The 126,992-nt window shown below is 39.4% G+C and overlaps 7 protein-coding genes across 8 annotated transcripts; 3 read left to right on the top strand and 4 right to left on the bottom strand.

The window, feature by feature from the left end:
* The first annotated feature begins 5,835 nt into the window (after positions 1 to 5,835).
* LOC117439661 (amine sulfotransferase-like) lies at positions 5,836 to 13,113 on the top strand. Its single transcript, XM_034075644.1, has 6 exons — positions 5,836 to 5,989; positions 11,417 to 11,625; positions 12,166 to 12,292; positions 12,393 to 12,487; positions 12,735 to 12,909; positions 12,995 to 13,113. The coding sequence occupies exons 1-6, from the start codon at positions 5,836 to 5,838 to the stop codon at positions 13,111 to 13,113; spliced, it is 879 nt and encodes a 292-aa protein (XP_033931535.1).
* A 1,579-nt stretch (positions 13,114 to 14,692) lies between these two features.
* On the bottom strand, positions 14,693 to 40,389 carry LOC117439660 (phospholipase B1, membrane-associated-like). The gene is made up of 40 exons (XM_071201923.1): positions 40,153 to 40,389; positions 34,047 to 34,062; positions 31,668 to 31,752; positions 31,519 to 31,570; positions 30,704 to 30,784; positions 30,505 to 30,570; positions 30,358 to 30,419; positions 29,905 to 29,974; positions 29,702 to 29,809; positions 29,183 to 29,257; positions 28,153 to 28,224; positions 27,861 to 28,067; positions 27,701 to 27,761; positions 26,826 to 26,884; positions 24,816 to 24,889; positions 23,994 to 24,037; positions 23,799 to 23,907; positions 23,317 to 23,368; positions 22,924 to 23,004; positions 22,778 to 22,843; positions 22,600 to 22,700; positions 22,432 to 22,513; positions 22,249 to 22,353; positions 21,692 to 21,787; positions 21,258 to 21,329; positions 20,971 to 21,048; positions 20,742 to 20,802; positions 19,973 to 20,031; positions 18,678 to 18,745; positions 18,547 to 18,590; positions 18,334 to 18,433; positions 18,187 to 18,238; positions 18,023 to 18,103; positions 17,858 to 17,923; positions 17,675 to 17,769; positions 17,095 to 17,176; positions 16,898 to 17,002; positions 15,507 to 15,602; positions 15,337 to 15,411; positions 14,693 to 14,956 (listed from the first exon to the last, which is right to left on the bottom strand). The coding sequence occupies exons 1-40, from the start codon at positions 40,387 to 40,389 to the stop codon at positions 14,693 to 14,695; spliced, it is 3,459 nt and encodes a 1,152-aa protein (XP_071058024.1).
* Positions 40,390 to 59,374: 18,985 nt separating this feature from the next.
* Positions 59,375 to 62,516, top strand: LOC117439892 (protein yippee-like 5). Its single transcript, XM_034076020.2, has 3 exons — positions 59,375 to 59,573; positions 60,557 to 60,702; positions 61,592 to 62,516. Exons 2-3 carry the CDS (start codon positions 60,562 to 60,564, stop codon positions 61,811 to 61,813), a joined length of 363 nt encoding a protein of 120 aa, XP_033931911.1. The 5' UTR covers positions 59,375 to 59,573; positions 60,557 to 60,561; the 3' UTR covers positions 61,814 to 62,516.
* A 735-nt stretch (positions 62,517 to 63,251) lies between these two features.
* Positions 63,252 to 71,821, top strand: slc35a1 (solute carrier family 35 member A1). Its single transcript, XM_034075893.1, has 8 exons — positions 63,252 to 63,438; positions 64,744 to 64,924; positions 67,157 to 67,316; positions 68,668 to 68,820; positions 69,525 to 69,591; positions 69,834 to 70,010; positions 70,100 to 70,234; positions 71,084 to 71,821. Exons 1-8 carry the CDS (start codon positions 63,429 to 63,431, stop codon positions 71,215 to 71,217), a joined length of 1,017 nt encoding a protein of 338 aa, XP_033931784.1. The 5' UTR covers positions 63,252 to 63,428; the 3' UTR covers positions 71,218 to 71,821.
* Positions 71,822 to 72,703: 882 nt separating this feature from the next.
* Positions 72,704 to 96,424, bottom strand: rars2 (arginyl-tRNA synthetase 2, mitochondrial). Its single transcript, XM_034075892.1, has 20 exons — positions 96,250 to 96,424; positions 96,015 to 96,088; positions 95,834 to 95,936; positions 95,288 to 95,371; positions 95,094 to 95,194; positions 94,955 to 95,010; positions 94,784 to 94,867; positions 94,622 to 94,698; positions 94,335 to 94,493; positions 94,123 to 94,229; positions 92,298 to 92,393; positions 92,072 to 92,132; positions 90,672 to 90,748; positions 89,790 to 89,914; positions 88,194 to 88,261; positions 86,149 to 86,258; positions 85,620 to 85,715; positions 85,419 to 85,493; positions 85,252 to 85,315; positions 72,704 to 72,891 (listed from the first exon to the last, which is right to left on the bottom strand). The coding sequence occupies exons 1-20, from the start codon at positions 96,283 to 96,285 to the stop codon at positions 72,805 to 72,807; spliced, it is 1,740 nt and encodes a 579-aa protein (XP_033931783.1). The 5' UTR covers positions 96,286 to 96,424; the 3' UTR covers positions 72,704 to 72,804.
* Positions 96,425 to 97,700: 1,276 nt separating this feature from the next.
* Positions 97,701 to 101,637, bottom strand: akirin2 (akirin 2). Its single transcript, XM_034076516.1, has 5 exons — positions 101,127 to 101,637; positions 100,261 to 100,392; positions 98,886 to 99,035; positions 98,738 to 98,809; positions 97,701 to 98,307 (listed from the first exon to the last, which is right to left on the bottom strand). The coding sequence occupies exons 1-5, from the start codon at positions 101,296 to 101,298 to the stop codon at positions 98,297 to 98,299; spliced, it is 537 nt and encodes a 178-aa protein (XP_033932407.1). The 5' UTR covers positions 101,299 to 101,637; the 3' UTR covers positions 97,701 to 98,296.
* Positions 101,638 to 103,674: 2,037 nt separating this feature from the next.
* cnr1 (cannabinoid receptor 1) lies at positions 103,675 to 107,889 on the bottom strand. 2 transcript variants are annotated; one of them, XM_034075384.2, is made up of 2 exons: positions 107,508 to 107,889; positions 103,675 to 106,719 (listed from the first exon to the last, which is right to left on the bottom strand). In XM_034075384.2, the coding sequence occupies exon 2, from the start codon at positions 106,672 to 106,674 to the stop codon at positions 105,265 to 105,267; it is 1,410 nt and encodes a 469-aa protein (XP_033931275.1). In that variant the 5' UTR covers positions 106,675 to 106,719; positions 107,508 to 107,889; the 3' UTR covers positions 103,675 to 105,264. The 2 variants fall into 2 exon arrangements, with proteins under 2 accessions (XP_033931275.1, XP_033931276.1); XM_034075385.1 differs by having other exon boundaries at positions 107,513 to 107,889.
* Between the last annotated feature and the right edge of the window lie 19,103 nt (positions 107,890 to 126,992).

Here is a 126,992-nt window from a genome sequence, read left to right as displayed (position 1 = left end):
ATAATGAAGTGTGCTTTGTGTCAATAGATTTGGTTAAGAATCTGACTCTTAATGGCAGTTTGTCATTTTGAGGGTATTTCAGTGAAACAAGGCTGTTTTGAACATTTGACAGATTTATGCTTAAATTCTCTGAGAAAGTTACCGAAAGATACACTTTTCTTTTTAAAAAAGCTGAAAAGTAGATAATGAAGTGTGCTTTGTGTGTACAGACACACAGAAAACACTGAAAAACACAACAAGAAGGACTGTAATACACATGTATCAGACACGCTCCCCTTGCTATAATGATGACAACAGTTTTTAGATGTAAAAAAACACTATTTTTTTCACACACAAAATCAATAGTTATACTGATTGTAGCATCCCCAGGACAGTCTCCAGCTTAGCATTCCCCATATTACTGGAGATATCGTGATGGAGTTTTTTCACTTCAGTCAAAATATTCACGTGTATGCTGTTTTCAACGCAAAGATGCATTACATCTACAAACAGAGCATACAATGAGAGCACATGATACACTTTTGATGTTTGTTTCATTTCTGAGATAATGTTACAGAATGTTTCGGAAAATGAAGATTCCAGGACCACTTTCAATGTTTCGTTTACAATCGTTTCCCAATGACCCGGAATAGTACTGCCAGAACGAACGATATCCAAAATGTCTTCCAGTTTACAAACTTCGGCCATTCTTTTTACACAGGAGTCACTACTCGTTCTGTTTTCAATCGCCCCATCACCACACTTATTAAACGGGTAATGACTACATTATGATCAATATATACAGAGCGTTTTGCATAGTAGTTTCCCATTTTTATTTTATTTGTCTTTAAATGGGCATGTTTGCCTTGTAGTTGACTTTCAAATATTGAAGACCATGTTAAGAGAAAATGTAAGTGAAACCACATACAAAGCTGTACCGAATGATTCAGAATTTTTCCAAATATTTTGCAAATGTTGCCAAATATTTTATGGAAGGAAGAGTCTATATGATAAGACTTTTTTCTTTTAATTTGTATAGCAATTCGGTATTTCAGAGACAACATACAACATATAACCTTTCCATATTTAGGTGTAATATATAAGGAAAAAAGCGCTATTTTTTTTCATTTGAACTATTTCCTGCCATCATCAGTTAACTTGCATAATTTGGAATTAAACCCTCTAAAATGTTGTCTGAATAACAAATATAAGGCTGCTAATCAAACCTTGTTCTTCCTCTTTTCACTCACTGTGTCAGTCTAATATGCATATTATCTCTTCTGCTATCATATTGCTAACACTATATGTGCAATACTTGTAGCTCTTGCCAATTTATCTGCTACCTTTGCTCTTCCAAAACCATTCAATTCATGGGGAACATCCGCGTGGGAGCAACTTTGGGTCAAACTTTGTAATGTGATTAAATTGCGTTACAATATTTTAAGTGTGCCCCTCCTCCTCGGTTTAAAGAGTGTTTGGAATGATTGACAGTTGAAGTTTGTTTAGTGCGATAAACATATTTATTGCTGTGTATACAAAGGGCAATATATATTAAACTTTGGCGATTAGACTCCATCGTGCTGTGATAGATTTAGGGGGACGAGAATCCGACTAGGAAAGGTGAAAGTCTTCATGAAAGACCCTGCACTTCATGAAAGAACTTGCACTGAGCTTCATCGAGTGAAAGCAAACCCAAGATTAACATTTGTAATGAGCTGTACCCACTTGGCATTTTACCTAGCTATATTTGCAGTGTCCATTTTCTTAACTTCTTCTTAGTTGTGAGAGGGGTCATTTTTAAATGACTGTCGATACATTTTGTCCCAATTGAAAGGGCTGTTGTGAAGTTTTTGACCTCTTTGTGATGTTGAGTTGTCTATGTGTGGATCTCCTGCAGAAATACGATACGATAATACGATAATACTTTAATGGTCAGATCAAATTTGACTTGCATCACAGCAGCTCCATGTTTAACATCAATATAGACAAATATCAAGACACAATCACTCTGAGGAGTTAAATGTGATGAGATGTAGATAACATCCATTGGGTGATATTTATTTGTGTATCCCACATAAGCTTTATACATATATATATATAATGTACATCATCATATACTGTACCAATCTTCTCTAAAGTATAGTAATGCTGTAGATAACCATGATGAAAACATGAGCGATTTTATATGTTAAATGGTTACATTTCAATTGTATTATGTCGATGTTGGAAAATGTAAAGTCTGTATTTGTAGAGTTTGTCTTATTTGCTTTTAAAATGACAAATTAACTTATTTTTTGTTATTACATGAGTGTATTTTGTATTCTCTTTTGTTTGGTTCGAGCACAGGGTGATTATTCAAATTTTATTTTGAACTACAATGTTGGTTAAACGATTACGAGAACGAAGATTTCAGAAATAAAATGATTATTGTGCTGCATTCAACCTGTCACACATCGTCATCACATTTACCTGCAGTTGTGGTTTCGTCCTAACAGGAGGGATTGTAAACGTGATGCCGCTGCTCTACTCACGAATCTCTCACAACAGAACTCAGGTAAATCTCCTTTTCCTCTTAGTGTAGTAAATACACACTTTGAATTCAGTGCTTGCTATTTCATTTAAACATGAGTTCTTAGCAGCACTTTGGTCCGCATGCTGGCTGGCTCCGTCTCAGCCGCCTGCTGCTCAGAGTTTGGTTTGGGTCAGAGGGGCTGCTGGTTAGGACTCAGCTCTCTCTTATTCACATGCTCCAGTTTTGATTTGACAGGCCTAATATCTCTGAATAATGCATTTGACAGCATAGATTTATTTATACTTATCATTTTGTATCTGATAATCGTAATAAAAACAGGAACAACGTATCTATTGTTGTCAAATGTTTTTAAAATTCATGTTTTTTTGTGTTAGATAAAGAAATTCTAGAATGTTTTAGGGAAAAGTTAAGAATTGGACCCCATGCATATTTTGATGATTATCAGTAAACATTGTGAATAAAAAAAAGTTTGGGCTAATTTTTATATTGCCCTATACCTGTTCTATAATATGCACTTAAAATACAAACATTTAAGCAAGCACTTTCCTAAATAACAAGAAAAACAAGGTGACACAATTGCCGATTGCTGAACAAAGAAAAATAAATGGATAAGGGCAGGGAACACTAACACTATCGCACAGATAGTGTTCTAAATCTGCCTACCTTCCCTGCACTTTTGTGTATAAAAGCTGAAAAAAGTAGATAATGAAGTACTTTGTTTTTAGTAGATGTCGTTAACCCCCTGAGGCAGTCCAAAAACGAAGAATCTGTCTCTTAACCCACCATCCCCCGAGAGCCATAACATACTCAACTCCCTACAGCAGCTCGGGTGTGAACTCCCATACAGAATGTCAGTCACTGCGTAAAACTTTTTTAGTTTTGGTCGATGTGAGTGCTCGTATATCCTGAAATCGTTTTAAATGTTGCCAGTTTATGAATGATTTTAATAGTTTGTTTTACTTCGCATATTGACTGGCTAATGTGCCATTTTATTTGTGTTTTACAGCTGTATTTGTCTGCCTTTCATGTCTGTGTTTTATATGTTGTAACTTTGTACATGCTGTCATTTTGGAGAAACCATCTCGAGTGAGCTATAATTTGAAAGTACTACAAAAAGATACACTTTTGTGTATAAAAGAGGATCACTAACATAAAGTACTCTGTTTGATGAGATTTCGTTAGGCTTCTGACTCTAAGCAAGTTTTTTGATTTAAAGACTTTTTTACAGACATTCGGCAGATTTATGTGTAAAGATTTAGTTAAGAATCTGTCTCTTAACCCACCATCCCCCTATAGCCAAAACATAAAACTCTGCAGATTTGTGTGTAATTCACTCACAAAGGAACTGTAAGATACACTTTAATGGATGCATAACCTATAGTTAATAAAAGTAATTATACATTAGTTCACAAACCTACAACTAAAGAGTACGCTGAAAAACTATAATGTCCTTGTAGGGTTCTCATTTTTAAATGATCTGGTGAGGAAAGGTGGGGCTTGTTATGTTGAGGGGTAGGCGGATCCCCTTGGAGAAAAGTCAGAGTCTTTTGCAGTCAAACCGGGGGGAGAAATCCTGCTCGTTCCTTCAACCTTCCTTACAGAGCCCCTCCTCCAACACACATGACTAGAAAGAGGCTGTAGTCTGAACCCACCCCCCCTATGCCGCATTCGTTTCTTGACTGGCGCTTCAGACGGTTGACTTGGTAAGCTGAATTGTCTGTCTTTTTTTAATTTATTTTGCGCTTCAGACGGTTGACTTGGTAAGCTGAATTGTCTGTCTTTTTTTAATTTATTTTTGAGCATATCTCTATATGGTCGTAGCCTAGTCATTTATACATAGGCTTTCATCAGTGTGAAATTACACATCAAAGGGGCAGGCATCAAAGGTTAATTAGATTAGACAACAAAGGGCTCTGAGGGGGAGGGGTCAAAGAGACTATCTTATTCAATACATCAAAAAAGACCTATACAACAGAGGGGGTGCCTGGGGCTAATCTAATTGCGGGGCAATTACTCCACTCTCGGGGTCAGGGGTCAGATACCTTAATCAATACAACAAAATACCTATATACAAAGGGGGGTGCCTGGGGCTAATCTAATTGCGGGGCAATTACTCCACTCTTGGGGTCAGGGGTCAAATACCTTAGCTATCTTAATTGATACAATAAAAGACCTATACACAAAGGGGGTGCCTGGGGCTAATCTAATTGAGGGGCAATTACTCCACTCTTGGGGTCAGGGGTCAAATACCTTAACTATCTTAATTGATACAATAAAAGGCCTATACACAAAGGGGGTGCCTGGGGCTAATCTAATTGCGGGGCAATTACTCCACTCTTGGGGTCAGGGGTCAAATACCTTAACTATCTTAATTGCTACAATAAAAGAATCACTCCGGGGGTCTTTCACGCCAATCTGACATCAAAGGGGTTTAGCTCATTTGCATAAGTAGGGAGAGGTGTGAGCTGTCACACCACCTGTCACTTTTTTGACGAAAGGAACATCATTACTACTACTACTACTCCTGTTATCATATTCAACCCCGTAATGCTGAGTTCAACCCTGTTATTTAATAGGTTTGTATTAATATGTTAGTGATATGAACTTAATATGAACTTTGAAGTGTTTGAAGATAATCAGACAAAATATGAAACCTAAACAAAATTCTAAGTTGAATGCATATTTTTGATAACATTTGAAGGCCGATGTTGGATAAAGTTCTAATGATCCCCTTTTGCAGCCAAATGGTCTACTAATGGTCTAGAAAAAATCTACTTAACATAGGTGATCCTAAACAAGGGACTTCTGATGATTAAGGTTCAACAAGAATGAACTTGAATATCTTTCTGAATCATATTCTTTTTGTAAGAAGGAAACTCCTAGTAATTATTGGGAGTGTATGCCTGAGGTGGGAAAATGTGTTTTCTCAAAGGTTTAAGTAGTCCTCTTTCAGATGTTATGATGAAAAATGCAATATTTTAAGGTATTTTCTTAAAAAATGCGAAGACCCAAAAGGCACCCGATTCAGAGAATCACCCAGCTATACATAAATAAATGGCATTTTTTGGACATAGTTCGAATGGTGATTAATCATGATTAATTAATTTTTAAGCTGTGATTAATCTGATTAAAAATTGTAATTGTTTGACAGCCCTAGTTTATACCTGTCGGCAGTTAAGGTGTGTCTGAATATGAAGTTGAGATATGTATGGTCATTCTGCGAGACGCCCCATAAGAGGACTGACTACTTTGCTCTGATTATATCAATTCATACTACAACCTTTTTGAAAGACCTTTAGTGCATCTATCATATCACCTGCGTTATGGATTCTCTGGACTTAGTCAGCCCTTACCTGTTCAGTTACAAAGGACGCTGCTTTCCGGTGCAGGAGCTGATGAAGCCAAAAGACCTTGATGCTCTGCAGCATGTGGATGTCCGGCCTAGTGATATCTATATGATCACTTACCCAAAATCAGGTCAGTGACTACCTCTAAGTAAAGGTACATAAATCAAAATGTATTTTTATTAGGAAAAAGTACACTTTTTCAGGAATTCATAGATCAAGGCAGACTGGTGCACACACTCTCCTCTCCTGTTTTGCCGATCAGGTGCTTAAACAAATATAGCTCTACACCCAGGGGCGGACTGGGACTACAAATCAGCCCGGGACTCTCGACTCGACCGCAAGTAAATACCGCTAGTAAATTGTCGGGGGGGGGGGGGGGGGGGGGGGGGGGGGGGGTGCTAGTGACTTACCGCAGAGGTAGACATTAAGGGTAAAATGCCACTGGCCCTCTGTTCATATTTGGTTTATTAAAATAATGATATTGTGGTCATTGTTAAAAAATGTCTGCTATTTTTATGAGTATTATTATTTGTATAATGCGCTTTCTGCCTTCCTGTCATTAGGAGTTAGACATGTAATGGCTATGTAATTGATTTGATTAGAACCTTCATTATCCTAAACTGGTGGGACATTTCGCCAATACCTTTATATTGTCTACTCTTCACTTACTTGTCAGCATAGGTCGGCATTGATGTACAGAGCCGACAGAAGACCTTGTTTATATTGGTATCATATTGAGAGGTGACGCGTCCTAAAACCAGGAAGTAGCTGCTGGTTCCCTCGACAAAAAGCAATGGGATTTCTCCACAGGGTTTTGGAAAATAGCTGGAAATAAGGTCTGTGGAAAACAAACCTGTTTGATAAATGCACGTTTTGTTCAGCCGGATAATCTCCAGATGTCTACCCTACTTTTATAATTTCCGAATCATAAATCTAATTGATAGATTATAAAAGGGTTTTAGGACGCGTGACCGCACCACTAGAAGCCAACTCCATCGATCAAGCTGAAACTTTCTCTCCCTCTTCTTCTCATGCTCCCTGTCACTCTCCTTTAACTCCTCCGGTGACTTTCTTTTATTTGAAGATTGTTTTTTGCCCGGCGCTTGGACGGTTACCGCTGGTATTAAAAACATTTTGGCGAATGGTTAGGTGGTGCGATAGTCTTTAGTGAAGGAGCACGCTCACAGGAGCCTGCTCGCGCTGCGCTCCGCAGCAAACAGCAGTTTGCTTTTCACCCAACAACGACAACCGACTCACGGAACGCTATGTTGTAGCGTTGCTAAACGAAACAATTTAACTAAATTGCTAGTCAAAATACCAATACCACAGGACAATTTTTTTAAGGCAATATTTTTAGTGGCCCGAGCGCGGGCAAGTGGAAAGTACGTTATGCTGGCCTGGGGTGTCTTAATAGTGCTTCAGGGCCAGCGGGCCATTTAATGTCGAGCCCTGCCGGTTACCGGCCGGCCCACATCGTCCGACCGGCCCACTTCAATACCGGCCCATCGGGATTCGTCCCGAACGTCCCGATGGCCAGTCCGCCCCTGTCTACACCCCTGGCCGAAATGTCCTTAAAATGAAGTCCGAGTTCGACATTTTAATTCATGTCCTGCCAACACTGGCAGGACAGAAGGCGACACGCCCTTTCTAAGCCGTGTCCCTCACTCACTCCTCACATCCCAAGCTGCATCCCCAACAAGTGTATTATGTTGTTAAATCGTTTCAGATGCTATGTTTCAGTTGTGCTCTTGATAAGCCATTAAAACAGTAAAAACACGTTCAGTTTCCTTTTGCTTTTTGCGTCTCCTGTTCACCAAAACATACCCATTTTAGATGGAAAAAGAAAGTAATCCAAAAGTAATCTAAAAGTAATCTGATCACGTTTTTAAAGACACGTAACTGTAACTGTATTCGGATTACTTTCAGAGCCATGTAATCAGTAATCAGTAACTGATTACATTTACAAAGTAACCCTCCCAACCCTGGTTGTCTGTGGCTGATGACGGTGTGCACCTGGTGTCCTGTGTTGTCTCCTCCCCCCTCACCTGTGTCTGGTTGTGCTGATTGGAGTGTGTGTATTTAGGCTTGGTTTCTCTGTCTGTTGAGGGGGCTGGGTGTGTGTGTGAGATCCTTGTGGCTGCAGGATGTGGACAAAGGGAACAGCAGGATTGATTGAGGCTGTGAACTTTGTGCCCATGTTTTTAATAAATGCCCACGTTGGGTTATATTTTTGGACGTTCTGCATCTGCCTCCTTGCTTGGTCTGGGCCGCTCAACAGTCAGCTTCACAGTGGGTGTGCATAACTTAGAAGTTGGAGCTCATTTTACGAAGCGTATTCTTTCCACAACCGGTAATAGGCAAAATAAAAAATAGGTTTTCTCTAATCCAGTAATTATATATAATCCAGAAATCATATAAGATTCTTAAATGTGCCATAACGAGTATTTTTACTTTTAGTACTGTAACTATATGCTGATGCCAATACTTTTGTACAAAGGAGATTTGTCACATTTTTCATGGGCATACCCCACATACTCAGCTCTGCTGCTCATCCCACAAATGCTTGTTCCTCACAAGCTGGAAAGGTAAGAAAACAGGGTTTCCAACGGTATAAGATTTATTGCCAAAAAGCATTGTTACAACATAGAAATCATCCTTACTTTTTGTGTTAAATTTATAAGACTAGTCACACTTTAAAGTGGACCTATCATACTATATTTGAGAAATATATTGTAGGGCCATACCTATATAAAACATGTCTGTGAAGTTTTTTTTTCAAAATACCAAACGGATCATCCATTGTAGCCATGCCCCTTACTGCTCAAACCCCTCTTTTGAAGCCCTGGCTGCAGTCGGATAGTTTAAAAATCAGCTCCTAAGTTCTAACCCTATCGTCTATTCCTTGACCTCTGAGTGAAACGTCACGGGGTTAAGGGATAGTGGATAGGAGAATTCAAAAGGACTTAGGAGAAGAGACTGCGGTACTTTAGAGAATCTGAATGCACTTTCACTCTCCGACGTGTTTATGATGCGCCAGCGGACGTCATTGTGTGCGTCTGCTGCTGTGGGGAAACTATGGAAACCACAGTTTTCTATACAGCGGACGACAACATGGATGTTTAATAAGAACGAGGGACTGCTGTAAACTCATCTAGAGACTCTGCTCCGTGCTCTGATGCTGCTGCTTTGCTTTATGAACGTGGACAACAGAGAAACAGATTCTTCATGACCAAAGTTGGAATTGAAGTAAAAAAGGAAAGTGAAACTTATGCTCGTCACCCTCTCCCTCCGGTCCACATTAATACAAATTATCCCAATACGTATGATTGTATGAACTAAAGATCTAAAATAAATACAGATGTATTTATTATAAACGTTAGTCCTTAACATCTATCACTGTGTATATCACCATTCAAACATCTTTTAAAAGTTGAACAAACCCCACACAGCTCAGTAAAGACTGAAATGTTGACTTTATTTGATAACTTCAGTGAAAACTAACGTTCATATTTCTCTTTTTGATTCTAATACTGATGAACGTTCAAAACAAAGCACTTTGGCAACTTACCACCTATGTTTTAAAATGCTTAATAAGCACCGTAACTTTCATGATATAATTTCTCGGTCATAATCGGTTGTTTCCGTGAACGGCTGACTGTTGAGTGACGGCAAATGCTGCGGCTGCAAGGCATTGTGGGGCAGCATTTTCGCTTCTCCTGTCGGTTAGGGAGGTCCAGTGGTTCCTAAGCTAAAGGAGGTTATAAAGGAAGTTTGAAACCTCCTTTCCTATCATTCTCATCATTCTAGAGAATTCGAACGGCACTTATCATGGCTGCCACTGAGGGACTTCCGGGTCATTTCACTCCTTTAGGAAGGTTCCTAAGCTAAATGGACTATTCGACTTCAGTCCCTGTTAGATAAACGCGGATCTTGGGTCCTTGAAAAAAAGAAAGAAGAGGAGGCGGAGCTAATGCCTGATCAGAATTCTACCGGAGATAAAGTTAAATTCAGTTGTGATAAAACGCCATCCTGTTTAAACCACGTCAAGGATTATTTCTGAAACAGTATGGAGCTCACATGCTTTTTCTCTTGCGGGTTTATCATAAGGTGAGTTATTATTTTTTTTGTTATTTCCTGCTTTTTAAACACATGTGCTCTCCAGTACAGGTTAGCTCTGAGTGTTAGCGAGGCTTGCTAATGTAAACAAAGACGAGATTACGTCCAAAACACGTCAGGCATTGTTTCTGAGAGCAACTTTCTGTGTGTCCGCCGACGTCACAGCGGATGGACACGTCAGATCGGATGGAAATCTGTATCCGCTCGTTGTACACCCGTTTTTAAAAGATTTGGGTACGGAGGAAAAGAGAGGGGGTTTTATTTTCTGACGCTGCGTGAGTTCCCCCGACGCACCGGGGACACATATTTATGTATAAAAGACATCAAAAAGTGCATTTTTCATGATAGGTCCCCTTTAAGTAAATCCCTAAACTACCCTGTAGAATGCAAAGTAATTCAATTAGCTGTACCTTTACCAGGTGTGATAAACCAATAAACACAGGGAAGGGTGAAACATAAGGAAGAAGCCATGTTGGAATGAAGTGTCTAGCACTCCTTTCTTTTTTCGTATAGTTTTCAATGGCAGAACCTTTATTGTCTATTACAATATATTTTATTTTCCAGGACATTTCTTTGGCAGAACTTTGTAATTTGCTATTATTTACAGGAAAATGGATACAGTGTTCATTATACTTCCCGTTAATTAATTGTAATTAATTACCTGGAGAGTGTTTGCATTATTGCACAGCAGGTGAGCTGAACATGTGAAACTTGTTTAACCTGTTAAGCCCCAAGTCTGTTTTTCAGGCTCGAAAATGACATTCCCAGAACAAATGACTATTATCTTCACTTCTAAAAGGGGTAAATTAATGATCTTTTTTCTCAAAGCAATGATAAACCTGTGAGTTGGATGTAGAAAAGTCAGAATCAATATAGAATTTTTTTATTTTAAAGTAAATTCAGATTGAAAATAGTAAAAATGTAAATTATAGTGTCCGTCCAAAAAAACAACATTACTTATAGTGAAAACCACCCTTGAATGATGGGATAGTAGACTAAACGCTTTAGGAATACAAACTATAACATATAATAAGTACCCTGTATCAAGATTGATGCAAAACAAGTGACATTTGACCTTTTTAGAGAGGTTTTGATCTCTCAGTGATGTTACTTATACCTCTGGAATCTGTGGAATCTCAGTTTGCTAGCTGATAACTTGTTTGTGCAGAAGTAATACGTGTATTTCTACCGTGAGTTCTGTGTTTCGCTCAGGGCTAATTCAGAGGCTTTGTTATTACCCTTGTGTTTCGTTTAGCTAAAAATTGTTAATATTGTCTGAAAGCTGAGTTTCTTCCCGTTAAGTGGGTATGACACATTCATAGTTTGTTAGATGTTAAGAAGCCCTCAGACGCTGTTTCTTGCAAGATGTTGCGTTTTGCCCCCGCCCGCGTTAAAATCTATATTTTAACATATAGATGCATTCACTTTTTTCTGTGCTAAGGCTCAGCATGGATGCAGCAGATACTTGTCAAGATCGTGGATGCTGCACATCCCGACATGGAGGAAGAGGCCAACAATAGGGCGCGCGTCCCCTTTCTGGAGGCCAACACGTTAGATGACTTTCGTCGAGAGAGGCCAGATCCCCGTCTTTATGCCACACACCTTCCCCCTGACATGTTGCCTACTGGATTGAAGGGCAAAGGAGTCAAGGTAATGAAGGGATGGTATTACAATACTGTCTCTGCTGCTGTCACTCCAGCCTGGAAATGAACTTAAACTTGCATTATATAAAACACATTTTATAATATATATTGTTGCAACACAAGGCATCTGTCAACCAAGCAAAAATACATCTATTTCAGTCGATCTTCAGATATCGGTTCCAGAAATGTATCCAAATTAGAAGATATTCAAGTTTGACACTGCCTCATTTGCATCTTTAAACATTCAGTGTTTTACTAAAAGTAATTGTCTTAATGTAATCAACCAGGTAAGTGTTATGGTGATATCTTGTTAAAATATTAACCGTTTTCACCTGTCGTGTCTCAATATATTTTTAGCATAATAGTAAAGCGAGAGAGAAAAAGAGATCTATGATCTCAATGGGACCAATCTGGATAAATAAAGGTATGAAAGCGGCTGTTGTATAGTCATGAGAAGAAACTAAAAACTGAGATCCGAACCTCAACAGGCCTATGGTGCGGAATTACAGATGCTACGTCTTTATTAACTTCACATGCTGTTTTTTAGGTTGTGTATGTGATGAGGAACCCCAAAGATGTCCTGGTGTCTCTCTATCACTTTTCTCACAGTTGGAAGATGTTGGAAACACCAAAGAGCTTTGAGGCGTTCTTTCAGGACTTCATGGATGGCAAAGGTAGGTTAATTTGTATAGTATATTTAATATTGTTTGAATACAACATTTGAGAAAAAGACAATGTGTGTCTAAATCTTTCCTGTTTTTCATTGTGTAACAGCCTATATGGGACTGTGGTTTGATCATGTGAGAGAATATCAGAATGAAAAAGACAAGATGGACGTACATTATGTCAAGTATGAAGACATGTTGAAGGTTGGAAATCATGTTTTTATATATATATTTTTTGTTTTAGTTCTTCCACGATGACAAGGTTGTTGATTATAGAAAATTATTTTCAATGTTTAACTAGCAACAAACGTGTAGCGTCCTCTCATTCTACTTCCCTACCAGTATACAAGCAGATATATATATATATATATGATGTTATGTTAACTATAATTCTCTAGAATATAGTAGTAAAAATAAATAACATGCTTTCCTTTACATGTGGAATTGACAGGACCTCAGAGGGGAAGTTGTGAAGGTTTGTGATTTTCTGGGAAAAGATTTGACTGATGAAGCCATCGATCATGTTGTGGAGATGTCCACGTTCAAAAACATGAAGACAAACCCCAAAGCGAACTACAAGGACTTGGTTGAAAAACAACGCTACAGCAGCCCAACCATGCGCAAAGGTTTGTTTCCAGCTTGTTTGGTAGAATTACATATCGCTTTATGCTTGATGTTTCATTAAAGTCTTTGTGTGTTTGTTTGTGACAGGTGTGGCAGGCGACTGGAAGAACTTCTTCACAGTGGCTCAGAATGAGTATTTTGACCGAGTGTTCGAAGAGAAGATGAGCGACCTTCCTCTGAGCTTCACCTGGGAGATCAACCAGTAGCTCCATTATCATTCAAAAATGGCTCTTACATGGGGGTTTAAAAGAAAAAAGGTCCAGTGTTATTCTATATTCTGTTGCCAACAATATGTTTATCTTTTCCGCAGTTACGTAATCATCAAACAGTTATGAAACATTTCACCCTAAACTACAAATATAAAATACATTTGGATTATATATTTACATATTTGATTCTACATCCCTGGATTCACACATGGGTAAAAACATTTCCTAGATTACGTAGAGATTATTATTATTTCAGAGATGAGGAAACATTTTAGGGTACAATAATATTGTTTACAAAGTCAATCAACCATGGATTGGAGCAATTTTATTCTATCAATAAATAAAAATGAGAAGATACATGTACAAAACGTCAGGATTCAGCTAGGTCAATTACACAGGGATATTTTACATTTAGTTGGCAATCAAAACATAATTACAAATATTACATACGTGTAGCACCATTGAGTAATATGTGTGTTGTTAGTAATAGAAAGGCTAATTTACATAAACTGTTGGCATTAAAGTTCCCCTATTATACTGTTTTTCATCAATATATTACAGCTCTCAGATATATACAAAACATGTCTCTGAAGTGTTTGGCTCCAAACACCAAACAGATCATTGCAGCATTACCCATAATCCCCTCTGTTTCAGCCCTGTTTCAAAAGTGCTGATTCTCTGTCTGTTACTTTAGATGAAAATAAGGAGCCCCTCCCCACGCCCCTCTGAGGGAGATTTGGTTACAAAGAACACAATGGTGCTCTAGGACAGTGGTTCTCAAATGGGGGTACGTGGACCCCTAGGGGTACGCTGGAGTACTGCAGGGGGTAGGTGAGATTTACTTTTCTGTTAATGAAAAAAAAAGACACATATTTCAAAACGCGAAGTCGAATAACTGCAGTGGCCTTCCTGTCACTGAGAATAACAAAGATCCTCAGTGAAGCACAAGTCCATGTTTCTCACTACATTAAGTACAACTTATTAAAAAGATCAGTTCAATGCAACTAATGTCGTCTCAGTGTTATTGCGTGATGTTAAAATTGGTTTGCCATGAATTTAGTGATGGATTGTAAACATTTGAAATGTAGCATTTAAGTGTTTCTCAGTTACAAGGTTGTTGTTTTAATAAATCAGACACCGATGGTGCAGCGCTGTGCTGTACCTCTTTATATAGGCATTTCTTCCCTAACAAATTGTTTTTGTGCTGATCAGGGGTACATGGCTGCATTTTTTTTTCAAAGGGGTACATTATTGAAAAGAGTTTGAGAATCACTGCTCTAGGAGGAGATTCAGGTGATAAGGTGGGGGGGGGGGTTCACCTTGGTTGGTGATCGGCTAACGGTTACACAAGCCAAAAAATCGTTATGACATCATAAAGTGGCCAAAATCTGATCAGCTCATTTTCAGACATGTTTTTATAGAAATGGATCAGGACAAAAAGTGAGAGAATCTTTTTTCCTGAAACTTTCAGAATCTCTTTACACAGAGGGGACACATGTTGATGTAGAAGAGACGTGAAAAAGAGGATTTTGCATAATAGGTGACCTTTTAATACCGCTATATGACAACAACTGCATTAAAAAACAGTCCCTTTCAATTCCACTGCTTTCTCCACTTTGTTTTTCCGACGCACACAGCTGGAGAAAATTAGCCAGGCGACAAACACGCCAGCCAGCAAACTGATGACTCCAACAACCACTGGCACCCACACAGGCAAAGAGGGGGGGCACCTGGGAACAGGAAGTGTTGGTCCAGCAGTGGAGGTGGTGGTGGTGGGGGGGGGGACGGTCACTGCGGGACTTGGTAGGCTGTTGACCTTAGTGAAGATGAAAGGATTCGCCTGTAGGAAACACATCAAGGGTCAGTGGAGTCATTCATGGAAACTTTGAAAAAGAACCAACAGCGGCAACAACAATAACTGCATTTGGAAACCCCTCAATTAATCTGTTTCTGTATTGGTTACTTATTATATACTGAACTCGACAATATTTTAGCTGTGTTTAAAGACAATTTTTGTATATGTAATATGTGCTATTATTTTTTACTTTAAATAGACATATTGATATTTCTTCAGTTTTAATTTTTTAATTTTATATTCAACACATTTGTTCTCCAGACTGAATAACTCTTAATGATTGATAAGTACGTCAATAGAGTCAATAGAATTTGGGTTGTGAGCAGTGGGATTTCCCTCCAGACTTCATAAATCTCTTCACTTACCTCAGAAGGACAGTTAATTTTTGATCGGTCATATGTGAAGTTGTTGTAGTTTTGCTTTCTTCCAACGGGCTCCAACTATTAAAACAGAAAGGGAAGTTATTTTAAAACCACCAAAAACATTTGTAAACATTGGGCATTGTGCTGCAGTAGTTTGGTTGCTCCTTGCTCACCATGTTATTCCACAAAGCTACGGCCATCTCAGCATGAGCTCGCTCACTCATGTGGAAACAGTCCACAGAGAAGAAACTCGAGTCAACCTCACCCTCCTGGTAAAAGAAAGTAGATTTTAAAATCACAGTTCAAGTTTAGTGACATTTTTAGAGCGTTTCAGATTTTATAATGGGTGTTGAGAAAATACTGAATGTTCTCTTCCAATATCAGAGTAGCACATGATAACAAAGGCCCTATGTAGCTGTGGACGTAACCGGATGTATGATTACCTAGCGTCAGGACACATTGTTTTAGGCATATGATAGCTATGTTATTAACATGATGATTCAGCCTCTATGGAGATACACATATGACAATCATGATCATTTCTGACGTGGGTCTAAGCTAATCTAAACTAAACATTGAATACTGCTTTGAACCGGTATTCCTCCATCTTGTTCAGACATTCCAAAGGGACAACATCATCACTTCTTATGGCGCATTTCCACTGCAGCGGGTAGCCCCGTTTAAGTGTCCTTAACCGTCCTCAAGCGGCCAGGCCAGTTTTTGGTGGCCTTTCCATATAGCCTAGCACCGGCTAGCGGGTACTTTTTCCCTCTTTTTCCGGCCCCATAAAATCGTGGTTCTATCAGGCCAGGCCAGGACTGAACTAGTGACGTCAACACTCTCGACTGCTGATTGGTCAGAGAGAATCGTCACAAGATCGGGCGCAAGATGGAAATGCGCCACGGCCTCGGACGGCCAGCGAGGCAGCCCGAGGCCTGAGCGAGGACGCTTAGGGACGCTTAAACGGGGCTACCCCGCTGCAGTGGAAATGCGCCATTCGAGTGTCTGAACATTCCGTCTTAGAGTGTTAAAAGTCAGTAAAATTCATGAAAGAAAGATCTTAAACTTGAACTAAATCTTATAGTTTTCACTCTTTTCACATCATTTTAGATATTTTTAGTAGCAAGATTAGTCAGCGTTGTCTCGATGTCCTCATTATATAAAATTGACTTGCAAATCAAGCCCGAAACGGCCTTTCAGTGACAAAACCTCTAGCTGCGTCGCCCATAGGGCACATATCCACGCCCATCTTACATTTTCTGTTGGGAGAGCCCTGAGACTTTAGGAGAACTGCTGTCACAGCCACATGTCACAGTCTAAATACACACAAATCAAACAAATGGTTCATAAGGGGACACAGATGCTAACCCCAAATAATTGTATCAATATTATTTACGATTTTCTGAAGATGAGGCGAAACTGTCACTGATAAACCGTAATACATTCTGAATGAGACTCAGTGCTTCACCGAGGATCTGCACCAAGTGCCAGTCACACAGTCAACATTTTTGAGGATAATTTTTAGTAATGTCCTAATGTTTCTTCGTGTATCTCTGTTACTTACTCCAATATACGGGATGAAGAAATTCTCTAAAAAGGGTTGAAGGACGACAGCAAAGTCTTCTTTTCCCTCAAAGTGATCTCCGGAGATAAGATACTGGATTTCAGCCTGGGAAGAAAGACAAAAGAACATTGGATAAAAGACAGAGCGAACCCCATTAAAACAAAAATATTTAAATGGTTAAAGAACTCTTTGTTAACCTGATACTCGCGATTGATTCGTTTAATCTCTTCAAGCTCTGGGGAGTTTTCAGATGGATTGATGACACAGGGACAGCTGGTTCTGTAAAAAAAAGAAATTGAGAGATGTCATCATATCAAAGGGTTAGCACTGAACTATCTTATCCACTTTATTATCCCAAATGTTTTCCAATTCGTAAAGATTGTGTATTTCTTCTCACTCTGCTTGAGAAAATCTATATCTTTCTTAGACTTGAATGGTTGAGGAGACACTACACCAATGTAAGGACCAATGTTAGACCGGCATTTATTGATTTGTTTTGTTTTGTTTTACCACTAGAGAGCAGCAGAAACCCGCTTTAAAAGAACAATGACCGACCTATCACCCTTTGAAATTTGTATTGCATAGCATCACCCTTCAAGTCGACACATAGCAACATTAGCATTCATTTTTTTGTGTTTCGCCAAATGTAAATCGAATACGTAACCACCTTCTTGCTCTGTTTTGGTCTCCACCAACTCCTGCTATAAATATATTTTCCCTTGAGCAGCTCCACTATGTTCTTGCATTAAAAAAAACAAACAAGAAAAACAGGCAAACCTCTGCAAGAGCGAACAGCCAAGTGTGTTCCTCTTCACTGATTTCAATGTATCTATCTGTAAGATCGGCACAACGTTAACCAGCAGCCTCGGTACCTAGAGATGCAGAGATAAGAAGAAAACATGACATCTTGTACTCAAAAGAACTGCAGATGACAATAATGTATAGCGTTTAATATATCACCTCTTTGTAAAACATGTCCAAACCGCGCATGAGATGTTGGCTGTAGTTCGTGGGTGACAGATTATTCTGCAGAAATATGTAAAATATGTTTTTCACTGCAGTTCAATAACATACAGAAGTGTGCAAGTTATTTATGTACGTACATGAATTAAAAAAAATACTTACTTGGTCTGTACAGTAATGGCAAAGATCATTCACTCCAACAAATATTGTCGCAAGTTTCCAGTCCTTTTCAAAATTCACCCCCTGTGTAAAATGTACCAAACATGTTCATGAAAGACAGAATTAGAGCTTTTCTGATACATTACTTATCTTCGATGTAATCTTACCTTATTTTCTTTAATGGCCTTGATGAGGGCTTGGACTTGCATTGGGATCTCTCTGTAGCAGAACAAATACAGTAAGGTGTTAGATGACAGCGGGAAGATTAAAAGGTTTACACAGATGGAGGAGAAAGTCAAAGAATATACACGTACAAGGTCTTAGCTCCAGCTACAGCCATGTTGAAGGCCTTCTGTCTGGAGCCCTGGCCTTTGGAGAATCCCTTTAAAGTGGGGTTAAACATCTTCAAGATGTCTGGGATTAAGAGGAAAACAACTAAGTAACAGCCCGGGTTATAATTTAAATGTAGGTTTTTGATTGTTGTCACATACAGAATATTATCTCAGAGAAACTGTGCTTAAACTCACTTGGTAATGTTGTGACTGTCCCCAAAGAAGCATCACCTCCAATGCTGCAAGAAAAAGGAAGCCAACATCAGCCTGGTTTGAAAAATATGTTGGTAAATGTAAACTTAATTAACACTACACATATGTCGTACCTCCATGATACTCCTTTGTATTCTTTGTTGAGCTCAAACAGGTTCTTTGCCTTAGCACCACTGCCTGCCTGTTAACAGAAAGCCACATATGAAGACACAGACAAATATAAATTAAATTAAAAAAAAAACGTAACCCTTGAAAAGCTTCTTTATCATGGAGGATACAGTCATTTCAAAGGCTGTGTCCTGGTGTAAAATGTGTGTATTAACAATGTAATTACAGTGTAATATTGGTGTTACATGCGTGTAATACGGGTGTAATAACAGCGCAACATGGGTATGATATGGGCGTTATAATGGTGTTACACAAGTGTAATAGGGGTGTAATAATGTGTGACATGGGCAAAGTAACAGTGTAATAACATATGGGAGAAAAACGATCATGGATTTTTATTGATATGTGATTGCCCATTTAAGGGTTAAGATGACACTGACACACTGTCAAAGATAAGTCTTACATCAAAGCCTGAATACCCGAACGTAAAATACATGATCATCACTGGTGTAAGCTTTCTGGCTGATAACAAATTGATTAGAGAGTTCATAGTTCAATGACAACAATGAACTGATATTAAAAGGTTCAGTTAAAGGTCCCATCATGTCATGGCCATTTCTACTGATCATAATTCCATTGTTGAGGTATACTAAAATAAATGTATTCAATTTTCCAAACTCACATTGGTTTCTCATACAGCATCTCTGTATAGTATGTGTATGTGCTTGTTGGAGCTCCTGCCCCCCCCCCCCCCCAAACGTAGCGGCTCCGCGGACGTAACGTAACGGCACTATATCCGAAATACGTCACTATACCCAAGAAGTAAACAATGGAAAAAGAGAAATCTCCGACGAGGCGTTCTGGGGCAGCATAGACAGGTCTTTTCTGTGTCTGACTCGCTACAGGGTGTACTTTGAGGGTTTGCGACTCTGCAGACCGTTTACATGCAGAACAAGCTTCATAACACACAAGGGGACGGGTGATAACCGGAAAAGCATGACATGGGACCTTTAAATGTCGAATGTATACGGTCAAATCACACATGTAAAAAAACATAATCACTATATTTTAAGTACCAATTTATTTTCTAATGCTTAATTGAACTACTGCCTTTTTTAAATAGCAACCGAAGTCCCGTAAGGTGATATTATCCTATTTGCAGAAGTTATCATCTTGTAGGAACAAGTTAATTATCTCTTGTGCACACGATAAAGAAAAATCACCTTACTGGACTTCAGGGGCTCGGTTTGTCTCCTTCTTTGTACTTAAACTCTAAACCGGATATCTTTGCAACACTTACCGTTAAAGAGTCTCCCAGTGCTGCCACCACTTTAATGTCAGCTGGTCTCAGCTTATGAACTAAAAGACAAAAAAGAGATTACATTTGACAAGATAAGCCACAAAAACATCTCTTAACAATCTTATATTCAGCATTTGAAGCTGGGCCAGATCTGTGTTTGAGTAATTGGGCAAAAATGTCATAATAAAGGCTTATTTTAATTTGAGTGGTCTGCGGGAGAAATGGACTCCTGCATTTCCTGTTAGCTCTGTTTTCAGGAGAAAATATAGCCAGGAGATATTGAACAATCTCAGGTCTTTCAGAGAGAAAGCGTTGACTGATCTAGAAAATACAGATGCACATGCCTTCAGATGTTTAAAGATGAATGACTGATACATTTACAGGTTACTGACAGTAAATAGAAAACTGCCTATCCGGCTCTACCTCTTAAATTACAATATGTTTTATGTCATTATTGCCAAATTACATAAAAAATAAACTGCCTATTCTGGCTTTAACAAGCTTTTATTTTAAGTATCTCCTACTTTCTCGCAGATGAAAGAGAATGTGTATATACTTGATGTGAAGCATAATTTGTATGTGAAGCATCTGTTATCTTGATGAGACATTGAGACAATTTATGGTGAACATTGGTGCGGTTGATATAAGCCATTTCACTCTCAGTGCCATAAGTGGTGTTTAAAACTGTCTTTGTTTCATCTTCCAGATAAAAGAGGCCATTGAGTGTCATATCGACGGACTGCTGATAATGCAGGGAGGACTGTCTCACCCGAAGTTGGCACAGAGTCGGATGGAGCAAGGTCCACACAGGAAAAATTACTTCCCCAGTTCTGTGAGGGAGAAAATATCAAAAGATACAATTAATTCAGATATTAGATGGATGGACTGGTTTTTTATAGACATCCAAAAAACCAGTCCATTCAGCTTTATTAAGTTAAAGTAAAACATAACACTTATCATATCTGTACTACAAGTCACTTCTCTTTTAGAGATCTTACCGGAATAGGTCCAGGTGTTGGAGAGGGACCAGCATATAAGTAATTGCTGTTTTTATAGGTCCGGATGAATGGTGATGTCTGTAGAAAAACAAAAATGCTTAAATGACATGATGGTTTTAAAATGTATGGAAGTAATGTACACCAAAAAACATAATCTACTTTTATAACAGACGTTTTGGAAATGTTATTTATAGCATTTTTACCACAGGATTTAACAATCACATGATTTGTAAAAAAAAAGCACATTCATCAGCTTTTAAAGAATTCCCTATTTATGCACAATTTACCTTGGTAGGACACTTCAGGTCAACGTCTGCAGTGAAATCCTGTATGGTTGTCTTATTGCCCAGAGGTTCCAGCTGGAGGAACAAGAGTGTATTTTTAATATTAAAAGAAATACCGCCATCTTGTGAGATCTTCAAACAAGCAAATATACACAGTTATATCTAATCTACCTGTCTTGTTATCCGAGGCTAGCCATTAGCTGTCTGAAGCTAATGTGGTGTTACAATAGGGGGCTAACTGTATGTAAATTCAGCTGTTCTGTATTTTACTTTAATTAAAGCTCATCAGTGATTAGAAGAAATTAGAAGTGGAAGTCGGCGTAAATGCTAACTATTAAGTCAAACACTCCTAATTTCAATGACTCCAATAGGACATGAGTGCAGTATTAGTGTGTACTGTTGTGCAATAAAGTTTAGTTGTTAATAGAGATACTAACCATGTTGTTCCAGAGGGAGCGAGCCATCTGCGTCTGGGCCTTCTGGCTGAGATGGAAGCAGTCTGCACTAAAGAATGAGCGATCAGCACGACCGTTCTGTGAAAAGGGGGGAAGAGTTACGTTAAACGTATGAACTTTAGTATTGTTTATCAACTTGTGAAACATATGAAAAGACTAGGAGTTCGGCCAATGCAACATAGTGTAGGCTATAAAGAAGAAACAAAAATCAAATTCTGTATCATAGACATAATAGCTGTCCCCTGAACAGTATCTATGGACTTAAGCCATCTGTCTTTTTGTCAATCTCATTGAACTTTTGTCAAGAAAGCAAATGTTGAATCAATTTGAAAGTGGTAAACCATTTCCTACGAACTTGATTCTGGTGCTTAACCTGTTGATGACTGATATGAGAGAGAGAGAGAGAGAGAGAGAGAGAGAGAGAGAGAGAGAGAGAGAGAGAGAGAGAGAGAGAGAGAGAGAGAGAGAGAGAGAGAGAGAGATCAAGCTCCCATAAAGTGTGTGTAGTCACATGATAAAGACAGAGCTTTGTTACTGACCGGCAGTCTGGGGAATATGAGATGCCTGAAAAAAGGTTGGACGACCGCAGTGAAGTCTGAGCGAGTGTCGTACCGTTTTGACTCCACAAGCTCTCCCAGTGAACGCTTATACAGAGAAAGAGTATGTGTTTATTCCTGAGAGGGAAACTGGACTGTTTCACAATCATATGTTGTCTTTCCTACCTGATAGCCTCTGTTGATGTCATCTACTATTTGCAGAGCTTTAGAGTTTTGTTTAGGTAAGATAACACAAGGACACAGAATACTGGAAAAGCAGGAATAAGAAGTTATTTCATTGGTTTTAAATATCTCAAGGGAATTGTTAAGGGCAGAGAGATGAGTGATACTCACTTGACCAGCCAAGTTGGGCATTTAAGGGATTTGTCCATGTGCATTTCTCTTAGTGGGGTAATATGGAGAGTCTCTACTAAGTTCACCAGAGCTCGGGGCACCTGACGGAGACAATTCATGTTTAAAAACAGGCCAACATATATAATGAAATTCAGCTGTTTGTCTGTTCACTTTTTACCTCTTTGTGAAGATAATCCAGGCTGACTCGGACATGACGAATAAAATTATCTTTAGAGTAAAATAGCTGTTGAAAAAAAAGAAACAGTTTCAGGTTTGGCCCCTCGAAGAAATGTATTTTATATAATACTCCACATCAGCACTCACGGAGTTGGAGCAGTGGTCGCAGACGTCATTTCCACCAATGAAAAGGGTGATTACTTTCCAATCTGATTCAAAATCGATTCTCTGTACAAGAAATAAGAATGTGAGGGAATGTGAGCAGTTTGTAGTGTTATTAAAAAGAAGAAATCTTTATATGAATAATTACATTTCCCTCATTGGAAGTAATGAAATCCACAATAAGATCCTTTCCCCTCTTGTTTTGCTGTATACAATGTGCCAAATAATTTAAATCGTGTGTTCTGGTACACTGCTTCTATGTATCAATGTAGATTTCTTCACTGTTGTAGATGTCGTATATTCAAGCGCAAGACGGTTGTATAGTGTGTTTTGCCAATTTTAAAACAGGTAAAGAAAAATATCAACTTGTAAACTCACTGAGTCATTTTTCATCCTCGCAACCAGGGCTCGCACCTGGGGTAATAGGTTACTTAAAACACAAAGGAAAAATAACACAACATTTTACTGAGACAATATTTAATATTATGACAATCATTTATTCCTTCTGATGTTTACTTTCTTTCAGCTTTTATCTTTCTATTTTCAAAATCTAAAGCTAATATATGTTTTAATTAAGGTTGAAAAAAGCTTATACAAAGACTAGATTTACATCAAACTAATCTTTTAACAATTAATCGGGGACATTTTCTCACAGTCTGTAAATGTATTTATATAAATTGTATATAGCTTTCTTTTCCTTTTTATGCAAGGATACAGATTGTACAATTTCAATGTAAACAACTGGACAATTATGGTCTCTTGAAGTTAAGTTTAAAAAGGAAGTAACTATCTCACATATTTAATAATATAAACACGAAAAAAGGTAAGAGGCAGCTGGTGCCTTCAATAGTAAAACTCACTTGCTCGTTGCTCCTGCTACGGCCTGGTTGAGGAAAGACTCAGAAGATTCCTGTTTTCCCTTTCCAACAGAGAAGCCCGTCAGGTTTTGGTTGAAATATTTTAAGATGTCTGTTATAACAAGGAAAGGAAAATTAAAAACACCAGAGATACAAAGACTGACTTGACCATGTTATTTAAACCAGACACAAACTCACTGGGCAGCGTGGTGATAGTGGTGAGGTTTTCTTCTCCACCAATACTGCAAAAAATGATAATACCATGTTGAAACGATGTTCTTAGATGTATTTTATTTACAATATACACATTTGTTGTTTGGATATTTGTGTTAATCTTTATCTAAAAAATACAAAACCTTGCAACTTTTATATTATCTGTTTCATATCTCCGAATGGACATGAATATAATTTTATAAATATTTTCATATGGAAGTGAGCAGTAGACACAGCATTATACAACATTTTTAAAAGTATGTTGCTCAATACAAATATTTGAAATGCAAAATAATGACTTGAAATTAGATCACTTTTCTAGTAAATAAACAGATGGTCCGAGAAACCACATGTATACCAACACTTAAAGGTGGGGTAGGTAATTTTGGAGAAACCAGCTCGAGTGCGCTAGAATTTGAAAATACACAGCCGGAAAAAATCTTCCACTTCCTTACAGAGCCCCTCCTCCAACACACACGAACGCGCACATGACCAATGAGGGCACGAGATAAGTTTGTGCCCCGATGGAAGGCTGACAGGCAGGTAGGCCATCCAGTTATTTTAGCCGGGCCGGCTCAGATGATTGGTCGTGCTTTTTACAGCGCCACGGCTTCCACAGATGAATTTTTTTTTATGTATTGTCAAAGCATTTAAGATATTCATTGCTATCGGGATGTTAAGAGCATTCCATGGAATATAACAAAAAGTGTTTCTGAAATAAATTACATACCCCACCTTTAAAGACCAATAACACAAGTATTATGTTGCAATGTTGTTTCATAGTTGTGATTAAAAGTCTTAAATTACCTCCAGGATAAACCTCTGTACTGACGCAGGACGTCCAGGACGTTGTTCTTACTCGATGCGATACCGTTGCCTGCCTGACAGATACAACAAAACAGGACATGGTTCAGTAACATGGAGACATAAGACAGAAGTTCCCCAAATATAACATTATAACAGGCTCGTCTTGATTTATTTCTTCATACTATTATGAAACTATTATTGTTTCCATTTCTCTAGTATAATTATGTAATAAATGTCCACCAAAGCCTTGAAATCATAGGACTGCTCACACACTTAAATTGTCATGAGTTTAAGTCTGATTTATTTTTACATTATTATTGATTATTCCACAAATCAGACAGGGGACATTATTACATCTTTTACATTTGCTATCATTTATCTACCTTTTTTCCTAAATAATTTGTTTAATACGGCAATACAGCCTACTACATATAACCAGTGGCGGCCGGCCCATAGGGGCGCTAGGGGCACCGCCCCACCTCTTCCCACATACAAAAAAATATATAAAAAAAAATATTTATTTATTTTTCAAAAATATATATATTTTATATTTAAATGTTTAATGAACAAGGTAAATATCATACAATTGGTATCAGTAAAATGTATAATTTACAATAAAATCTCGTTTAAAATTGTGTTACGATGTCTAAAGTTACTGATAAGTCACATGTTTCCTGCCTGGCCTTGCCCGTGGCATTAGTTTATCATTACCGGGCGCCGTGCAAGTAGCCCCCGAGCCAAACAGCAGCAACCAGCACGTTGCAAAAGTCTCAATAGTAAACTGTGCCGCCGAAACATAATTTCAGCCAATCAGCGCCGTCAAATATTTTGGTCACGAGGGCGCCCACGTTGCTTACGTGCGTTGACGTGAGTTGTTTTTTAGACTCGTGAGTGACCAAGGTGACGCGGTCCTCGCCCAATTCCGTTCAAGAGATAATCTCCAATCCTTTCGAAAGGAGAAGTTTGGGAGATAAACTGTTGCTTAAAGACCTTGGACCGGACCAACCCGATTTGTATATATCGCAGCAAGCTCGTGAAAAAGACAAAACGTATCAACGAGGCTTCTCACGTAGCTGGTACACCAGAAAGGCATGGCTAGCTGGATGCAAACAGGTAAATGCTGTCTTTTGTTTCCCATGCTTGCTCTTCAAACAGCCGGGGACAGATACGATCTGTTCAGAAACTAGACAAAAGTTAAACAAGTACACACCACAGACTGTCTGTGTCATGACGAATACAGTCGCTGCTTTATTTATGTCTGTAGGCCGTTGTTGTGAGTGTGGACAGTCGGAGCATATATAATGTTAGCTTAGCCAAGCTCCATTTAGAAAACAAGCATTTTAAAAGGTTTTTCGCCTGCCGTCTGTCTGCAGACTTGTCAAAGCATTAATTCATGGTTTTTACTAACCGGTATCAGTATGTTGTTACTTCGGCATCATTTTTAAAACGTGTATTACAATTAAATCACGGTAAAATATGTTCATTTTGTTGTAGTTGTAGCTCCCGAGCGCGTCTTGTTTGAATGATGCGAGTAAACACAGCTGGCAGCCGCGGTGAAACTCGAGCGACTAGAGCGATGCGATAAGAGCGTTTAGAGCGAAGCGAATATTCGCATCGCGTCCGGTCTGAACGCAGCATTAAAGCGAGCTCCGCGCTGCACTGGAAACGCGCCATTACATCACCAGAAGTCCTAATTTAAGGGGTCATTTCTCCCAAAAGAAATGTTTTACTCACTATATCAACAGCCCCACCAAAAATATCTTCCACCAGCCGCCACTGCATATAACATATTGTAGTAACTATAAATTATTTAAAATATCATCCAGCAGAATGAGGTTATTTTACTGGCCAAGTGGATGTTTAAAATGGAAAAAAAGTTCAATCTGGTCCTACTTCCCGGATCTTTTCTCAGTTTTTTAAAATATTTGTACTTATATTTGATACTTGAGATTAAATGCATTTTTCTTTTAACCTGTTTTTTCTCCTTAAAATATTGATAAAATGACTCACTGTTAGAGAGTCTCCCACTGCAGCCACAACTTGAATATCTCCAGGCCGGAGTTCATGGACTGAAAATGAAGAAGACATCTCAAAAAAGTCAGGACAGTAAAGACTTTGAGAGTAAAAGACAGTAATATAATACTCAAAAGTAATATAATACTCAAAACTTATGTGTAATTGTATTGTAGTATAGGACGCAAGAATTAATATGTGATACAAAACGCCATAAAAGGTCACTTAAACAGAGGTAAGCAGAAGACTAAGAAATTGTAGAGGACTGATAAATATACATCTTAATAACAAGTGAGAGGGGAATTCAACATAAAGTGTGTTTTCTTTGTCAGATAAGTAGTTATGTGACACCGTTGTTTTTGATGGTTGTGTTCTGATGAACAAATAGAGATTACATTATCAGCAGCAGTCATAAAAGATAACACACTGTAGGAAGGTAACTTTAACAAGCAAGTAAGAGGCATGCACAAGGGATAAATAATTCAATAAAAAGTGATATATCTGATAGAATAAAGGAAAAACAACATTAGGTGTGTGTGAGCTGGAGTCAGTAAAACATCTGTTTGCCACATTTTTGATTGTATTTTCATGTGTTGTGTTCATTTAAGTTATAAAGTTAGATAGTTAGTTAGCATCCATATAATGTTTTTTGTAACGTATAACAATGATAAAGAGAAATATATAAAAAATAAATTCTCCCTTCCCCTTTTTAAATTGTCCCTAAAAAGCATCATTTTAATTTTTATAAATTGTGTTTTCTTCATAGGTTAAGAAGATGTATACATGTGTCTCTTCCTGATCTCTCCTGCTGCATTTCTTATCTTCTCATAATCTGGATTTTATGTGTGTGTGCAAATAAAATAAAACTTTACCTGAGGTGGGTGGGGAGGGTGAGGCGCTAAAGTCCTCACAGGGCATCTCTGTGCCTGTAAACTGAGTGGACACACAGAGAAAGTCCACAGTCAGAACTAGACAGGAGGCGTACAGCGCTGCCAGCATCTTCATCAGGGCTCAATGTCGCTCTATACTCACAGGGTGAAGACGAGGGGACGCATCGCTGTGATGATATGAAGGAGAGTTTCCCTCCGTCCTCAGGAAGGGCCGGTCCTTTGAGGAGGAGGAGGAGGAGGAGGAGGAGGAGGAGGAGGAGGAGGAGGAGGAGGAGGAGGAGGAGGAGGAGAAAGAGGAGAAAGAGGAGAAAGAGGAGATGTGAAGGATGTACGTTTGTCTCACTGAAATCTGTATTGCATCTAATGGTGCATTATTAGTATTATAACATGTGAATGTAAGGGCGGTAAAGTGAGTTTGTAGCACAGTTACTCACTTCAGTTGGACATGGCAACATGATGAGTTTTTCTTTGTCTTCTGTGCTATGTTGGTCACTCGTGGGCTGCAGCTGAAAGACACACAACCCATTGTCTTCATGCATGCGACAGAGGGAACAATGACTCTGTATGTTTAAGTATATGTGTGCAGCCGGGGAAGATACATAAGAACATCTACATCTTGTATTCTGCTTCAAGTACTTTTTGATAGCCTTCCTTTCCAATGAAATCCACGCATATCTAAAAATGTGGTGATTTTGAGTTTATCTGATAAACTGAAGGAATTGAATCTGCTTTAATGTGTTAAGAAATGTCATATTGTTCCTAAGATAAATACATGATGGCAAAAGGTAAATGGATTGCATTTGTACAGCACCTCATCGGTATTTACAAGCCCTTAAAGCGCTTTTACTGTAAGTCAGCATTCACCCGTACACACACATTCATACAGAAGCAGAGGCGCCCATACATCGTTTGTTAAGTATCTTAAAGGATACGATGACATGTCGCCTGCAGGGGCTGGGATATAACCCGCAGACTTTCAAATGTTAGATAAAGACACTACCTTACAGCTACAGTTGCTATTATTTGGTTATTTAACAAGCGATGCTTCAAGATGAACTTGTAGAATATGATTTTTTGTTGTTCTTAAAACTCCACATCATTATGTAAAGGAGTTAAAATTGGCACAACCTTAAAAAGCTAAAAGCAGCAGTAATAATAAGCCATGAACATTGCATATAATAGTAAAGTATGGTAAAACACCAACAGGAAAAACGTTTTGATTGCAGGAATTTGACTTGTTGTAGTGGAGTATTTCGTCCACTGTGCGGTGTGTGTGTGTGTGTGTGTGTGTGTGTGTGTGTGTGTGTGTGTGTGTGTGTGTGTGTGTGTGTGTGTGTGTGTGTGTGTGTGTGGGTGTGTGTGTGTGTGTGTGTGTGTGTGTGTGTGTGTGTGTGTGTGTGTGTGTGTGTGTGTGTGTGTGTGTGTTTCTGAATGGGAGGGAGATTAGATTGCTTTAAGCCTCACCAGGTGTGTCCACATCTGCACCATCAGGTTATCAGTGTGTTTTGACGCTTGTGACACAGATCCAGGCTTCCCACTCTGTCAAGAAAAAGAAAAAAACACCACATTGTACAGAAAGATACAGAAAGTACATTTCCAGTTACTTAACGTGGATTCTTTATCGGTCATCAGCACAAACTGTGATAAATCAGAGGGTTATGCTCCTTGTTTATAAAGGATATGATTAGAATACATGTAAAATACTGTGACCTCATTACTACTATCAACAAACAAAAACAGGCTAAACAAACAAAGATAGCCTACAGATACAGGGATGTCGGTTTGACATGTTTTGTGTCCAGTTGCTTCATTGGAGAAATAAGTGTACCTAATATTTGAGATCTGTCCGTAATAAACCTAAATCAGGAGTCAAAGGATACTGTTTTGATATACTTCCCTGACTAAAGTCCACAGTGAAAAGTGATAACAGTTCCCCTCCAGTAACAATAAGGAGAGGATACAAAATGGTGCCTCTGAACTCACAGAGACAGAGGAAGGGTCTGCGGTGAAAGGTGCTTCCTGCACAATGACGGTGAAGTCATCTCTGTCACTGTACCAGCGCTTCTGAACCATGAGCTCATCCAAAGACACCTGGTCAGGGAAAAGGAGATGACAAGTTATATTTCACAGCAGATCCAAGGACTGAAGGAAGCGATGAGATATTCTGGTGTGAATAATGGACAGACCTGCAGAGCATGAGTCAGCATGGCCCTCTGAAGTCTGGCTTCTCCTTCACTCTCCATGCAGCGACACTTCCTGGCAGAAAAACATTTGAACTCCTTTATACGCAATATGCAAATTTACAATTAGGTCTGAGGCCTAAAATGACGATGTACTGGGTGGAGTGCAGGATGGAGTATTGTTCCAAGAAGAAATGTGTGAGTAAAGCCATGGTTCCTTGACAAGTAACTCTCAATATGTGTGCTTAATTTTTACAACCAAATGTATGAACCTACAATATCAGAGAATATCTGTTTATTTTTCACGTAAATCATTTTCACATTCTTTTTTTTATCGCAAATTCACCACTTAAATCTCAGAGAACCTCCTTTTTTGTACCTATACAATGTCCCTTATATGGCATTATTTATGCATATTACTATTCGGAGTAAAACATTTAATGTTACATATAAACTCACTTGTTGTGGAAACCGTCACTTTCTCCATCCCACAATGCAACACTGACAATAGTCCGCTTCAGCTGCAACACAGAGAATAATTTTTTTTAATAAATGTATGAAAACACAAAATGCAGCGACTGAATGAAAAGCTATTGTGAAATCTACCTGAGAGTGCAGCAGCTGCAGAGCTTCATCCACCTCTTCAACCACGGCTGCAATAACAGAACTAACCTGCACACAAACACAGCAGCAGCAGTTAAACTCTGTAGACTGTGAGGCAACAAATAAAGAGTTCAAATCGTTCTGTAAACACACAATATTTATGCAGTTTTACATTAAAATGTAAGTATTTTTCTCTGTTTACCTGCTGCTGATCACAGACACAGAGCTCATCCACCTGAGCAAGGAGAAGGACCAGCTTCCAATCTCTATCCACATCAACAACCTGTAGCGGGGAAAAAACAAACATCAAAGAGATAGATGGATAGATAGATAGATAGATAGATAGATAGATAGATAGATAGATAGATAGATAGACAGACAGACGGACGGACGGACAGACAGATAGATAGATAGATAGATAGATAGATAGATAGGTAGATAGACAGATAGATAGATAGATAGATTGATAGATAGATAGATAGATAGATAGATAGATAGATAGATAGATGGATAGACAGATAGATAGATAGATAGATAGACGGACGGACGGACGGACGGACAGACAGACAGATAGATAGATAGACAGATAGATAGATAGATAGATAGATAGATAGATAGATAGATAGATAGATAGATAGATAGATAGATAGATAGATAGATAGATAGATAGATAGATAGATGGATAGACAGATAGATAGATAGATAGACAGACGGACGGACGGACAGATAGATGGACGGACGGACGGACAGACAGATAGATAGATGGATAGACAGATAGATAGATAGATGGATAGATAGATAGATAGATAGATAGATAGATAGATAGGTATATAGATAGATAGATAGATAGATAGATAGATAGATAGATAGATAGATAGATAGATAGATAGATAGATAGATAGATAGATAGATAGATAGATAGATAGATAGATAGATAGGTACTTTATTGATCCCAATTTGGGAAAGTGTTGCGTTGCTGCAGCATAAAGCAGCATAGATATATCCCTTAGAACTTACCTGATTGTTTTGGAGGTAGAGGGTAACTTCCTTTGCCTGCTCCACCAGCGTGCTACGAACAAAATGAATCAGGGAGAAAGAAACAAATAATTAGATGCAGGCAGGGTCGTTGCTACAATATTTATCATATCAGAAAATGGTGTCTGTACCTGTGTTGAACAAACTGAGCGGCATACAGGTTTGTTTCAGCTGAGAGAGGAGCGATGAGTGCAGGATTGAATAAAGTCATCAGCTCTGAAGAAGATAAATAACAACAGTAGAGATTAAACAGTTACTCCATTAACAGCGTTGTCTTTTATTTGTGTATTGCCTATCTATAGATACTATATACTGTAGATATACATCTTTCTGCTGTTGATATGTTTATCTTTACTTGTTATGATTATATTTGTATTTTATTGCAAAATACTGAAATGCCTTTTCAACATGCTGATTTAACAAAACAATTTCCCAATTTGGGATCAATAAAGTACATCTAATCAAATTGCAGAAAAGTATGATATTTGAATTATCGTTTTAATTACATTTAAAGTAAAAAGGTCAAAAAAAAATTAAGTTTGTACAGTTAGCAAAGCATGTTTTACTATTTTAGGGATTCAAAAAATAGTTAGTTGTAGCTCTAAGACAAATTGTGTATTAATGGGCTTCATAATAATGAAATGTACTTATGTATAAGCCTCTGCATATTTAGTCTACAACAATAAAATAGAGCATCATTCTAATAAAACTAACTATTACTGAAAAAATTGCAGTGTTTCAAAAGGTTTTTAAATCCTAAAGAGACATTTTAATCATGAGAAACAAATGTAAAATCCCACTGTAATGAACTGAACTTCCTGCATTGCATCGGTCAGTGCTTTGTCTCTTTGAATTTAATAACTCTTTATTTCATGAATGGCTTTAGTAGAAAAGATAACAGACAGACCGGGTGTGACGCAAGAGTATTGGGGTTCATTGTTTGAAATAATCACGGTCAGTGTAGAAAAGATACTGCGCAGTAGTGTATAAGAGCTCATATCAACCTCCTCAGATGAATTACAACATGTATTCAGAATGTGTGACACTAATTGTGAAAGTTACATGTTGGCAATAAATCAAAATGTCACAAGACTGTTTGAAGGCGGCCAAAAAGATAGGTAATAAAAAGTAAACGATTTAAGAAACATTGGGCTATAGGCCAGATACATTCAAACTTTGAATCTTACCTCCGAGTCTTGATACCACTGTGGACAGCTCAGTGCTGACGGTAGAGAAAATATAAAAGTGGATTATTTTCATTTCATGTAATCGTTTATTTGAGTAGGGACAATTCACATTAATGAACACTTTAGACAAATAATGCTTCGAGTGTAAATATGCCGGATCTTAGCTTTCAGATCATTTCCATCCGTAGTCTCTCACATACAACATATAAGAACATGGCATTTGTAAACATAGCAAAAAATAAATACATGATATGCAAAAGAGCAAGAGCAGCACACACAAGCATTTACCACATGGCAGTACAATGTAGCAGCAACCACATATTAAGTGCAAGAGATGCATAAAGTGCAAAAGGAGACACCCCTGTGTTAAAGTGCATTTAGCGGTGATTGCACGTTTGTTTGTTTCTCAACCATTCTTTGAGTTGACCTTTAAAACTATTGAGAGTGGGACAATCCTGTATATCAGTTGGGAGGCTGTTCCACAACGAGCTGCCTTTAATGGAAAGTACATTTTGTCCAAAAGTGGTCCGTCTGCGGTGGACCTCACAGTCTCCTCTGGTTTCTGACCTAGTGCAGCGTCCAGTATGTTTTTTGTGGATGAATTCCCCTAAGGGGGGGGGGGGGGGGGGGGGTCCATGTAAACATTTATAAAAAAAACACATACTTTCAAAAGACTTAAAATGGTCAAAACTCAAGAAATTGTGTTTTTCAAGGACGGCACAGTGGTGATATGAATTTGGCTTTCTGTCAAACACCTTGATTGCTCTCTTGTACAGCTGTTCTATTTGTTTCAGGTTATGTCTCTAAATGATTTAACCGTACACCTTCTGGTGCAAATATGACATCAAAGCTAGTCACCTGTGCATGTGAAGTCCAATGGAGGAAAGCACAGCAACATCTGAGGGTGTTACGCGGTTGACTTGAGAGAGAAAAAACAATAATTCAAATTCAATCTCACAAGAATTTGCAAACAAACAATAAAACATGTATTTAGTGGAGCTATACATTTGAGCCTTTGCAGACCATTTACATGCAGAACAACATATAACACCCTACAGGAGTAACTCAAATGTGTACTTAAGTACTTTAGTTACTTAAGTAAATGTATTTAAGTTGCATTAGACACCTAATGTTATACTCATACAGTATATTTAGTGATATGCTGGAGAATTCCACGGAAAGGCATCTTCAAAATCAATTGTGAAGGTTTTGTAAATCAAATATGTACATTATTTTAAATGATGCAGCTCATTTACATTCACGTGGGGGATATCCCAAACGTTTAGCCCATAATATAAGTTGGGCTTCAAAGCTCTCACTTACCAGTTAAAGGGGGCGACTGAGAGGGGAACATCGGAGTGCAAGGAAGTCCAGTTACTAAAAACGGACAAGAGCATTATGATATATATGCATAATTTAATGGTTCAAATATGATTTTTAATTAAAAAAAAACAGCCATGCAGATTATCAAAATGTGCCTGCTGTACAATACACAATACTATTCTGTTTATATATTGTTTCCTTACAAGACTTGTTGTACCACAAACATGTCAAACACATCAGAACGTATATGCACAGCTCAAGAGTCCTCAGAGACACACACAAATATAACATAACGATAGAATTATTATTTACTGGATCAATGATCAACTACGGTAAGATCCCTCATCACTTTTAGGAGCTGAGGAGCCATGCATATTTTTAATTCACACACTTCGTGGTCATTTCATAATCGGTCAAATCCAACTTAAACACGCCAAATGAGCCTTCAAAAGTTGACTACATGCATAAGGTTTAGATCCTTTGTAGAAGTTTGAAATTATCAGTTCCAAATGTAAGGCGAGACACCCCAGGTGAATAGGGTACTTTTTTTTAACTTAAAGGTATCAGCTAGAAATGTCTCCAGTCAATTACTTACAATAAGGCAATTGTCTTTTGTATTACAAGTTTTCTGAAATAGCATGTTGAAATATGCAAATTAGAGAAGGGATATTGGATATATCTTTTTATCACTCCATAAATCAGAAAATACTGTCACAGCCCTAAAATATCGATTTTCGCCATGTTTTTAGGTATACAATGTTGTATAAGGAATATAACTGGAAGGTTTGGTGTCTCTACGTGCTACTGAAGTTGAAATTTCGAACTCAGAGTAGGAGAAAAAACTCATTTTGAGAAAACGACCTTTAAAGATTGCAGTGAGGCGCTAGCTAAACCCTCCTGTTCTTTGGTTGACAGCTTGCGCCTCGACGCACTCCGTGAAGGTATTTCATGTTCGGGGTAATTTCTTTTTGTATAACCTTGCTTCGTGCAAGTGACAATTGTTGTCGTCTTCTCTGTGAACGTTTTTTTCGCCGTTCTTTTGGCATTTTGAGATTTCAATTTCTAGCTGAAAGCTAACCAGGAAGTGTTTTAGCACACCACGTGACGCATCTGAACGAATCACGTTGTCATAAATTGACACCAGCCAATGAGATTTCGTTTCTTGGTTTAAGATTTCACGATTGGTTTGCTGATACTAAGGAAATTACCATATTTGGATCCGATGAGATTGTGCAGGAGAGACACAGTTTTCCAGGGATACCTCTGTTGACATGGTGCACACAGCGGTCGCGGTACTTTATGTTACGTTAGAAAGCTAACTTTTGGTGAATTTAGGAGAAATCTACAGACGCAAATAGAAAAACTATAGTAAAAATAAACACTTAAATGTGTATTTTGTACGTTTTCCTTCCAAAAGCCTGAAAGAAAACATGTTATGGAATCAAAATAGCACACAATCTCAACATTGACCAGTACTTGAAAAACGATGTTTTTGCCTGCCGTGTCTCGCCTTAGAAATTAAGCAAACAGCGCAAACCTTTTGTCCATGTGAGCTCCAGGACTGTGATCAGAACCAGCTGTGGAAACATCATCTCTCTGATTTTCTCAGATTATTCCTCGTTGATCTTTTCTGCAGCTGTCCTCTCTCTCTGATCTCTCTTTCTTTGTCACTATCAGTTATACCTGTTCAGGGTAATCTGATAATGACAAATCATACATATGCACAGAAGGGGAGTGACTTGACTTCTTGTTCAAGGACACAGCCATAAGGTTTTATGATGGCACTGATCATTAATTGTCTATTGCAGGGGTCCTCAAACTTTTTCCTGTGAGGGCCACATAACTTTTCCCTTCTCTGATGGGGGCCGGGGTCAGTTTGTAACAGAACAAGTGTGACGATCGCAGGGGTGTCTAAACGTAAACATTTATTGTTTTCTAGAAAGCCACACATAACCAAATATTAATAACCCTTTCCGGGATCTTCACAGAAAAAAAAGTCAGGAAATAAATAATAACACTATTAATGAAATAAATAACACTATTTATGAAATAAATAATAACCAAATAACCCTCTCTGGGATCTTCACAGAAAAAAAATAAAGTCTGGAAATATATAATAACACTATTTATGAAATAAATAATAACCAAATAACCCTCTCTGGGTTCTTCACAGAAAAAAAGTCCATTGAACATTAACTTTCTGTTGTCAGAGCAGAATCTCTTACTCAAATGACTTGAGCAGTCTCTCAAAGTTCTTGTGTTCCTTCCTTATAATCCTTTTGTAGGTTCCAGTAGGCTTGTAGACACCGCTGTTTGCAGCTCTCTCTCATCAACTTCCCTGTGAAAACCACAAAGCAAGCAGGCTGAGAACCCGAACTAAGTGATACAGCACCTACACAGCACAATACATTTCACAACCAGTATGGTTGTGGAGATGGATTTTATCGCAGTCGATTTTATTATGATTACATTTGTTTATACTCAGAATGACTCATTCAAGTCAGAAAAGTGAGCTGTATGTTCATCAGTGTGAACCGTGGGCCTGCATCTGGCTGGTGAGAAGTTGAATGTCAGGTTCCATTCTAGTCACAGCCAGTCTCAAACACTGATGCAGATGTTCATCTGTCAATCTTGATCTCATCGGAGTTTTCAGGTGTTTCATGTGTGAAAAGGTTTGCTCGCAGATATATGTGCTGCCAAAAAGTGTAAACATCTTCATTGCGTGTTTTTTTATGATAGGGTACGTGTCATTTGGGACTGCGGTCAACTCAGCCGTCTCTCGCATTTGCTTGGTCAAATGAGCAGCGCTTCATTTTTGAGTGCGCGATTAATAGCGTCTTTACGGTAATCGACGAGAAGCGGAACTGACGGTAGTACATGTGCTTATGCTATATTTGATCAATCAATCAATCAATGATATTTAATGAGGGATCAAATGAATTTTAACCATAAGTTCTTAATAAAATTGGTACTGTTGGACTCAATACATGTTAGACTACTACCACAAATACAATCAAGTACTTTGACTGTGTACTATTTGAGTAATACTCTGTCAAACTCCCCTCCAGAGTACAATAATGCACGTTTTCTGCCATCTTTGATGAGAGATACAATGATTTTTTGCAATAAGTTCTTAATAAAATTGGTACTGTTGTATTCAGTACTACTTGGATTAGTAGCACAAGTACAATCAAGTACTTTTACTGTGTACTTTTTGAGTAATACTCGTTTAAAGTACTGTCCTGAGTACACACTTTAATGTATTCTGCTATCTTTGATGAGAGATAAAATGATTTTTTGCAATAAGTTCTTAGTGAAATTGGTACTGTTGGATTCAGTACTACTTGGACTCTTACCAAAAGTACAATCAAGTACTTTTACTTTGTACCTTTTGAGTAATCCTTTGTCAAACTCCACCCCTGAGTACAATAATGCATGAGATATATAATTATAATAATATAATTTAATTTATAATAATAATAACTCCTAAATATAATAATATATTATACATATATTAAAAGACAGCAGCGTCATAAGAGGCCAACAAGAGTGACAAGTGTGTGTCACTGAAGGAAAGTTGTGAACAGCTATCCAGGCCAGTCTCTAAAGACTTTCCAAAGTGTAACAATGCTGTTGCTGGAGTACTGATCTAGTGGATCTAGTGTTCATATTATGTGTTTACCATATCCTGTTAAAATACTCTGTCCAACATAGTCAGTATTGTGAAGAACATTTTTCTAACGCTTATTATATATCAGAATCAGAAACATGTTTATTACCAGGTAGGTTTACACGTACGAGGAATTTGACGTGGTAAAAAAAGAATACATTATTGTACTCTGGAAGGGAGTTCAATCATTTTATCTCATCAAAGATAGCAGAAAACATGCATTATTGTACTCAGGGGTGGAGTTTGACAAAGGATAACTCAAAAGGTACACAGTAAAAGTACTTGATTGTACTTTTGTTAGTAGTCCAAGTAGTACTGAATACAACAGTACCAATTTCATTAAGAACTTATTGCACAAAATCATTTTATCTCTCATCAAAGATGGCAGAACACATGCATTATTGTACTCTGGAGGGGAGTTTGACAGGGGATTACTCAAAAGGTACACAGTAAAAGTACTTGATTGTACTTTTAGTAGTAGTCCAAGTAGTACTGAATCCAACAGTACCAATTACATTAATAACTTATTGCACAAAATCATTTTATCTCTCATCAAAGATGGCAGAAAACATGCATTATTGTACTCAGGACTGGAGTTTGACAAAGGATTACTCAAAAAGTACACAGTAAAAGTACTTGATTGTACTTTTGGTAGTAGTCCAAGTAGTACTGAATCCAACAGTACCAATTTCATTAAGAACTTATTGCACAAAATCATTTTATCTCTCATCAAAGATGGCAGAAAACATGCATTATTGTACTCAGGGGTGGAGTTTGACAAAGGATTACTCAAAAGGTACACAGTAAAAGTACTTGATTGTACTTTTGTTAGTAGTCCAAGTAGTACTGAATCCAACAGTACCAATTTCATTAAGAACTTATTGCACAAAATCATTTTATCTCTCATCAAAGATGGCAGAACACATGCATTATTGTACTCTGGAGGGGAGTTTGACAGGGGATTACTCAAAAGGTACACAGTAAAAGTACTTGAAACCTCTGAAAACAGAAAGGTGTCTCTCAGAATCGAAAGAGAAAAACCTATGGGAAAAACACAAAAGCATTGAACAGAATTTAAACCAATTAATGTCGTATAATTAACTAGGATAAACTGATGTTTTTTAGTGGATGTGTAGTGCAGATATCACTGTTAAATCATTTGATCATTGGTTTTATTATGAAAACGGCCAGACCGGAAATACTGTTTTCAACCCGTAACTTTACATGGAAGCTTGCCGCATATACACGTTGTCCTGACGAAACCTCAAATCATGTTCGTAATATCTATCAAACTATAGATCCTACATATCGACTGGACGTGGATTCTAAAAGTACAATATATACTTCTCGCTAGAAATCTAATCATAAAGCGTTTTAATGGCCAAACTATCCTACAATTTAGAATTTTACAGAGAGGGTTATTTGTGAATAAACAACCCTCTGTAACGTTTGCATTGAACGGGAGCACTAGAGGCCGACAATTTTAAAACGTAATTATAGGTCGTATTAAGCGCTTGAACAAACAACATATTTGGTCGTAATAAGGTTCTTAAACAATCGACCCATTTGGTCGTATGAGTTGGAGGACTTGTTGTTAATTTCGGGTAGCAGCTCGTAAAAACGCTTCAAAACTCTGCCCCGGCTCAACCATCAGACCTCTGTGTACAGCACATCGCTGTGCGCAGACTCCAGTTCAGACAGGAATTGTTCGAACTGCCTGTGTTTAAGTCCCTTTGCTCTGATGAAGTTTATGCATGACACCACAACCTTCATGACAGAATCCCACTTCAACACTTTGCAGCACAGTGCTTGCTGGTGAATTACGGTACGTCCACACAGCAGCTTTTCAAAAATCTTGAAAATCTTGGAGCTGGGCGTGTCTGACAGCTTGGGGATTTTTTGCGAGCAATGCGACCAACAACCAATCACATGAATGTCCCGCCCCCGACATACAAAGCAAAAAAACCCGGGGATTTTATGCGAGCAATATATATATATATAAACTCCCCAAACAGGCGAAAACCTACCAGTTTCACCCACTGTCTCTGCCACCTCCCTCCATGCCTGGTTCCTCCGGTTTGCATCCCGTTAATATTTATGGTCGTAAAGAACCGGGTGATTTGCTACTGTAATTTCTCGTTTGGAATATGAGGAAATGAACTGCGGTCTGGTTATCCCTGCTTACAATGCGGTTTGATTGGCTAGCGCTTCTACTGTCAGATTTGCATAAACGTGTTTGATTGGCTGGCGCTTCCAGCTCAGCTTCAAAAGTTGAACATTGCTCAACTTTGAAATCCTGGACATCCTGGAAATCTTCGCTTCGCTCCCCCACAATGCAGTTCGGCGAAAAGCAAGGCAAAGTGACGTCATCCCCATTCAAAGTCAATGGGCAGAGAAGCGGTGGAAGTTTCTTCTGAAGCTGCTGTGTGGACGTACCGTTAGGCAGTGGACTTGTCGCGGGGCGGTGAGACCCCTTTCTTCCATCTCCCGGTTCATGCGTCCTATTAGACCCCGAGACGCGCCCACCATACTAGGAGCCCCGTCAGTCGTGATGCTGGCAAGCTTTGACCAGTCTAGGTCCAACTCTTCCATGGTTTGGCATACTTTGCCGAAAAGATACTCCCCCGTTGTAGTCCCTTTGAGACTTTGGAGGGCTGCCAGCTCCTCGCACATCTCAAAGTTTGCGCTAACTCCACGAATAAAAATGAGCAGCTGCGCTGTGTCTTGCACATCTGTGCTCTCATCCAGTGCTAATGAAAAAAAGTCAAATTCTTTCGTCTTCTGCTGCAGCTGGGCATATACATTACCCCCGATTTCTTCAATGCGTCAATGGTGATTGTACTTGCCGACAGACTCACGGTATTAAAGACATCTTTCTTCTCGGGACACACCTCTTCCGCGACAGCATTCAAAGATTTCTTGACAAACTCTCCATCAGTGAAAGGTTTACCGCTGCTTGCTATCCGTTGAGCAACCCGAAAGCTGGCCCGAACGGATGACTGGTTCAGCTGAGCTTGGCGTACAAATGTATTCTGCTGATCTAACAGTCCACTTTTTAGCTTTGAGAGTTTGCCTGCTCGCATTTGGCCTTGCAAGTTATCATACTTGCAAGTACTTACTATCATACTCTTTGTGACGGGATTCATAGTGTCGGCGCAGATTGTATTCTTTGAATACCGCCACTGCCTCTTGACAGCTGAGACAAACAGCCTTTTCTTTGCATTGAACAAAAAAATAATCGTTTGACCACTGCAGGTTAAATACCCTGCATTCTGAATACATTTTTCTCTTACCTAACCTTTTCGCCATTATTCCGTTCTATTTTGACAGGGGCTAGTCTAGGATTCGCGTGGCCAGACTGAAAAAAAGTCATAATGCGTCTCTGGTATTGTTCAGGGGGCCGGGCCAAATGTGGAGGTGGGCCGTACCCGGCCCGCGGGCCTTAGTTTGGGGACCACTGGTCTATTGTAATAATGAGTGAGAGTGAACATCAGGGTTCCAGTGTGATTCTATTATTCGCTATGGACTACCTGAGAGTTATAAACTATTCTAAATATAATGTACAACTTAATATCACTGACACATGATGACTCTGTCCTTCTAAAATGTTAAAGGGGACCTATCATGCAAAATGCACTTTTGGATGTCTTTTATACATAAATATGTGTCCCCGGTGTGTCAGGGAACTCTCGCAGCGTCAGAAAATAAAACCCTTTCACTTTTCCTCCATACCTAAATCTTTTAAAAACAGGGGTACAACGAGCGGATACAGATTTGCTGCCGATCTGACGTCAAATCGGCAGCGGACCCACAGAAAGTTGCTATCAGAAACAATGCGTCCTGACGTGTTTTGGACGTAATCTCGTCTTTGTTTACATTAGCAAGCCTCGCTAACACTCAGAGCTAACCTGTACTGTAGAGCACATGTGTTTAAAAAGCAGGAAATCAAAAAAGGAACTCACCTTGTGATAAACCCGCAATAGAAAAAGCATTTGAGCTCCATATTGTTTCAGAAATAATCCTTGATGTGGTTTAAACAGGATGGCGTTTTATCACAGCAGAATTTAACTTTATCTCCGGTAGAATTTGTATCAGGCATTAGCTCCGCCTCCTCTTTCTTTTCTTTTTCAAGCTAAGGACCCAAAATCCGCGTTTCTCTAACAGGGCTGCAAAAGAGGGGTATGAGCAGTATGAGGCATGGCTACAATGCGTGATCTGTTTGGTATTTTAAGAAAAAAACTTCACAGACATGTTTTATATAGGTATGGCCCTACAATATATTTTTCCAATATAGCACAATAGGTCCACTTTAAGATTGCTGTTGGTAAGCTAAAGGAAAATCCGCAGCTGCACTAATATGCCACTTAGGGTTGCAGACAGAAGTAACTTTAACCCATGTATTTCACTTCAAAAAGTGCAATAAATGATCTGTTCTGCTGTTACCTAAGAAAATAAGCTATGGTCTTTCTCCATTGACTAGATAAAACACAGTCACGCTATTAATTTGTTATGTATTTATGGTCAAATCTGCACTTATGCATCTACGCAGCATCACTTCAGTTGTAAAATTAAATAAGGACTCTCCAAATATTAACTTTGGAAACCCATTTTACACAATAACTTAAAGGAAAGGAAATCTTAGCCTTGTGATTAAAATAAGATGAAAATACATTAAAATAATTACTTATTATTGCAACTTAATTACCTAATTTCTCAAATTAATGAGAAACCTTCTGAAAATAATGACTAAATACCTCAAAATAATGATTTAGCATTTCAAGAAAATGAGAAACGTATTGTATGTGATATGTTATATGAGTCCTTGGCTTGAGAGATGACCTCTCCGCTACAACAATATCAGATCAGGAATCACGCCACATTGTCGGCTGACTGAATCAATGACGAGGCAAAACACAGCCGGTGTAACAGAGGGACATATTATCTTGTGTATTGCACAAATAGTTACTATCTATTTTGTTATCTTTCAGGTGATCTCAAGGACAGGAAACAATACATTTCTCCCAACCATGCTCATAGTTGGATTCTGTCCAACCTGATCTCACCAGAATGCGTGACTGGGGTTGTTTGCGTGGTGCAGACACGTAAATGTAACAAAGTTCGTGACTCCACCACGCAATGCGGTGTTAAGGAGTCGTGGTGGAGTCACGCATTCTGGTGAAATCAGGTTGATTCTGTCATATGAATTTCATAGATTTAGAATAAATGTGAAAACGTACATTTTTGATCATTGATACATTTTGTGTAAATTCATGAAAACAGCAGTTGGTCTTAGGTTTGTGTTTAAATTAGTTTCTTGTGTGATGCTACAACCCCTCTACAAGCAGTGGACAACTTCCACCTTATGTGTGTATTTCCGTCCACTTAACCAGTTAAGCCCTGAGCCTGTTGGTCTCAGGCTCGAAAATGACATTCCCAGAACAAATTACTATAACTTCACTTCTAAAAGGGGTAAACTAATCATCTTTGTTCTCAAAGCAATGGTACACCTGTGAGTTGGATGTAGAAAAGTCAGAGTCAAAATAAATATTTTTATTTTAAAGTAAATTCAGATTGAACATGTAAAACAATTTAAATTATAGAGTCCGTCCAAATAAAAACACATGACTTATAGTGAAAACCACCCTTGAATGATGGGATAGTAGACTAAAAGCTTCAGGAATCCAAACTACAACATATAATAAGTACCTTGTATCAAGATTGATGCAAAACAAGTGAAATTTGACCTTTTTAGAGAGATTTAGAAAAAGAAAAGAAACCATGCACCTTTGGGGACATTTGGGTGTATTTGGGTGTATTTGGGTGTATTTGCTGTTTCTCTGGAACCCATTGGTCGATTTTGGTGATTGACGTCTCTTTTGAGCCAATAAAATCGAAGGGGGAATTCCACATACACACATGTTACAGTGACAGTGACGCGCACGCAGTCGAAAGCTATGTTACGCTCTGAAAACCGAAAACTGAAACCTAGGCTCAAACTAGTAAATATGAAGATGGATTTTCAGTAATCATTTCAAAGTGACACAGACACATTGGATTAACCATTGGATTAACCTTCAGCAGCGTTTTTATCATTTTGATGCCATTGAACAGAAATTTTGATCAGAAACAGAAAAAGGTAAGATATTTCTCCCGTGTTTACTCCGTAAAGCTCCATGTTGTGATGTCTGAGTTTGCTGCTGTCGCGAGTTCTCAGTGATGATACTTATATTTCTGGAATCTGTGGAATCTCATCTTGCTAATCGATATCTTGTTTGTGCAGATCCGATATGTAATAAGGGTACCTAGGCTAGAGTTTTGTGCTAAGTGTATTAGCATTTTTTCGCTCAGGGCTCATTTAGACGCTTCTTTAGTAGAGGACCTGGGTTAGATATGTATGCACTTAATTTAGGAGAGAACATCTCAACTGTTGTAGACTAATATGACCCCACTGAACAACTTGGGATGTGTTCCAAAATCTCTATCCGGGACGAAAAGCCCCAAAATTACCACGCCCTTTTTTAAATGACCACGCCCCTTTTCATCGGAAGTGCTACTTCCGATATAGCTGTATCTTCTAAACCGTTTGAGCTACAGATTTTCTGAGGTGCTCAAAATGTTCAGAATGGTCATATCTAGGGGGAGGGGGGTATTAGAAATGTCTAATTTGATATTTTACGAGAACATTCGGTCCACTTATTACCATACAACTACCCAAGTACTGGAAATTGAGTTATCCTCTCATGAATTATGTGCATACATGCCTATCTTAACTTAGGTCTTCTACTAATTAATATAACCATTGAATTATAAACTAACAAGACTGCTTTTGAGGTCCTCAAAATGTTCATATTTGACTAGAAATGGCTAAAAACCGTTAATAGGTCAACTTACATACAACTACCTATACACACTGGAATGGCCATTATATTTATTAATTTAAACTTTCTGGACTTAGAGCAAAGTTAGAACATTTGTGTCATGTAGAGAGCTTAAATAAATTACCCAACAGCCAACAATACTTATTTAACACCACATTAGTACTGTTTATGTGTCACGTAAACCAGGGTGAGGAACATGAAGAGTAAGACAACAGAGTCCAGGTCCCCGTATGAGGATGATGAGCAGTGCTCATTCAGTGATAGGGTTTTTACAACAATCATTTGCATTTGCAGTACTTGCAACACCCATTGCACCCATTCTTGCGAGCACACTTGCCACATGTGCAGGGATCTGGAAGGCCTTCGGGTTTTGAGATCACAAACTCAGGGACTAATGAACTACCCAATCTTACAAAACCATTATTCTCGGCATTCATAATCGAGTTGGCGTCTCTAAATGGGGCTTGGACCCACAGCTGCTGTTGGTGATACCCTCTATGGATATGTTTTCTTGCATTAGTTGATGTGCAAGTGGTTCTCTCGAAGTCCATCTTGAGGGCATTGCTATCAAATGCAGCGAGTCGCAGGTCGTCAAATGTCTTCAGGTCTGTTGATGGTTTGAGACACTTGACCAAGAATGTCTCTGCCATCAGTATTGCATTTTCTGTTAGCTGTGGACTGTCGAAATTCAGGATCAGAGAGGAATTTTCTGGTTTGCGGACAGCATTCAGGGCTGCAAGTTTAGTTGATATCTTGCTGGTTGTATCGCACCCAGTCAGCGCATGGAGTGCTGGGAGACACTTTGTGAGCTCGTCTCCCAGCGCTAAGCAGATATCGTGGAGTGGTAATATTGATCTTCTCACTCCTGAGTTGCGGACGAGCCAGAGCTCTTTGAGACCAAGATCTCTCCAATTGACTGTGATGTGGTATAACAGGCACACAAAGACATCTGTGTCACCTGATGACAGCGTAATGGATGTAGGTCCTGACCGGTGGCTTAGAATGTCCTGCACATGGAACATCATCCTGTCGTCAGCTTCCTCGTGTGTGCAGTTGAGCCGAGGGAATGGAGAAGCACACCCAGCTGACACCGTCCATGCCTGTGGTGATATACCAATGTATAGAGGTTTGGTACCTTGGTAATTGGTGGTGAGCCACTCAACATAGAATGCCTGAAAAGCAGTTTTGCTGATGGAAGACGACCAGAGGTTCTCTAACACCACTGGGACATTTTGGTTCGGTGATATCACATCAAGGACAACCATTTCCTTTGACTTCCCTCTTCTCTCCCTCTCTCCATTCTTGATGCTATCCTCTCTGTAATTGTCGAAAACGATGTGGATCTCATCACAGTTGTGCCCAGCTTTGGTGACCATAGATGTCAAGGCAATAGCAAAGTCATGGAATGTTTTGACGGGCGGATCAAGCTTCTTTAAGGGGACCTTTCTCACCAAGGCCATGAAGTCGATAATGATGGCGTGGGTTTGTGGGGATGTTTCTGGACCTTTTTTATCTATTAGTGGGCACAACTTCAGCAGCTCAGTCCCAAGTTGTGATTTGGCACTCTTCCTCAAGTAACCATCTTTGTCAACCAAGAAGAACGCAGAGTTGGTGATCTCATGCTGGAGTAGCTCCTCAACAGTGAAACCCCAGTGACACCCATACTCAATAAACATGAGAGCTTTGTCTCATCTTTGATGTCTACTTTGGGAGCCAAATTCAAGGTGGTCTTAGGGGACGTAAACTTGATTTTGCTAATAGTTGAGTGTATCGATATCGACCTATTTCTGAGTCGCTCATCGATAAATTTAGCACAAGCAGCGCTGCCCTCCTTCATACAGCACAACAACTTGTCTATGTCTACGTTGGTCACAATTCCTCCAGTGAGAATATTCTTCAGCGCTACCTGGTCTTGTAGAGGACTGCATACTTTCAGGAGATACTCTGCTATGTCTTGCACCATCCCAACTATCTTAGTTGCAGTACTCGGATTGAAGTCGTGGTGAAGTGAGAGTTCTCCTTCTACATCATCCTTCATCTTCAGGAGTCGTACAGTAGTGGGAACTTATCCTTCAGTTGATAGCAGTCCTGCAGGAATAATGGTGTCCACCGACAGTAGTTTGTTCTCCCAAAAAAGAAGAACAGTGAAGTTGCCCTCTCCATAGCACTGAGGTAGAGAATCCAATCTCCAGAGCGCAGAGAATTGGTCAGATCCTTACTACCTTAATACTTGTGAGACTTGTGTTTTGTTTCGGTAAAAATGGTTCATATCGTCAGTTAGCTGAGTTTCTTCCCGTTAAGTGGGTATGACACATTAATAGGTTTTTAAATGTTAAGAAGCCCTGAGACACAGTGTCGTGAATAAAATATACACTATACTTTGACCAGTATAGTGTTATCAACAGCTCCCAGAAACGTAAGTTCTAATATTACACTAGATAGTAAACTAGAATGCTTTTCAGCAATAAACCTTGAACAATTAAATTCAATGATTCTCTGTTCTAAACCATCAACGTGTATGTTAGACCCAATTCCAACTAAGCTGTTGAAGGAAGTTTTTCCATTAATTAGCACTTCTTTATTAAATATTATGAATATGTCTTTATTATCAGGCTATGTTCCACAATCATTCAAAGTAGCAGTGATAAAATCGCTTCTTAAAAAGCACAACCTCGATCCAGAGGTTTTAGCCAACTATAGACCTATTTCTAATCTTCTGTTCCTCTCAAAAATTCTTGAGAAAGCAGTCACAAAACAGTTGTGTGATTACTTAAAAAACAATGATTTATTTGAAAAATTTCAGTCTGGCTTTAGAACACATCATAGCACAGAGACAGCTCTGGTTAAAGTCACAAATGACATTCTAATAGCCTCAGACAAGGGACTTGTCTCTATTCTTGTTTTGCTCGATCTCAGTGCTGCATTTGATACTATCGACCATGATATCCTATTGCAAAGACTAGAGCACTTAGTTGGCATGCAGGGAACTGCTTTAGGCTGGTTTAGGTCCTATCTATCTGAACGCTCTCAGTTTGTACGTGTCAACGATGAATCTTCCACGCAAACCAAAGTTAGCCATGGAGTGCCACAGGGCTCAGTGCTCGGACCTATTTTGTTCACATTATATATGCTTCCGTTAGGCAATATTATAAAGAATCATTCTGTAAACTTTCATTGTTATGCGGATGATACTCAACTATATTTATCAATCAAGCCTGATGAAATTAATCATCTAAATAAAATTCAAGACTGCCTCAAGGACTTAAAAACGTGGATGACCTTAAACTTTTTGATGTTAAACACGACCAAAACTGAAGTTATTGTACTTGGCCCGAAGAATCTACGAAACAAATTATCTAAAGATATACTAACTATGGATGGCATTCAATTTAAAATCAATTTCAAGGACCGCCTACTTCCATCTACGTAACATTGCAAAAATCAGGCATATCTTGCCTCAAAACGATGCAGAGAAACTAGTCCATGCATTTGTTACTTCAAGGCTGGATTATTGTAACTCCTTATTATCAGGGAGTACCAAGAAGTCAGTCAAGTCGCTTCAGCTGATTCAAAATGCTGCAGCTCGTGTACTAACCAGAGTTAGGAAAAGGGACCACATTACTCCTGTTCTGGCTGCTTTACACTGGCTCCCTATAGAACACAGGATAGAATTTAAAATTCTTCTGCTCGCCTACAAAGCCCTTAATGGGCAGGCGTCATCTTACCTTAAAGAATGCAGGGTTGTTGGTTGTTCCTTGAGTCTCTAAAAGTACAATGGGAGCCAGAGCCTTTTCTTATCAAGCTCCACATTTGTGGAATCAGCTTCCAGTTTGTGTTCGGGTGGCAGACACCCTATCCGTTTTTAAGAGTGCGCTTAAGACCTTCCTTTTTGATAAAGCTTATAGTTAGGGCTGATTAGATTCAGTCCCTAGTTTTGCTGATATAGGCTTAGTTTGTCGGGGGACATCTTACTTCGTCCTTCTCTCTGTCTATACCTGTGTCCTCTCATGTTCCGATTAACCCAGCTTCCCCAAATTTCTTTCTTTTTGGTGTCTATATACGCTGGGATCCGGAGTCATGGATGATCCTGCGGTCCTGTGTCCTGGATCGCGAGCCCTGGATCTTGAGTCGTGGTTGTGGTCCTGGATCATCGGTCCTGGATGGATATCCTCGTGGATTCATCTTCCTATTATACACACATGCATTTCCAAACATTTGGACTACCTATGTTGCAAATGTATTATCTTTTCAATTTACACACGGCATCTATTGCACGTCTGTCCGTCATGGGAGAGGGATCCCTCCTCTGTTGCTCTCCTTGAGGTTTCTCCCATATTTCCCTTTAAACTGTGGGTTTTCTCCGGAAGTTTTTCCTTGTACGATGTGAGGGTCTAAGGACAGAGGGTGTCGTATTGTCATACTGATATTCTGTACAAACTGTGAAGTCCACTGAGACAAATGTAACATTTTCGATATTGGGCTATATAAATAAACATTGAAAACATTGGGGGGGAAAAAACGCAGACGGGGGCCTCCGGGTTGAACAGGTTAATGACCTGAAGAACGCCTTTTCCTTCAAATCTCAATGAGCAGGAAGATGTGTGTTTACCTAATCTCGTTACATAGCTACCATGAAAAACAAAGATGTCACTTTTTGAATAACAATGATGCTTTAGTGTTGTAAAGCTTGATTATTTCTTATCTCTCCCCTGATAAAAGAGACGATAACCAACTAGTTTAGATAAACAACTAACCAGATGACTTTAACTACTGTTCTTGTGTCATGAAACAAAGACATTATTACTGCCTTTAGTCCTGCCAGCATATGTACATTGATTTAATAATGTCCGGTATACTCAGTCATATACTGTATACGTTGGAATAACTCAACCGAGATTTGTTTATTTTACTGAAAAGTATGCAGACATAATGTCTTGCAGAACTATGAACGCTGTCTCTAACTGAAGAGTAAATTCCAGTCATGATTATCGTGATCCAGATATGAGTTTACGCTGCCCTCACAGTCTGTTATCTTCTTTCAAGGACATTAACATGAACTGCAGCATGGCCTTTATCTTCCTAATGTACACTAATCTTTGCACTGGCTTAGGTGGGCTGAACAGTTTGTCCTGTGACACCACAAACAAAATGCACTGGCTGTACTGATAATTAAAAACTGATGAGTATATTTGACCTAGAACTAAAGCACTTCCTTCTTTTACTCAAGAAAAGGTGTACGAACAAGCCTGGTACTTATTAAGAACTAGAAACAGAGGTAAAGTCAGCTAATTTGGTCAACTTTAGTAGTTGTAAGCACAGAATAACTGCCAGGCACTCATATAGTATACAAAAGCGTATAATACCCAATGACCATGAAACAAAATAACTGTGTACTATCTGTTAAAATAATGTTTTACTATGACATGCATTACATTAGGTTTGAAAGGATTTCCAGTCAAGCCTGTTGTCCTTGATATTACACCTATGTGGGTGTATGCCATACAGTATATCATAAGCTAAATCTTATCATCTTGATTTTCCCGATCTTAACTGTAAGGTTAATTAGTTACTTTATTGCTGAATTGTTATAGTACATGATGATAAGTACTCAGGGCCGTCCCTGGCCAACTTGGGGCCCCAAGCGACATTGTGAGATGAGGGGACCCAAGTTCCCATCAGCAAAAAACACGTGGGTTTGCTATCCTGGCTCCAAAATGGTGGAATGAGCTCCCCATTGACATCAGGACAGCAGAAAGCTTACACACCTTCCGGCGCAGAATGAAAACTCATCTCTCTCGACTCCACCTCGAGCGATAGAATTACTAACAAAGAACTGCTAACAGAGCACTTATATACTAATAAAGGTCTGGCTTACCTATAGCCAGTTGAGTAGCACTTGAAATGCTTGGCTCTATGAAACCTGATGTACTTATATGATTCTGTTTTCTTCAAGGTTGCGTCTTCCTGGTCGAATGTACTTATTGTAAGTCGCTTTGGATAAAAGTGTCAGCTAAATGCAATGTAATGTAATGTATGTCGTTCAGTATGCGTTTACAGGTGAATACGTCTGCATTTCCTGCCAAATACTAGCCTCAAAAAGATTAAAATATAATTAATGCAAATAAACTACTTCTAATAATAATAATCATAATAATAATAATCATAATCAATTCAATAATATAAACACTATATTATTTTATTATAATATATTTGTAATATAGTCAAGACAAAACATGCTTATTACATGCTCAACAACTGATATTTCTTAAATCTGTATTCAAATGTAGTTCCTCAGCAATGTATCAACAACTACACAGTACACACACATTTTCTATCAGTATTTCTCCTTGTTGTGGTTGACATGATGATGACTCTTAGGATTTAAGGGGAGAGGCTGAGCATCACCATGAAATGTGCAGAGAACGCACAAGCTGAGCTCATAAGCCGAGGCCCCCTGCGCAATGTGAGGCCCCATGCAGCCTGCATGATCGGCCTGTAGGGAAGGACGGCCCTGTAAGTACTTGATATTGATCTAAGGTGTGGCCTGTGATAGCCTCGATCAAAGATACATTGGCCGATAATATTTGATAACTTTGCGCAATGTCTATTTTTTTCTTAACAGGCTGTAGATCAGAAGAGGTCACCATGATTGAACAATGATCTTTATCTTTATCCAACATTAGATTAATTAAACACAAAAGAATATTCAACATCTGAGAAACAGGGTCTGGGTCTAGGTTAAGGCTGACATTGCTCTTTATTAAAGAATATTATAAATATTTTTATATTTTAAACAACATTAAATTGTATGATGAGAGGTAAACATTCAACAAAGAGCAAAAGAAGGAGTCATTATGATAAGAAAATATAGAAGTGCTCAAAAATATTGACTCCGTATCTCATTATATTATAAAAACAAATCAAAAGAATACTGACAAGCTTTTTTGCATTTTGCAATTTTGACCTACATGGCAACATTTTAATCGTATTCTCTATGTTTTTATTCAAAAATGGGCCCTACAGGAGTACATCCTTTTACATTTTTTATTAAAAAGTTACACTTTAATTGTTCTGCCAAATGAAATGGTTGGTGTGTACGCATATGGTTTGCTGCCCTCTTGCGGATATGATTAGGAGCTACATTGATGAGACTCTGCTTTCAAAATAAAAGCACGGTCTTTTTAATGGAAACGAAACACACACTAATTACGGCGTTTTGGAATCTAGTTTTCTCTACACAGAGTCGACTTAATGTACAGAATATTATTGCAATCATAATATTTAAGTTTTAATCGTCTTAAAATAGCCACAGCTCAATAAATGTTTTAGCGGTGATTCACTTTGAAAGTTCTGAGCGGAAGATGTCGTTGTTATTGTCTGGAGCATGATTGGAGCGAACGCCATTGATTGCAGCTGTATTTGATATCAATAACAGAGGGAACAACGGCATGTTACACACTGGAATGGCCATTATATTTATTAATTTAAACTTTCTGGACTTAGAGCAAAGTTAGAACATTTGTGTCATGTAGAGAGCTTAAATAAATTACCCAACAGCCAACAATACTTATTCAACACCACATTAGTACTGTTTATGTGTCACGTAAACCAGGGTGAAGAACATGAAGAGTAAGACAACAGAGTCCAGGTCCCCGTATGAGGATGATGAGCAGTGCTCATTCAGTGATAGGGTTTTTACAACAATCATTTGCATTGCAGTACTTGCAACACCCATTGCACCATTCTTGCGAGCACACTTGCCACATGTGCAGGGATCTGGAAGGCCTTCGGGTTTTGAGATCACAACTCAGGGACTAATGAACTACCCAATCTTACAAACCATTATTCTCGGCATTCATAATCGAGTTGGCGTCTCTAAATGGGGCTTGGACCCACAGCTGCTGTTGGTGATACCCTCTATGGATATGTTTTCTTGCATTAGTTGATGTGCAAGTGGTTCTCTCGAAGTCCATCTTGAGGGCATTGCTATCAAATGCAGCGAGTCGCAGGTCGTCAAATGTCTTCAGGTCTGTTGATGGTTTGAGACACTTGACCAAGAATGTCTCTGCCATCAGTATTGCATTTTCTGTTAGCTGTGGACTGTCGAAATTCAGGATCAGAGAGGAATTTTCTGGTTTGCGGACAGCATTCAGGGCTGCAAGTTTAGTTGATATCTTGCTGGTTGTATCGCACCCAGTCAGCGCATGGAGTGCTGGGAGACACTTTGTGAGCTCGTCTCCCAGCGCTAAGCAGATATCGTGGAGTGGTAATATTGATCTTCTCACTCCTGAGTTGCGGACGAGCCAGAGCTCTTTGAGACCAAGATCTCTCCAATTGACTGTGATGTGGTATAACAGGCACACAAAGACATCTGTGTCACCTGATGACAGCGTAATGGATGTAGGTCCTGACCGGTGGCTTAGAATGTCCTGCACATGGAACATCATCCTGTCGTCAGCCTTCCTCGTGTGTGCAGTTGAGCCGAGGGAATGGAGAAGCACACCCAGCTGACACCGTCCATGCCTGTGGTGATATACCAATGTATAGAGGTTTGGTACCTTGGTAATTGGTGGTGAGCCACTCAACATAGAATGCCTGAAAAGCAGTTTTGCTGATGGAAGACGACCAGAGGTTCTCTAACACCACTGGGACATTTTGGTTCGGTGATATCACATCAAGGACAACCATTTCCTTTGACTTCCCTCTTCTCTCCCTCTCTCCATTCTTGATGCTATCCTCTCTGTAATTGTCGAAAACGATGTGGATCTCATCACAGTTGTGCCCAGCTTTGGTGACCATAGATGTCAAGGCAATAGCAAAGTCATGGAATGTTTTGACGGGCGGATCAAGCTTCTTTAAGGGGACCTTTCTCACCAAGGCCATGAAGTCGATAATGATGGCGTGGGTTTGTGGGGATGTTTCTGGACCTTTTTTATCTATTAGTGGGCACAACTTCAGCAGCTCAGTCCCAAGTTGTGATTTGGCACTCTTCCTCAAGTAACCATCTTTGTCAACCAAGAAGAACGCAGAGTTGGTGATCTCATGCTGGAGTAGCTCCTCAACAGTGAAACCCCAGTGACACCCATACTCAATAAACATGAGAGCTTTGTCTCATCTTTGATGTCTACTTTGGGAGCCAAATTCAAGGTGGTCTTAGGGGACGTAAACTTGATTTTGCTAATAGTTGAGTGTATCGATATCGACCTATTTCTGAGTCGCTCATCGATAAATTTAGCACAAGCAGCGCTGCCCTCCTTCATACAGCACAACAACTTGTCTATGTCTACGTTGGTCACAATTCCTCCAGTGAGAATATTCTTCAGCGCTACCTGGTCTTGTAGAGGACTGCATACTTTCAGGAGATACTCTGCTATGTCTTGCACCATCCCAACTATCTTAGTTGCAGTACTCGGATTGAAGTCGTGGTGAAGTGAGAGTTCTCCTTCTACATCATCCTTCATCTTCAGGAGTCGTACAGTAGTGGGAACTTATCCTTCAGTTGATAGCAGTCCTGCAGGAATAATGGTGTCCACCGACAGTAGTTTGTTCTCCCAAAAAAGAAGAACAGTGAAGTTGCCCTCTCCATAGCACTGAGGTAGAGAATCCAATCTCCAGAGCGCAGAGAATTGGTCAGATCCTTACTACCTTAATACTTGTGAGACTTGTGTTTTGTTTCGGTAAAAATGGTTCATATCGTCAGTTAGCTGAGTTTCTTCCCGTTAAGTGGGTATGACACATTAATAGGTTTTTAAATGTTAAGAAGCCCTGAGACACAGTGTCGTGAATAAAATATACACTATACTTTGACCAGTATAGTGTTATCAACAGCTCCCAGAAACGTAAGTTCTAATATTACACTAGATAGTAAACTAGAATGCTTTTCAGCAATAAACCTTGAACAATTAAATTCAATGATTCTCTGTTCTAAACCATCAACGTGTATGTTAGACCCAATTCCAACTAAGCTGTTGAAGGAAGTTTTTCCATTAATTAGCACTTCTTTATTAAATATTATGAATATGTCTTTATTATCAGGCTATGTTCCACAATCATTCAAAGTAGCAGTGATAAAATCGCTTCTTAAAAAGCACAACCTCGATCCAGAGGTTTTAGCCAACTATAGACCTATTTCTAATCTTCTGTTCCTCTCAAAAATTCTTGAGAAAGCAGTCACAAAACAGTTGTGTGATTACTTAAAAAACAATGATTTATTTGAAAAATTTCAGTCTGGCTTTAGAACACATCATAGCACAGAGACAGCTCTGGTTAAAGTCACAAATGACATTCTAATAGCCTCAGACAAGGGACTTGTCTCTATTCTTGTTTTGCTCGATCTCAGTGCTGCATTTGATACTATCGACCATGATATCCTATTGCAAAGACTAGAGCACTTAGTTGGCATGCAGGGAACTGCTTTAGGCTGGTTTAGGTCCTATCTATCTGAACGCTCTCAGTTTGTACGTGTCAACGATGAATCTTCCACGCAAACCAAAGTTAGCCATGGAGTGCCACAGGGCTCAGTGCTCGGACCTATTTTGTTCACATTATATATGCTTCCGTTAGGCAATATTATAAAGAATCATTCTGTAAACTTTCATTGTTATGCGGATGATACTCAACTATATTTATCAATCAAGCCTGATGAAATTAATCATCTAAATAAAATTCAAGACTGCCTCAAGGACTTAAAAACGTGGATGACCTTAAACTTTTTGATGTTAAACACGACCAAAACTGAAGTTATTGTACTTGGCCCGAAGAATCTACGAAACAAATTATCTAAAGATATACTAACTATGGATGGCATTCAATTTAAAATCAATTTCAAGGACCGCCTACTTCCATCTACGTAACATTGCAAAAATCAGGCATATCTTGCCTCAAAACGATGCAGAGAAACTAGTCCATGCATTTGTTACTTCAAGGCTGGATTATTGTAACTCCTTATTATCAGGGAGTACCAAGAAGTCAGTCAAGTCGCTTCAGCTGATTCAAAATGCTGCAGCTCGTGTACTAACCAGAGTTAGGAAAAGGGACCACATTACTCCTGTTCTGGCTGCTTTACACTGGCTCCCTATAGAACACAGGATAGAATTTAAAATTCTTCTGCTCGCCTACAAAGCCCTTAATGGGCAGGCGTCATCTTACCTTAAAGAATGCAGGGTTGTTGGTTGTTCCTTGAGTCTCTAAAAGTACAATGGGAGCCAGAGCCTTTTCTTATCAAGCTCCACATTTGTGGAATCAGCTTCCAGTTTGTGTTCGGGTGGCAGACACCCTATCCGTTTTTAAGAGTGCGCTTAAGACCTTCCTTTTTGATAAAGCTTATAGTTAGGGCTGATTAGATTCAGTCCCTAGTTTTGCTGATATAGGCTTAGTTTGTCGGGGGACATCTTACTTCGTCCTTCTCTCTGTCTATACCTGTGTCCTCTCATGTTCCGATTAACCCAGCTTCCCCAAATTTCTTTCTTTTTGGTGTCTATATACGCTGGGATCCGGAGTCATGGATGATCCTGCGGTCCTGTGTCCTGGATCGCGAGCCCTGGATCTTGAGTCGTGGTTGTGGTCCTGGATCATCGGTCCTGGATGGATATCCTCGTGGATTCATCTTCCTATTATACACACATGCATTTCCAAACATTTGGACTACCTATGTTGCAAATGTATTATCTTTTCAATTTACACACGGCATCTATTGCACGTCTGTCCGTCATGGGAGAGGGATCCCTCCTCTGTTGCTCTCCTTGAGGTTTCTCCCATATTTCCCTTTAAACTGTGGGTTTTCTCCGGAAGTTTTTCCTTGTACGATGTGAGGGTCTAAGGACAGAGGGTGTCGTATTGTCATACTGATATTCTGTACAAACTGTGAAGTCCACTGAGACAAATGTAACATTTTCGATATTGGGCTATATAAATAAACATTGAAAACATTGGGGGGAAAAAACGCAGACGGGGGCCTCCGGGTTGAACAGGTTAATGACCTGAAGAACGCCTTTTCCTTCAAATCTCAATGAGCAGGAAGATGTGTGTTTACCTAATCTCGTTACATAGCTACCATGAAAAACAAAGATGTCACTTTTTGAATAACAATGATGCTTTAGTGTTGTAAAGCTTGATTATTTCTTATCTCTCCCCTGATAAAAGAGACGATAACCAACTAGTTTAGATAAACAACTAACCAGATGACTTTAACTACTGTTCTTGTGTCATGAAACAAAGACATTATTACTGCCTTTAGTCCTGCCAGCATATGTACATTGATTTAATAATGTCCGGTATACTCAGTCATATACTGTATACGTTGGAATAACTCAACCGAGATTTGTTTCTTTTACTGAAAGTATGCAGACATAATGTCTTGCAGAACTATGAACGCTGTCTCTAACTGAAGAGTAAATTCCAGTCATGATTATCGTGATCCAGATATGAGTTTACGCTGCCCTCACAGTCTGTTATCTTCTTTCAAGGACATTAACATGAACTGCAGCATGGCCTTTATCTTCCTAATGTACACTAATCTTTGCACTGGCTTAGGTGGGCTGAACAGTTTGTCCTGTGACACCACAAACAAAATGCACTGGCTGTACTGATAATTAAAAACTGATGAGTATATTTGACCTAGAACTAAAGCACTTCCTTCTTTTACTCAAGAAAAGGTGTACGAACAAGCCTGGTACTTATTAAGAACTAGAAACAGAGGTAAAGTCAGCTAATTTGGTCAACTTTAGTAGTTGTAAGCACAGAATAACTGCCAGGCACTCATATAGTATACAAAAGCGTATAATACCCAATGACCATGAAACAAAAATAACTGTGTACTATCTGTTAAAATAATGTTTTACTATGACATGCATTACATTAGGTTTGAAAGGATTTCCAGTCAAGCCTGTTGTCCTTGATATTACACCTATGTTGGTGTATGCCATACAGTATATCATAAGCTAAATCTTATCATCTTGATTTTCCCGATCTTAACTGTAAGGTTAATTAGTTACTTTATTGCTGAATTGTTATAGTACATGATGATAAGTACTCAGGGCCGTCCCTGGCCAACTTGGGGCCCCAAGCGACATTGTGAGATGAGGGGACCCAAGTTCCCATCAGCAAAAACACGTGGGTTTGCTATCCTGGCTCCAAAATGGTGGAATGAGCTCCCCATTGACATCAGGACAGCAGAAAGCTTACACACCTTCCGGCGCAGAATGAAAACTCATCTCTCTCGACTCCACCTCGAGCGATAGAATTACTAACAAAGAACTGCTAACAGAGCACTTATATACTAATAAAGGTCTGGCTTACCTATAGCCAGTTGAGTAGCACTTGAAATGCTTGGCTCTATGAAACCTGATGTACTTATATGATTCTGTTTTCTTCAAGGTTGCGTCTTCCTGGTCGAATGTACTTATTGTAAGTCGCTTTGGATAAAAGTGTCAGCTAAATGCAATGTAATGTAATGTATGTCGTTCAGTATGCGTTTACAGGTGAATACGTCTGCATTTCCTGCCAAATACTAGCCTCAAAAAGATTAAAATATAATTAATGCAAATAAACTACTTCTAATAATAATAATCATAATAATAATAATCATAATCAATTCAATAATATAAACACTATATTATTTTATTATAATATATTTGTAATATAGTCAAGACAAAACATGCTTATTACATGCTCAACAACTGATATTTCTTAAATCTGTATTCAAATGTAGTTCCCTCAGCAATGTATCAACAACTACACAGTACACACACATTTCTATCAGTATTTCTCCTTGTTGTGGTTGACATGATGATGACTCTTAGGATTTAAGGGGAGAGGCTGAGCATCACCATGAAATGTGCAGAGAACGCACAAGCTGAGCTCATAAGCCGAGGCCCCCTGCGCAATGTGAGGCCCCATGCAGCCTGCATGATCGGCCTGTAGGGAAGGACGGCCCTGTAAGTACTTGATATTGATCTAAGGTGTGGCCTGTGATAGCCTCGATCAAAGATACATTGGCCGATAATATTTGATAACTTTGCGCAATGTCTATTTTTTTCTTAACAGGCTGTAGATCAGAAGAGGTCACCATGATTGAACAATGATCTTTATCTTTATCCAACATTAGATTAATTAAACACAAAAGAATATTCAACATCTGAGAAACAGGGTCTGGGCCTAGGTTAAGGCTGACATTGCTCTTTATTAAAGAATATTATAAATATTTTTATATTTTAAACAACATTAAATTGTATGATGAGAGGTAAACATTCAACAAAAGAGCAAAAGAAGGAGTCATTATGATAAGAAAATATAGAAGTGCTCAAAAATATTGACTCCGTATCTCATTATATTATAAAAACAAATCAAAAGAATACTGACAAGCTTTTTTGCATTTTGCAATTTTGACCTACATGGCAACATTTTAATCGTATTCTCTATGTTTTTATTCAAAAATGGGCCCTACAGGAGTACATCCTTTTACATTTTTTATTAAAAAGTTACACTTTAATTGTTCTGCCAAATGAAATGGTTGGTGTGTACGCATATGGTTTGCTGCCCTCTTGCGGATATGATTAGGAGCTACATTGATGAGACTCTGCTTTCAAAATAAAAGCACGGTCTTTTTAATGGAAACGAAACACACACTAATTACGGCGTTTTGGAATCTAGTTTTCTCTACAGAGTCGACTTAATGTACAGAATATTATTGCAATCATAATATTTAAGTTTTAATCGTCTTAAAATAGCCACAGCTCAATAAATGTTTTAGCGGTGATTCACTTTGAAAGTTCTGAGCGGAAGATGTCGTTGTTATTGTCTGGAGCATGATTGGAGCGAACGCCATTGATTGCAGCTGTATTTGATATCAATAACAGAGGGAACAACGGCATGTTTCTTGATTAATCACCTGAAAATAAAGGCAAACTGGTGATTAACGGACTTGACGACAAAACATCTCAATTTCTTAGCAACTGCTTTACCGCTAGCTAACGTTACGAGGTGAGAAATAAGGCTTTCAGTTTACCGTTGTTTATTCGTTAGCTGTTTCTGGACGCCTTTGACATTTGTTCTCTGACAGACCGGTGATTTCTTCATTCATAAAACTGACATTCTGCCAGTAATGATAGGAAGCTATTCCACAGTGACATGTATTTTTCTTGACTTTTGCTTAGCCTTGTTTTGCCAAATTATGCCTTCAAGTGAAGCGTGAAAGTCGTACGTTTCTTTACTGAGCGTCACCACAAAATGAATGTTGTAAATAAACAAACTGTATATAAAGTAGTGGTGTAAAGTCACTACATTTACTCTAAGTACTGTACTTAAGTACATTTTTGAGGGAATTGTTCTTTACTTGAGCATTTAAATGTCTTAATGATTTCTACTTTTACCCCACTACAATTCAGAGGTTAACAGTGTGCTTTTACTGCACTACATTTATTGTATACCTTTAGTTACTTTTTACACTAAATGAGACTTAAGTTACACCAGGAGTAAATCCACAAGTAAATAAAATTAGCTGCACCTTTACCAGCTCTGATAACACTCGAATGCATCAATAATTATAATCCAAACATATGATATTTATATTGTCCTGCAATGGGCCACTTTTTAATTAGAATCTATCAGACGGTCCTGCAATGGGCCACTTTTTAATTAGAATCTATCAGACTTGAATTTATTTGGCAAATCCAGCACCAATAAATACCTACCAAATCAAGTTACTTTATCACATTGATGCAAAACAGGTATTTAAGTAATATGGCCCAAAACATTTCCTTATACAAGAGATATTAAAGGGGGAGCTGCCACCTTGTAAACACATTATACATCTCACTGTAAATCAACATATTGCTCATCTATGACAATGTAACTTTTAACTTGGTCGGTTCACACAGTGCCTCTCATTGCTACAGAAATGTGTGTCAAATCATGTTAACAGGCTACTTTCTTTGTATGTTTTTGTTTGTACCTTCTGGTGGTAGGCAACATGGGGCGAATCTTCTTGGATCACATCGGTGGGACTCGCCTCTTCTCTTGTGCAAACTGTGACACGATTCTGACCAACCGAACTGAACTCATCTCCACGCGCTTCACTGGAGCCACTGGACGAGCTTTCCTGTTCAACAAGGTACCTCCATCATTAGTGTCAGGGTAATTAAGGTGGTAATTTCCACTGTAGTAAAGGAGATAGGTTAACTATACATGTTGACTTTATTACCAGTTTTTCAACTTTATTTTTAAAAGGCAAAAAATGAAAATCTTACTCTTTATTTCCTTACATTATGCCTGACCTAATGCTCTTCTTTAAAACAATAAATCAATAAATCAAAAATAATTGCAGCTACAACGTCAGATTCAGTATTTTTGCCACCAAATCTGCTCCACACCTATCCGACATTTCAATGTTTAATTAAATACCTTGTCTTACTGTAATTTGCTTTATAAAAAATAAAAACGAATCACTAGAAACTTAATAAACTGTTACATTAAAGGTCACCTACTATGCAAAATCCACTTTTTCATGTATGTTATACATCAACACGTGTCCCCTCTGTGTAAAGAGATTCTGAAAGTTTCAGGAAAGAAGATTCACTCTCTTTTTGTCCTGATCCATTTCTATAAAAACCAGTCTGAAAATGAGCCGATCAGATTTTGGCCACTTATTTTTTTAGCTTGTGTAACCATTAGCCAATCACCAACCAAGGTAACCCCCCCCCCCCCCACCTTATCACCTGAATCTCCTCCTAGAGCACCATTGTGTTCTTTTTAACCAAATCTCTCTCAGAGGGGCGTGGGGAGGGGCTCCTTATTTTCATCTAAAGTAACAGACACAGAATCAGCACTTTTGAAACGGGGCTGAAACAGAGGGGATTATGGGTAATGCTGCAATGATCTGTTTGATGTTTCAAGCCGAACACTTCGGAGACATGTTTTGTATATATCTGAGACCTATAATATATTGATGAAAAACAGTATAATAGGGGACCTTTAACATATGTTTGTCTGCTGCCCTCCAGGTTGTGAATCTGCAGCACAGCGAGGTACAGGACAGAGTCATGCTGACAGGAAGACACATGGTGCGGGACGTCAGCTGCAAGAACTGCAACAGCAAGCTGGGCTGGATGTACGAATACGCCACTGAGGAAAGCCAGCGCTACAAGGAGGGCCGTATCATCCTGGAGAGGGCGCTGGTGAGGGAGAGCGAGGGCTTCGAGCATGTTCCCTCTGATAACTGTTGAGTTCACCTTTGTCGCAGTTACAATGCTCCATTTAAAGCTTTGCCTCCAGCAGCAGTGCATGGACCGTGTGCCATTTGTGGTAGAGCTACACCGAAAATAATATCACAAGCTGTGGTCTTTGTGAGAGTACAAACAAGAAGTGGTGGATGTTTTCCCGTCATTTATAACATCTAAGAATCTCTTCTCTGATGGGTAATACCATTGATTCTCATTTAAAATCACCTGCCGTTTCAATGTGTTACCAGCTGGCTGTGATGTTCAAAAAAGGTGTTGTGGTGCTTTCAGAGAGAGAGGATTCGCTCCTGCTGCCCTGCAAGAAGTCCAGACAGATGGACAGATTGTTATGTGGAGGTTTGAATAGCCATTAAAGGAATTGGTCAATTAATGCCAGATATTAGTTATTTAAAGTATTACGTTTGTTTTCTTTAATATTAGCTGTATCAGATTATCCCCTAAGAACATCAATCATCTTCTTGATTGTATGATATTGTTGTTATCCAGGTTTGACCTATAAAGAGTTCAGATAAATCCAGTAAAAGATCATTTATTTCTCTTTCTGCAAACCTGATTTACAGATTATTTTTCAATTCCTTGTGCTGTTATTCAAAAATATAGATTTGTGGAAATTGTCAAGTTACTTGAATGAAACTAAAGAACATGTTTTGTTTTTTTGTCAAAAATAAATAAAACACCCAAACAGGTATTCATTGAGTCTGTGTTTTCTTACGTGTGAGTATTGCTACTGTAACATTTTATTTTGGGGATTTATTTTATGTATGAGTAGTGATTTAAATGCATGTTTGAGTAATTTAAGATCTTATAATGTGCTGTTAGATCTAGAGTAATTTGGGTCAAATAACCTGGACATATTTTTAATTATAGCCCAACTGCTTCAATGTCAATAGCAATAACTTTTTACTCCACTACCTTTTTTGACAATAATAATTACTAGTTACTTTACTGATACAGATTATTAGCTAATACAAAATATGAATAAGCCAATAAATCAACTATGATTTAAAATATCCAGCACTATTATATAAAGTAATGACAATTCTGTGACACAGGGACACACTTCAGGATGAGGACATTTTTATGAACTTTAAAGATGATGGATTTGATACAAATATATATTTTTATAGTTTTCTTATACAACTATTTTATCTTTTGGGAAATTGAACATTCACAAGAAGAAATTGACTACTTTTAGATTTCCAGATTCCAGATTTTACATTACAACAATATGGCACCACTTTAGAAAATGCTGTCAATTAATCAATACTTTAGTTGAAATGTTAGCTTTTGTCTTCATCACTAATTTATTCATATTTATTTCTTTATAGTTAATTTATAAAATGTTTGAAATTTTAAAAAAGTAATTCCGCGACACAAAAACAAACGCACCCTCCGTCCGTCCTTCGCTAAGCATTCTGGGAAATATAGGCAATAAGTAATCAAACAGGAACTACTGAACTACTCATTATCTAATGATGTGTTGCTCGTCGGGCAGCGTTCTTAAATCCATTCAGGATATCTTTATAACTTTTGATGGCCTGTGAAGTCAGTCGGGAACTCGAGTTGCTAACCTCCCGGACTGACACCAAACAGCGCAGCGATGGCTGTCGGTGAGTTGAAACGGTTCATAATACAAGCTAGCATGATAGGCTAATGCTAGCTGTTAACAGGAACGTGTGTCCTCTAAATTGAGTATAAACATAAACAAAGAAGTGAAACTGCTAGCTGGGGAATACTTGTCACTTATAGTGTGATTCGGTTTTTGCTAACACTTGTGTTGAGTGATAAATAACTGTATGAAAATGACTGTTAGCTGCAGTGTTGTAAAGTAACTAAGTAGATGTACTCAAGTACTGTACTATTTTTGAGACACTAATAATAATAATTCCTTACATTTATTATAGCGCTTTTCCAGTGCTCAAAGCGCTTTACAAATACACACATTACACATATTTTGTATACATGCAATGGTCACTGCACACTAGTACTTTACTTGAGTATTTAAATTGTTTCCTGCTTTGTTCTTCTACCCCACAATCCATAGGTAAATCATGTACCTTTACTCCACTACAAGCACTTAATATCTGTAGTTACTTCACAGATTTGGTTAATGATGTGAAATATATTTACCTTTGGTAAACTCATTAATGCAGCAATAATTATCATGAAAACATATTACATTCCTGTTTGTCATCTTGCAATTGTCATCTTGCAAATAAGTATATTTATATAAATAGTTATCCACGCAATAAACTGTATTTAATTTAGTCTTAATTTACATTATTTTATTTCATATTCTGTTCTTGTACATATCATATTCTACTTGCATGTATAAATACTTTTTGCACTACTTTTCATTTTGTATTTTATTATATATGTTGGATTGTTGGAGGAGCTCAGTTCATAAGATTTGCATTGCCATTTCTACACTGTAGCTTTGTGCACATGACAATAAAACCTTTGAATTTTGAATTAGAATATAATGTAATATTCTTAAATGGGCCAATCTGCATAATGAGTACTTTTACTTTTAGTAGGCTACTTTAAGTATATATTGATGCTGATACTGTTGTACTTTACTTGAGTAACATTTGCAAAACCAGGAATTTTACTTAACATAATGTTCTTGTTAGTTTGACAAACTAATTTAATTATTTTTGAGATATGATATCATTATACTCAGAACGTTTGTCATTCATTTGAGATATAAGGTCATAACAAGGCCCAGATTTAATTTATAAATGTTATTTTCAGGGGCTTCCATAGTTATTATCTGGAGAAATATTGTTTTAACTTCACAATACCTGTTTAACACAGAAGAAAAAACAAACAGTCACAGAGTATTCCTGGATTCAGGTACGTTTACTTAAGTACAATATATGAGTACTTATTCCACCTCTGATTGTTACCCTCAGAAAATGTGAGCGCGATCTTCAAGATGTACTGCCTGACGGTGATGACCATGGTGGCGGCCACGTACACAGTGGCCCTGCGGTACACCAGGACCATCTCAACGGGCGATATGTACTACGCTACAACCGCAGTGTGCCTCGCTGAGGTCATTAAACTGGTAATGAGTCTGGGGATGCTGACAAAGTAAGTGTCACATACTACACATTTTACAACAGGAGTGGTGATACTTGGAAAAAATACTCTGAAAATTAAAGGTGTGGTAGGTAAGTTTCAGAAACCGGCTCGAGATACACTTTTTGTTATATTCCATGGAATGCTCTTAACATCCCGATAGCAATGAATATCTGAAGTGCTTTGACAAAAAATCCATAAAAAAAATGTCATCTGTATAAGTTGTAATACTGTAAAAAGTACAACCAATCCGTTTAGCCGGCCAGCTAAACGGATTGGATGGCCTACCTGTCTGTCAGCCTTCCATCGGGGCACAAACTTATCTCGTGCCCTCATTGGTCATGTGCGCGTTCGTGTGTGTTGGAGGAGGGGCTCTGTAAGGAAGTGGCAGATTTTCTCCGGTTGTGTATTTTTAAATTCTAGCGATCTCGAGCCGGTTTCTCAAACTTACCTACTCCACCTTTAAGGAAAAGTATTTTTACAATTCTAAGTAAAAAAAAAAAGGGGAATTATAAACAACATCTCTCTCAATAACTCATCATGAAGGTAGATAGATGACAGAGAAAGGTGTTGTAAAACACAGCACCGATCACCCATTCTAGCCATGCCTCATATCCCTCTATTTCACTTCCTGTTTCAAAAGTGCTGATTTGGGGTATAAAGCTTTAAAAAAGTAAAAATTGATACAAATTAAAAAAGGAGGGGGCTGAGCTCACGTGGGACCCGGCAGCTACCGTCTAAACTAAATACGGCGGTGATGAAACGCCATATCATGGATTATCAAGGGTTATTTCTGAAACAGTATGGAGCTCAAAGGCTTTCTCTCTTGCCGGTTATACCACAAGGTGAGTTCCTTTTTACTTCCTGCTTCTTCACACACATGCTCTCCAGTGCAGGTTAGCTCTGAGTGTTAGCGATGCTAATGTAAACACGGACCATATTACGTCCAAAACAGTCGGTCATTGTTTCTGATAGCAACTTTCTGATAGTGTCGTGGGTCCACATTTCCGATATTACTAGGGATGCACGATAATTATCGCGTGTGCGTGGGTGTGCGCTTTGGAGCTATGTGCAACTCAAGGCATATGCTCGAACCGGAGCTGCCTGGACGCTGCAATCATGTTGTGCACTATCCGTGCTGCGTGTGCTGACTTCTCCTACAATGTCCCGCTGTCTGCTTCCTGCATAAAGTTAAGTGCTCGGCGCAGTTGTGGCGAAATGTCGCTCCTCTGTTTTCATTTAAACAGCTCCTTATATCCGTTAGCGCAGCTAGCTAGCACCAGATGCTAACAACAACAATGCACGTAAGGTCTCTCTCTCGCTCGCTCGGGCCACACACACACCCTCCCAGTCCCCCCGATGGCCAGTCGGTGCCTGCCGGTGAGCGTGGAAGTGTGGTCTGCCACAAGCGGGCGGCAGGAGCGGGGCTGTCAGCATCAGCTTGTAGATGGTATTTTAAACTCGATGCGCTCTGAAACTACGGGGCGGCCAAGGAAAAAAAATAGTGGCGTAAATCTTTTTTTATTATCGGGTATCGGTCTTGAGAAGCAGGAAGTTATCGGTATCGGTTTCAAAAACCCAATATCGTGCATCCCTAGATATTACGTCATATCGGACGCAAATCTGGATCAGCTCTGTTGTAGCCCCGTTTTTAGAGATTTGGGTACGGAGGAAAAGAGAGAGGGTTTTATTTTCTGACACTGCGTGAGTTCCCTGACACACCGGGGACACATTTATGTATAAAAGTGCATTTCGCATGATAGGTCCCCTTTAAGGTAAAATCTGACCAAACAGTGGCCATGATGTATTCCCCTAAATTGTTAGTATTATAAGTATTTAAAAAAACTGACATAAGTTAGTGAGTCGGCTACAGACAAGCACACCTATGATAAATGTTGAATATCATAGGACATTATGTAAAAAGTTCACAGCTGATGTTATTGTCCATGTATTAGTTAATATCATGTAAACTAACATGCTAGAGTTATCTAACATATCATAGTGGCATGTAACTGACGTCAGGTATTTGTGACCATTTTGAGACATATTTAGTTCAGGTGCTGAGCTGCCTAACTGGTTTGTACAAGAATGACTGGTGAGTCCTTTGTGATTATAAAAGGAATTCAAGAACAGTGATTCAACGACTTCTGAGGTGTAATAGATCTGTTTCAAAGAATAATCAAATGCATTTAAACTTTACATTTATACTTCTTCATCAGTCTGTTTTTATGTCCCCTTTCCCAGAGAAACGGGAAGTTTTCCCAGACTGAAGAGCGCTTTAATGGAACATGTATTCTGCAGCCCCAAAGAGCTGCTGAAGCTGAGCGTGCCATCCGTAGTGTACGCGATTCAGAACAACATGGCCTTTCTTGCCTTGAGCAACCTCGATGCTGCAGTTTATCAGGTATGCATTTAATCCTTTCTTTAATGAGGAATGTACAAATCAGTGTTTCCCACACATAGCATTCACTTGGGCGGGCCATCCAACATCAGGACTCAGAGAGACACGAGGAGAGCTGGAGCTTTGATGACAAACACTGACGGTTTATTTGGAGCTTCGGCCGGAAAATTCACAAGACATGTCACGGGCCACGGGTTGACCACACGGTTGAGATGCCACAATCAATTCTGAAGAACTCTACCCCAGACCCGTGTATTTAGCTAGTTCAGACAGAAGAATCAACATTGCACTAAATGGGCTGGCTCCGGCCTATATAGCTGAACTCCTCCAGCGCTACACCCCAGCCAAAGCTTTAAGGTCTGCTGACCAGCTGCTGCTGATGGTGCCCAAGACCAGGCTCAAAACCCGAGGGCACCGCGCCTTCGCAGCAGCTGGCCCCAGGCTCTGGAACACTCTGCCCCTCCATGTGAGGTCGGCCCAGACCCCAGGGGGTTTTAAATCTACTCTTAAAACACACTTCTTCTCCCTGGCCTTTTAGTCAGAGCGGAGCACGACTCCTGACATTTCCCTGTGTTTTTTATATATCTGTTGTAATTTATTGTCTTTTATTATGAATGTAGTAATGTGTTTTTAAGTGATTGTAGTATTTATTACATGTACAGCACTTTGGCCCGACCAAGAATCGCTTTTAAATGTGCTTTATAAATAAACTTTGATTTTATTTTATTGTGCACAACAAGATATAACCATAACACCTCTGTCAGCTGACGCCAACAGGCAGGAACAGGGAGACAAAACGCTGAGAGCACAGCAGCCAAGGTTACAGGTGCGAGTGCTGCTCAGTCAGGACAGTATGAACTGATCAACTGGGTCAAAGTTATGGGCCTTGGAAAATATTTCCTCAACACCCATCAGAGCATTTTTTCATTTGTAATCCCTCGGAGGAAGCGACAGCATCTGCAATCGATTAACTAGCGGCTGCACGTCATTGCAGAGGAGCTGAGGGAGATATTGCAATTTAATCAGAGAAAAGCACCAGTTAATGTTTTGTTTTTGATTGATTACAAACAATGTTGATACACTTGTTGGTGCTGAAAAGGTTAAGCTTGCAACCCCATTTGGCCTATGTTTTTCATAGGATTCAAACACATAATGCCCATTACAGAAACTTCCCTTACATGTGAGGTTTGTAGAGAAAGAAGTGTAAACAGTGGTTATAATATCCAAGTATGTGCATAGCTGCCGTATTAGTGTGTTGCTGAACAGGAACTCATCCCCCCTTCCCTCAATAAATATGTTTAAAAAAAATCCATAGTTAATCATTTTTAGAACTAACTTGTGTGTTCCTGTGTAGGTGACCTATCAGCTGAAGATCCCGTGCACGGCCCTGTGCATGGTCCTCATGCTGAACCGCTCTCTCAACCGCCTGCAGTGGTTCTCCGTCTTCATGCTCTGCGGGGGCGTCTCACTCGTCCAATGGAAGCCTGGAGAGGCCACTAAAGTTCAGGTGGGTGGGGGGCTCAAAGTCAAAGTCAACTTTATTGTCAATCTTCCAGTTTGCGTGTACAGACAGAGAGATCGAAATACCGTTTCCCACAATCACGAATATAAAAACATGTATATAAAAAATATTTGTGCAAATATGTACACAGTCAAAGACACATTTTTACATGTGCACACATTAAGACCTGAATAAAAACAACAATCAATATATACAAAATTACAGTCACTTCAATATTTTGAGAATGTACATTAGTGCAAGATTGTCCATAGCAGCGTAAAAAGTGTCTGGTGCTGTTTAAGTTACAATTTAAATTATACAACCATACTGGTGTCTCTTTTTTAAAACGTTGTGTCTAATACAACATGTAACAACGCAAGACAAATGAAATAAGGATAACTAAGAAAATTTGACTCTAAAATAAAAAGAGAGAAAACAGAAAATACTTATTAATATTTGCCTTAGACTTTAGGCAATAACATGAAATTACTTTATATATAATTATTTGAGCACATCTCTTATTTTTTATAATTTAGTTAGACTGAAAGTACTTCATTAATCCAACCCTGAAAGTTGAACATTATTATATATTTTGATAACTGTGACTCATGCCGTCAAGGTCATGGATTGTGGTTTTTATTGGCTGGTTCTACTGAAATTGCAGGTAGTAATTTACCTCCTGTCTGTGGTCTCATGTCTTTGTTTTTCAGGTGGAGCAAAATCCTTTTGTTGGGTTTGTCGCCATCGCCATTGCTGTCCTTTGTTCGGGATTTGCAGGTAAAACTGTCAAAGGATTCTGTGGAAATTGCTTTTACCTAATTATATCCAATATTTATTTAGCTACCACACTAAATACAAATGCTAAAACACTGCCAAAATGAACACCTGCTGCTGTCCTGAAATATTTCTTTCCTCAGGAAAATGGAATGTCATTGAGGTTTCAGATATATCGTCTTGTCTTACCGTAATTCAAGATTTTTGAGTATTCACTTGTAGTTTTGTGTCCATTTCTGCTAAAGGCGTGTACTTTGAGAAGGTGTTAAAGAGCTCCGATACTTCCCTGTGGGTGAGAAACATCCAGATGTACCTGTCTGGTATTGTGATCACCCTGATCGGTGTTTTCCTGAACGACGGTAATAAGGTCCTGGAGAACGGCTTCTTCTTCGGTTATACGCACTGGGTGTACTTTGTAGTGCGTAAGTACGACATAAACCAAGGATAATTTATATTTGATTTTACTTTTTTCCAACAGTATTTTAGCTGACACTGCTCTTTTTGCCTCCAGTCTTGGCCAGTGTAGGTGGTCTGTACACGTCGGTGGTGGTGAAGTACACAGACAACATCATGAAGGGCTTCTCGGCTGCGGCCGCCATCGTCCTGTCAACTGTGGCGTCTGTCCTATTGTTTGGACTGCATATAAGTACGTTAATATCTCAAACATAAGTGTTGGTGAACTAATGATCAGGGTTGTACCAGTACTGAGAATTAGAGTCCAGTAGTTGGTGCTCCACATTGGTTTAAAAACAGGGGTGTCAAGCTCAAGAGCTTGCAAAGAATAAAATGCGTTTATTATATGGTTACATGCGACTTTACAGAAGTAACGTTGCCCATAAACTACATGTCCCACAATGCATCTCATTTTGTGACATGGCACTGAAGAGACTTGCAATTATTTGCCGAGACTTCTGCTTTCAGACGTAGTTAATTATAAAGTTATTACCCTATCCAATAATAATCCAATGCAGGGGCAATAATGTAATATAATGCATTATTTTAAATATATTATATATATATTTATGTAGTCTTAAAGTTACAACCGGCCCCTTTGAGTGCAACCTTAATGCTAATGTTGCCCGCGATGAAATGAGTTTGACACAAAAACATTTCCAAAAAGCCCAGTGTCCTCGAGTCAAACAAATCCATATTCATTGGAAAAAATGTATTCCTGAATTCCCATTTTTATCTAACAGAATAATCTTCGTCAATCCATATCTGTTAGTGTTTCGCCTTTAAAGAAAAAAGCTGCATTTTCACTGCAATCATCCCACCTGTTCAAATCCGCCTACTCACTGTAGTGCTCCCCATCATGTGTTTCATTTGTGTCCACTTTGATTGTCTCCTCCGTGATTTCCTGTTTGTGTTTTTATCATGCTCTGTTGCCTCTTAGCATGTTTAACAAACTGTACGGTGTCCTAGAGTGTCATGAAAGTGTTATGTCTTTCTGACTTATATGAATGTCTCATTTTGCTTTTCTTTCCCTCTTGTGCAGCGATCCCCTTTGCCACTGGGGCTCTCTTAGTGTGTGTTTCCATCTATCTGTATGGACTGCCGAAGTCGGAGACAATGAAGAGGTCCCGGCAGGACTCGGACTCAGAATCCAAACAGAAACTGATCAATGTTTGAGCCGCCGAGTCTCTCCTGCTGATGGGGGGGGGGGGGGGAAGGAGGTGGTCACCTTCTCTAGGGACCTAAAGAGCTCTTTGGAGATTTGGGATCCACTTCTGTTAATCTGGAAATGAACACTCAGTTAAGTTGTCTTTATGTTCAGTTATATTTCAGTTGATATGAAAAAAACACACATTTGACCATAAACTGGCTGCTTTTAATTTCTGTAAATAATCTGAGGCAATCATCAAAGTCTCTAAATTAATCTTTAGCCATGCTGGCGCGATAAGCATTGACAGGACTTTGTTACTTTTATTGTGATGCCTCAATATATCTGTTTTAGGAGGCGTATAAATGTAACCACTCCATATCCTGTAAGGTTTTTTTGTCAATCAGTAATTCGTCTGTTTTACACTGAAATGTCTATGGCCATATCACATAGTGCTAAATCTGAATGTGCCCGACTCACGGGAAAACATACTTGAAATGATGACGACCGACTGCATGTGTGATTATGTTTATAATATCATCTCTTTAGTGTCTTTTATCTTTTTGTGTCGCATTCTGTTTTTGAAAGTCATTTTAAAGCTTTTATTAAAACTGAATGGAAATAGTGGTAAAAGTGGTGTAGCCTGCTTCGCTTGTCTGCACTGTTTCATCTACCCGAAAGGCAAGGAGTCTGAGTGTAAGCCAGGTAAGGTACGTTTATTTCTATAGCACATTTTCAGACACAAAGGTCATTCAAAGTGCTTTACATCATCAGTTACACTTAATTAGAAGACGGGGGGATGTTTAGTGTGACACTAAATGTCCCCCTGTCCTTTACTGCCAACATCGCTGCTCGACCCACTCAATTCTTCAAAACATCAAGAGGATTAAAGTTCTTCTCCAGGCTCTTTTCATCTCACGCCATACGAACTCTGACACACATTCAGAGGCAGCAGCCAGACTGTTTTTCTACCTAGCTAAGTTCTCTCACACTGCTCTGCTCCTCCTAACTTGTTAGCAGTGGTTGCCTGAATCCGCTTCAGAAAACGACACACTCCAGCACGTGCACTTCACTTTGCAATCTCTAACTGCGATCAGGTTTTCAAATGCACCTCGGCCAATAAAATCTATTAAGATAAGATGGACCTTTTTTAATCCCTGTGGGGAAATTCAGCGGTTTAACAGCAACAGGGTAAGGATGAAAAACAGGACAGCACAGATTAATACAATTTTAAAGATCAAATCAAAGTGATAACAAAGATAAAATGACTATAAAATAAGAAATGATGTCAAATAAACATATATACATATTGGGTCAAATACATATTGGATATATTTACATGCGTGTGAAAACATCAAGAAGTAAAATTCAAAAACCGTGTAAAAATGTTGGCTTGAATTTAGCTAGTTTCATATCTTCATGGTTGATCACACTAAAATTGTCATTTTGAATTAAAAAAAAAAAAGGCAGCTCAAAGTATGATCATGAAATGTGTGAAAAAAATGTGAGACCAGATCTTCTGATTATTTTTATTTAAATAAAAAGGCCTTTTATTTACAGTAATAATTAAAGCAGTGTGGTACCTCAGTTGTTCAATGAACACTGATAATGTAGCTTCACATTTTATCCACCGGTGTGATTCCAAGGATCCTCATTCCGCCGGCCAGGACTGAGCCCGCTCCGCTGAACAGTCGCAACCTCGCCTGTTGACATTTAGAACATAAGATGACTCTTAATTACTTGTTAAACCCCAAAGACCCCGTCGGCGGGTCTTTTTTTTTTTTTCACGACACTGTCTCAGGGCTTCTTAATATTTACAAAACTATGAATGTGTCATACCCTCCTAACGAGAAGAAACTCAGCTAACTGATGATATGAACAATTTTTACCGAAACAAAAACACAAGTCTCACAAGAAGGGTCTAAATGAGCCCTGAGCGAAAACATGCTAACACACTTGGCACAAAACTTTAGGTATAAATCGATCGATATACTTATTGGATCTGCACAAACAAGCTTAGCTAACATCCTGAGATTCCACAGATCATATAAATATAAGTATCATCGCTGAGCTATCAGAACTTGCGACAGGGGAAGCAAATACAGACAACACACGACGTAGCTTTAGGTAGCAAAACACGGAGATATGCTCACTTTAGCTGTTATTCTGATCAAAAGTCGTGTTCAATGGCATTAAAACGAGAAAAAACGCGGCTGAAGGTTAATCCATTGGTTAATCCAATGTGTCCGTCACTTTGAAAAAATGATTGATAATCCATAATTGAATTTTTATGCAAAAATCGGAGAATTAATTTGAGCTGCTAATGGTACCCACCAGAGGTTAGCACAGCTTCCGGTTTTTCTACGCGTCACTCTCACTCCTTATTTGGTAACGTGTGTGTGTGTATGTGGAACTTCCCCTCGATTCTATTGGCTCTAACGGTTAAAAAGAGCAGGGTATATGCAGGAATCCTGAAGTCAAATTTAATACCTTTTTAAGACCTTTTTTAAGACACTTTCCATACATTTTAAGACCTCATCGCAACTTTGAGTTCTAACCGGTTACATTGGCGACACACTTTACCTCACATTTACTATTGATTGTAAGATAGCACAATCTGAAGCCTCCTCTCCACATGAACTTCAACCTCTCTGTGAAGGTCAGGTTTAATGCAGTATGCTGCTTCTGTACTCTGTGCTCTTTCATTCCAGTAAAACTCCTCAGAAACCATTAGAAACCAGTATTTGACCAATAAACAAAACAATTGACAAAACGTTGAACTATGAAATATATTAAACTTTGGTGAGCTTCAGCGGGGTAATGCCATATAGGAGCTCCCTCACAAATACCCAGGGGTTAAATTGTGCTGGGGTTGTCCGGGGCTAAGCCCGGCACATAGGACGATGCTCTGACGTCATCACCCTCACACATTTGTCATATGTTTACAAAAAACGATATATATGTTAAGACTTTTCTCGTTCTTAATATAGACTATATTTAGGGTAGATATGTGTTGACTTTACTTTAAAATAGCAGATCTCTGTGACCGGATATAGTTTGACTTAGACCCCGGCCCCACGAGGACGCATACAGTAAAACGCATACGCAAACGCAAAAAAGTCTTCCGTTCACACGCATTCGATTCATTAATGTGTCCGTTCACACTAGACCGCTGGTGTAATAGTCCTTTAGGCTATATAGTTGACCGCAGGTCATGGAGAGTAATGAGGTATCCGTAGACCTTTGTATGATGCATCTTTATTGCTTGACAGGTCTACAGCCATGACACATAGATCACTCATAGATGCGGGCTTGCATACCCCCGTATCACTCCGCCGCCGCACCCCATCACTAACGTCCTAATGGTATATGTGCGCGGCACTATATACTACATCCTCCTTTCTTACAATGAAAGTTGCATATAACATTTGCTGTAGTAAACATTCTATAACGGTCTCAATATTAACATTGTTCACTTGTTAACATGCGAATATATGAAATTATATTTTGTATGAACATTAACATGTCAACTTAGAATCAGTGTATATCACTCCAACATCCTCATATAAACAACACACCTTACTCTTCTCGTTTTTATTTTCTCTCTTTTTCTTTTTTTTAGCAAATAGAGTAAGGATTTTAACATATAAACTCTGTCTTAGCACAACCTTTAGCCTGAGCTAATTAGGAAATCTTTGTATCTCTCAGGTGGTCGAATAAGTCGGCCACATCTGGTTCTTCTTTTGCTCTGCGGTGATGACATTTCACATTCAACAGTCTCTGACGTGTCTGCATCTGGCGTGCATAGTTGATTGTCTTCAGGTAAGTCAGGTTCTGGGTCCATTTGGGCGTCGTGTGGTGTTTTCCTCAGATGTCTCCTGTTGCGCCTGTAGTGCTGACCTGAAGATGTGACAACATCATAGGAACGTGGCTCACCTCTCTGTGCAGTGACCAAAGCTGGACGCCAACCCTGTTCAGTTTCCATGTGAACAGTACTTCCTGGTTGCAGCTCAGGAAGCGGCCTCGTTCCTCTGTCATAATACTGCTGCTGCCTCCTCTGTAGATTCTCGAGAGTCGAGTGAGCATCCTTAGGCACAGCAGGCTGAAGCACCACGGTGGAGCTCGGTAAGGTGCTCCTTAGCACTCTCCCCATGAGCATTTGTGCGGGTGAGTATTGCATGCCTGTTACAGGTGTGTTTCTCAGGATGAGCAGGGCAAGATGAGGGTCTGTGTTCGTTAGTTGTGCTTTTTTAAGAACATGTTTAACAGTTTGTACGGTCCTGTCAGCCAGACCATTGGACTGTGCATAGCCTGGGCTGGAATGAGTGAGTTTTATGCCCCATGATTCTGCAGTTCCTCATTTCTTGACTCGCGAATGGGACATGGTCACACACTATCTCTTTTGGTATTCCTATCCTGGAGAAGACTGATTTCATTTTCTTAATGACAGTATGTGATGTCTTGTCATTAATGTTAAGCACCTCAGGATATTTCGACAGGTAGTCAACCATCAATAGGAATGATTGTCCTTTTATTTCAAAGATGTCAGCCCCTATTTTGAGCCAAGGAATCTCAGGAATGTCGTGTGAGATCAGAGGCTCCCTCTGGTTTCTGGGCTGGGCCTGCTGACATGTCCCACAATTCTCGACCATTTGTTCTATCTCTCTTGACATACCTGGCCAGTACCAGTGCCTTCTGGCAAGTGCTTTTGTCCGCTGCATTCCTTGATGAGCCACATGTAATGTTTGCAGCATGTCACTGCTCATCGAGCTCGGGAGGATTATCCTGTCACCTGCAAACATTATCTCATCTATTACTGACAGAGTATGTCTGATAGGCCAGTATTGAACCAGTTTAGTGTGTACTTGTTTTCTGTGTCGTGGCCAGCCCTGTCTGTGTGTTTCCTGCAGCAGCTGTAGTATTTCATCATTAGCTGTTCCACTTTTGAGCTTTTGCAGCATCTCAGTGCTCAACGCATCTGTTGGCTCCAGAGCATAGACAACTTTCTGTGATGTCATCAACTGTTGAGTGTTCATCATGTGTGACAGTGAGAGTGTGTCTGCAATCAGTAGGTCTTTACCTGGTGTGTAGATGACATTCAAGTCATATCGCTGCAGCTGGAGGAGCATCCGTTGGAGTCTGGAAGGAGCTGCTCCAAGCGGCTTTCTCAGAATGCTTTCCAGAGGTTTGTGGTCTGACTGCACATTCACTTTCAATCCGTACACGTACTGATGGAACCTCTTAACAGAGAAGACAATTGCTAACAGTTCCTTTTCTATTTGAGCATAGTTCTTTTCCGTTTGTGTTAGTGCTCTTGATGCATAGGCAATTGGGTGGCCCTCGTGCATTAGACATGCTCCCAAACCATCTTTGGATGCATCTGCCTGTATGATGAGCTGTTTCTTTGGGTCAAAGTAACTGAGTACAGGAGCTGTAATGAGAGCATCTTTCAGTTGTTTGACTGCTTCATCGTGTTCGTGCTGCCACAGCCACACCCTGTCTTTTCTCAACAACTGTCTCAGTGGTGCTGATATGGTGGCCTCACCTGGGATGTACTGAGCTAGGTATTTCACCATGCCCAGCAATCGCTGTAGTCCTGTTTTGTCAGTTGGTGTTGGCATGCCTGTGATAGCCTTGATCTTAGCGTTGTTTGCTTTAACACCCTCTGAAGTGACAGTATGGCCCATGTAGTTGACACTGCTCACCTTGTACTGTATCTTGTCTTTGTTGAACTTCACATTAGCCTCCTTTGCTCTGGCTATCACTTTCTGTAATATCTCATCGTGTTCTTTCTCTGACGATGCAGCAATTATCATGTCATCTGCAATGATGTGGATCCCTTGGATATCTCCAAATGTCTCACAGTTGCGGTGCTGGAAAACCTCACTTGCTGACTTGATCCCAAATGGAAGACGATTAAAGCGGTATCTCCCCCATGGTGTGTTAAATGTGCACAGTAGGGAGGACTCTTTATCTAGCTTTATTTGCCAATATCCATCTTTTTCATCCAGCACTGTGAAAAGTTTCTTGTCTTTGTCCCATGTCTTGTGTACGTTGTACAGGCAGTGTGCGTGTCTTTTGTCCTTGTCGACTATTCTTGTGCACTGCAAGTACAGACATCTCCTGGGCTGCTGCATTCATAGCTAGCATTTGAACTTTGGCCGTCTCAGCAGCTCTACAGGTGTCTATTGCCCTTTCTAATGTGAGATTAGGTTCTCTTAAAAGTCTCTCTTTCAGTCTCTGGTCATTCATACTAAACACAATCTTGTCTCTGATCATGTCATTTTCTGTGGTATAAAATTCACAATCCTCGCTCTTTTGCTTGAGCTCTGTCACATATTTCTCAATCGTGGTGTTACCTGACATAGGATGTGCCCAAAACTGATGTCTCTCAAACACTGTGTTCTTCTTAGGCAGACAATAGGCTCTGAATGCTGCTAGAATATCATTAACAGTCTGTTCATCTTCTTCTTCACCTTCATCTTCACCATGTGCGATGTCTAGCGTGTTGTAAACTTCAAGAGCCTCCTCTCCTAGTGCATGCAGTAGTATGGCCACTTTAATCTTCCTGTCCTTACCGTCTGCACCACTCGCGGTCATGTAGATTTGGAAGCGTTGTTCCCATCTTCGCCAGTTTTCTCCCAAGTTGCCAGTGAGTACCAGTGGAGATGGTAATTCGAATCGATCCATCTCTATTTTTTCTTTCTTCCAAAAAAATGGCGACTCCCGCTCTCTGGGGACCGCACCTGTTAGCTTTAGGCTAACAAAACGTTCATCTGTTTAGCTCCGGCAAAGTGACGAACTGGACCGACTTCTGACACCATGTAATAGTCCTTTAGGCTATATAGTTGACCGCAGGTCATGGAGAGTAATGAGGTATCCGTAGACCTTTGTATGATGCATCTTTATTGCTTGACAGGTCTACAGCCATGACACATAAGCCGCGTTCACACCGCAGGACTTTCCCTGGTACTTTAGTTCCGTTTGTACCAATAATGTCGCGTTCACACCGCCGGGACTACTCAGTGCCGGGAACTCTTTTGGAACTCTTTTGGCCCTTTTCAGTCTCTGCTAGAGAGGTGGTACGAACCTGGTGACAAAAGAGTGCCAATTTCTATTCTATTTCTATTGGCTGGGCGAATTGCAAACCACGCCCCGTTAGACTCTGAATTTGTTTTGTTAGGCAGCCATTTTTTCCCTCGCTACAAAACCACATCCACACCTGAGCGAGTAGGTTGTTTGTACTTGAAAGCAGTTATGACAACACGTACAGCACCGGAGCGGTGGAATGATGAGGAAGTGTCGGCGCTTCGGTCAATTTACTCAGATGCAGGGATGCAGCAGCTTCTACAACAAGCCAGTGTTGTAGTCAAGTCACCAATTCACGAGTCCAAGTCACCCTCGAGTCACCACTCTTCGAGTCCGAGTCACCAAGGGAGAGTCGTAGTCAAGTCCGAGTCACCCAAGGAGTGTCCAAGTCGAGTCCGAGTCCGAGTCATCATTACCTGTGTTCGAGTCCGAGTCCAATTCCGAGTCACTTAAGAAGAGTCCAAGTCAAGTCCGAGTCCGAGTCATCATTACCTGTGTTCGAGTCCGAGTCCAATTCCGAGTCACCTAAGAAGAGTCCAAGTCAAGTCCGAGTCACAAGTCTTCATGTATTAATCTTCGTGGATGTATGTTTTGAAATGTAGCTGCTCCTCTACATTGCTGTTATCCTGTCTATTGAACTGCTGTGAAGCGAGTTTGGCTACAATTCTTGTAATAGGTGCTATACAAATATAAAGCTTATTTCTAATATTAATATTATTATTATATATAAATAAACTATATTTAAAATGAGTTACCTTTTAGAGAAGTGATTATATTTGTATGCCAATATTTTCCTATGGTAAAGTTTTCGTTTTGCACTTTTATTTTGATAGTAATAAGATTGGGACTCTTATTTTGAAGGAACTTTTACGGGTTAAATCAGTTTACTGATAAAGATTTAGCCCCAGAAAGCACATGGCTACTTAGCATGCAAAATGATGTCATTATGCATGTTAAGTAGCCATGTGCTTTCGTGTTATGCTGAATCTTTATTTATTGATTAGATCACGTTACTCTGATGATAGTGTTCAAGACAGCCTATATGTCTGAACTCGATCCTTAGAGTAATGTGTTACGGAGCCTTCTCTTCTATATTGTTTCCACATAACGAGCATTTTGCTCTTTTCCAATGTGGAAGCAGAATGTGTGAAAGCATACAGCACGATGCGGGGTATGTCTGTAGACATCTCTAGACTGGAACAGCGGGGCCCAGTACGTGAACTCGCCATACAGGATAGAGGACATCAGACTCCAGAGAAAATGTGCTCGAGTCCGAGTCGGAGCGTCAATGTACGAGTCGAGTCCGAGTCATCGTGGGGGGGGAATTCACGAGTCCGAGTCCGAGTCATCCTGTGCGAGAATTCACGAGTCCAAGTCCGAGTCGCGTCAATCAGTGCGCGAGTCCGAGTCAAGTCACGAGTCCCAAAAATCGGCACTCAAGTCCGACTCGAGTCCGAGTCCAGGACTCGAGTACTCCATCTCTGCAACAAGCAGTTCCCAACTCTAAATGTTTTGAGCGATGTTCGCAAAAGCTATTTGAAATGACCATCGACTCGGGCACGCTGCTGTGGGAGCTCGCTGAAACGGCGGATTCAGTCGGCTGTGAAGTGAGCAACGACGACAACGACGAAGGTAAAATAAACTACTTGTACTGGGGTTTTTAATATGCACATTACTGGTCTCAGATGTACTTTTATTTGCTCAGTAGATCGAGGTAGCCATGAGCAGGCTGAACTGGCTAACACTGTTAGCCGGCCCTGAGCTGGCTAATAACATAACATCTAACTAGCTATTCTCGGCCGCCATGATAACGTTTTGACTTGTGAATAAGTGGGCAGTGTTTTCTGTAATGTGCTTCATTTACTCATGGCACTACATTTGTTTGTTTCAGGCGAGGCGGGACAACTCGCTGGATTGGAAACGAGTGGACTTTCCTTTCCCGATCGCAACAGCAGCCGTTGCTCGTCTCCCTTTCCATCAACCAAACGCAAAAGTACGTTCACACACACTGTAGCTTCACAATCACGTTTACTTCCTTCATGGTACAATTATGAATTATGAAACACCGTGGAAAACGTGTTTGCCTAGGCAGGCGTTTACACTTTTCGCGCCCATTTTACGCTCACAAAATTGTAAACATCCGGGCTAGGTCACATGACTTCCTGTAAGAAAACGTAACGTGTGTCTCTCTCTTGTGTGTGTGTCTGTGAGTGTGTGTGTCTGTGCCTAACCCTATCAGTCGGAATAGCCCTAACAGCCTGACCGTGTCCCTTCTGCCTGTAAAACTACATGGTGATTAAATAATGTTTCCTCTTAGGAAAGCGCGCACAGGACACACATGATGAGAACTTCTTTGCCACCATCGAGACTATGGAGGACAGGCGTGCCATGGCCAGCAAGGCGATGCACGAGGACCAGATGATGCTTTTACACAAGGCCCAGGAAACAGGACAGGGTGATTGCGATGATGGAGCGCCAGGATGAACGGGACGCAGTCTTGGCACAGCAAATGGGGCAACACAAGGCTTTTCAGCAGGGGTTTCTGGGAGTGTTTTCAGAGGTAGTGAAGTCAAACAGGCCTTCCTCCCTGTAGTATTGTTTTAAATATTGACACACAGCGGTGTTTCCTGGACATGGAAACATTCAAAACTTAGCCCACAGTTCAACTCTTATGGTGCTATTTTTATATATTTGTTATAAGTGTATTTTTTTTGGGTACATTTTATTTAAGTTGATTTTCTATTGTTATTATATATATATATATTGCCACTGTTTTTTAATACTGACACCTAACTTGCACTAAGGTGTGTCTGTTACATTGTTTTGAACTTCATCTTGGTGAAGTTGATGCTGAATTCACTATTTAGTAGATAATCATGTGACACTTTAACTTTGCGCTATGGTCTGTCTGCTGAGCCTACCTATTGTATTTGCCAGTGTTATGTTTTGATACTGACACTTATTGATCTGCTGCTGATAAATAAAAGATAACCTCCATGGCGATTTAACAGATAATGTATCTTGCTTATTTCTCCTCTGACACTATCTTTACAGTGACCTGTGTTGTAGCATCCTATAAATCACATTTAAGTGATTATTCTGATACCGTCATGTTTCATCGGTTATAAACTGGCGAAGCTTTAGTTGTGTCCCACCCACAATGTGGCTTTGAAATAGATAATTTCATTGTATTTCAAAACGGCGTCCATCAACACAAGCACTATTTATTTATTGAAAGAGAAATGGTTAAGTTTGTAATTACCAGTGTTGTGAGTTCAATATTTTAATTAATTATAGTAAGGGAACATCTTAGGAGTTAGTGTACCGAGTTCCTCTCAGGAGGATATATAATAAAGGTGTGTTAACTGCTGAGCCTATTTAATGTGCATATGACACCTGGCAGTTTGTTATTATATTGCCACACTGTTTTGATACTGACATGTTGTCTTTGCACAAAGGTGTGTCTGCACTATTGTAATTGTGCCAGTCTTGAATGTGGTAAATAAAAGAGAGAACCAAATGCACTGTACAAAGCCTTCCATTGTCCTGGAAAGGTTTCATCAGCCATCTTTGCAGGGGGTAGGCTGAGTCACCAAGAATATAGTAACCCACATCATGTCCCCCAATATTCCTTGTTACATGAGGAAGTAGACCACCCCTATCCACAAAACTAACCAGTGAGGACATGCTGAACACTCTGCTATCATGCATGCTACCTGGTAAGCCAACAAAAACACTCCAAAAGAGGCTCCTAGCATCCACAACACCCTGCAGGACGAGCGAGTGCCAGCCTTTGCGGTTGAAATACTCGTTATGGTACGCCTTCGATTCCGAACAAGCATTGCACTTGCAGCATCCGACGAGTGGGTCAAATCCCTAGTTGGCTGCAATAACCCAGTTACAAAGCTGTATAACATGAGCACAAAGACAACAAGCTCATTGAACTCCATCATGTCTGAGGTCTGAAAGTAAACAAACGCCTCATACAGCGGGTGGGCTTTATACCCCCTCCCCCGTGTAGTTCTTCTTCTCTCGTTTTTTTGTTGTACTCGCCGTGAAGTGGTTTTGCGGCCTGCCAGTAAACCCAGAGAAGAAGAAGACGAAGTGACGTCAGCGTAATCGTGCCTCAGGGAAAGTACTGCGGTGTGAATGCGATTGGCACTAGCCCCCTGGCGGATTTAGTGCCGTGGTACTTTAGTCCTTACCCCAAGTGAAGGAGTTCAAGTATCTCGGGGTCTTGTTCTCGAGTGAGGGAACAATGGAGCGTGAGATGGGCCGGAGAATCGGAGCAGCGGGAGCGGTACTGCAGTCGCTTTACCGCACCGTTGTGACGAAAAGGGAGCTGAGCCGGAAGGCAAAGCTCTCTGTCTACCGGGCCATTTTCGTTCCTACCCTCACCTATGGTCATGAAGGATGGGTCATGACCGAAAGAACAAGATCGCGGATACAAGCGGCCGAGATGGGTTTCCTCCGCAGGGTGGCTGGTGTCTCCCTTAGAGATAAGGTGAGAAGTTCGGTCATCAGGGAGGGACTCGGAGTTGAGCCGCTCCTCCTTCGCGTCGAAAGAAGCCAGTTGAGGTGGTTCGGGCACCTAGTTAGGATGCCACCTGGGCGCCTCCCTAGGGAGGTGTTCCAGGCACGTCCAGCTGGGAAGAGACCAAGGGGTAGACCTAGGACCAGGTGGAGGGATTATATCTCTTTGCTGGCCTGGGAGCGCCTTGGGATCCCCCAGTCAGAGCTGGTTGATGTCGTCAGGGAAAAGAAAGTTTGGGGCTCTCTGCTGGAACTGCTACCCCCGAGACCCGACCACGGATAAGCGGGAGAAGATGGATGGATGGATGGATGGATGGATGGATGGTACTTTAGTGGTACTTTAGTGCCGGCACTAAAGTACCGCAAGTCCTGCGGTGTGAAAGCGACTATAGATCACTCATAGATGCGGGCTTGCATACCCCCGTATCACTCCGCCGCCGCACCCCATCACTAACGTCCTAATAGTATATGTGCGCGGCACTATATACTATTCGATTCATTCATGTGTCCGTTCACACTAGACCGCTGGAAATGCTGGAAACGCTGTAGTACATATGCCAGGCATGTAAGTGGCGCTGCTGCCGCCACAAAATACACCAAAAGCAGCGAAGAAGACCCCGGAGCATGGTTGTCATGGTTGCCCTTCTGTTTATTCTCCGCAGTGGATGGCGTGTTCTCTTGCTGTATATCTCTCAGGTAGTCCACCAGCACAGAGCGGAGCAAGGCAACGCAACTTAAAATAAGAAGCAGCATTTTATGGCACGCTATGCATGGGGCCACCTTGAGGGGGTTTCCCGACATGTTGTTTCAGTAAATTAAAGGGTGTTTCATTTTGACGTTGCTGTGGACCTTCTTAATACCTTGGAAAATGCAGTGTAATACTTTTTAATAGCCTTAATTTTCACTAAATTGATTTATCAACTTTTAATACTTTTTAAGACCCTGAAGAGGTGTCAATCATCAAAATTGAGTTTATTCTAAACTGAGGGCGTGCCAACTGCCATCTACTGTAGGTAGTAATACACTGTGTATAACGTTACATACAACCCTAAAGCTACCACTGGCTCAGATAATGAAAAACTACAAAATAAGTTACCATAGCTATGCGGATGACACCCACATTTACGTAACCATTTCACCAGGAGACTATGCTCCAATTCAAACACTGAGTAAGTGCATTGAACAAATCAATGACTGGATGTGTCAGAACTTTCTCCAATTAAACAAAGATAAAACTGAGGTAATGGTTTTTGGAGCCAAGGCAGAACGTATAATAGTTAGCGCTGAGCTTCAGCCTGCAATGTTCAAAACAACAGATAAAGCCAGAAATCTAGGTGTAGTCAAGGACTCTGACCTGAGTTTCAACAGTCACATTAAAACAGTTACTAAATCAGCCTACTATCACCTAAAGAACATATCTAGGATTAAAAGACTAATGTCACAGCAGGATTTGGAAAAACGTGTCCATGCTTTTATCTTCAGTAGTCTCGACTACTGCAATGGTGTCTTCACAGGTCTCACTAAAAAATCTATTAGGAAGTTGCAGCTGATTCAGAACGCCGCTGCTCGAGTCCTCACTAACACTAAGAAAGTGGATCACATCACTCCTGTTCTGAAGTCTTTACACTGGCTTCCTGTGTGTCAAAGAATAGATTTCTAAATACTGCTGCTGGTTTATAAAGCACTGAATGGTTTAGGCCCAAAATACATTTCTGACCTCCTGCTAAATTATGAACCATCCAGATCTCTCAGGTCTTCAGGGACTGGTCAGCTTTCTGTCCCCAGAGTCAGAACTAAACATGGAGAAGCAGCGTTCGGTTATTATGCTCCAAATAACTGGAACAAACTCCCAGAAACCTGCCGGTCCGCTGGAACTCTGACTACTTTTAAATCCAGGCTGAAGACTTTTCTTTTTGTCGCTGCTTTTAATTGAACTATTCACATCTTAAACTGCACTGTAACTTCTATCCATGTATTTTTTCTTTTTATCTTTATTTTATTAGCTTTTCTTTTTAATGACTGATTTTAAATGCCGTTTTCTTAATGTCTTTCGTTTTTTGTAAAGCACTTTGCATTGCCTTGTGTTGAAAAGTGCTATATAAATAAACTTGCCTTGCCTTGCCTTTAACGCCCACATAAAATCAATTTCAAGGACCACCTACTTCCATCTACGTAACATTGCAAAAATCAGGCATATCTTGCCTCAAAACGATGCAGAGAAACTAGTCCATGCATTTGTTACTTCAAGGCTGGATTATTGTAACTACTGTAAAGCACTTTGAATTGCCTTGTGTTGAAAGGTGCTATATAAATAAACTTGCCTTGCCTTGCCTTAAGAATCTGAACTGTCCCTATGAGGAAGTATTTACTCATTGTACAATGTTTCATGACGGTGCATTTGAAAAGGACACATAGGTATGTACTTTTAGCGTCCTATTTACCTGTGCAACTTCCTGACTGGTCCCTTTTACCGGCAGCTCTCTGTGTGCCGAGGCAACCAGGTGGCTGGAAGACATTGAAGAGGAAGACTTGTATTGCACTTGTGCACTTAATGACCATACGAACAGTAAAGTGCCAGTTAAACTTTAACTTAAACCTCCTGTCTCACCATAGCTTCAATAAAAAGTTGACGAGGTGTTTGGGCTGCAGATCCTGGGACGACTGGTACAAAACCTCATCGTAGCTGCAAATAAAATGTTATATGCTTAACATTTAGCACAACACTGACAGACGGCATGATTTTCTTTTCTTGTTGTTTGACAATAACCAGAAGTAATCGGGCATGTTTTTAGGAAAGTTGTTTGCTCACCGCAGGAGGTGCTGCAGGACGATGATGCTCGTTGGCTCGAGTAGGAGCGATGGATCAAATATAAATCCACCGACACCTTCATTCCTGCGTATTAAACTGCAGGAAGAACACAACAATAATAAAAAGGTGTAAATAAAAACACTTTAGAAGACAGCTCTTGTTTATTCTATGTGTTTTGTGTCAATTACTATATATATATATAGATGTAGATTAATAGAAATGTGGTTTTTTTATACCGTTAAGACCCCAAGAGACACTCTAAATGACAAATGGATTAAAGGCGGGGTAGGCAGAATATTTTGGGCATAAACTCCATAACCTTTCCGGCTATTGCCATTCATGTGATCTGAAAAAACCTGTATAAATTGAATCCTTGACAAGTCTTTTCTGGTTAAATTAAAAACTTTAAGTGCCAATATGCATAAGTTTCAAGTGAAAAATAAATACGTCTATGTATAAACTGTATGTTAGTCATAATCAGGATTTCTGAGAAATATATTATTTTAGGTGTGTGTGTATAAAATCAGACCTGCAGAGTCGAGCGTGTGTGTACTGGAGGAAGACGCCCGTGTCTCCCTGAGCCTGCAGCATCCGGTCCCAGTCAAACTTATAGTCCGAGTGCAGAGGACCTTTGAAGTCCTGAAACAAAGTCAAAAGGGAATCAAGAATCTTAAAGGTCACCTATCATGCGATTTTTAGGCAATAGCATAGGTCTCAGATATATACAAATATATAAAAAACATGTCTATGAAGTGTTTTGCTCAAAATACCACACAGATCACCCATTCTAGCCATGCCTCATATCCCTCTATTTCACTTCCTGTTTCAAAAGTGCTGATTTGGGGTATAAAGCTTTAAAAAAAAAAATGGATACAAAAAAAAAAGGAGGGGGCTGAGCTCATGCGGGAGATGCTACCGGCAGATACTGCGGTGATGAAACGCCATATCATGGATTATCAAGGATTATTTCTGAAACAGTCTGGAGCTCAAAGGCTTTCTCTCTTGCCGGTTATACCACAAGGTGAGTTCCTTTTTACTTCCTGCTTCTTCACACACATGCTCTCCAGTACAGGTTAGCTCTGAGTGTTAGCGATGCTAATGAAAACATGCACCGACCATATTACGTCCAGAACAGTCGGGCATTGTTTCTGATAGGGCCGTGGGTGTAAAGCCAGCCTACATTTCCGATATTACGTCATATCGGACGCAAATCTGGATCAGCTCCGTTGTATTTTAGAGATTTGGGTACGGAGGAAAAGAGAGAGGGTTTTATTTTCTAATGCTGCATGAGTTCCCCGACGCACCGGGGACACATCTTTATGCAGGGGCAGACTGGCCATCTGTAGAATCTGGAGAACTACAGAACGGCCGGTCGTCAAGGGCCGTTGACGGCCAGCCGGCCATTTAAAAAAAATTGTTTAACGTCATCATTTAAGTTGCGCTGACGGCCGACAGAGGGCGACAGCGGCCACTAATGCAGTTGCGTGGTTCTTATCTGTCAATCACACACGAAGAAGAATAAAAGACCGGCCTCACGAAGAGAAGGGATTAGACGCCGCGGCAGACAGGGAGAATGAAAACAGATGGATACAAATCAAAGAAAACAAAAAGAAAAAGGTGGGGCCGAGAAGGCAAGAGAAAAAAAGGTGAAGTCACTCGCAGCAGGTGAAGCATATCAATGTCACAAATTGACAGACCTTTTTGGCAGCAGCGCTGCTACAAGCACTATCAGGTTCAGCAGCAGCTTAGAACAAGTGCAAGATGATGAAGAGAATGATGAAGGCGCGAGTTGAGCTGCTGGAAGAACCAGCTCAACTGGCACATACAGAAAATGGGCAAGAGCAAGAGGTGGGTGAGAATTATCCCTTGAACTCAGTGGTGTTTTCTCCTGGAGGCCAAGGGAAGCCAGGCTTCCCCTGAATTTTGTATTGTAGTTATAATATTAATAAATAAATAAAAACACTTTGTTTAGTTTCGGTAATTATTCTGCCGGCCCGTCTCTCCCCCATTCTCTGAGTATTTTACAAAGAGTGAAACAGATGTTATGGTGAAACAGTAGATTGCACTCTGTTGCGAGAGGAGGCCAGCCGAAATTGGTTTCCCATGGTTAAAAAAAAATTGAGGGATTGACCAATCAGATGAGGCTCACGTCATGCCTCACAATCAAATCAAATCGCATCACCGCCCTTAAAAAGTAGCAAGCAACTAAAGCAAGTGCAATTATGGAGGGTAGAGATTTTGAGTATTTCATCAAAAATAATTGTACTAAACTTCCACTACAGGCAGCAGCAACTAAAAATGAAATCTGATGACAGGCCAATGCCCAAACTGGAGCTGTGTACAGAGAGGAAAAAAGGAGCGAATCAGACGTAAAACTTTAAATAATAAACAGCGGATTTCTAACATTTGACATTTCATGTGGCCGGACTGGGTCAGTTTCCAGGGCTGAATTTTAGTCCCAGTCCGCCCCTGTCTTTATGTATACAAGACATCAAAAAGTGCATGATAGGTCCCCTTTAAATATAATGAGCAGAAAAGTCAGATCTTTTACTAAAGTTCAAACTAACAATTTACCTGGACTATTAGTGCACTGATTCCCACTTTCTCTGCTGTGTCCTCAGGGTCGTCCATTTCTTTTGTCGCTGTGGGAAGTAAGACAGAGGTTAATCATTCTCACAGTGGACGTTCTCTTAGTATTTGCCATTTGAAAATATTGATTCAATGTTGCGATTGTGCTAATGTTGAAAACAGCTTGTTTTGCATTGACACGCACTTCCTTTACAGCAATAATTTACTAATGTCCATTTAAAATCCATTCTAATGTACCATTACTAGAATGACTGATAAATTAGTACGCCCCCTTTTGATTCGTTTTACTCGAATCAAAAGGGGGGTGCGTATGTCTAGAACTTGTTTGCCCATGAGGGAACCTTTAATGACCTTTAAATCATAAATAAAAGGTGTTCATGAGTTGAAGTTTAAATGACTCCTGCTCCATCTATAAATCAAATGTTACAAACATAATAACTGATGTTTGGAGACATGCAAATGTACTTTTGGCACATGCAATAAAGAACCGATCATTTAAAGCAGGGGTGAGGAACCTCCGGGTCATATACGGCCCGCGAGACAATTTGGTACGGCCCTCGAGGTAATTTGTAAACACACGCAAAAAAGAAAACATTTTAAGAAATCTAGACCGCAAAAAAATTAAACGAGGGTTTTTCCTGGCCAAGGTCAGGGTCCTTGAACACAACACGAGCCTAACGTGTCATCACGTGGTATATGTCTCGACTGACGGGTGCAGTTCTGACGGAGAGCACCAGAACGCCACTCCAGCACTTCAGAAATTGCAGTACCGATAAGGAGCCGTACACATGCCGCAGTTTCTGCGTGGCTGTGTCTTTAGTTGAAAGCCCAGTGGCGATCTGCTCATCTGTCATACTGATCATCCAGTCAATAACTTTGTTGTTATTAGCATCTGGTTAGCTAGCTATGCTAACGAATATAAGAAGCTTTTTCTACAACCAGTGAGGTAAAGGCACATCTTTATATGATCATTATAGTTATAAAAAAATAAGAGAATAAAGTAAACAGGTATAAAATACTATATGACCATAACAAAAAGTTGTTATTAATAAACAAGAATAAAGTTTGAAAGGAGAGTGATTTGTAAAATATCCATAAAGAAAAATAAATCTGCTTCCAGTTCTGTTTCATCTGGGTGTTGAGAGATGTATCCATAGATCTCCTAATTTTGCTCTCAAAGTGCACCAGATTGATGCTTTTAACTTCAACATTTAAAAAAAAATCTTCCCAGGGGAGCATGCCCCCCGGACCCCCCTACAGGAGGTTAGGTCCCCCCCCACTTAAATCATGTTCACATGGATAGGAAACTAAATACATTTGCACACATCTTGTGTCCATATCTTTCTGTTTTGGTGGTCACGCCACACCGTGCACGTGCATGCATACGCGAGTCATGGTGAGATATCTGGATTAAGAGGTTGCTTTTTCTTTGCACAGAATGAAATGAATGGACTGTGATTTTAGTTTTTTTAAGCAGAGGTCAATAATTTGTACGGCCCTCTGAGGATATTGTAAAAATTGAAATGGCCCTTGAGAGGAAAAAGGTTCCCCACCCCTGATTTAAAGTATGACTGTGTTTACTCTTTGACTGGCTCATGTTGTGCAGCATCCTGTTGCGAGCCTCGTTCAGAACGTCCTCCAGAAACACCACCTCCCCGCTGCGGGTGCTCATGCCCCGCACCAGGCCGAAGGGCACATGCTCACACCTGCAAACACACATTCATTTATTAAGAAAATCAGTATAACACTTAGAAAAAATACTTTTTAGTTATAAGTGTGGATACGTGTGGATATGTATTTTTCAAAACAGCAGTCATTTTGCAGAATGGCCCTTTTTAATATTTTAACATATTAATGGATATTATTGTTTAACTTTACTGATGCATTAACATGTAAGCAGCACTTCAATGTTGAAGTTGGTGGAGGTAAAGCTTATTTTAACACCTGTGTTTATCAAATGATTTAAAAACAGTTTTTTATTTTAAAGTTACTAAACTGTCAGATGAACGAGTAAAAAAGGAGCATAACATGTCTATAAAACATACCTTAAAAAGTACATACAAATCTAAATAAAATGTTACTTAAGTGAATGAGTAAATGTATTCAGCAAAGCATGTAAACGGACACAGACAATACAGCCATCTTTGAGAACTGTTTCTGATTAGAAACAGTGGTCTGTGGGTGGGGTGATGATTTTGTGAAGTATTGCTCAATCCATGTTTTACATTTGATTACAATTATAAAGACAGAGAAAATACTGTTCTCAGAAACAGAATATGTTTCAAATATATTCCAGAGCAGAACACTTACTTGATTATATTCCCATTTTAAACATGTGTAGTGTGAAAAGTATGTAAACTACTATTTTATCTCCTAATACCTACAACTACTACAAATTCAACAAATCAATTAAACCTCCACTATGTCATGTATGTTGTTGTTTTTCTTGGTTTTTCTTGCTACCTGTCAGCCCAAGAATGTCCCAAAGCACGCAGAATGTGGAACAACTGGTTGAAGTGATTGGCTTGACCTTTATCCGTCTAAAAAAAAGAACAAATATGATTTCAATTCAGCAAAATGATCAATATGTAGCAATAAGAAGCATGTGAAGAGAGTTCAAGTAAAGAAAATAGACATTCAAGAGTTGTAAAAGTTGCATAAACATTTGATAAATTATAAGAAACTTACAGGATTTGACGTCACAAAATAATAATAATAATAAATAATATAATTCCTTACATTTATTATAGCGCGTTTTCCAGATGCTCAAAGCGCTTTACAAATACACATTCGACACATGTAACGGTCATGTACTGTGGACAATACCCACAGAAGTAAATTCAGGTGAAGTGTCTTGCCCAAGGACACAACGGCTTTACAGACGCAGCGGCGGGTTTCGAACTGGTGTTCCCCAACGCCCCCTTGATCTGATGATCAACGCACAGCCCACTGCGCCACTCCGCCCATCTTCCCACCTCAAAGTCATCAAGGCGCTTTACAAGTACACATTACACACATATATTACATGTAACGGTCATGTACTGTGGACAGTACCCACAGGAGCAAATTTGGGTGAAGTGTCTTGCCCAAGGACACAACGGCGGACTGGGACTACAAATCAGCCCGGGACTCTCGACCGGCCCACTTCGGTACCGCCGGCCCACTTCGGTACCGCAAGTAATTACCGCTAGTAAATTGTCAATGGGGGGGGGGCTGCTAGTGACTTCTCCGACCGGCCTACCTCGATGCCGCAAGAAGTGAAAAAAAAGTGGAGTGGGAAAGTCCAGTATTTAATATGCCAATGTTTTTTTATTTTGCATTTGTCTATAATTTTTTATTTATTGCTCCTGTGTCTGTTAGTCAAACATAGTTTTCACAATCGTATTTGTCCCATTCAAATAAATGAATGAATAAATAAAGGAATCAGTCAATAAAGTAAAGGTAGAAATAAAAGTCTCAATTAGAAAATAAATGAAGTGGTTAATTTGAAGATTAAGAAAAAGGCACATTAATAGGAAAAATGTATGAAGAAAATGTATTCATTAGAACATATACCTATGTTCCTCATTAACTTCATTATTTACCAAGCTATTATTTTCTGTTGACATTTTATTAAGCTTTTTATTTATTGTCTTTTTATTAATTACTTTATTTGTTAAAATAAATAACACTTTTTATGTTATTTTTCACAAATGAACCTGCACTTTGTGTTTTTTATTGTTGGATTTTAATTGTATTTATTTATCTACTTTTGATTGAGTCGTGTAATTGTTTATGAATTAATGGCTGCTTTATTCTTAAAAAGACAGCAGTGTTACAAATGTAAAAAGTAAAAATAGAAAGCTTGAAACCCCTTTCCTTACCACATAAATCATCTCATCAAAATTGTACTTTTCTTTTCTGTCGATCGCTGCAGCAAGATCCCTGAAATGCAGAATATTAACCGTTACTGTACGGCCACTTTCACTCAAACATAATTTCCTATGCATTATCATCTGATAACATAGCTATGATCCCTTATGTCAAGTACAGTGGTTATAAAATGTAAAATAATTGCAGATTGAATTGACTGCGTCTCCTCACACTGACCTGGTGATGTACAGCGTTGTGCCGTCAGCGCGCTGCACCGCACAGACGCTGCTCATGTCTCCATCTGTGGACGTATCCACTACACCGGCTCCTGTCCTGAAAATACGATACGATAATACTTTATTGGTCAGATCAAGTCTGAAATGTGACTTGCATCACGGCAGCTCCATGTGTAACATCAACATAGACAAATATCAAGACACAATACATGAAAAACAAGCAACAAACATTGAACATAACAGCACAATCACTGAGGGAAAACATGCTCAAAGAGCCTTCAGCGTGCATTTGATCTGGATTCGCCTCTGAGAGGGTTGACTGGTGCACAAAGGACAATCGTGGGACCCTGTATCTCCGATTAGATGGTAGCAGTTCATATTCGCTGTTCAGAACATGGTTTGGGTCCGCGATGATGTTGTTGGATACAGCACGTCCATGTTAGCTCATGTTTTTAAAACACCAATGTCTACTGCAATGAAGTGTGTTAAAAAGTATACAAAATAAAACACAGCCTCCAGGGTAAGATAAATGACTAGAAAGTCTTCACCGTGTGCAAATAATATTCACTTTGTGGTATTTTAAGTTGTTAGTGTAGAGAGGCGAGTGTTTGGCAAAAGGAAGTGTAGTTCGCAGACTATTTTTTACTATAATTGTAATATTTCTCCATATCCTACTTTTTTTTACACAATATATTAGCAATAATGTGTCTGTACCTACTCTAATGCTGCACGTTTCATACTGGTATATTGTTTATGTATAATAACTATATCTACCACTCACCGTTTATTACTGACAATACAGTCTAAAGATGTGTACAGGACAATATCACAGCAATGTGTCAGTGCTCTCTGGTGGACAAACTATGGAATGAAGACTTCCTAAAAAAATATTATTCCTGGACAACAACACATGCAGGGACATATCTAAAGATAACATCAAATCAACTACCAACACATAAGATGGTATGTTACAAAGTAACCGAAAACCAGAAAGGTTCGGAAACAAATATCTCATATTACCTGCTCCTTATTGAAAATAGATTAATAATAAATAAACAGATGCTCAGCCAAGAGAGTTCTGCAGGAATTAATCCTAAAATGTAATGAGTCAGCAGCTTAACACTTTTGTTCGACTCATTTAAAACTCTCTGACTCTGTGGCAGAAACACTTGTACACGCCTTCATCACATCCCGCCTGGACTACTGCAACGGAGTCCTGTCCGGGGCAAGTCCCGGATTCAGTACAAAACACTCCTCCTCACGTACAAGTCCCTCCATACCCTCGCCCCCCAGTACTTATCGGACCTCCTCCATCCCTACACCCCTTCTTGGAGTCTGCGATCCTCAGACACAGGCCTGCTCTCCATCCCCCGCTCTCGTTTACGAACGGTTGGTGCCAGGGCCCCCTGGAATGCACTTCCTGCCGAGATCCGTAATGCTGCCTCCATAGACATCTTCAAATACACACCTGTTCACCCTGGCCCTCGGGCCCTAGCCCTTTCTTGGTCCCACGGCTTCCTTTATTTTTTGTTTGCCCGTTGATTGTCTGTTTGTTTTGTTTGTCCACCATGTAAAGTGACCTTGGGTCCCTTGAAAGGCTTTTTTAAAGGATTTTATACGATCTATGATATAAAATAAGTCAGTAAATACCTTCACACGTGAATCTTTGAGCCTTCAACATTTTACAAAAAGAGGAAACTCATCTACTCAGTGGTGGTGATGTTAAAGTCCTCTTTTAGCCACACAGTGAATCAACCATCTGGGAGCAGGAAGCTGAACCACTGGCCTCATAACACATGTTTTTGCTTGTTTACATGTTTACATACTCAGAGGTTTTCAACAGGCCTCGGCTCTGCAGCTGCTGCACCACCTCCTGGGCTCCGTGTTGGTGAAAGGACTCCCCGGAGTAAATATCAAAGTGGACGTTTAACCGCTGAAAAGATTTGAAAATAAACCTTACATTTGACATTAAAACAATGGATTGGAGCCAACTCAAAAAGGACATAATTGGTATTGGTATTATTCCAGCTGGTCTCACTTTGTAAACACGTTGATACTCGTCCACTGTGATCTCTCTGAACTGTTGCCATAACGACACAGCTTCGCTCTCATGCTGCTCCAGCTGTCTGAAGAAGTCTCTGGCCGCCTGCATCATGTCCTCATTGTGCGCCGCTTCCTTGTTGACTTGAACATAAACCTGCATGACAATAACAAAAACAAAAGCCTTGGTGATATTGAAGAACACTTTTTTTTTTTTTAAAGCAGCAACAGAAATCTCGGTTTCTTTCCATTTGCCATGAAGCATTTGCAGTTGTTTCCATTCACCTCAAACAAATGCTGTAGGGGATTCTGTTTCAGTTTTTCCTGGCAGCCAAATTTTCCAAACCCAGCTCCTAGCAAACCTGAAATAACATATATAAAGTTTACACAAAGAGAAGCATTTAGGACTTTATTCACCATTCAATATGTTGCGCACTATTTACTCACCAAACTGCATACCCCAGTCTCCGAGGTAGTTCATTCTGATAACATTGTATCCAAGTGACTGCTTTAGGTTGGCAATGAAGTTACCTGGAGACGGAAATTATAATTATATATATATATATATATATATATATATATATATTTATGTGTAAATAAGATCAAGACAAAACTCACCAATAATTGTAGATCTTAAGTGTCCAGCGTGAAACTTCTTGGCAATATTTGGAGAGCTGCAAAATGAAATACACATTGTTTCTGTCTGTTGAGGGGAATGCATGCATGTGGGGGTGGTGAGGTTATTTGTCAAACATACCTATACTCAACTAATGTTGTTCCTTTCTTAAGAGTCTTGAAGAGTTCACTATTTAATCCAAATGTGTGATCATCCTCCTTTCCAAATGGCTCCAACATTTTCTATAAACAGAAGTAGTAGAACAGATTAGAAATCGCAGTACAAGCAAACAAGACTTTGGTTTTTTACCGAAGAGGAAAATGAAGCTGACAAACCTCGACAAGAAGCTTCCGATTCACTTTGAAGTGTATCACTCCATTTCCAGCAGAAATATCTTCCACCACACTGTCCTGCTTTAACTGAGACGTACAACATTGATTTTTATGCAGATATATAAGATCATGTGTTTCTTATTGTTAAGGAAACAGAAATGTTCAATTCACTTTTTGATTGAAGTCAAACTTTATATAACACATTTAACACAATAACAAAACAAATACACAAACAATAATAAAACCCATTAACAACAAGCTATTTATTCTATGTGATAAATCAAGTATTTTGTATTAAATGGTGAAAAAACAGTCTATTTGTCCTTGGGCAAGACACTTCACCTGAACTTGCTACTGTGGGTATTGTCCACAGTGACCATTGCATGTATAAAAATATGTGTAATGTGTATCTGTAAAGCGCTTTGAGCACTGGAAAAGCGCTATAATAAATGTAAGGAATTATTATTATTATTATTATTATTATTATTTGTGAGCCTGCAACATCACAAGTTGTATCTTTAACCAGACTTTCTCCACATGTGATCTTACCCGGTTGGCCAATTCCTCTGATTGCTCCTGGGTGTCACCACTGGATGGTAAAACCCCACTGCTCCGTAATGTGTTGATTGACAGTTTGAAGTCAGGACTCTGTCTGAGGAGAACAAGTTCAAGGAGCTTTAACAAACACATAAAGAGAGGACACACAGAGGTAATCTTAAACACACTTAACTGTTTCCTAAAAACTGGAACTGCTGACAGAGCTGGTATGAAGACATCCTCAGACTGCTGCAGCGCACGACCCAGCTACACAGCAAAAAAAGACGTATAAGATATCAAAAACAACTTGAAGAACATAGATAAACAGACAGTCCTGCCTCTTGTATTTACATCCTCCAGGGTCAAGGCATGTTGCTAAATTAGCATTAGCATAGTGTGTCATCTATCAAGTCGTACAGCTTCGTTACCTTTGCTGCTATCTTTCTTCTGAAAAAACAAGCCATGTTTCGCAAACGATCTAACACGCTTCAATGCAAATAAAGTAGTTGCTATATTAGCAACAATTACATTATGTTTAATCAATTCACATTGGTATAGCTACTGTACTTCCTCCTTAGCCACACCGCTTTCCTGCCAGCTCGTCCAATCACAAGCTTCGTTTGCTTACTACGTCGCCGACTAGAATGGGTTCGTTCGATTATTTTCTCCGTTCCTCCCGACGGTGGGTAACATCCGGTCACTTCATGACAAATGAAATATAATAAATACATATGTAATAAATTAATAAATAACATTTATACAAAAGCAACCCAAAGTGCTTCAGATAATAATTATAAACCCAAGAAATAAAAAAATATTTAGACAACTATATAAACAAATATGGAAAGGGATTCATTTTAAATGTAATTTCAGCTCATTTGAATAATCATTTGGTTTTCATCTGCTGGTCATTTACACATAAAATGCAAGCTTTTATTAAATGTTAGCATAGTGCCTGCTTTCTTATACTAGTGAACGTTTAAAACCATGATTATATGAACAATGTGTATCTTTATTAGTATGTCCTGATGGCTTGATACAAGACTGTCCATCATGAATTATTAGTTTATACCATAGCCTGTAAAGGTTGATACCCTGGTTCAAGTGTCACATAATGCTGACTTGATTTTCTTTTTTTAAAGTTATTGCTGCCAGCTCCAGTATGAATGCAGGGGCCTGGCACTAAATAGTGAACTGAAGCTTAAAAATACCCAGCAATACTTACATTTCTCTACATAATATTCCCAATGATAATAGTTGATTAAGGATGTTGCTCAGTGGGTTAGTAGTACGCTGATCTTTGGATCAAGGGGGCACTGCAGTCAGCATGTCGTTGTGTCCTTGGCCAAGACACTTCACCCTAATTAATGATGTTATTTGTTGTATGAAACACTTGAGACATTTAAGACAAAGAAACTAAAACCAGACTCCTCACTTTCATTGACCTGTGGTGGTAGCATGTAAAAACAATAACCTTATCGTAGGGCTGTGCAATTAATCTTATTTTAATCGCAATTCCGATTTTGGCCTGCCAAAATAATTATTATGCTTTGCTTTATATATGTTTAGTAGCTTGTGGAAGTCCGCTCAAATATTTGTTGATTAGTATTTATGATTATTCATAATGTTTCGTTCAGGGCAGCGCCATAAAGATAGAATGATCTATATGGCTCTGGTTCAGGGTAATCAACAGTTTAAAAGATACTGTTCAAATTATTATTTGTATTTGTTTTAAAGTTCAATGAATGGATATTTTCAAAGTCAATGAATAATCGTGATATCAATTGTGATATCAATTGACCAAAATAATCGTGATGTTTGCCATAATCGAGCAGCCCTACCTTATCGTAACAAATGATGTGAAAAAACACAACACAAATACTTGTGTAAACACTTTATTTGTCTGCTCTTCTTGAATCAAAGCCCCTTTATACATACAGCAAATAAAATCAAGACATTTTGGTACAATGAAAATAGGTCAAGCAAAAAAAAGAGAATACAGTGTATACAAATGTAAAAGCAGGAAGTGCCTGTACAGATTAAATACTGAAAAAAGCCAAGATGCCAGGAGTCCAGTCTGAAGGCAGCCTTCGCTCGTCCACTTGTCAATGTTGAATCCCTTTTTTCAAAAATGTACATCGAGATGTTAGTCGTAAAATCCTCTCTGTGAAATAACTAAATTAAACAAAAACGTAATAAAATCAAAAGGCAAAGTGTGTTTGGCAGTCAGCCTTTTACGAAGGCATCAGAACAAAGCCAAATAAATATTGACACGGCGGTTAAGAGGCAACAGGTAGAGTCACAGAGAGAGAGTCCTTAAACAAGTCGGCAGCAGGAAGCGCTCCTAACTCTGGCAGACCCAGCCAACGCCACACACTGAGTTTATGGCACAGTTAGGAGGAAAGTCCAACTAGACCCAATGAGTCCCGGAGAATTTTGCAGCAAATTGGATTCCTTAACGTCAGAGGCCCACACTCAGGAAACGTCTGCAGAGGAAGAAGATGACACTTCAATACAAACACATTTTGAATCGCTTCCTCAACAACTAGCACACGTGTCTGTCTCTAGAACACACACCACAGACGCAAGGCATTTGTTTGGGTTAAGACCTAGTATGATGATATTGTCCTCCATTGTATTCCCCTGCTTTACTGTGTTCTCCTCACATTACGTCTCGGAGCAGTCAGCGCAGTATAGGGGTCTCTACAAGCAAGACCTTCTGGATTTATTTGAATGTATTTATCTTTACTTGAATCGGGCCCGTTTAGCTACACATTGGACGAGCAGCCGTCTACTGTGCACAATGTAAACTCACCAGAAGTGACTCATGTCTTACACAACAGGACCAAACTTTGCTTTCAGGGATCGGTAAGAAAAACAAAATACCATAACAAATAAAACAATAAATATACTCACAGCTGGCCGGCTGCTCTCCGAACCTTCGCATCAGTTGGTCGTGCGTGAACTTGACAAACGTGTCATATTGCTCTGTTGGAAGAACAACACATTCATTAGAAAATGTATGAATGACTCACTCCACATATCTTATTTCACTCTTTCATACCGGCAAGCTTTGTCGTCAGAATCTCGTCGTACTCCTCGCGGATTTTGTCCTCTCGCTCTTTCAGCAGTCTTTCACAAATCATCCCAACCTGCCTGAGGGAAAATAAAGGCTGCTCTTTCCTGAAGGGAGACGAGGCACCGGAGGACGTACCTGTTAGGAGAGTTGAGATCACACGCTAATACAAAACAGATGAGATTACACACAGACTTACAACCTGGCTTACAATACTTATAACATTGATATCATCCGGCTGCCAAGCAGGCATGGCAACACAGTTATGCATAACCTGATGTAAGCTCCTGCTCGAGCCTCAGCTTTCTGAGAGTGGGTTTAATACAAAATAAAAAAAACATTATAAAAGAAAGTGAAAGGATAAAAGGGACTTTCCATCGATACCATTCCTCTACTCAGGGAGTGGCTAACGATGTTGATGGCCAATTCAAAAGTAAATAGAGTGGTGAAATCCCTCCTTTTCCACTGGACCTCCATGGGACCTTATTTTGGAAAAATCATGTATTAAAGTCAATGGAGAGAGAAAGATTATCTTTTGATCCCGTTTGAATTGTGCAACGATATGATGTTTGTTAATTTAAAAGATAATTTTGCAAGTCAAACAAATTAAAATGTGTCGTAAAATGGTGAAGTAACACATTGTTTTGTGTGAAGCGCTCAATGAACTACAACTCTGGTCTTGCACACGTCACCAACACCAAGATGGCCGTCACGTTGGCACATTTCACCTCTTTCTTTCAGAATGAAGTGAAAAGTATTAAAAGAGGTGAAAATCACTACAAGTCTGGCCATGTTGAGAACTGTACATACACACAAGGGGAGTTAGTCGGTTCCGTAAGAGCCAGCATGCGGGACCGGCTTTACAAAGTTTCGGTGAGTAACACGAGTGTAATGTGTAACGTTAATGTACGCACCACTGGGATTTGTAATCTTTCTAGTTGCGTATTTTTCAACAGTTTTAAGACAAACTGACTTTTTTGACTTGGAAATGATTTGTTAAGACAAACATCATATGTGTAATTCATGGCACAATTCAAACGGGATAGAAAGATACATTTTCTCTCTCCATTGACTTCAATACATAACTTTTCAGAAATAAGGTCCCATGGGGCGGAAGTAGATGGGCGTGACTTCGCCACTTTATTAAAAAAGCCCATTCTTTCTGAGTATCAGGATGGTAACTGCGTGCTGTTGTCAGCTAATAATATTCAGGTGGACATCCTAAGCAGGACATTAACTAACTAGATCCCAATAAGTGTATGTTTGAGTTGATCAGTAAAGGAATGGTGTATCACAGTTGTTCTAGGTTTTAATGCATCTGTGAAAACTTCTGAATATCCTCACTAATAAGGACGGTAGCTACCTGGCAGGGCTGATCCACTCTGGTTCTGCAGATCCAGAGGACAACAGCTGCTTTCCTGCTGGAAGGTGCTGTCCAGGTGTCGTCGTTTCTGCAGCCGCTTGTACTCCTGTTTGATGTTGTGTAGGATTTGCTCTGAAACAGACAGAAACAACATTTGCTCCATTACAAGGGACATCTTCATACAGAGGTGCTGCAGAGATCAAAGATCATGTTGCCTTTCTGATGTATCCAGGTAGATCAAGACAAACAATTGAAGAGATAGCTACTTTCTGTAAGCATAGAATACTGCATCCATAAAATTAGTAAGCACTACAAAACATTGTTTCCTTTTTTATTTACTGAAGTGGAAAATCTATAACATATGTCAAGTGATGCATCAGTGTGAGGCTCTTCAGAAAATGGAGCACACAATGAAACTAATATAATCGAAGACAAACTAAAATGTCTATCTTCTAATAACTTCGAGGCATCAATTATGTTCAGAAGACAACTTTAATAATTTACACAACAGTCAAACCATTGCTTCCTGCTCTTCCCACACTTCACTTCCTCAAACCATTGTTAACTATTAGTACAATGAAAGTTTTCATGTATAATTACTGCCGAATTTACAATTAAGCAATAAAGATTCACATGAAATCGTCTATATGTGAGTCTTCCATCGCAAGGGGATAAACAAGAACAACACTCCTTTAACTTGACAAATTACCTGTGGGGTTTGGCTTTAACAAAATGACAGACACCGGTACACAGAGGGGGAGGCTAATAGGGAAAGCTAACCGTGTCCAGTTTACACTTAAGAATAGTTTTCCCATAATGTACTTGGGATTACACTGAATTCTGAAAATGTGGATTGAAATTCCTACCTGTGGTGAGTCTTGACGACACTTCCCCGAAAGGCGAGGGCTCCATACGCAAATACTTCTGTGGTGAAGAGACTGGAGACATGATCGGGGTGCACCTCCTCCTTTTTGGGGAAGCCTGGTTCATCAGTGGATCAAAGTCCATACTCCTCTTCAGGGTAGCCCCGCAAGCCATCTCGCAAAACGGTGTCTTAAAAAAGTATTAATAGAAAGCTGTAATCCCTGGTTATCTGCGAAAGTCCCTGATGTGGGCCCCGGTCTGTGGTGACAATGCTAGCTAACGTTAGCTAAATCAAACGGCAGCGGCGATTCCGGGCGGCAGACAAATACGCCTTATTTTCGCTATTGTTGTCTTCTGCTGATAAATCTCATTGAGATTATGTTGAAAAATATGTCTTGAGTTAATCCGGGCAAAATAATTTGAGGTTAATTTGCTATAAAATCAGATGATTGCAGATTTTGCTGCACTACATCCGAAGAGTACTCTCAACGGCTCAGACTAGTTTACCTTTAATTCCGTTCCATATGATCGGCTATGAGCATGCGTGACAACGGTTGCACGCTGGTGCTTGTAGTTTTTGTTCCCTACAGGCACCCACTGTTTATATACTTGAAGACTACATTTCCCGAAGACTAAGTATTCATGTTCCTTTTTTTTCAAATGTGTTTGTTTTCTTACAAACCACTACACTACGAGGAAGTTTCAAATTCACTTAAAACGTTTGATAGAACAATATTCAGTATTATTTTTGAATGCAAATTATTAATACAAAAATGATTTATATAAAAAATACAAAACATTATTTTTAGATAGGAATCCATAATACTAAATGAGCATTCCCTTTTATTTACAAGGAAGTGAGGAAACAATTACACCAATCTCATATCAATAGATAAAAGTCATTTTAAACCCAGGGCCACTACATAGAATAACCAATCCAATAGGTAACTACTCTGATTCATCCATATTATTAACACTGCATATTTCGGATTCAGAAGAAAAATACAAAACACACATAAACGATTAAGAAATGTTTCTTCCTTCATCACCGCCTTCTCAACCACCCCAAAAATTGAGGATGCGAGAGGCATCTGTATTTTAACACCTTTTATTTAAATTATAATTTTAAGATCTATGATATAGTAGACCTAACTTGAGGTAGTAAAAATGAACAATAAGAGTTGTTGTGTAACGTCATGGTGTAATTATTTGTGGTACTATATATGCAATTGGCTATATAAAAATAACTCGAGCATCTTGCACCCAAAAAAAGATTATTTTCATTATAAATAATCTTCAAATTGTTTTCTGTTAAAATGTCAGGAAAAGTTCTCATTGCAGAGGTAAAGTAGACACATCTCATAGTTTTTTATAAAAGTGTTTTGAAGATAAATAAACACAATCCTGTTAACATCTGTGTGAACAGATGTTGCAATTTCCCTGTTCCTCTGAGACAGGAGATGAAAAAAGTAGAGCAGATGTTGGTGTCAGAGGATGCCGTGGTAGACATACTCTTGCAATTTGTCACTTTTAGGGTTACAAGAAGTAAGCCATAGTAACACGAAAAAAAAATCAAAATGTAGAAATGCCATTTTTCCTCTAACAGGCTGCCACTATGGACATTTTATAATCTTCCTCAAGAGGGCGCTAAAACATCACTAATGGCTTCAGGCTGCTGTCCGCTGAGGGCTTGGTATCTCTTTCAGCATCTGTTCCTCGTACATCAGTGATGGAGGCAGAATTCAAGGAATATTTCACCCAGCAAATGATTATGTGTATACAATTCCTCCACACTGTGTGCCTGTGTGTTGTATTCTTGAATAAAACCACCAGTCAGACTCAGGGACAGTTTCATCCCACAGGCCATAAGACTATTAAACACCTGAACTTTTGAAACAACATCCATAACATTCATCTGGCTGCAATTTAGAAATTAGTTATCTAATATATCATATTCCAATCACTTGTATATAGACTCTTATTGCACTATTTCACTATTTTTCTTTTTGTATTTACTTGCACTATTTTTTCTGTTTTTCTGTTTTATTGTGTTGCACTGTTGGTGGAGCCTGGAACCTAAGATTTTCATCGTCATAACTACACTGTAGCTATGTTCGTATGACCAATAAAAGCCTTTAACCTTGAATCTGAACTAAAGCATTATTTTTCTGCTATGCCTACATGGTAAAAAAAAGAGTCCACAAACTGATACAATGATTGGAGTAAATGGGTGTTGGGTTTACTTCAAGTAACTTAACAAGACTATTTATATGAAAATATCCAATATAACATATCCGCATCAGTTTCATATGGGCCTCCATGAGAATGAGTATGCATCAGTGTTTTAACTAGGAAGGTTTTTTATATTTACTTAAATTTATCAAAAATATTCACATTTTTTTAAATAGGAGGTATAACTTTGTGAGTAATAGATGTATATATGTATAAATGTTTTTGTTGGGGGGGCTTTTGTAGTATTCCTTTAATCGAAATGTATGCAAACTTCGGTTTCCCACCATGAAATAATCCATCAAATAACTGAAGACGAAATGACAACCAGCTGCAACTTTATTCAAAGGTTTGAAAACAGTAATACTAAAAACACTGATTGTGTTTTTGAAGTCATAGATTCCTCATTATGCCACCACTGTTACAGAAGCCACTTGACAGTTGACAATTTGATTTTCAATACTCATAATACAAGAGGCAGCAAAGAATACTGATAAACAGTCTGGATAACTTTACACCAAGATAAATGTCTACAGAACAATTGTGCTGTGAGATTTCTAGATTAAAAGTACTACATCACCTATAAGGAAAGTCACATCTTAGATTCTTTTGTAAGGTCAGTTGCCGAATCTTCACACAACGCATACATACAGTTTCCATCCAAGTTACCAGCTAATGAAACAACCCCTGTTTCTTTGTTTAGATACGTAAAATTAACAGCAGACATATTTTTATTTAGAGTTACGCCAGAAGTACTTCACTAGGCCTGTGCATGGGTTGCTTTTATTTTCCGAAATGATGTCCCTCTGCAATAGTGGCACTAAAAACAACTCACTGCAATGATCAAAAGGCTTGGGGTTGGAAATATATCACCAAGTCACAAGGTATTACACACATACATGGCTGAATTCAGTAAAATATTACATTTGATGTAAGCAGATATAGTCTGAAACCACTTCAGTTTGTTGCAGTTGTGTCCAGCACACTGCATCGGTTTTGATGTATTCAAGCTTGTTGTTGTTTTGCTGGCTGTACAGCTGAATGAGGCGATTTGAACACTTTGCAAGAAAACACTGTACAGTTGTTAGGTTTACAATTGAACAAAGACACGTTACTCTAACAGCTAGCGGGTAAAGAAATGGACAACAGGGACCATCGTCACTCTGCCACAGAAATGTCATTTCAGATTTGACACGCTCAAAATCTGTGAATCCGTTTACCTCCATCTCATTGGAGTCGTTTAGTTGATGATGGTTTTTTTTATATATCTTGAGCATGAATCACCCATCAAATCTCAAAATCTCCTTCACACATTTTCCCACTCACTGAGTGTCGTCAGAACAAATACAAAAGTGACATGTTAAATGACAATTTTTGAAATAAACAATCAGTCATTTGAAACTTTTTTTCCATCACTCCTTCATAGAAATGACTAATGTACATGAAGCCTGATTAGAAAGTCAAGTTGCCAAAGATTTGTTGAAGTTATGGCGCAAGACGCATTTTAAAGTCTAAATGACACAATGAAACATCTCAAATTAAAAACGTCAGTAGCCCCTTATCCCATAAATGAAGATAATATTGTTTTTTTCAAAACCTGAATTCACAGTACAAAAATATAATATGCCTTCACTAACTGGATATCATGAGGTCTATGGTAGATAGCAGACTCATGATAGTCGTTGATAATCCTTTCAAGTTGTGAGTCCTTTCCTATCAACTTGCAATACTCTTTGGCACTTTGGCACACTATGTACTTACAAACCAACATAAAATAATGCAACCACTAAAGCCAATGTGAGGATGTAAGTCAATACTTTCAGGAGAGGATTTCTTTTTATTTTCAATTTTCTGCTTTATTCTGGTGGATGGCATTGTTTTGGGGAGGATGACATTTACACATTCTCCCCATCAGACAGCCTCTGCAGAAGTTTCAGTTGACACAGACATTGTTACTTTGGCTATTTTCACAGTGGTCTTCACACAGCTCTCTGCAGCCCTGTTGGCAGAAATGTTGGTATGTCTGTTCTGGCAGTCTGACTCGAGGCTATTATCCAGCTGCTGGCCCGTGCCCCTGCAGGCCTGGCAGGAGGTGATGAAGGCGTGCCGCATATCCTTGCTCCTCAAGGCGTAGATGACCGGGTTGACAGTGGAGTTGAGCAGGCAGAGCATGCTGCAGAATGCAAATACCGTCTTAATGTCATCGTCCATCTTCCAGAAGAGGTCATAGACCATGATGGCGAGCAGTGGGCCCCAGCAGATGACCAGCACCACCAGGATGAGCACCAGGGTCTTGGCGAGGCGAATGTCCATGCGCGTCTGCTCCGGGCGAGCGGACTGCACTTTAGTCCCATCTGCTGAGTAAACAACAAGGCTCTTCTGGGAGGTGCGGCTCAGCATGCGCACGGCGTGGTGGTGCGCCTTCCACAGGATGTACATGTAGGCGTAGATGATGAAAAGAACCAGCACACTGGTAACACCGATCCAGAACAACAGGTAGTTCTCATCAATCAGAGGAAATATGTCTGAGCAAACAGAGTTGAGACTTTTACAGTTCCAGCCCAGCAGAGGTAGCACTGCGATGACGATAGAGATGGTCCACATCACACAGAAGGCAATGACAGCCTTGGTCCGTGTCACGATGCGCCTGTAGGCGAGAGGCCGGTGGATGGAGATGTAGCGATCAATAGCAGTGAGGAAAAGACTCCCCACAGACGCAGTGAACGACGCTGTGACTCCACCCAGTTTGAAGAGAAACACATTGGGGCTGTCCTTCCTGTGGAAGACATGGAAGTCCAGAAAGCTGTAGACAAATATAACACTTCCCAGGAGGTCAGCCACAGCCAGACTGCCAATGAAGTGGTAGGACGGCCGGCAGCGGAGGGTGCGGGACTGAAAGATGACGCAGAGCACCACCAGGTTCTCCAGCACTGTGACGGTACCCAGAGTCAGAGACATCACTGCCACAGCCAGCTGCTGGCTGGGGGTCAGGATCATGAAACACTCCATGTCCATAAAGTTATCCCCACATTGTAAAGTGTTAGTCTCATCTCCCAACATGCTCCGGTTGCCAAACAAGTCCGTGGCATTGGTGGGGAAGAAGGGGATGCCCTTGAGGATGAGCTCCTCGTCCGCAGGTACTTTGCCTGGGAAGGAGTCGCTGCGGAAAGCAGATAAAGGCTTCTGCAGAGCGAAACCTGCCTTGAAGTCTACATCATTGAGGGGGTTGTCATAGTTAGCGTCGTTGGAGCCCAGATACTGTAAACCAGATGTAATAGTCCGGAAGGTGGTGTCCGCCACACCATCCAGCACAGACTTCATGGCTGTGTCTGAGGGTAATACTGCAGGCTAAGACGCCTGGACAACCTATGAAATTGATGAAAAACATTTAAGAGATGTTTAGAAAATCTAAAAAAGAGTCCTATATGCACATGCACACATTTGCAGCAGTGCAACTTAAAATGAAAATTACTTTAGGATGAGATAACCTTCAAAATCTGAGAATATTTCTGAACACAAATATTGAAATAATTTGGAATATTTCATAGTTTTGTACAATTGTAGGTTTTTTAATACATTTAAAGAATTCCTGAACAGGTCAGGAACCACATCTGGTCTCTAAGAGCATGGTGTACTCACCCTGCACCCTGTACGCATCAACATACATAAAAAGATTCACCACTGACTGCTGCCCTTTCAATATCAGGAGTACACATAGAAAAACTAAAAGTGAGAGTAAAAACGCATATTTTTGACGAGGTGCAGAATCAGACACAACAATGCAATTCCTCTTATCTTGGACTGACTGGATCACAGTTTTAAAGCTGAACAAATGTAAAACAATATGAAGCATATGGGCAGTCCACTTAATGTAAGAGTAAAGAGATATAATGGGATAATTGCAATTACATTATCTAAATATATGCAGAATTTGGAAAGCTATTTCAATATTAGTTTTTTTTGAAAGTTTCACGATCCATGCACACATGTATAGATATGGTACATTTGGTGCAAAAAAGCTAAATTGCATTTGGATACAACAACGAAAAAACATATTTTCATTCTGGGACCACCAACCTAAAGGATTTAAAGTAGGAAAATAACGAAGAAACCAGTATAATGAAATATTTAAAAGAGAAAAAGTGCTTCTTTACCTTACATAATTTGTCCAAGTGCGCAGAATCGCCCTTTATCACCGCGCGTTAATCCAAGTCAGAAGCGCACCATCCATCCAACAATGATCTTACGTAAAAGGTGATAAAAACACCGTGCATGTGTTAGAATAAACCCACCATCATCCTCATTATTACTAGTTTATTTCTGAAACATTAGTTTGTCGGCTGTCTGAAGAAGTGTCGCTCTTGGAGTGCGCTCCTGGTTGTGGACACAGGTTGCTGCTGCTGCTGCTGCTCCTCTCCGCGTCTCTCCGTCTGTTTCTCTGAGTCTTCACACTTATGAAGCGTCGCTCCTACAAGACCTGTCACGTGTTTCCATATAGCTTTATCTGCCCAACCCATGAAGCTGTCAAGTGCGGTGCATAGAAACAAGGGAGAGGACAGTGGCAGTGGAGGATTTTTAAAAAAGGATCTGATTATTAATTCCCAAAGCTCCTCCTGGTAGAAGATGGGATGGAAAAAAACAACACAAAGCACACACGAAAACATAGATTAAGAATATATTTGAATAACTGTTTTATCTTGTTTCATGAGGTAATTGTGAACACAGTCTTTCACTTTGAAGGAACAACATGCTGCATTTCTCTTATAAAATATGCACATGAAGATAACTGTTTGGCTTTCAATTCCCTTTTCACACATTCAAAGGCAGATGGAGGTTGCACACCTCATTGCTATTCAGTGCATGTCTGTTTATTGTGTGCATAATTAACCACATTTCAGAATCTCATAGAATAAAAAACAGACTTATTTGATATTGGCTGCTGAATTACATGACATGTCATTTGTTAGATGCTTTTGTCCAAAGCGACTTACTCATTCTTATACTTATTGACTTATTCAGTACTGTGGCCAATCCCCACGGGAGCAATTTGAGGCAAAGTGTCTTGCCCAGGGACACAACGACATGCTGACTCAAACTTGCTATCCCCTGTTCGAAGTCCAGCACACTATCCACAGGCACCCTTTGAATCCAGTTAAAGGGCCCATGTTATGCTTTTCCGGTTATTACCTTATTACCCGTCCCCTTGTGTGTTATGAAGGTTTTTATGCATGTAAACGGTCTGCAGAGTCAAAAACCCTCAAAGTATACCCTGTAGGGAGTACAACTCTAACACAGAAAAGACCTCCCCAAAACACCTCGTTGGAGATTTCTCATGTTCTTCCTGGGCATCGTGACGTCTGGATACCCAGTGGCCACGCCCAGAGCTATGACGCACCCTCTGCCAGCCAAGCATATATACTGTTGGAATCTCAGGTTCAGTTCAAATTAAAACAGTGCTAACAAAGTTGCTAGCGTTTACATCTATCAACTACAATGTCAGCAGATGGCCTTACATGTTTCTCATAGCAGGAGAATTTCTGCATTCACACACGAAATATTCATAGACAGTATACTCTCCGGGTGATTTACCCTACATTATAGTTGGCGTTCCTAGCGTGTATGCTACCGAGATAAACAACGACGCTACCGAGAGGTAGACATGCTAGGCGAAAACATTGTTTTCATGCCAGCTACAATGAATGACCGAACGTAGCAGACTACCCGTATAAGATTGCAATTGTAAACACGTTCTTCCTAGCCTAATATGAACCACTAGCTTTTGTTCACTTGGTTGTATTACACAGAACAAGCCATTGACACAGTGCTAACTGGGCTAACGAAGTTGCTAGCATTTACATATATCAATGTCAGCAGATGGCCTTACATGTTTCTCATAGCACGAGAATGTCTGCATTCACACACGAAATACTCATATACAGTATACTCCGGGTGATTTACCGTATGGTCAGTCGCGAAACTTAATTACATTATAGTTGGCTTTCCTAGCATGTATGCTACAAAGCTAAACAACAAGGCTACGTAGACATGCTAGGAAAAACATTGTTTTTATGCAAGCTAAACAAATGACCGACACGTAGCAGACTACCGTATAAGATTGCAATTGTAAACACGTTATTGCTAGCTTAATATGAACCACTAGCTTTTGTTCATGGTTGGCATATTACACTGAACAACTAGCAAACGTAGGTTAGCTTATACAAAAACTGATGCTCCGCTCAGAGCCGAAAAAACACTGAGTTAGACATGGGCGGAGCCTCTGTGGTGGTTGACTAATCAGAAGAGAGTGGCCGAGCTGACCAATCGGAGCACACTGGGCTCACAGGGAGGTGGGGGGGGGGGGGTAGGAGCTCAAACAAGGGCAGAGAGTGAATACCGGTGAATACACATACTTTACAGAGATGCTGTATGAGAAACCAATGTGAGTTTGGAAAATTGCACAGTATAAATCTATTTTAGTAGACCTCAACAATGGAATTATGATCAGTGGAAATGGCCATGACATGGGACCTTTAACTTGTTTCTTCCCCCTTTGAAAACCTGCGTTACTTTGTATTTGGATACAAATTCAAAAGAGAAGTACATTTTAGACAATTTAAAAACCTCATAAACTGAGCAGTTATAACTCAACCCAAAACAATTTATTCACACTTTTGTTGTATATTTATGTCTGTTGTCCTTCCATCCATCCATCTTCTCCCGCTTATCCGTGGTCGGGTCGCGGGGGTAGCAGTTCTCTTGTCCTTATAAAACAATTAGTTATCAACAGATTCAATCAGATTACGCAGCACAAAATGTACGAGTCAGTTCCTGCTTCGAATGACAATAGCAGAGATAATCCTCCCTTTGCTTGGCCTTAATAAAAAGCAGACTCAATTCACTGATTATGAATGATCCAATTTACATTTATTCATTTGGCCACATCCATGACTAGATTTCAGTGATGAACTAGTAATGTCTTCCATAATAGCAGAAACACTGGTGCTGGCCAAAGAGGCAGGAGTCGAGTGGCTGCATTGTCATAATGATAAAATGAGAATAGATGCATTAATGTGACATTTAGGGGCCACAGAGTTCCTCGGCCGGCAGAACATGAAAACCTTTTGCCAATTTGGGACTGAAATAAGCCTCGATCATCATCACAGGTTATTAACATCTCTCAGCCATGCCAGCTCTGTCTGAAATTAACTAAATGTTCTACCTCACAAAATGAGAAGACTAACGGTCACCAAATGACATAAATGTTTTAGGCTTTATGTCAGGCTCAATTTTCTGTGCATTTATTTCTCTTTTTCGCAGAACTGGCAGCTTGTAGCCGAGTTAGGCTACTTGTAAATCTTCTTCAAGCGGATTCTTATCAGTCTTCATGCAAACAAGTTATTTAGATAATGGATAAAGAAAATTAAAAAAGCGTCTCGCAAGTGACATGTAATTTATAGACATGATCTGTAGGGGCTAGATACAGATATACTCCACACTCTGCTTCAAACCTGAGAGCGGCCAAAACGAAAGCCCACTCCTTCGCTGATTACTGATTTGCCCAAAGATAAATGCCTTGTTCTAGGAAACATCAAAGAGCTTAGAGTGAGAAACACAGCTTCACTTCCTCTCTTCATGGTTTCTCAGATTGTACAAAAGCCTGAAGTAATCTTCCAGTTGTTTCTTGAACCCTGGAAGGAAAACATCCCCTTCAGACGCATTTTGATTGTTTGAGAGCATCCGTTTCTCTGCATTCTAGAAATGTTTTGATCTTGTTTCATTTGTACCTTGAGCATTTCATGTCGATTTCTATTTCTGGGAATATCGGCAGTTGGGTCATTAAATCATTTGATGCTAACTTTACATGCAGATGCTGGGATCCTGAACGGTGCAGCTGGAGCGCTGTGCCCGCAATGACGTCACACATCATTTGGCGGGACTTGAAGAATCCCCGGGAAGATCCAGAAAATTGTCAACATTGAAGGCAGATTAACGGTTATCAAAGTACAAATATCCAAAATCAGTTCAGTAACGATTTTCAAGGGGACAATATTTACTCAAATTGATGGGTTTGGATGATGGGGGAAACTCGTGTCACAGGCTCTTTAAGCCTTGTGTTATTGTTGAAATGTGCAGGTTGTTCTTACATTTCATTTCTACAGATAACACGATAAATTATTCACACCATTTGATTGGCAACAGCTAAATGAGTCTGTGAAACTGATATCTTTGAAGCCTGCAGCCTTGCCTGTCACACATGTGCAAAGTAATTTAATGCCTTTTATGTCTGTTTAGACATGCAGCACCTATAAATATTCACAACAACAACAACACCTGCAAGCATCACGGAGAAATAAGCACCAGTCTTTAAGATAAACAAAGCAACACCTGAAATAGAAATTACAAAATGTTCCAGAAAATAATGTCATCTGTTTGTTATTCTGATCCCAGTAACAGAGACTTTGTAATATGCACCACATGGAGCAGTCAGACTTCAGGCAGCAGCATTTGCCAAGCTGACTGTTGTACTGTGACAGTTTCCTCTGACTTTGCTGGCATGCTAACCTGTGTGTGAGAAATGAGCGATGGCTCAAGCAAAGCTCACAGCCATCTGCGCTTTAGTTGTGGTACATAACATTGTGTCCTCCAGTGATTCACGTTGAGTCAATGGATCACAGAAAAGAGCTCGGGGAGGGGGGAATGAAAACTGCCGTCAGAGGAAGGAAGCCTCTTTTCCAGTTGTAAATTGACACAAACAGTTAGATAAAAACAGACCGATAGAATGACATTAGTTGAAAAAGGGGGTGTATGCAAAAAACTGAATAGGATAAGATTGTTTAAATAAAGAGTAATATTTAGCTATTTTCAGAATAGTTTAATCCTTCTTATACTTTGTAAAAGAACAAGTGCCTTTACACCAGATACAGATACAGTATGAAGATGATTTATGATGTGAAAGGAGGGAGTTAGACGTTTTCCATACCAAGCTAATTGCTGCTATTTTACGAAGTGACATTAAAGGTTTAAGCTTATGCTTAAATTAAGTCATGCACAAATGAAAAACTTTATATTCATGATGAATATATATTCTTATTTGTATTTTCATACACTGTATTTAATTTAAATCTGTTTTATTCTAAAAACCGAATTTTCACACTACTTCCGGGTTTCCGCTAGTGAATTTCGTCATTTCCGGTTAGCATTAGCATGTGGCGAAATGCTACGTTTTCAAACCGTGAATTGAAGGTGAAATGACGTGATGTTGTACCCTAACACACTGGTTTTAACACTCATTTATTGACGCTGAAATTACGTTTATTAGGGAATGTTTAAATAACCACAGACTAATTTAGCAACAGAAAATGGCAGGAATTGCATTGGACCCGCCCCCCGACGATGCCGGCAAATAGGAGAAGACCTCGGATGACCAAGCCAAGAATCGATCTCTTTTCCCTGACCTCGGCTGACCGGACGCATGGGGAGAGGGCCGCCACTCGCGAATTCCATTTGTATATCACCGCATCTTTTGTGTAATTAAATGTTAACTTGTATGGGCTTCCCTTGACTCTTTTCAGTCTGTCCTGCTCTCAGGGTTCAATAATTACTAACATAGGCCTATGCATAGAGAGTAACATACCCCCATAATCGGCTGAATAACTTCTTAACACGTCACCAACATCCTTGTGTAAGTTATGTCAACATTAAGTTTCAGTGTAACTGTTGCCTAGCTAACTGAACTAGCTAACTGGCAAAGTTAACGTTAGCTTGCTTTATAAACTGTTTAAATTGGCACACTTTATTGCCATTTGAGTGCAGTATGCACAGAAAAACATACCTTCATAATCACATGAATAATTTTGAACAGGTCAAGAACATCCTTGTATAAGATATGTTAACATTAAGTTTCAATGTAATTGTTGCCTAGCTAACGGTAGATAGCTATCAACGTTAGCTTGACCTGTGAATAAAAGGACAGGGTGCCACTTGATTAAAAATCCTGTTGTAAGAATTGAAAATATATTTCTGATTTATATTTATTTATGTATACCTCATATTACAAAAAATATATAACAACGTTAGATTTAATGACCAAATCATGCCGGTTAGTTAGGTTAGCTTAATTGTATATCTCCCACCTGCATAAACACTACTAAATCAAACTAAGTAACACTGAAGACAGACTTCCTTTAAAACATGAATAAAGCTCAATATATATAAAGTTCAAGCTGCTATTTTCAAGTTGTTTTGAATCTGTGTGACTTCCTGTTTACATTGAGTGATTCTTATACTTTACACAAACTGAGTGAAGCAATAGCTTTCTTGCCTCACATGGTTCAGATTACAGCGATGCCGCCTGAGAGGCAGAGAGGAGTTCACTCAGGATTCATAATGCACTTTGCACCAGCCTCTTTCCTGCAGGTTGTTCCACATGTAAGGGTTTTTCAGGAAGGAGATGTAGCCGAAAGATACTTCACTAATGCATTAATAAAAACCTCATCAATATGGAAGGCCAACCAAGGTTTAGAAAACTAAAATCTGTCTTGAATTCCTGCATTTCTTTATTATATAAGAATGCTGTTGCTGTTGTTTTTACTAAATAGGCTAAACCAGTGATTAAGGTTACCGCATGGGCTGTGTATGAGTCATCCCCCTCTGAAAACAGGCCACTTGTACTACAGAATAAGCAAATACTTTTGTCTTTTTGTCAGTTGAGCAGTTCTTTTAACTTAGAGCTCGTTTTTCACATATGGCACTTAACTCTGTGTGAAACGCTGAAAAAACTATAGAGACAGATGAGTCTGGTGTCTCCATAAATAGCTGTAAAGTTTGTTTGTTGTGTCCCAGAGCTGCAGCTGCCGCTGCCCGCCCCTTCATAACAAATAACTACAACCGTACTGAACTTTTGCTAAATTATGCTCAACATCAACTTATCATAAGTTATTGTGATGAAAAGGTATGATTAGTTTCAAAACAGATGTCAGGGGTCAATGTCGATGCATCTCATCTGTGGGTGAGAACAGACGTCACGTCCATGTTGTGCATCAAATTAGTGGCAGATGTTTGTTTTCGTTGTTAGTCTTTTCCCCTTGAAAGCCTCTGTAATTTCAGAAGGACACACCATATTGAAATACTGTCAGATACTGTCAAATACTGGGCTCGTTCATGCTTTTATTGATTTGATACTTTGAGTTAGAGCACTCTTCATGGACAAATCTAACAACCTTGCTTCAGAAAACTCATAGAACATAACCGAAAGGTGACAGAAAAGCATTTACTGACATAGATCATTTTTAAAGAGGCCGTTTGATCAATAAAGAGTGCTGCATCTCCTTTCTTACAATTTGCACATCATAAAGAAAAAGCTGGTATTTCTATCCTGCATGTTTATATGTTTACAGTGTACACAATAATACATTTCATTTACTTTTTGTGATTACAACTTTTTATCTTTTAGCCATGCGTTTGCCACTAGGGATTGCAATGCCCGGTAAACCAATTTAACCTGAAATATCTCAACAAAGGATGAATACTGACTTTGATGATGCTTTGAACTTTTCCTCTATTACCACCAGCCGGCCATATTTTCTTTTTAACTCATCATGTAATTATGTCAATATCTACAAACCAGATTGGCACAAAATGTGTATATTTGACATGTATGATCCCGAGACAATATTCCTCTGGGTTTGTTGATTCCTTATTTAGGTTAACATTTGTGTAGTTGGGTTTAAATAACTCAAGATTGCCATGAGATTTGATACACCCTTTAATGTTCCCCTCAGGATAAACTGTAATAACTTTGGGGAACCGCTGTCTTTTCATCAAGAGTCAAACTTCCAATACTATGTAAACAAAAACCTGCAAGACTAACAACATCCCATCCTTAAAGGCACATACTTTACTCTCAAACAAGATTAAGATTGTGAAATGGTAAAAAGTAAAACCTCATAAACATCATGTCACTGAGAGTATGTTATCATTTTAGCAAGTGATGTGATGTGTTAGATGTGTGATGTGTTAGATGTGGGCAATAAGTGATTTATATGTCCCTAAATAAACTACACTTTTTATTTTTGTCAAAAGTTCACAAGTTAAAGTGGATGTAAGAAGAGGAGCTTGTTGGTATCTAACTAGGGACTTAATGCATTGCAAGCAGGAGAAAAGGCAGATCAGCATTTGCTTATCCCCCTGTTCCTTCTAAACTTGGGATGTTTTCATGTCTCACATGATTGAGCACCGCAGCTCTCTGCTGCTGTGTGTGGACTGATGATGCCGCCTTTCCCAAGCGTCCTATTACACAATTTATTAATCTTAAGTCAAAACGACTAATGTTGATGAACACGCTGCTGCACACTAAGCTGAAAATCATCATCAAAAGGTTCACCTTATCATGTGTAGGCCTCCAATGCCTGTGTGCAATTTCATAATTCTAATGGAAGAAACCTGTGTGCATCTGATGATAAGTAAAGGCACAGAAAGAAAACTTGATACCGTACTGTTTTTAGTTTATGCGGTTGCAAAGGGTGGCATGGGAAGTGTCTTCCTGAAAGTTGTTGCTTTAAACTTTGTCTTTCTGACTAAACAGTTAACTGGTTGATTGTGGATCTTCTAACTTTTGGACAGAGCCAGGCAAGCTGTTTCCCTTGTTTGTTTATGCCAAGCTAAGCAAACTAACAGCTGGTTGTAGCATATTTAAAATAGAGACATGCTCTTATGTAACTCTCAGCAAGAATGTGAATAAGCATATTTCTCAAAATGTATTGTCTTTGAAGAGTAGAAGGATGTGGATGCAACACTGCTGAACAGAAGTGGACAAAACAAGTTTAACACTCAAGATTTGCAATCTAAAATTAATGTTGCAGTGTTTGTAGAGTACAGTATATTTTTATAAATTGTATTAAATTTGACATAACAAAGTGACTTTAAAGTCCCTTTAATACCGTAAGCTCCAGAAATGAATTTAAACTGTTATCTTTTATAATACAAAAGTAGTAATATTAAAAGGGACCCACCAAATGTCTTCTTCACTCTTTTTCCAATGTCTCATCTGGTGTCCCTTATTTCCCCAGTACAGCACCTAGAGGAGACACAAGAGAATAAAGTTATTATATTCGTACATCATTCAAAAAAATCACATAGGTTTAGTTGTTTTGAGATATTTTTGATGCAAAAGTGTTACATATTAATATTATACCTGTTAGTGCCCACGTGGAGGTTTAATGACATGCATGGCCTCTCTGCTGTGGCTGTTTGCAGATATGTTTTCCTCATTGAGTCGTAACTCTCAAAGTGCACTGGGAAAGTTTTACACAGTTCAAATGAGGATCACCACGTCTGAGTCGGATTTAACAAAAACTACCAGATCAAAGAACCCTGTCATGTTCAGGTGAGGAGGGGGGCAGCAGCCATCTTTAAATCTTCAGAGATTTTAAGGGACTGCCTGGCTGTCATGCAGACTCTGTTTCAAACATGCTGCGGGGGAACAAATATGAGCCGGGCAGCTGGTGAGGAGGTAAGACGGACTGGGACCAGACCTCAGGACACACTGGAGGAACCGCCATTCCCACCTGGACGGCAAGCCTGACTGTCCAGATGCCTGGCAAATCTTACTGCTCAAAACATTATCTGCATGAGAATTAGAATTTGAGAAAAGTATTACATAAACTACTCATGTTTAGCCCAATGGATACAGGATTATAATGAATTAGTAATCAGTGATTTAATTCCTGGAATCTCATTATGTGATTTATTCGAAACGCTGTGAGACATCTTGGGATCGTTGTCGTGTTAAGAAACAAAACTATTTTTTTTACCATCTAATAGACACTAAATACCCACAGTCCCACTCTTTGTTGTGCATTAAGGTGATGATAAATGACCCCAGGGAAACATGTTGGGTCCCGACAAACATCTGAATAAAATAACGACCAAATATCTGCAGCTGTACGTCCCGAGGTAACACTCCAAAACAACAATAAACATGTTGATAGTGCCAATATTAAATCCAGTAACTTTGGTTGAAATGAAACAACATCACTTCTATTAGACTCCTTGAACCAAACCAAAGCGAGAATAAAATAAATACTTTAATAAAATTGTATTAAAATAATCCCAAAGGCGCACACAAAATACAAATTATCCAAATAAAACAGTTTTCAACAGCTCTAAACTGGTGCAGCCATAAAAACGTGCTTTTTACTGAACGTCAACTTTAATTGTTGTCTTTCCAGCCATTTTGGTCAATTTCATGGAAGAAAACATTTTATAATAAGATTTGAAAAAACGTTTTAGGGGCTTTAAAGAGGGAATCAAACAAAAAAAATTGATGTTAAAGGAGTTTAAAAAATGTGTTACAGTTACTTGTTTTTGTCTTACCACCCCGAGGATAAATATAAATTATAATATAAAATAAGCGAACGGCCAAAAGTTAAATATTTAGATTTGCATTTCAATAATAACGTATTTATTCAAATTAAGATTTTTTAAATGTATTAAACAACTAGTTTAATGACAAATGTGCGAATTTTAGAAACCAATCAGTTCCTGGGGAAGTTAGAAATCTAAACATTTTAATTTAAATTGAACATTGAGGCTGTTTATAGGACCATCAGGAATACAGAAATACATGTGTCTGCATTGACTCTGGATTCTATATAACCATACTTTTGTATCATTTTGTAAGACAACTAAAAATCAATCACATAAATGTACTTCAAGAGTGCATCAGCCAAATCAAAGTGTACACCTTGACCTGCTGCATGCACCTGCCTGTGAAGCACACATCCCGTCTCTGCACTACTGAACTGGCAGACTGCCTCTGATTTGCTGTTGGCATGACAACCAGTGAGGACTGAAATGACTAGTCACATGACACAGCCAAGGTTGAACACAGACAAAGAGACGACTACATAATCATTTTTTTGCCAAGGGGGAAAGACTTCACTACAGACAGCGATGCATAGGGAAACAAACTAAAAGGAAAAGGGTGCCAATAACAAGATGTTCTGTGCAAATTTCCCCCGGGACATCCAGGAGGAGCAGAATCTCTCCTCTGCCTGAAGAAGGTGTTCATTCCAAATCACGCCCCGCACATCGTGATCCCACAGAGCATAACAGAGCCTGGTGCGTTACGGCTCCTCTAGGAAAAGGTGGAGGAGACAAAAGAGCAAAAGAAAAACATGGTGAATATCTGCCATCTGAACCAAGGCTATAAACTGGGGTGTCATGGCAACTGTGTCCCTCAAATCTCATTGAGCGAGATGTTGGTGCATCGAGTGGCTCAGCAGCAGCAGGCCCCATGGGGCAGATATTCGGTCACGCAGTGAGAGCACGGAGGGGCACGCAGTCGTTTGCACTGCTGTCCTGCGTCCGTCCCCAGAGACCCTCTCAGGACCTTTAGACAGGCCGAGGTCTACAGTCAATAACAGGTGCTAAAATATGTATGGCTCTGTTTAAACATGCACATGTCCTTCAGGTCACAACCCTGACTCAGGATAGAAATAACAGGATTTTAACCCTGCAAAATAAAAACCTTATCATTTGATGTGCTGCGGGAACATATCATAAAAAGTTCATATTATGGTATTTGGGGTTGTTCCTTTCCTTTATTGTGTTATATAGGTTTTTGTGCATGTAAATGGCAAAAGGCAAAAACCCCAATATTCGCCAACGCCTCGATTGGAGTCCTTTGTCTACTTCAATAACATAATGACATCACTATGTAACATGTCACGCTTCTATTGGCTAGCACTTCAACACATTGTACGTGATATAATAAGGGGCGGGACATCTCTAAGCGGTTGACCAATCACAACAGAGCCGGCCAGCTAACCAATCAGAGCAGACTGGGCTCTGGTTTCAGACAGAGGGTGACAAGAGGAGCTGCAGCACAGGCAGTATGAGAACAATGAAGAGCTTTTTGAACATTAAAGCATTTGTGTCACAGTAGAGACATAAAATACTTGCACTTCTGTTTCCCTCGTTCAAAGATTAGATTAGATTAGATTAGAATCTTTAATGACCACACAGCCAGGCTGGTGGAATTCGTGTTCAGTGCAGAGTATTACAGCTTGTTCCATACAGTTCAACATACAATAAACAGACAATAAAAAGTACAACACACAGCACAGGGCAAAGACATATTATAACATAAAGTTCAAGGTGTGGTGGATTGTTATTGTTCATTGGGGTTATTTAGAGTCCATTTAGTGTCCGTATTGCAAAGGGGAAGAAGCTGTTTTTGAAGCGAGCGGTTTTGGCGGACAGTGACCTGTAGTGCCTCCCTGAGGGCAGAAGTTGGAAGACATGGTGACCTGGGTGGGAGGGGTGATAGTGGAAAAACTGGAGAATGATCAAACCTGCTGTAGAAGGCGTTCAGTTTGTCCGGAAGCTGATGGTCAAGTCAATTTTGAATGGGTTTTTGTTTGGATCCTTGAAATTATTTCCATGGTTAATGCAAGTTTTGAAAGAGTTTTTTTCAATGTTTTTGTTCTACGACATAAAATAAGTAAAAACCTCACTGGAAACATTTTGAAGGTTTCACAAGTCAGAGTACAGAGGATGTCAAGCAAATCAAACATCATCATGCTGACTCATTCTTCAGAGGTGATGGTAAAGTCATGTGACCATGGTATAGTCTTTTTAAAGCCTAGTTAATAAAAACGATAGCATTAATGCATCAGAAATCATAAGGTTATTTGCTGAGAAATTATTACATATAGTCAGAGTATCTGAAGAAGCCTTTTATAAGCGGAGATATCCTCTTGGTAATTATATCCTTTAAAATAATGTAAAACAGCCAACCCGATATCACGGCAAGACGTGAACATGTGACGATTTACCATGCTGGGAGACGTGAAGATGTCACGATTTCGTCCCTTCAAACGTGACAGTTACACGGTATTGTTAACCCATGTTAACCATTGGAGAAATAACCGGAAATGCCAAGCAAATGCTACCCCGACGGTCGGTTGTTATTGTCAATATTAATATAATAATGATTTATTTTTGAATAGTCACACTCGATTACGCCAATTTTCTTGTTGCCCCAGCTGGTCGACACCTCTTTTAGCAGAAACAAAGGCTACATTAATGTATTAAATCGATGTTAATCCATGCGTGTGGATGTGGAATTAACGGACGTGACGTTGTGCGATTGAGTTGCCAGGCAACAGCTTCGGTTCATGTTAATTTACAAACTCTTCAACTACAACCGTAGTTATATTTAAAAATATGTTAGAAGGCCTCACGAAATACTTTAATGCAAATTAAAATGTAAATGTGAAGGAATGTGTGTCTAACAAAATACATCGGTGATAAATGAAACCGGAAACTGACCTAGGCAAGATCCTCAGCTCGATGATTGGATGGTTTAGCCGCAATGCATGCTGGGATTTGGGGTTTATGTGATGTGAAATCTGAAAATGTTTTTTAAAAACAAAATAAAACTTTATTCCGAGTGTGCTTGCTTTTCTCTTTGAAAGTCATCACATAACAGCATTGTAATACATGGTTCGGCTGCATTAAATATTACATATCTGCCGTAGTTATCTATTTATAGAGCCCTGCTGAGAAGACTTCTAGACAAGCAGGAAGAACTGCCGCCAAAACTGAAAACGTGACGTGGATCATAAATATATAAGCAATTAAACAACATCTTACATTTCTTTTCACACAATACGTCTCCTTGCAGTATAAACACTAATTCGGCTGACTTTTATATTTGATCCAATTGGTAGATAGGCTGTATTTACACCATAACGGTGCAGAGCATATAGAAAGGGACACCTGGTGGTTAAAGCACGTTATTGAATTTTATTATTAGATATTAATAGGATCCCTATACAGTATATTCATTACTCGTTATTCTCTACTAATAGTTAATTAAAGACTGTGTTGTCACAACAGACTGTATATAATGACTAGTTTCCACACCCCTTTCAAGATTTCAAGATTTTCTAAGCTAAGGTTTATTGACTTATTATACACAACTACGGTGTAGTTATGCAATGAATGCAAAACTTGGGTCGCAGGTTCCTCAACAGTGCATTACAAGACATCTATCAATATTGTATGTATACCTCCACCATTAAACTGTCATTCTGCACATTTCTTATACTATCTACATACATCTTATAAGAGTATAATACATATGTATAATATCAGTTTAATAATAAACAAATAATAAACAAATAAGTGCTTAAACATAGTTAACATTGCAGGAAAGCAATATATTAGACGTTAAGTACTTTGTCAGGCTTAATATGTATCTGTAGATACAAATGTCACTGTGTGTGCTGTGTGCTCTGCATGTGTGACCATTAAAGAGGGTTTCATCCCTCCATATTCTTCTTCTATACCCCCAAAGCTTTTTTCTTATTCAAAAGAAGACCTTAACCTAAAGTACTCTTTAATGTTTGAATTAAGCCTTATTAGTTTGTCTGTTTTGCACCTATTAATATCTAATAATAAATAATAAAATTCAATAACGTGCTTTAACCACCAGGTGTCCCTTTCTATCAGCTCTGCACCGTTATGGTGTAAATACAGCCTATCTACCAATTGGATCAAATATAAAAGTCAACCGAATTAGTGTTGATACTGCAAGGAGACGTATTGTGTGAAAAGAAATGTAAGATGTTGTTTAATTGCTTATATATTTATGATCCACGTCATGTTTTCAGTTTTGGCGGCAGTTCTTCCTGCTTGTCTAGAAGTCTTCTCAGCAGGGCTCTATACATAGAGAACTACGGTAGATATGTAATACTTAATGCAGCCGAACCATGTATTACAATGCTGTTATGTGATGACTTTCAAAGAGAAAAGCAAGCACACTCGGAATAAAGTTTTATTTTGTTTTTAAAAAACGTTTTCAGATTTCACATCACATAAACCCCAAATCCCAGCATGCATTGCAGCTAAACTATCCAATCATCGAGCTGAGGATCTTGCCTACGTCAGTTTCCGGTTTCATTTATCACCGATGTATTTTGTTATACACACATTCCTTCACATTTACATTTGAATTTGCATTAAAGTATTTCGTGAGGCCTTCCAACATATTTTTAAATATAACTACGGTTGTAGTTGAAGAGTTTGTACATTAACATGAACCGAAGCTGTTGCCTGGCAACTCAATTGCACAACGTCACGTCCGTTAATTCCACATCCACACCAGATCTATGCGCATGGATTAACATCGATTTACTACATTAATGTAGCCTTTGTTTCTGCCTGTTTTAAAAAATAAAATAGAATTTGCTAATATTAAGTGATAATATTAGGATTAGTGTGAACAACTAGTTTACATGTTACTAACAGTGCCTTGGTTAAAGAGCCTGTTGCTGTTTATTTATAGCTTTGAATTCTTTAAAACCAATATTATCTTCTTAAACTTGTATGGTAGTCAGGAGCATCACTTTCTAATGTGTATTGATACATTTAGAGGGAGGGGATCTAAAGTAATGCTTTAAAATTCAGATTAGATTAATTTCTACCATTTTCTTAAATTCATGGTAGTTTCAGTAATCCCCTGGTAATTGAGGACACAAGTTATCTAAATGACTAATGTCATCTTTATGGCTTTCAGAAAGGACAGGAGACCGACAGGTGACTATCAAAGGACTAGCAGCAGCAGCAGGACTAGCAGCATATGATGATAATGATGATGTTAAATGTGTTGTTTTAGGAACATCCATTGCAAATACATGGAGTTCAATAAACATTGAATAGCATATCATGCAGTTTGTCGGTGCCTTTTGCTCCGTGTTGTCCTGGTTTGCTGTGCTGCCTCCTAGTCGCCACCATGGTTTGCTGTGCTGCCTGGGGATGCTCCAATCGCTCAGAGAAAGGAATACGAATGTACGGCTTCCCCACTGACACAGAGCGGAGGAAGCAGGAGCAATTTCACGACCAACAGCAAAAAAATATGTGATTTATATACAAACACTGCATTTGCACTTTTTCACAAAACGAAAACCACACCATTGGGAAAGCTTAATGTTTTGTTTAATACAAAAAAACAGGGAAAGGCTTGAAAAACACAGAGTTGAGACTCAGGGTGCAGGGTGAGGGTCTCAGTGCAGGTATTCAGGCTCCATTGAATCCCCCTCTGGTTCTTGTGCTGAAAGAGGGAGTAACAGACAGGAGAAAGGGTTATACACACCTATATAGCACCTATTGGATGGGAAATGCCTTGGGGAGATAAGGTGTGGTCTTTGTTCCCAACTGAAGTTATGGAACTTTATTATTTGTGAGTTTAACAAAGTATGACAAATGGCATCAGTAACAGATGTGATATGAATTTCTATAAAGTTGTCTCACATTCTTGGTCATATTTTATATACAGTATGTAATGAGTATAACATGTCCAGTAAGTATAAAGTGTTTCCTAATACTGTGTATTCAACCACTATGGAATATGTATGTGGGCAGACAAAACTGAGTTGTTCTGTGTGGGAAGTAACCTCAAGTCACTCATTTGTCAAGACAAAAAAGGGCAAGACTAGGCTGAGAGCAGAGGCTATACCCACCATCTTCGTACATCGCCCTGTGGTCAAAAAGAGAAGGGCCCCTGTATCTACAAAGCCCATAGCTCATGATCACAGCGATAGTGTGAAAGGTGACACAGGTATAATAAGTATGAACTCTTAGTAACAAAACTAATATTTCTTATTTTTAAGTGGTATTATATTTTAAATGTTCGAACATTTACAGTGCCATGTCTTCTACTTACATTAGTCTCAAAGATTGAAGGAAGAAGGGAAGGGATCACTGCCCTCCACCTGCCAGCACCCAGCCAGAGGAGCGCAAACAACAAAAACAAGCAAGGTGTCCTGTCATGTACCTGGAAGTTTGGGTTGGCAAAATGGAGTAAGAGAGGGACTTGAAAAACCTTGGTGGCTCTCTACTCATGTTGTTACAGTTGTCTTGGTTACAGCTCTCAAGTTTTTTTTGGTGCCATTTCCACATCTTTAGAAAATATGAACAAATTGAAGTGAAATCAACCTCTTCTCTGGAGAACACACTTTGATTTCTCTGTCTTGGGAGTTTGCAGTCTTGCAGTTTTGCTCCTCCACCTGTAACATCACTGCCCCTCCACCTGCCATACAGTAGGTTACTAACAAGATTACTTATATAATACAGTGATAGAATACATGTTTAGTATGCTTACTTATATAAAACAGTAGTATTAAACTTACCTTGTGTTTTCACTCTCACTTAAGTCCCTCTCCCTTTGCCATCAATCCAAAATCAGCTGAGCTGCAACATTATACAGACAGGTAATAATCAACAGAATCACAAGGACACAATATGGCTCTGCTAAAAACACTCACTCTTACACGCACCAAAGTTATATTTATCTAATATGTAACTCCCTCCACCCCCGCATACAATCCCGTTTAGAAGCCCCTCTTCTCTAATTCAACATGTTGGACGAAATGACATTAAGAGAACGGAATTTACAATTGAAAGGCAGTTCAACGTGTGTTGCTAACTTGCTTCGGTATCCTAGCTTGATCTGTTATCTGTAAACGTTCCCTAAATCTACTAATTTCGGGATAATCCACTGACATCCTTTAATACACATGTTCATTTGAATCAGATGTACTGATAATATCCGCAATATAAATCTTTAAACTTCTTCTTACCTTTAAAAGTCCGTCACGAACGGTCTATTATGCTGCAACTCCACAGCTCTGCTAGCCTTGGCGCTAACTTCCGGGGAACGATTGAGAGGCTCCACGATCCGCCATTGCTGTAAAAAAGTGATCCATTGGAGTGAACGGAGATGTCGTAACTCTTCTATTATACGGCTCTGGCTCAGGCTAAGAAGCTAAGCTAACATGAAATACATGCATAGGCCTACCAAGTTACTGATAACAGTGTAGTTCCCCTATATAAATGTTACATTCATAATCAAATGAGACAATCTGCAAGAGAATTAACTATATTTTGTTATTCTTAATGCTTGTCATTCACACGTTGAGAAGAGACGGACTCCACCGCCCGGACATAACGGAGCCGCAGTGGGCTAGCTCCGGGACGCCGGCTGGAGCTAGCCCCCTGCGGCTCCGTTAGCTCCGGCGGCCACCACTGGGATAATTGGGTCCCCTATTAACATTTGCTCCCGTTTAGCATTATGGGCGTCATAGCCATAGACTATAAAAGTCTTACCCAAGGCTGAATCATAAACTAAAATGTATATGTATGTATAAAGGGTTACGTCCTTAGCTGGCTAATAAGTAGCAAGCTAAACTACCAAGCACACAAACACCTGCGAACGGGGTTAACATGTATAATATTATAATTTTAGACTTCTCGGAAGTTCTGTTAGTACATTCAAGCGCACAGCACAACATTTTAATTGTCTGGTATTTGTAACATGTTCCCTAAAAGGCACAATCACCACGAACACGGCTAAAGGGTCAAGTATAGTAACTACAACTAACTAACCTTGTAGCCTCTATGATTGTAGCCTAGCAGAGTGGACAAGTTGCTGTTAGCTGGCAGTGAGGCATGTACGTGTCCATCAAAGTGACCACGCCCTAATTTATGCAAAAGCTTTAAGGCTTAATATTAATTAAACAGATGAGTTGAGAAAAAATTCACCCCCCACACAGTAGTCATGAAGGGGGAATCTAACTATACAGAGAATATGGTTTTTTGAACCACGATGTAAACATGTTTATTTCTGCTGTAAAGCTGGGCATTTTAACATGGGAGTCTATGGAAAGTGCTCCCTTCTGCAGCCTGCTCCTACTGGCCACTAGATGAACTGCAGTGTGTGGCACTTCCGTATTGTTTTAACCTATATATATGGGCGGCGCCAGGATTTTTTTTTTGCTGCAGTAGCTTTTCAGTTGCTATATATATACGGCGTTGCTAGTTAATTTTCAAAATAAATAAACAAACAATACCAGTGGGCCAAGCACGAGCCTGTTCATATTGTAGCGTTCACCGCTATTCAAGATCACAGATCACGAGCCTTCAATGTCGAAAACGTTCTCTTTATTTTCTGGTATTGACGGCTACAGTTAAAACCATAGACTGTATATATAGGCTATATATACAGTCTATGGTTTTAACACACAGGTGGACATAGTTATGATCAAACCTCTGATTCAAACACACTCAGACACATTTCTGATCAGAATCTGAAGGTCTCTCTTTGCACCCCAGCTGCAGAACGAGTAAGAGAGTGTAATTTTCAAGGTTCAGTGATCCGAAGATGCGGCAGCCTGCTGATGTTCACCAGGTTTCTGTGGACGTCAGCTCTCACTGCGGCACAGAGACATTTTGTGTTTTAGTTTCAGTTTGCCAGCTATTCTTTCAGCTCGAGAATTACATTTTGGAAAGTGAATGTTTAAAATTTCAGCTATTTGGGGAGACACACGGCTCTCTGTTGAAGCCTCACTTTGAAGTGCAGATTTTACTCTTAACGCAATCACTTGAGATTCTTTGAGAGTTTGATGTGGAGATGGTTCCCACTCTGGTATCAATCGACTTATCTACCTCTCTTCTAAAAAGCCAATGTGTGTTTTTCCCAAAATGTCAAACTTTTGTTTTAAATTCAACATTTTAGAGCAAGATATTCTCGGCTGGATCTCCATTAATGCATCTCTGTGATGATGAACAGTTTC

This window comes from Pseudochaenichthys georgianus, chromosome 24 (genome assembly GCF_902827115.2).
Source record: "Pseudochaenichthys georgianus chromosome 24, fPseGeo1.2, whole genome shotgun sequence".
Taxonomy (NCBI): domain Eukaryota; kingdom Metazoa; phylum Chordata; class Actinopteri; order Perciformes; family Channichthyidae; genus Pseudochaenichthys; species Pseudochaenichthys georgianus.
This window is presented reverse-complemented; position numbering and strand designations above follow the sequence as displayed.

Bases quoted from the DNA above. Each gene is read 5' to 3' on its own strand.
- LOC117439661 (XM_034075644.1), top strand. From the start codon at position 5,836: ATGGATTCTCTGGACTTAGTCAGCCCTTACCTGTTCAGTTACAAAGGA. The intron at 11,626-12,165 runs GTAATGAAGGGA...GCTGTTTTTTAG, and splicing joins TGAAGGGCAAAGGAGTCAAG to GTTGTGTATGTGATGAGGAA. The intron at 12,488-12,734 runs GTTGGAAATCAT...TGGAATTGACAG, and splicing joins AGTATGAAGACATGTTGAAG to GACCTCAGAGGGGAAGTTGT.
- LOC117439660 (XM_071201923.1), bottom strand. From the start codon at position 40,389: ATGTGCGAGGAGCTGGCAGCCCTCCAAAGTCTCAAAGGGACTACAACG. The intron at 23,908-23,993 runs GTGAGTTTGTGT...TTGTTATAACAG, and splicing joins CACTATCACCACGCTGCCCA to ACATCTTAAAATATTTCAAC. The intron at 18,434-18,546 runs GTGAGTTTAAGC...TCTTAATCCCAG, and splicing joins GACAGTCACAACATTACCAA to ACATCTTGAAGATGTTTAAC.
- LOC117439892 (XM_034076020.2), top strand. From the start codon at position 60,562: ATGGGGCGAATCTTCTTGGATCACATCGGTGGGACTCGCCTCTTCTCT. The intron at 60,703-61,591 runs GTACCTCCATCA...GCTGCCCTCCAG, and splicing joins GAGCTTTCCTGTTCAACAAG to GTTGTGAATCTGCAGCACAG.
- slc35a1 (XM_034075893.1), top strand. The intron at 69,592-69,833 runs GTAAAACTGTCA...TTTCTGCTAAAG, and splicing joins CCTTTGTTCGGGATTTGCAG to GCGTGTACTTTGAGAAGGTG. The intron at 70,011-70,099 runs GTAAGTACGACA...TTTTGCCTCCAG, and splicing joins CTGGGTGTACTTTGTAGTGC to TCTTGGCCAGTGTAGGTGGT.
- rars2 (XM_034075892.1), bottom strand. From the start codon at position 96,285: ATGGCTTGTTTTTTCAGAAGAAAGATAGCAGCAAAG. The intron at 96,089-96,249 runs GTAACGAAGCTG...TTTGCTGTGTAG, and splicing joins GAAGAAAGATAGCAGCAAAG to CTGGGTCGTGCGCTGCAGCA. The intron at 85,716-86,148 runs GTCTGATTTTAT...TTCTTCCTGCAG, and splicing joins ACACACGCTCGACTCTGCAG to TTTAATACGCAGGAATGAAG.
- akirin2 (XM_034076516.1), bottom strand. From the start codon at position 101,298: ATGGCTTGCGGGGCTACCCTGAAGAGGAGTATGGACTTTGATCCACTG. The intron at 99,036-100,260 runs GTAGCTACCGTC...CTCTCCTAACAG, and splicing joins GAGTGGATCAGCCCTGCCAG to GTACGTCCTCCGGTGCCTCG. The intron at 98,810-98,885 runs GTATGAAAGAGT...TTCTTCCAACAG, and splicing joins TCTGACGACAAAGCTTGCCG to AGCAATATGACACGTTTGTC.
- cnr1 (XM_034075384.2), bottom strand. From the start codon at position 106,674: ATGAAGTCTGTGCTGGATGGTGTGGCGGACACCACCTTCCGGACTATT.